Source organism: Rattus norvegicus, chromosome 11 (genome assembly GCF_036323735.1).
Source record: "Rattus norvegicus strain BN/NHsdMcwi chromosome 11, GRCr8, whole genome shotgun sequence".
NCBI lineage: Eukaryota > Metazoa > Chordata > Mammalia > Rodentia > Muridae > Rattus > Rattus norvegicus.
Window position 1 is genome coordinate 35,948,869 of NC_086029.1, and position 144,179 is coordinate 36,093,047.

Below are 144,179 nucleotides of genomic sequence, written 5' to 3' on the forward strand. Positions count from 1 at the left end.
CTTGCCCGTCCCCCAACTGTTACAGCTGGGCAGTTCCCACGCGACCTCTGACGTTGTTTGGCGGTAACTAGAAGCTCAAAGGCTAATAGAAGAAACCCAAGGGCGGTCAAAACAACAATCGAGGCTCCCGCCGCATCCGGCCGAGGAGTGAGGCGGAACAGATCAAGGCTAAACATAGTCTCTCAGAGTCTCACCCGCATTCCGCAGCTTCTGGATCCCTTCCGTGAAACGGAGGCCCTCCTTGGCGCCTGGCGATCGTGTGGCTTTTGTACCGGTTTCGGCACCAAATGTCCCTCGCGCTCCCTCTCTCCAGCAAGAAAACACGCGTAGACATAGGAATCCTAGCTGCGAGCAAACTTTATTAATATCTTAAGTAGAAGCCCCCGTGCGCCAGCATGGCGCGGCTATATACACCCTAGCGTGGCGCATCCACACCTGATTGGTCGCTTACCCATGATCTCATAAGGCATGCCCCGGAATGGGCAAAGACCTGGCACGAAGGCACTCTTGCACATGCGCACACAGTTAACTTCCTGAAAGGAAGTCGACTGGCACGGCGGAGGCCAGCGCCATCTTGTCTAGCTTGGCCTTTCACGTGGGGCACAGTGGAAGCCAGCACCATCTAGTGGTGGCGAATGTTATTGTGGCCCTCTACAAATAGAACCAAATGTCCTATATATTGGGGCAAGATCGTCACTAACCCTACATCTAATAAAGAACTCAAGAAGATAAAGGTAGACACACACACACACACACACACACACACACACACACAGAAAGAAAAAGAAAGAAAGAAAGAAAGAAAGAAAGAAAGAAAGAAAAGAAAGGAAGGAAGGAAGGAAGGAAGGAAGAAAGGAAGAAAGAAGGAAAAAGAAAAACAACAACCCAATTTAAAAATGGGATACAGAGTTTTAGATATTTAGATATTCTAACTGTTTGGAGTGTTTTGTTTCGTTTTTTTTTTTTTTTATCCTATACATTAGAAAGTAAATACACCATAAAATAGTGAGAAGTATTCTTTATAAATAAATCTCGCTCCAAGTTTCAACACACAGCCATAATTACACAGCCTTAGATGTTATAATCAAAATATAGATTAACTACTCAAAATAGGGTTCAGTAATATGCATAACATATTACTATATTCGACTACTATTTACTGCTTATTGACTATCAGTTTCTAGAGAAGTCACAATCTTCATGTTGTGTCTGTGACAATAGATTGACAGGAAAGTGGCATCAGAGTTTAAATCTGTGAAAATATATCATAAAATATTAGTTTTGTTATTAAGCGAAAGGCATGGAGAAATGAGAACAACTAGCTGAAAGGAAGGAAGTTATTTTTTTACTTGTAATTTCATAAATAAAGAGCAAGATTGTTACATTGTAACTGATGATAATGAAGTTCTATGTAACTATTGCACATGTGTGAAAGGCTTTTTGGATAGTACCTTTGTTAATTCTTATGAAACTTAGGAATTATTTATTTTATTGACCTTTATTTAGTTTTTATTTATCTATCATACATGCAAAGTGGCAATGATTTATACAAGCACTTCAAATTACTCATCTGACCATAGGAGAAAAAGTTCTCAAAGCTTAGTAACCTGAATAGTACCTTTCTATTTGTCTATGGTATTATATTAATTTTTGTTGAGTTTATAGACTTCTAGAATAAAAACCAATAAAATTATTTAATAAGATGACAATTAAATGAAAAGTACATGTGAGGGACCCCAAAAATATAAAAAAAATGTGACATCCATGCTTCAGTATAAAATATACTCCCTTTCTTTTCTACCTCTTCAGGCTATTAGAGCCAGTGAATTTCAATTTTCCTTTCCCACTATTATTTTCCTCCTCAATTAATATATTTCTATCACCATAGCATAAATTATTTTTTCTTAGGATTTAAAAACAAACCGAAATTGATCAAAATTTTCAAGTAGGATGCTTTCTGTCTTTACTACCCATCCAATTATCCACTACCTCCAATCTCCTTTTCAGGAACAAGATGAAAAAGAGTTGTTTATCTTAGATAAGTCTTATCCCTTTATATCTACTCTGTTTTATAAAGTAAATTACCCACTCTAATGATGAACAATTTTCTAGTAAAAGCCAATGTCTTTCTGAAATATAACACCAAGATTGGCAACCACAGTTCATTCTAATTATGATATTAAGGGTTACTAAATGAATATGTCAAGGCAAGCTTAGCTTGAAATGGTTTATTAATTACTTGGTCTCTTTTTTTGCACCACAATTATCTATTTATTTATTTCTTATCTAAGTACTTAATAATGCTGTTATGATGCTTGTCACTTATGATATACCCAAAATGAATGAGTTAGTTACTGAATAAAACACGTGAGTTAAAATTGCTCTGCAGATAATAGTTTTGAGAATATCATTGGCAATCGTGTGACAAACAACAAAGTGATTTAATACATCATAATTCATTTAACCTGTCATTATAATTACAGAAGTCAACGCTGAAGGGAAGACTACTAATGAGATCAATAAACTAAAGTTCCACAGGGTATATGTTCAATCACTAGTTTTCTGTTTTGTTCTTCAGATTTACTTTACAAGGTTTAATATGACCCCATAAACATTTTCGTAATAAAAAATATCTGTGTGCTATTTTAATATTGTAATAGAAAGAAAAAACAAAAGTTTGTGAAGCTATTGGAGAATTTCTTCTGTAACTTCTGTTATCCTGTGCAATGTCATTTTATTTCATAGCTTCAGGTATAGAGAGGATCAATTGAAGAAGCCTATTCACTAAAAGATGCAATACTCTCTTGGTTAACTAAATGGTGTCTTATCTGTAAGAGTAATGCCGGAACCAAAGTACAAATTCTCCTTTAGAAGAAAATGAAGTCTGCAGGGAATAATGTACTTAAATAGATACGATTTAGAAAGCTGTTTAAATCATACTGCATGCCGTTTACATGGCTAAGAAGGAGTTTTGATAGGATTCAGGCTGTTTGTGTTCAATTAAACTTAGCCCTCATGAAGGGGAAAGTGTGTCAGTAAGAAGCCCATGGGAAAGTTTATTGGTCACATTGCCCAAAGAAATCAATGAGGAATAGTGTACTTGGTTTAACAAGTAAGATAAGGATTAAGAGTGAGCCAGACAAAGTTTAGAACAGAGGCTGAAGGAAGGCCTATTCGAGCCTGCCCCACATGTGGCCCATACATATACAGCCACCAAACTAGATAAGATGGATGAAGCAAAGAAGTGCAGGCTGACAGGAACCGGATGTAGATCTCTCCTGAGAGACACAGCCAGAATACAGCAAATACATAGGCGAATGCCAGCAGCAAACCACTGAACTGAGAATAGGACCCCTGTTGAAGGAATCAGAGAAAGGACTGGAAGAGCTTGAAGGGGCTCGAGACCCCATATGAACAACAATGCCAACCAACCAGAGCTTCTAGGGACTAAGCCACTACCCAAAGACTATACATGGACTGACCCTGGACTCCAACTACATAGGTAGCAATGAATAGCCTAGTAAGAGCACCAGTGGAAGGGGAAGTCCTTGGTCCTTCCAAGGCTGGACCCCCAGTGAACGGGATTCTGGTGGGGAGGGCAGTAGTGGGGGGAGGATTGGGAGGGGAACAGCCATATAGAATAAGAGGGGGAGGGGTTAGGGGGATGTTGGCATGGAAACCGGGAAAGGGAATAACATTTGAAATATAAATAAGAAATACCCAATTTAATAGAGATGGAAAAAAAGAAGAGAAAAACAAAACAAAACAAAACAACAGCAACAACAATAACAAGAAAGAGTAAGCCAGAAACCCAAAGTATATTTGTATACAACATTGTAGATTTTAGTATTTCTAATGAAATACAGGACTATATGAGTGACTATATGAACTATATGAACACCAGAATAGGATGATGCCAAGAATGGATGACACATTACACAAAATACAGGAGCTTTAGGTTTTGGTACCCAAAATGATCAAATCACCAGAAGAAGTGAATGAACTAATCAATTTTAAATTCCACTTTTGGTTTCTGCATAAAACTATAGAAATATGTCATTGAAACCAACTTTTTGGTATAAATATTTTATGATGGTAGTTTTAAATAAGATTTTTTTAATGGTATTGCCTTCTGGATGTCATTTTCATTGAGACACAAGAATGAAAAGTTTCATAAAGGCAAACATATATTCATTGATTTGTTTTCCTATAATTTAATTAAAAACAGTCTGCAGCTGTGTAAGTCATTATTTTCTTTCATTTTCAGGTTTTCAATATAGTAATGTATTTTTAAAACAAGGACGAATACATTACAAATATTACTTACTTTTTTTTAAGATTTATTCATTTATTATATATAAGTACACTGTAGCTGTCTTCAGATACACCAGAAGAGGGCATCAGATCTCTTTACAGATGGTTGTGAGCCACTATGTGGTTGCTGGGAATTGAAATCAGTACCTCTGGAAGAGTAGTTGGGTTCTCTTAACCGCTGAGCCATCTCTCCAGCCCCCAAATATTACTTTCTATATGCAACACGACTTTATGAATTAAGAAGGTTACTCACTCAAATCTTTTATCCAAATTAAAGGCCATGTAAACTTTTACATTCCAACTTGCTTCTTTGACAATATTCTCTAAAAGGCAAATATGTTTGTTGTTAGATTTTTTCCACACAAATTTAATATGCTATTATAAAAGCTTGACTTCACTGTTTTCTTTCTCTATCTTGAGTGATAGAAGTGGCTAAATTAAGTTTCAACTTTGCCGCCGGCAAAATGGGAATATCTTTCTCCTTCTCTATTTCATGTAAAATATGAGTTTAAGGCTTCATAGAAAATACAAAATGAGACTGCATAGCCCCACATCATATCTACCACATGTTAATAATTTATGAACAATTAATCTGAAACAATTACTAAGTAACATTATTTTATTTTATATTCAAAATCTAAGTGTTGGCAAGTAAATACCTAAATACTGCTTTTCTCATCTACCTCCCACTGCACTCACTATATATTAACAGACTAGTTGTGGCATCATTTGAGAGAACTGGAAAGGATTCACATATTCATTCTTAAAAAGCAATTATTTATCATATTTATAAAGTTAGGATTTTTTTTTACAATTAATAGGAAACTAAAGTGTTTTCAAAAATTATGATTTAAATTTCTTTAGTGACTTTTGAGGTTGACAATTCAGAAGTTAATTTACATTCTATATGTAAATGAAAGGGTCTGTTCTTACACATGATAATTGACAGTTAATGTGTAATGAACAGCATATGATTAAAAATGAAGAATATATTTTTCTGCTCTTATTTGTTCACATTTCATTTCAGAAAATGATTTTGTTTTTAAAAATGTAATATAAACAATACATGGTATAAAATATGATAGAAAAACATGAACTTAACTTTCTGACCTTCATATCAAGAAGATGATGCTCCCTGATGTCAGGAAGCATTAACTTAATATTCAAGCTTCGATACAAACGTTGCTGGGAGCTTATTCCAGAGCTGGGTCCATTCAGAAGCAGTCAAAGGGAAAGAGTTTTGCAGGGGCAAGACTTTGTCTTGCACAAGATTAAGGTTTCTTTATATGATAACATTTACCTGTCTTGATTCTAAATTACTCTGAATCCAAAGTATGCAGGTCTCTGGGCAGATTAACAACTGTTACTTAAGAGTGGGGGGTTAAGTTAAGGATTAATTGCTAGGGTAACTTTCTCTATTACCTAGAATTCTCACCTCTGGCTTGCCAGACTAGAGGGAGATGTGGAGCAATAAACTTTTAGAACCAGGAAAATAGAGTCACATTAGCGGAAAGAAATAATTTTATACAGCAAATGTATATAAGCACACATACATTCATATATACATTCATGCATAAATACTCATATACCTTAATATACTCCTGTCGGATCCACCTACTCATCTCATATTTACAAATGTATACATATCCATACTTACAAATGTATATTAGCAAAACTCCAAGCATCAACATAGAAAGAACTCATTCATTCTGGATGAAAAATAGACTCCAACCCAAAAATGAAAAAGAAATATCATCTACTCTTTTTATTGCTAAATGAATTAAACCCAATTCTATAAGAAAAAAAGCTTTGTCCAGTCTTGCTGTTGTGATATAAACGTGTTCATTTCCATGGTAAGGATAAGCTTGCTTGCTTTTATTCCTCTCTATGCTTCTCTGTCTTTCTTCACTTATCTCTTATGCTCTGTTATATTTTGCTATGTTCTTTCTATCTTTGCTCATTCTGCCCTAGTTTTCAATTCTCTTTCTGCAGTCATAATTCTGCTCTCTCCTTCTCTTTTCTAATTTTATCATTTCTAGTTCCTTATACCTATTTTAGATAAATAGATCACATATTATCTATTTCAAAAGTTCACCTCATGTTTAAGCATAATTTCGAATAATAAATTGAATAAGTTTACAACAGAGATGTTTACATGTGTTTCCATTAAGACTAATGAATTTTAACTAGAAATTCATTTTAGATCACTAGCTCCACAGGTTTGTTGAAAGTCAAAAAACTATAATTCAGATGCCTAAATTAACAGTGAAGTTTTGTATAGATAAACTTAGTCAATATTTTATCTTCTGCCTTTTCTACAATAAATCGTCCATTCTTCATTTATGGCCTTTTGTTAATTGCTTTACCACCCTAAGAAATGTGTTCATTAATTGGGAGTCTGTCTGTTTCTATCTTAGTGCAAATGGCCCAGGATACTTGAAGACTGGCAGGGTTCTAATTGTTGTATTCATATCACAGAGGGCCTTAATTGCAAATAATAAAAATGGCTTAATAATTACTACTATAATTTTAGGAATTCTTATAAACTCATCATTAGAAATTAAGAAATAATCCATTTAACTCTAGACCATCACTACAAGACAGTATATCTCAGTTATCTGCAGATAATCTGCCCAATAGGGTGTAATGCCAAGGGATCATTAAATTAATTTTATAAGAACAGAAAAAGCATACCAGCTGCAAGAATCAATCCTAACTTGAGATTTCTGCAAATCTCTCTATTCAGAATTATCCATTCTAGCTATACAAACTGATGCTGCCATTTTCAGTACGTCATCTACATACCCTTAGCCTTTCCTAGATGTCTCCTAACAAAACACCTAATTATCATTGTATCACATAACCTACATGTTCATATGATTTCTAGATTAAAAACGGAAGGAGTTTTGTACCTTCTACAAGCATATTAAATCATAAACTCGATCGAAATTTCAAAATACATACATTCTAATTTAACACTTGCGAACAAAAACATGGGTATACATTATTTTAAAACACATATTTGAAGATGAAGCAAAGCAAGTTTCAGAAGAAAAATGAAACATATTTTCGTTGACTGTAAGGGTTGTTTAGACATGAATAACCAGTGACCAAGTACAGGTCACTTGTTACAAAGGGTTTTGAAGACTCTTCTAAAGGGTTCTGAGTGATTAAGAAATAACGCTTAGATTTGAGTAATCACTTGTAGTCTCCCTTGTCTTCAAAATCTTGATTCTATTCTCCAAGAGGAGAGTTAAGTCAAAAGAGTTCATTCTCATACTGTGGAATGGATTTAAAGACAGTCCTAAGACATCCCTTACAATGAGGAATTTATTTTTCTATGTGGATATCTGGGAGGGTTTGGAGGGCTACTGTTTGTGACTGTAGCAATTGTGAAATTCTGCAATTGTGAAAAATCTGAAATGTTTATGTTACCAGAATTCTGTCAGCTCTTACAATCCCAAATGACTGCGCCCTTCTTCCACCCTTTTATCTATTTTTGAACTCAGGGAATTGGGTACCTCTTTCAGACTTGACAAGTTGGTTCTTTTGATGGGTGAGCATATTTGGTTTCTTCCCAGTAAATGTTGTCTCTGCCAGAAATCAGATTCACTCCACTGTTTCAATCTCAATCTTAAAAAAAAAATGGAAAAAACAATGAAGGAAAATGGAGTTAGAAGATGATAGAAAAAATGTCTAGGAACTAAAAATAATGAAGATGTATCAGTACTCTGGGTCTTCCAAATCTTTCCACAAATTATGTGCTTATAAGCAGTGATAGGTAAATTCAATGGGCCACCTTCCATATTAATGCAATCTGCAGAAAGCACCTTCTCTAATGGGTTCCTTTCTTTTTGAAAAGTAGGCCTTACCTCAAATAGTATTTGATGAGTTACTTCCAAAAGCTTTGTGCTACCATTTTATCCCCATATTTTTGAGGCAGATCACCATTGTGGATGGAACATTTGTAACTGGGTTGGAGCTACCCTTCTCTTTTGATCTTGCTAAGATTACCTTCCATTGTCACGAGGGATAAAAGATCTTGGTAAGCACCAGGGTAACTTGTCCTCCTGTGTGTCCAATGAGTTGTTTACGTTTTGTCTTCAGCAATAAGGCCTTACTCTTTGTGAAGAGCCACAAATAGTGTAACAAATAGGGTGGGTAGGCGTTAGTGCCCTTTGACCAATACTTCAATTAGATATTCCCCATAATAGAACTTTCATCTGGTGATTTCCAGATATCCAGATAGGCCAGTGTCTCTCTCATTATTGATAATTTAATTTATATTGCATATATACATACACACATTTTAGGAAGATTTTACTATGTAAGATTTCATTGTGGCTCCTCAAATCACCAACAGTTTTAGCTGTCTCTTGCCCCCTATTCGTTTATTAGTTATGGAAATATATAGATTGACACTGATCTGTGAGTATAGCAGAATTTCATTAGGCTGCCTTTCTTCGCAGCCATGTTTGGCTCTCTCCTAGGTTGGTGGGCTCTCCAGTCTGGTTCCTGACTATCTAGGAAGTATAGGCCATAGGCTCCCTTTGGTGGCAAGGGTCTCAAGTTAACCTAAATATTGATTGGCAACTTTTTGTTCTGTTAGGTTGCCATCTTTTGGAGGCCTTCACTTTTTCTAAGAGGAAATGGAGGGCAAGTGGATCTAGGGAAGAAGTGAGGTGGAGTGGGATTGGAGGTAGGAGAAACTTACCAGAATATATGAACAAAATCTCTATTTTCAATAAAAAGTTTAAAATAAAGAGACTAACATAATGACCTAGTCCTTTAATACCAGCATGTGAGAGACAGAGGCAAGTGCTTTATGGATTCAAAATGAGCCTAGTCTACAATATGCGTTTAGAGCACCAGTCAGGGCTACATAATAGGACCCTGTGTTTGGAATGAGATGTGTGATAGAAGAATAATGTTTTTAAATATTAAAAAATAATACTATTGTCAAGTTACAATGGTCAACCCTGCAAACATACACAAAATTAACTTTCTGCAGACTGAATAGTTTGTATATAGGAACACACACATATATTCAATCATATACATATTATATGTATATTATATTCATATATTGTATATATGCATGCATTAACAAAAATATGGCCATGAATTTGAAGGAGAGTGTGTAGGTGCATACGAAAGTGTTTGTAGAAAGGAATGGAAGGGAGAAGTGTAATTACACTATGAACTCAAGAATAAGAAAAAAGGAAACGTTATGAAGACTCAGCTTAAATTGGTATATCATATGAAATTGATCTCAAAAAATGAAATTTACCAAAGTAGAATATTTAAGCAAATGTAGCAATAAAACCTTACATTTTCTCCAGCAGAAACATTGTTGTACCAAAATTGAGTTTAACTGTATAGATAGCAGATAAATAAATTTCTTTATAAATTATCTTTAACTCAATACTTAGCCATAGCTCACAATAACTCTATTTGGAGGACAACAGTCTTTTGTCTATGGTGCACTTTGGATATAATTTTATAATTCTGTATATGGACTTCTAGATGTATCCCACAAGAAGTCAGAATTCACCTTTTCTAAGAACTGAGCTTCATAAAGTGTCAAAGCTCAATAATATTTCTCCTAACTTTTTTGTGTGTTCCAGGATGCACACTGGACTATCAGCTTTAGAATTCTGAATCCATTGACATTAATTTTATTCATATAATTACTGAGCATGAATAGAAGCAACGTGTGTCAAAGGGGAAGAGTATTTATACATTATATGAAGAAGCCTTAATCTCTTGGAAGATAATGTCTTACCCCTGCAAGACTCTTCTGATGTTTTTGATGTGTCTCGAAACTAATAATGAACTGAAATAAGTGGAGAAGTTCACCATCTTTGTTGGAGGAAATAATCATGCTTTTACTGTCCGTAGATTTATTTGTATGCTTGTTAATTTATGCTAATTTATTATAAGCATTTCCAGAACTCACAATTCAAAATATGGAGTTGTTCTATGTATTTTCTGTGTCATCATACAGAAGACAAGCAAGGAGAGAGGATGAAATGTTACCTGGGTTATTACACTGGTGAGTGCCATGTTTGGCTGCTATTAAATCTTTTCAGTGTCCTCGGCAATGCTCCTGTGAAATGCATCTTTCAGCTGACTGCCTTGGGTTGAAAGATGACACTGAAATTTTCTCTTGGTAAGCCAGTTAATGCTCCATCAGTGTTAACTGCCTGGATTTACATGTGGGTGGATGTTAGCTACAGTAACATTAGATTGTTATAGCACATAAGTTCATGGGAGAAAACAGGTTTAAACTGAAAGAAAACTGAGAGAATTGTATCAGTGGAAAGAAAAACTTAGTCAGAAGTGCTCATTCTATCAACCGTTAGAATAAGCTGGAGTATGAGGTAGAAGTGACTGATATTAAACTGAATAAGTGTTACAGATTCATGCTCATCATCCTGTAGAATGAAGGACAAACTTCAGAGAACTTCTAATATTATGCTGTCTATAATAAAACAGGCATTCTGTAATAGAACACAACATTACTTTGACTATGGATCGTATGAGAAAGCTTTTTCTTTTTTTTTTAATTTATTTATTTTATGTATATAGGTACACTGTAGCTGTCCTCAGACACACCAGAAGAGGCCATCAGATCTCATTACAGATGGTTGTGAGCCACCATGTGGTTGCTGGGATTTGAACTCAGGACCTCTGGAAGAGCAGTCAGTGCTCTTAACCGCTGAGCCATCTCTCCAGCCCGAGAAAGCATTTTCATATGATAAAAAAATTACATAAAGATTAACTCAAGTATGGTAGAAATAGCAGTTGTGAAGAAATAATAATAATTATCAGGCTTCAAAATAGCCTTTCAAATAATATATTAAACATTATAACTTTTTGATATATTTTTTTCTGTGTATGTGCATCTGTGTGTGGAATGTACATGTGTGTGTGCTGTGAGCTTATTCACTCAATGCACCATAAAGTGAGTATCAAAGGACAAATCTGTCCTCTCCATTCACAATGTTTAAAAGTGGGTCTTTTGTTGTGTCTTTCTGTGCAGTCCAGCCTAAATAGCCTTAATAGCCAAGAAGATTCTACTGACATTTCTGATTCATCACTCATATATCTTACGTGCTCCTATGTTTAGATTTAGTTGAACTCTGGGGATATGAACTTACATCCTTTACAGGGGCAGCAAGCATTTTACCCATTGAACTATTTCCCCAACCCATTTTATATAACTTCTTAAATCTCATTCGTAATGTTTAGATTAAATATAGACCAAAAATGTTAATCTTATTAAAGAATAAAGAGTAATTGTAATAAAAAAGGTTTGTACATCCTGGATTTCAGGTCCATAGAGGAAGCCTGACTCCATTTGAAACACCTAAGATCACAGGAAAGGCCACCCTAACACCTTCCCCAACACCCAGAGTAACTGGGTCTCCCAGGATCAAGGGACACAGCAACCCTCCCACAGTCTGGGGCACAGGTTCCTTCCATTCTGAACCAGTTCCCTGAGCAGACATTGGGACTTGGCTCCACACCCAGTCTCAGAACACCCTAAGGAAGTAAGACGCTCAAGGGTTCTAACATGCCCAGAATCAGAGGTGCTCTAAACAAACAGGACTACAGCATCACAGAGGAAGGTCAAATCCCAGGATATCAGACAAAACTAGGAGAACTGGACGTCTGTCCCTGCATTTCCTCCCATATTTTATTCCCTGTGATGCATCCACATTTTGGTCTTCCTTCTTCTTGAGCTTTGAGTGATCTGTGAATTGTATCTTGGGAAATTTCAGCTTTGGACAAATACCTGCTTATCAGTGAGTGCATACAATGTGTGTTTTTCTGGGATTGGGTTACCTCACTCAGGGTGATATTTTCTAGTTCAATCCATTTGCCTATGAATTTCATAAAGTCATTGTTTCTTATAGCTGAAAAGTACTCCGTTGTATAGATGTACCACTTTTTTTATCCATTCCTCTCTGGAGGGACAACTGGGTTCTTTCCAGCTTCTGGCTATTATGAATAAGGTTGCTATGAACATAGTGGAGCAGGTATCCTTGTTATATGTTGGAGCATCTGTTGGGTATTTGCCTAGGAGTAGTATAGCTGGGTCCTCAGATAATACTATGTCCAATTTTCTGAGGAACCTCCAGACCGATTTCCAGAGTGGTTGTATCAGCTTGCAATCCCACCGACAAGGGAGGAGTGTTCCTCTTTCTCCAAATCTTCACCAGGATCTAGTGTCACCGGAGTTTTTGATCTTAGCCATTCTGACAGGTGTGAGGTGGAAGATCATTGTTGTTTGATTTGCATTTCCCTGATGACTAAGGATGTTGAACATTTCTTTAGGTGCTTCTTAGCCATCCCATATTCCTCAGCTGAGAATTCTTTGTTTAGCTCTGAACCCCATCTCTTTTTTTTTCCTGTTAAGTATTTGCATTTTTCTTATTGGACTTTTTTATTTACAGTTCAAATGTTATTCCCTTTCCTGGTTTCTTGTCAATATGCCCCCTATACCCTCCCTCTCCCCTTCTTCAATGAGGGTGTTCCCCTTCCCATCCACCCCACCTTCCCACTACTCCCTTACACTGGGGGTCCAACCTTGGCAGGACCAAGGGCTTCTCCTTCCTTTAGTGTCCAAAAAGGCCATCCTCTGCTACATATGCAGCTGGAGCCATGGGTCAGTTCATATATAGTAGTTTAGTCCCTGGGAGCTCTGACTCATTGCAATTCTCTTTTTATGGGGTTTCAAGCCCCTTCATCTCTTTCAATACTTACTCTAATTCCTCCAATGGCAGTCCTATTCTTAGTTCAATGGTTTGCTGCTAGCATTCACATCTGTATTTGACATGCTCTGGCTGTGTCTCACAGGAGACATCTATATCCGGTTTCTGTCAGCATGTACTTCTTAGCTTCATCCATCTTATCTAGTTTTGGTGGCTGTATATATATAGGCCACATGTGAGGCAGGCTCTGAATGACCATTCCTGCAGTCTCTACTCCAAACTTTGCCTACATATCCACCCCTATGAATATTGTTGTTCCCACTTTTAAGAAGGAGTGAAGCATCTGCACTTTGGTCATCCTTCTTGTGCTTCCCAGGGTCTGTTGATTGTATCTTGGGTAATTTGAGCGTTGGGGCTAATATCCACTTATCAGTGAGTACATACCATGTGTGTTTTTCTGAGATTGGGTTACCTCGCTCAGGATGATATTTTCTACATCAATCCATTTGCCTATGAGTTCCATGAAATCATTGTTTTTGATAGCTGAGTAGTACTCCATTGTGTAGATAAGCCACATTTTATGTATCTATTCCTCTGTTAAAGGGCATCTTGGTTTTGTTCCAGCTTCTGGCTATTATAAATAAGGCTGTTACGAACATAGTGGAGTATGTGTCTTTGTTGTATGTTGGGGCATCTCCTGGGAATATATATCCAGGAGTGGTATAGCTGGGTCTGCAGTTAGTAGAATGTCCAATTTTCTGAGGAACCTCCAGACTGATTCCAGTGTTGTTGTACCAACTTACAATCCCACCAACAATGGAAGAGTGTTCCTCTTTCTCCACATCCTCACCAGCATCTGTTGTCACCTGAGTTTTTTATCTTAGCCATTCTGACTGCTTTGTGGTAGAATCCCAGGGTTGTTTTGATTTGCATTTCCCTGATGACTAAGGATGTTGAGCGTTTCTTAGGTACTGCTCAGTCATTCAATACTCCTCAGCTGAGAATTCTTAGTTTAGCTCTGTACCCCATTTTTAATAGGGTTATTTGGTTGTTCTCTGGAGTCTAACTTCTTGAGTTCTCTGTATATTTTAGATATTAGCCTTCTATCAGATGTAGGATTGGTAAAGATCTTTTTCTAACCTGTTGGTTGCCGTTTTGTCCTAATGACAGTGTCCTTTGCCTTACAGAATCTTTGCAGTTTTATGAGGTCCCATTTGTTGGTTCTTGATCTTAGACCATAAGCCATTGGTGTTTTGTCCAAGAAAATTTCCCCAGTGCCCATGTGATCTAGACTCTTCCCCAGTTTTTCTTCTATTAGCTTGAGTGTATCTGGCTGGATGTGCAGGTCCTAGATCCACTTGGACTTATGCTTTGTACAAGGCAATAAGAATGGGTTGATTTGCATTCTTCCACACGCTAACCTGCAGTTGTACCAGCATCACTTGTTGAAAATGCTATCTTATTTCCACTGGATAGTTTTAGTTCCTTTGTCAAAGTTCAAGTGACCATAGGTGTGTTGATTCATGTCTGGGTCTTCAATTCTATTCCACTTGTCTACCTGCCTGTCTCTATACCAATACCATACAGTTTTTATCACTATTGGTCTCTAATACTGCTTGAGGTCAGGGATAATGATTCCCCTAGAAGTTCTCTTATTGTTGAGGATAGTTTTTGCTATCTTGAGTTTTTTGACTACTCCAAATGAATTTGTAAATTGCTCTTTCTAACTCTATGAGAAATTGAGTTGTAATTTTGATGGGAATTGCATTGAATCTGTACATGCCTTGGGCAAAATGTCCATTTTTACTATATTAATCCTGACAAACTATGAGCATGGGAGGTATTTCCATCTTCTGAGTTCTTCTTCAATTTCTTTCTTCAGAGACTTGAAGTTCTTGTCATACAGATATTTCACTCTTTGATTAGAGTCAACCCGCTTTGTTTTATATTGTTTGTAACTATTGTGAAGGGTGTCATTTTCCTAATTTCAATCACAACTTGTTTATCCTTTGAATATAGGAAGGCTACTGATTTGAGTTAATTTTATATCTAGGCACTTTGTTGAATTTGCTTATCAGGTTTACAATTGTCTGGTTGAAGTTTTGGTGTAACTAAAGTATACTATCTGCAAATAGTGATATTTTGACTTCTTCCTTTCTACTTTGTTTTCTGTTGACTTCCTTTTGTTGTCTGATTGCTTTGTCTAGGAGTTCTAGTACTATATTGAATAGGTAGGGAGAGAGTGGCAGCCTTGTCTATTCTCTGATTTAGTGGAATTGCTTCACGTTTCTATTTAGTTTGATCTTGGCTACTGGTTTGCAGTATGTTGCTTTTACCATGATTAGGTATGGGCCTTGAATTCCTTATTTTTCCAAGACTTTTAACATGAAGGGGTGTCGAATTTTGTCAAATACTTTCTCAGTATCTTATGAGATGATTAGTGTTTTTTTTTTCCTTTGAGTTAGTATATATAGTTGATTTCAATGTTGGATTTCCATATATTGAACCATCCCTGCATTCGTGGGTTGAAGCCTATTTGATCATGATGGATGATCTTTTTGATATGTTCTTGGATTTGGTGGTGAGAATTTTATTGAGTATGTTTGCATCAATATTCATGAGGGAAATTTCTCTGAAGTTCTCCTTTTTTGTTGGGTATTTGTGTGGTTTTTAGGTATAAACCTAATTGTGGCTTCATAGAGCAAATTGGTAGTGTTTCTTCTGTTTCTATTCTGTGGAATAGTTTCTATAGTATGGTATTATGTCTTATATAAAGGCCTGATAGAATTCTCCACTAAACCTATGTGGTTTTGGCCTTTTTTGGTTGGTAGACATTTAAGGATTGCTTCTATTTCTTTAGGAGTTATGGTACTATGCAGATTTTTTATCTGATCCTGATTTAACTTTGGTACTTTGTATTTGTATAGAAAATTGTCCATTTCCTCCAGATTTTCCACTTTTGTTATGTATAAGGTTTTGTAGTAGGATCTAATGTCTTTTTTGAATTTCCTCATTTTCTGTTGTTATGTTTCCCTTTTCTTTTCTGATTTTGTTAATTCAGATACACTCTCTGTGCCCTCTGCTTAGTCTGGCTAAGGGTTTATCTATCTTGTTGATCTTCTAAAAAAAACAGCTCCTAGTTTTGTTTATTATTTGTATAGTACTTTTTGTTTCCACTTGTTTGATTTCAACCCTGAGTTTGATTATATCCTGCCCTCCACTCCTTTTGGGTGCATTTGATTCTTTTTGTTCTAGTGTTTTTAGGTGTGCTCTCAAGGTTCTAATGTATGCTCTCTCCAGTTTCTTTTTAGAGGCACTCAGATCTAGAAGTTTTCCTCTCAGCACTGCCACTCTTTGGCCCCCATTAGCTTGTTTAAACACATGAGTGTATATAGTCATAGCATCATAAAAAGTTACATTTAGTTCAACTTCCAAAGTCCCCATAGTATATAGCAGTATCATGAATGTTAAAAGTCCAAAGTTCAAAGTCTCTTCTGAGATCCATCAAGTCACTTAATTGTAATCCAGGAATCAAGACAGGAAACCAGCTGGGCAAACTCCAACCTCTGCACCTCCATATCTGATATCAAAACCATTTTCAGATCTCTACTCCTTTTTTATTGTTGTTGACTGCAACAAACTTCTTTTCCTCTGCTGATTCTGCTACGTGTTAGCATCATTCCTTAGGAGATGCCCTATAGCTCTGGCATTTAAATTATCTTGTGGTCTCCAAGGCATCTTCAATGTTACAGCTTATTTCAATGTCTGGGATCCACACATGTTCTTCTGGGTTTCTCCAAAGGGCCAGCATCACTTCTCCAGCTCTGTCCTCTGTGGCACTCAAGCTCAGGTAGATCCACTCCACTGCTGCTGCTGTTCCCAGTGATCATCTCATGGTACTGGCATCTCTAATACACTCAGGTCTTCCACTGCCACTAGGCGTCACAAGTAGCCTCTCATAGGCTCTCTTCATGGTGCCAAGCCTTAGATCCTTTGTATAATCCCTTCAGTCCTGGGCCATCACTACAACTCAGGCTGCACTCTCACCAATGGCCTTCCACAGCCTCTCACAGTGTCAAGAATCACCTGTTCTTCATGACTCCTTCATGCTTTCAAAACCAGTAACACCTGGGTGACTTTTACAGATTACGAAGTACAGCTGTAGCACAAAGTACAACCTAGACTATCTCTGGTACACAGCCTCTTTGTGCTCTCAGAAAACATTTACCAGAATATTTCACCTCAATGATGCTGATCTCGTCTTAATCACAGCTAATTTCTTAGCTCCAGCTAACCAGCACCAATTATTGTTCCAGTTTCCCCTTCCATTTTTCACTTGAAAGTCAGAACCTCATGGTTGAAGCTGCCATGTTCTGCTCCTTTTCGGGGGGCTCTAACATGCCCCCACCCTTATTTTATTACCAGCTTTCTGTTTTCTGACTCCCTCTCAGCCTAAGCTTGGCTTTTCTGGAATTTGTTCTGTAAATTGACCTGAATTCAGAGAACTGCATGGGTCTATCTACTGAATGCTAGATTAAAGGTGTGTACCACCATGTCTGGATCTAAATTTAGCGAGGTAGGATCTTGCCCCAAAGTCACACTCCCTTAATCTGTTATCTCCTAGAACACAGGATTCGGCTCCATTTCACTTCCTGGTATCCCTTTAATACTCTAACCATATATTTTATGTTTTTCCTTTCTAGGCTTGCTATGCTTGTTCAAAATGCTCTTCATAAGACTTAACCAGAGAAAAAAATTCTATGATAGGATTTTCTGAGACTTCCTTTGTCAATGCAATTAATCTGAGTCTCTTCGCATTAGCCTCCGGCAGATTCATCAGACAAGTGCAAAATGTATTCACATTCTCCACCAAATTACCACAAAAACAGTCTGTAGGCCACATAATGAAACTCTCCACTGAAATCTCTTGGGCCAGGTTCTCACAATTCAAATCACTCTCAGTAAAAAAGTCTTCCATATTCCTACTAGGATAGCCCATTAATCCCCATTTAAATCATCCCACTGCTTTCTAAATCTAAGTCCCCAAATCCATATTCTTCCAAACAAAAGCATGGTCAGGCTTATCACAGCAATGCCCCAGTCCCTAGTACCAATTTCTGTCTTAGTGAGGGCTTTACTGCTGTGAACAAACACCATGACCAAGGCAACTCTTTAAGGAAAACATTTAATTGAGGCTGGCTTACAGGTTCAGACGTTCAGTCCATTATCATCAAGGCAGGAACATGGTAGCATCCAGGCAGTCATGGTGCAGAAGGAGCTGAAAGTTGTACATTTTCACTTGAAGGCTGCTAGCAGAATACTTGCTTCCGGGCAACTAGGACAAAGCCCATGCCCACAGAGACACACCTATTCCAACAAGGCCACACCTACTTCAACAGGGCCACGCCCTCTAATAGTGCCACTCCTCAAGCAGAGGCTGTACAAACCATCATAGGTGAGTTTAGTATTTTAAGGTCTGTAATCTTTTTGTGTGTTGCATATAATAATAAATCTGTAATTTTCTGTATTGGCTTTACTCAAATATCCATTATTAATTATCCTTCCTTATATATCAACTAGACTGAGGGGAATGATATGGTGGAGAGAGCTCATTTGTTTAGTGCTGAAAACTCTGAGGTCTCCAACTCTCACCTCATTTTCCAGGTGTGGATCTCTATGGTGTGTGTCTACTGACAATGTAGGCTTTTCTGATGAAGAAAATAATGTTTAATTAATCTTTAATTAATGTTTATTAATCTTTAATAATGTTCTTATCTATGATATAACAATATGTCATTAGGAGTTGTTTTAGTTTGTTAGAATTAGAACATTTAGTAGAATAAGAGGAGTATCTTTGTACTTGGGTGCCCTGACCTATGTAATCTTAAGTTTGGGGCTATATTAATATTATCAGATATGGGATTCAGCACATGGATTTGGGCTTATATTGAACTTGAAAGTGTATCTTTACCCCCTTCACATTTGTGGACCTATTACATTAATGAGCATATTGGGGAAGTAACTCCCTATTGTAGCTCAGAGTTCATGGCTGGATGAGATAGGTAATCACTCCTCAACTTGGCCAGTCTCTCCAGTACCCTCAGCACTATGCACACATATTAGTAACTATGAGTCTTCCAGATGAGAACCCATTTGATTACTGCATGTGGATTTAAATTTGTCCCTTATTTCTGCATGTGTTTGTTTGTCTGTTTGCTTGTTTCAAAATAACATCTTCCAATCAAATTGTGGTGGGTAGTCAATATCATGGGCAATATCTGTAATCATTGGGTGGTATGTGGGTCTGCTTTGACTAACAATTAGCAAACATTATATGCTGGTTAGTTGGGGTATTGTCTCTTGCAATATATTATTTAAATTCATTTTTACATGTATATATTTGAAGAAACTTCTACAGTACTAGATATCTTTATGGTTTGTCAAAGGTTTTTAGAGTTAGTTATTCCTGTCCATATCCCCTCCTCTAACTTGCCTTGCAATATCTCCTTTGCTGTTTAATTCTCCTGTTTTAATTTTTCCTTTATATCTTTATTTTTCCCATTTATCTCTCCTTTTTGCAACATGATAAGAAGATTCCTCCTCTGTACAAGTTTTTTATTTGACTTACTTTTTAAAATATGTAAAATATATTGCTATTAAAAACTGAAATGTCAAGAACAGAAAATAATAACTGTAACAAAAATCACAGTGAGAGATAATGCAAATGTTTTGCACACAAGTCTAGCTTATCAGCTCAGGATGATAGCAAATTGACCATAGCAGCTTTTATAAAGCTGCAACAAGAAGACATGGCAATTATTGTCTAATTTTCACTGCAGAGACAACAACCTAGACCATCACCAAGCCATCCTTTCCTCTCCAAAGCCAAGCTATGAGTATTGGCTCACACCTGTAATCTCAGCACTTGGAAAGCTAAAGTAAGGCAGGAGGAACTCATAACTTTAAGGGTTATAGAGTAACATAGTTATCCTCTATCTCAGTGAAGCAAAAACTACAAAAGAGTCCCAAGTATCTTCCTCAACAGCAGACACGTGTGAGGATGATGAAGGCTAGGAAATGTGGTGTTGTTTTGGAGCCATTTCTAATAGCAGAATGATGACAGGAGATTTGCATTGGAAGCTAGCGTTATGCTCATATCACTGAGCAGTAGCAGTTCCTCATCTTCAAAATGGCCTGCCAACACAGGAATCAGGGCTTTGGGCTCCTTGGCAGTCTCTGGGCAAAGACTGGTTAATCAGACCAAGAAAAGGGCACTCTTAACTTCTAAGAGGCCTGTGTCAGTTATCTATAATGTTCGGTGTCTCTTGCACTAATCTGACCAATCCTTCAACAGGGGTATTTTGTATCTAGTACTGCAGATTTTGTTAGCATATATATATATATATATATATATATATATATATATATATATATATATATATACATATACATGTATATATATATACTCATAAGTAATGTGTTTATGTAAATATATATCTCTCTGTATATTTTGTATATGTATATAGACTATAATGTATATAATTTTAGTATATAAAATAATATATTTGTATATTCTCTATAATACACATATATTAATATGTAATGTGTGCATTACAAATATATAGTTGATATAATTATACTAATATAATATACACAGTGATATGTAATACAATGTGATACATAGTTATATACATGATATAATATAAAAAATAATATAATTTTTAAAATTATATATGTATACACACATTATATATATGGTATCTTAGACAGGAAAAATTGGGAGAACAGCAGGATATAGAAAATGAAGTGAGAATTATCATAATGGGAGGAGCCTCTGCCTAGGTAGCAAAGAGTTTAGTATAGAAGGAGAAGTCAGACAAATAACATCAAATTTGCTTAACAAATCCTCAAGGAATCACATTATTTTAATTACTTAAGACATTTTGTTATTACATAGAACATATTCAAATAATTTTAACCTTTTAGAATTGAAGATACCTGTAATAAAAAAGGAGAAAGGAAAGTCAAACAATAACCCTGAATGTCCCCTTGAAAATATCGGGTAGAATGAAATTACATATGCAGCAAACATAAGGCATAAAATAAATCAAGATACCCATAAAGCTTAGGAAGTAGGCAGAGAAGATCCATGCCCTAGAAATAATTACTACAGAAAAGCATCAAAACAGGACATGGTATAAATATTATGCAACGTAATTCAAGAATCTCAAGATTTTGTGATATCCATCCTAATATTTTGAAAAGGGAAGAACTGGTCAATAGGAAAATGACCTGAATATTAGAACTAATGTGGTTTTTAACCCATGCCCATATCCCCTTATATCAGTCCACTGAGACAACAAAAATGTTCCATCTACTCTCCACAGTGAAGTCCTGGAATAATGTTTCACCCTAAAAGATTCTTTAAGTGACTTCTTTAGCTCAGTGGTGAGCGTAATCACTACAAGACAATAGACTCTACCAACAAATTCAAAGTCAAAGTCCATGATACTGAAAGACAAACAGAATGATTACATCTTTGAGATTTCAAAATATCAACTCTATTTACTGCTGAAAGTAAGAAAAAGAGTACATCCTTCACTGTATATCAAAAACCCAGATATGCATGAAATGCAGTCTCAGAGATGTATGCCAGTTCTGTCAAACACTCAATGATAAATGAGCTTTCAGTTTGGGATAGTTTTGTGTTGTTACTACAAATATAAGAATCCATTTCTGCTAAAACTCCATGAGAAATTGTCTTCTATTTAATTTCTCCCAACTGAAGCAAACATACAACCTGTATATTAGTGAGATAGTATACAAAACGATCCAAATTTAATCCAAATGATACTCTAATCAGCAATTATGAAACACAAAGTAGGGAGTGAAATCTAACAGCAGAGTGACACGACCCATGGGACATTGCAGAGAAATGTAACACGCATCTTGTCTGATTTTATTGCACCTTATAAAGTATAAGAAATGCGGTGTAGGAACACTTGGAAACAAACATAAAAATATGCAAACAAGAAAAAGTCCGTATAATGAATAATAAAAATACAATGAAAAGTAAAAATATGATTTCTGTAAATACCACTGTGTGACAGGACTCTTGGGAAACTTCTAGTTTACTACCTGGTGGTTATTGATACATATATTTAAATAATCTATAAGACTCTGAAACTGTAAAGTTTCATTTAAACAAAATATTTAAATAAGTTAATGGGGGTTTAGAAATATTTGTCTAAACAAAGATAAGTATAGTAATTTTCCCTTAACGATGGTTAGTCTTAACATTGATAATTTGTGCCTTTAATTCACATGAAGATAATTTATTTTCTAACATTTAACAGTCTAATTGTCCAAGAGCCCACAACCATTACTTTTCTGTTCAAACACTTATTATACTCACAATCATCTACATATCCCTGATGGGGCTCGGCAAATGTTTGTATGATCCGTATATGCATCTGATCTGCTGGGTCTTTGGGCCACAGCATTTCAATACATGTACTGAATTTAAAATATGAATTATTAGACAAATAAGTCCAATTTACTAGCTATGCTACTGTGTGGATGGTATTCTTTATTCAATCAATGAGTGTCATGAAAATTTTGTCTCACTTTTTAAGTAATGTTGGAACATCTATAAGGTCAGTTTTATTACTAATTTAATCACTGACATCAGGGAAGAGCAAGCTTTAAGTCCAGGATGTTCCTTTTACTCTTAGCCAGGCACAACAGTCTCAAATGAATCACTGAGAAGTTATTTTAAATGGCAAGTATTTTGTTTCTTATATGTATTCATTCAGAAAAGAAAAGCTTTATTTTCATTGGTGTTTCTATGACTGAAATTTAGTGAACATGTGTTAATTTTTAACTTAAGCTAGATTGTTAAGCAAAAGGAAAGCAACCCTAAAATAAGGACTGCCCTAGTCCACCAGAACTGTCAACTTGACACAACCTGGACTCTTCTGAATTGGTGTCAATTCAGTAAGTTCCTTAATCATGCTGGCCAACGATCATTTCTCTGAGGGATTATTTTCATTGTTATTTGACATAGAATGGCCCAGCATATGCTATCCAGTATCATTTCCTGAGTATTTGTCTCAGGCTCTAAAAGAAAGCTACCGAAGTATGAAAAGGCAACTGTTTGATGTTATTACTCCTGTACCCTGTATTGCTCAAAAAAAAAAAAAGTGGTGCCTACATGGAAGACACATTATTGCGGCTCAAAAATATACTCTCTCACTTACCCATATGAGCATCAGGCAGTAGGAGTCTAATTTCTAAGCTTCTGAGATCTTTGTAAACAGGTCTCAAAGTACACAACTAACTCATGGGTTAGAGATGAGGTATACTCATTCTATGAAATACTGTCACATCAATATATCCATTAACCTTATTTAATAAAGATTATTTTTATTACTTTTAATTTTTACAGTCTAGTCATTATCTTCTACTGGTCCACCCTCCCACAGTTCCACATACCATTCCTCCTCCTCTCTGTGTCCAAGAGATTGTTCCCACGCACCGATCCCACCCTTCCCACCAGATCTCCTCACTCCACGGGGTGTCAATTATCTAAAGGGTTAAGCACATCTTCTCTCACTGAGGACAGACCAGGAAGTCCTCTGCTGTGTATGTGTCAGGAGCTTTGGATCAGCTAGTGTTTGTTTCCCTGTTGGTGGCTTAGTGTTTGAGAGATTTCAGAGATCTGGGTTACTTGAGACTGTTGGTCTTCCTATAGGGTTCCCCTCCTCCTCATCTTCTTCCGGCCTTTCTGTAATTCAACCACAAGAGTCACCTACTTCAGTCCATTGGTTGGGTGGTTCTGGTTCTGTCTGAGTCAGCTGCTTGTTGGGCCTCCCTGAGGACAGCCATGCTAGGCTTTTGTCTGTAAGTAAATGACATTATCAGTGATAGTGTCAGGGCTTGGAGCCTCCCCTTGAGATGTATCCACGTTTGGCAGGTCATTGAACCTCCTTTCCTTCAGTCTTGTCTCCATTTTTGTCCCTGCAGTTCTTTTAGACAAGAACAATTCTGGGCCAGGGGTTTTGATTGTGTGATGGCAGCCACATTCCTCTACTTGATGCTGTCTTTCTACTGGAGATGGATTCTACAAGTTCCTTCTCCCCACTGTTAGGCATTTCATCTAAAGTCCCTCTCCTTGAGTCCTGGCAGTCTCTCATCTCTGAGGTCTCTGGTATATTCTACAGAGTGCCCCCACCTCCTACCTCCAGAGGTTGCCTGTTTTTATACATTATGCTGTCCCTCAGGACTTTTCTCCTGTTCTTGCCACCTCCACCACCATACATGATCATTTTCCTCTTTTCCTCTGACCTTCCCCTTCCCTTCTCCCATCCAGTTCCCTCCCTCCCTCTCTGGATTCTGTGGTTCTTTGGATTGTGTCCTGGCTATTCTGTACTTTTTGAGATAATATCTACTTATTAATGACTATATTCCATGAAAGCCCTTTTGGGTCTGAGATTCCACATTCAGGATGATATTTTCTAGTTCCATCCATTTGCCTGCAAAACTCATATTGTGCTCATTCTTAATAGCTGAATAGTATTCCACTGTGTAAATGAACCACATTTTTTTCTATCCATACTTCTGTTGTAGGACATCTGTGTTTTTCAAGCTAAACTAACATGAAAATATTCAAAAATAAGAAAATTACCTCTACATTAATCAACAATCCTACTTCAAGCTAACTAAATTAGAATACCATCTCCATTACTTAACAAAGGCCTGTTAGAACATTCTTTTGAGAAACAGATTTGACTATTTCCATGTGGGTATAAATAGGAAACTTTTCAGTAACCAAACTTTTCAGTAACTTTTCAAAGTAACCAAAAATGAATGAATTATATGTGGTTATTATTACCATCAACACTATTTGCTCTTATTACTGCTACACATGTGAACAAGAAAACTGACATTTTGAAAAAAAAATCATTCCATATTTGTTAATTTTTTCTCGTCTGGCTTCCATGTCAAAGTCAAAGAGCAATAATTTTTTTAATTCAAGTTCTACAACTCTTGAATTATTTTGTTAAAATTCTTAAACAACTGTGTCTAAGGTGTCATAATTATTGACATGTATACATCTGATGTTTTTAAATTTTTCTTACATAACATTATTTAAGAGGAATTGTGTTTATTTCTAGTCATTTACTGTTACATTTTTTAAGTTTCTCTGACCACCCTAGTGGTACAATGACAAGATTGCTTTCAATAACCAAAAAAGTTCTGACTTGAGTAATGCAATGACCACAGTTAACTCTAACAGGAGTGCAAACATGTAGAGCAGCTTCAAAGTCTTGGCTTCTTATTTTTATTTATTCTTTTTACTAAACCTTCCATTCATTTACATCTCAAATAATATCTCATTTACCAGTTATCCCTCCACAAATCATCCCCATCCTACATTTGTGCCATTAATCTTCTACAAGACCAAGGCCCTCCCCTCCCGTTGATGTCAGACAAGGCCATCCTCTGCTACATATGTATCTGGAGCCATGGATCCCTCCCTGTACACTCATTGGTTGGTGTTCTAGTCACTGGGAGTCCTGGGTGATCTGGCCAGGATAAGTTTTGGCTTCTTTATGGAAAGACAAATGATACTAAATTTAGAGAGCAGAACATTTCTACTTTCAGCTAACACATATCCTCTCATCCACCACATAAGGGTTATTAATTCATTTTGAAGAGGACAGTGAGAGTGAACTGAACAACCACATTCTACCTAGTTCAAACAGCTACATAGTTCTTATTGTTTTAGCACTAGAAAGGAAATGTGATGGCACTGTTAAGATGTTTTCCATTTTGTGCTGATGTATGTTGGTTTGACTACTAAAAACACCTGTCTTAATGGATCTATCATTTGTTGGCTATATTAGTTCACTCTGGTTTTACTTCTATGGAGAGAACTGCAATTGTACCTACATGGAAAACCAATGCCAGAAATCAATAAATGATGACCTGTTGGTTGCCAGAATCCATTTCCTGAATGGGTCCCTTTTTATACAGTCCTACTAACCATATTGCTAAAGGATCAATAGATAATAAATGACTTGTCCATTGGGTGCAGACTATGCAAAAAATGTGTGTTTCCTAAGAATGGATCAAATTTACTGCAATGGAAGCAATTATGGATGTAGGATGATATCATTATTCAGCAAGGCAGGTCCAATATAAGATGAAGCCTATCATTGAATGAGAAGGAAAGGTAGGCAGGGAAGGAGAGAGGAGGAAGAAATGGTGAGGATGATAGTGACAGAAGAGGAAGATGATTCCAATCTAGGTGGTCCAGGTCAATTTTATTTTGCCTAGGTGGGCAGTTTCTGTTTTTATTAATTGATAGTGAATTTATTCTGTGGGATGTATTGTGGATTGAGTATTTAACATGTAAATCTGGTGGTTAGGTTACAGGCTGTTGAGTCTTGATATTACCAGGTAGCTGGGACCAGAGTTCCTCAGCTGCTGCTGAGATAAATTAATGTTAGTTCTATATGGCCCTATAGTGCCAGAACTAATTCCAGGGAGCCCTTGCCCGGGTCTGAGAGAGCTTGAAGCAGTGATAGGCGGGACCAGTCATGCCCCCTTTTAATTTTTATCGCAACACATGCCTGGAATGGGAAAATAAGAGATTAGAATCAGGAGACTCAAAACTTCCTGCTCCTTCTGTTCTCACTGTGAGTAATTCAGTATTGTTTCTAAAGATTTCTGATGAACCTTTCTCTGCAAATGTGTCATCTCTGAATTACAATGCTTATTACAAAAAAAAAGAGAGAAAGCTTACTGACCTTGATTTTGTGATGTTTGCCAATGTTTATAGATTAAAGAAAATAAACTGAAAACCTTTTTAAGAATCTCATTTCTCAATTTTAACCATTAGAATTACCTACATAATAAAAAGAACATTATCATAGACTGTATTTTCAGCTCAATCATGTAAACACAAATAAAATTAAAGACCAAAAATAAAGGTCTGGTTTAAAAGTATTGTGTTAAATCCTCCAAGACTAAATTAAAAATAAATATTCTCTTTGGAGTATATATAATTCATTAACACTTAAGCCATTTGGAATTAAAGAAAAGATAAAATTCATATTTTTATTTTTTGATTCAAAGTTAAAAGAAAACATTTCTTTTTTCTTATCTGACTATCCCCTGTATAAATATAACAGTGAGATTAATTGATTGCTTAATAGTTTAATAGCACATCAGAACTTGCATTTAAAACTTTACTTTCCAGATTTGGAACTCAAAATGATCTTGATGATCTCCAAGTATTTTTAATCTTTGGCTGCTGGCAAGGAAGTTCTGCTTACAAATATTCTCAGTTTTTCTGGAAGCGTCTGCTTTATTTGGATTAGACTCAATGCCTATTTATTCATTTCTAAAGCAACTTCTTCTAGAATAAAAACTAATTAAGTGATCATGTACTACACATATATTCCACTCATTCTATTTTTGATAAAGTGGAACTTTTTTAAATAAAGTGAATGAGATAATATGCAGTTGAATATTTAAAAAAGTAATCTCAGCCTAGACTTCAATGTTGAAATACACAAGGTAAAGTTTAAACAATTAGTTGAAGAAAATAGATAAATTCATCTTTTCTTTGAGGGTGAAAGGGAAAGGCACTTCTAAAAGCTACACAAAAGATCTTTTGTTATTTTCTCTTCCAAAAATAATAGTTATGGTTGTTTCCCTTAAAGATACAAAACAAATAATTCATGACTGACTGTGTTGTTATTTTCATACCAGTGGGACTTTAGTTCCCCTACTGATGTTTATAAATACTTCAGGTCAACAAAATTGTCTTGAATTCTCTTTCAGAGGTGTAGTTTCTTTTTTGGTGAATGTGGATATTCTCCAGAAAATAATTCTTTGCTCCCCTCAGCTTTGTGATCATGATTAACAGGAGTTAGCTTAAATTTTATTTTCAGATAGATACCAGATAAACCTCTAAAGTTGATAAAAAGCAAAGATTTCAGGCCTACCAGGAAGATATTTCTTTTCCCATTTATTTTTAAAAAAATTAACTTTTAAAATTTTATTTTAAAATTAACTTTTGTTTAAAAGTACATTAAAAACATAACATAAAAGTAACATAAAAGTTAAAACACACCAATGAGTCATTCACCAAAGCCTGTTGGGGGTACAGGTGAATAAGACTTTTAATGAACCACAATATACCATATTAACCTCTCCCTCCTCAAGGCTGATCCATATGTCTAAGAAGCAAGAGTGTTCCTCTGATTGCTGCAACCTTGGAAAGTTACTTTTTAAATAAGAAATAGTTTTATACCACCTCAATTTCATAGACTATGTACAAGGAAAGATAAGAACTAGAGAACTGACCCTGGAGATTGGGGGAGAGGAGGGAAGGTCCTAAGGGTATGAGCATCGGAGAGCTGGACCTGCACATTGCATATTGGGTAGTAAGGTGGGAGCGGGAAAGATCACCCATCCTTGCTCATGTCACTTATGGGAGGCAAGAGAGGTGGCCCTGGTCTTGAGAGCAGGAGATTTCTAGGCAGCTCTCAGAACAGCAGGCCACTCCCCTTCCCTGGACAGCAAAGTAGAGCTGGCACTGGACACAGAGGTTTCCAGTAAGCTACCCCAAGGACATAAACAAAGGAGAAACAGAGAGTCACCCTTGATGCTGTGCTTTGAGGTGCCACAGGTGAGGGAAAGATGCCTTCCTCTTTTTCCTTATCCCTTGCCTTATGGCAGGTGGGAGAGCAGGCCCCAGGGCATGAGAGTCAGAGAACTGGCTTTTCTCTTGCCTGATGCAGCACTCAAGCCTTGAACCTGGTCTGAACACCAGAGTAGATCTGGACCTAATGGTGTGGGAGCTGATGAGGATATACTAACAGAACTGACTTTCACTCTTGCTGGCAGTGGCATTGGATGAACTATCTAGGGCAGGACAGTAGAGCTCACTATAATGGTATGTGTGTGGGAAAGATAACAGGCTGACCAGGTCAGATACCTCTCAAACACAGATCTGGGGCTGTGAATTGTCCCACCCAAAAAATCTACCCTATGGATAACTCATATGCTACTGAAGTGATAAATCTGATAAATCCAAAGCTACAAGATCTCAGGGATACGATATCTGAATGGAGGCCCAATGATTTTCCATTACTGAGAGAGTAGCAGAAGCCATAAGCCATGCACCAGACCAACAACTCATTCAATAAACATTTGCAAATAAAGAAGTATAAACAAAAGGCTATACTGTGGAACACACTGTGATACACTACAGCTTACACAATGAAATTTTCATCTCTGTGCTGGGGAACGTAACAAGACTACACAGTAGGAACAAGGGGAGACAAAATATGTGGAATTGGAGTGCACGATGTGAAACTCACGAAGAACCAATAAATAGTATTTTAAAATCCATTTCTTTTTGAGCTTTCCTTCTCAGGTAACTAAGGCAAAGCAACCAGCAGTTTGTAACCTGCCCACCCTCCGCTGTAACAGTGAATAAATGTTGATCGCACTCCCGGCTGACACTTGAAATGCATCTTGTTAAACAAAATTTAATAGACAGCCTGACCTTCAAGAAGCAGCTCTGATTACATCAAGCAAACTTGCCCTTTCCAAGGAAAATGGTAGCAACCATTAATTGCTATGTCTTTAAAAAGGGAATGTTGATGAGAAAACAGAAATTAAGTTATTCTTCTATCTCTTAAATACCTAATATTTCTCATTCAAAATTCAGGTGCCAGAATATGTGAGGTTGACAAAGATACAGGGTCTGATCCACCCTGAGTATGCATGAACACTGAGTGTTCAGTGGCGGTGCTCAAAGAGAGTTCTGAGGTGCAGAATACAGCTCTTTACATTCTTTGCACCCCCCATATCCAAATCTCTAACAAAAGCTGTCATTTTCTTGAATATCAATAAAAGTGACAGGCACATAGAAGTGCAGAGACTATAACACCTCTGTCCATGTGGCAATATCTTCTATTTTTGCACCTGTTACTTGTGAAACGTTTATGTGTCCACAGTGGATGATTATTGAATATATTACTTGCATATTCCTTAGGTTACCAATTCTGATTTAAGAAAATACTTTCATATTTATAATGCAGTTTAAAAAGATTTCTGATGGCATTAAATCACACTACGGATATCTGTTTAGAGGTGTTTGCTTTATAGGAATGAATATCAAAAACAAATATGTTTAGTGTTTTAGTGTCATACTTTGTATATATATAATATAACCATGCCTATTGAAAGCAGTGTTTCTGGTGTGGACTTGTGTGATTGTAGGGGTAGTTTCTTAACCAGCTAGAGGTTTGACAATATCTGAGATCTGATTTCTGGATATAAATAAGTATCTTCACCAGACCTCAGAAAAGAAGAGGATAGCACAAATGTCATAGGCTATATATAATGTAATGGTTTTGACAATAAAGGGATAAAGGGACTGAAAAATATATTAATACAACTATTTCTCTAGTTATTTTGGTGTTTAATATGCATATGTTTAATCTTTAACACTTGAATCTCTTGATTTAGAAGTGTTTGCTGCTCTTCCAAAAGAACCAAGTTCATTTCATTTTGTCATTAACAAAGGTCATAACCTTTGTAAACCCAGCTGCTAGGAGACTGAAACCCTATTCTGGTCTTCTCTGGAACTCACATGTAGTGCCGCTCCTTACAAACAGACACAAGAATAATTAAAAAGATTTTGATCTCAAAGTTTACAACAACAACCTAATAACTAAGCAAATAATTTTGTTACATGGCGTTTGTCTTCCATCAGTCGGACTTTCATCGCTGTGACAAATACCTTATAAAAAAGTCACTTCATAGGAGGCATTGTTTATGTTGGAATCTAGTTTCTTGGGTATTAGTCCTGTGTCCTTGGGTCTGTGCACTATAGACTAGTGTTGAGGAAGAGCACAGTGGCAGAGGCACAGTGTGGCAGAGGCTGTCCATCTTATAGCAAACAGGAAGTGGAGATAGTAAATAGAGCCACTGACCTGTCATAATCTCAAAAGCAAGCATCCAGTGTCTTCCCTCGCCTCAAAACATCATCTCCCAAAGATTCTAGACATCCTAAAATTACATCACAGCTGGTAAGTAATCCTGCAACATTGACCCTATGGAATTTGTTTCATAATAAATATAAAGATATTTAACTAAACAATGTTGAGAATAGTAAAATACATCCACTTAGATAAAATGCATCAGCCAACCAAGAATTGTAAGTTGAAAGAAAATATAATTGCAAAATTATATCAAGATATTTCTCTACTTTTAATTTCTATACAGAATTGATATCCATATAAATCCTAAGTATGTAAGGGTTATCTCCAGCAAAAATATTATTTTCTTAGTACCAAGATATCTTCTTAGGGCATTAGCCCCAGTTTCAATCATTTTCTATTATATAATAATAAACTCTAATTTTGCATTTACTACATACCCCAAAGACCTGGAACACATCAATGAAAAGTACACCAGAATGTTAAAATCAACAATTGTAACAGTAGGCTTCAATTGGATGATTCTGGACCAAGTTTAAACCATGAAACTTCACAATCTCATCTTTTTAATTCTATTAAAGTACAAATAAATCTATGTTTCCATGGATGTTAAATGGTATCTTTAAAGTATATTTAAATACTTTGTCACTCTATTATTTAAATAGGCATATACATTTATACAGATGTGCATGAACTGAATGCGGGTAAATTTCAAGGAAATATTAGATAGTCTTAAAATACTGAAGGCCATCATTGTGATTGTGATTTAGTTGAGATCAGCTATCAGTGGCTCCTGCACTTAGAACAATTTGACTTTTGAAGGTTTTTAACATTATTTTTGAAAATTTACACTTTATTTTCCTTAAAACTACAGTATCCATGTTATCTTCTTTTCAGGATAGATGAAGATTATTGATCTAACACTTGGAGTCTCTGTCTAGAACCTGTAAAGTTATAATGGTCACATTTACATGTCTTTGAGGGTCTTCTCTGAAAGGAACCTCTGACATCTCTCCATAGCCTGTCAGAAAATCAAAAAGTAGTGCATGATGAGATAATTAATGTTTCTTGGTGGAAAACAGTTTGAAGGAGACATGGAATATTTGGCCTGTTGCTGTTTGACCCTTACAGGAACTTGAGGTTGTTGTATTTTGAGTGGAAAGTATCATTAGCACCCAGTTGTCTAGCACTGAAGGAAAAGCAGCCACAAGATGTTTATGTACCTTAAAAATTCAGAGTGATGACAACTTAATTAAAATAGCAATTAAGGAAGCTTTACACTTTAAAATATGTAGGTATAAACTTTGCTCTGACAGAAAAGTTGTAATTCCATAAGATCTTTACAAAAGTGTCAAACAGTAAATTTCACTGAGCAAGACAAGACTAAGATTTTGTTTTTTATATTTGTGGTTTGCATTGCGATTGACAGGGACTAAAGCACTTGAAAATGTGCCAAAACAGAGGCCGATGAAAAATCTAGAGGGAAATGGGATTTTGATATGAAAGACTCATAAAGAATACTGAAATATAACTTGAGCCTCGAAATGAAAAGGATACATTGATTTTTCTTTCAGCTCAGCTTCACAAATGCTATATTGACTCACCAAAAATAGAACTTTACAAAAGATAATATCCATATAATCTGGTAATAGAGTATTTTAGTAATACTGTTATAAATATACATTGGAGGATCTAGAGAGATGGCTCAGTGCTAAGAATACTTGCTGTTCTAGCAGAGGACCCAAGTTTATTTCTCAGCACCCATATGTTGTAACACAATTTCTTATGACAGCAACTCCAAGGCAACCTACACCCTCTTCTCGTGTCCTAAATCACCAGTATATACTTGTAAGACATGTACATGTATTGTGCCAGGAAGTGTTCAAGATCCCCAAAGGACCACCAAAGAGTTGTTTCCAATGTAATAACACTAGAGTCAAATTATTACAAGCTCAGGCTTGAGCTCTCCTCCAACCCAACCCTGACACAGCAGGATGGGAAGGGAAGGTGGAGCAGCCGTGAACCTTCAGTGGGACAAGGTTTTAAAGAGAACAGAAGTGAGAAGGGGTCCAGCCTGGCTAGAATGTAACTGAATGTCAATTGTAAGTCAACAGGTGGATGCTTGAAAGCCAGTCCATAAACAATTACAAAAGGTATGAAAGTGCATTTGAAAAAGATCATGCTAATATTTGTTTAACTCTTTTATTATTGGATAATTTATGTATTTACATTTCAAATGTTATCCCTTTTCCTCCCTCTCCCATACACTCTCCCCCTGCTTCTATGAAGGTGCTTCCACTCCCACCCACCCACTCCCACTGTCATTCCCAAAGGCATCTCCTCCTATTGATTCCAGATAATGCCATCCTCTGCTATACATACGACTGGAGCCATGCATCCCTCCATGTGTACTCTTTGCTTGGGGGATTATTCCCTGGGAGCTCTGGGGTGTCTGGTTGGTTGATATTGTTGTTCTTCCTATGGGGTTGTGATCCCCTTCAGCTCCTTCAATCCTTTCTCTAACTCCTCCATTGGGGTCCCAGTGCTCAGTCGGTTGGTTTGCTAGGAAATATCTAAGGACTAACTCTGGGTATGGGACAAGGACAAACTGTGGGGTCTTGGGTACAGCTTGGGTTCTGCTGTAGGTTAAGTTCTTTTTTTTTCTTCTTTAAGATGGAGGCCGGTCCCAAGATAGAGAAAGTTTGGCCTCTCACATGAACATGTAACTAAAAATGTAATAAAGAAATATAAAAATGAACCAGAGTTACTGCTTTGTCCTAAAATGTTTAAAATATTTTCAAAGCCTACCCTAAAATATTATAGTTAATTAGAAAAGACACTTAGAAAATATGCCTAACATATTCTTTCCATAATTATAAAATATTTATTGTTATTGAAATATTTATATTTCTCATCATTACAGTTATTATGATGCTGTAAAAATAAAAAGGCATGTGGAGCACAATGCCTAGTAGGCAAAGGAGAGAGCTGAAACGTGCTGCAGAACTGAAACTTATCCATCTAGAAGGGTGAAATAAGTAAACTGTAACAGAGGGTTGGCTTATTCTCTGATATTGATTGGTTTTGGATGATGCCTGTATTTGATAGAACAAAGAATGTCCAAAAAAACAAAAAGAGGAAATGTTAGTATTCTCTTCAACAGCTCTAAGTGCAATGCATGTGCTCAACTTGGGCAACCATATACTTAAAATCTAACATCTGAAGTGATGGCAATTTCAGATGAAGCTATTGGGAGGTTGTTGATTTCCAAATTTTTAAAAAATTTCTCATGTCCATCACCAGACAGAACATTTGTTGTATCTTTGAGAACTGATTTATTATTACACCTTGAAGTCATTTAAATGGTAATCTGCATTTCCCCCTTCAACTTTATCTATGGAAAGAAACATCTAGATTTGAGGGGTAGGATATATAAAAGGGATCTTAATGACTTTTCCTAATAATGAGCCATACAAAGTCCCAAATGTCCATCTCTCACCACCAAAGAAGGTTTCCAATAGTGGGATTCGGCTGCAATCAATTTATTAGTTGGCCAAAGAAGCCCCGTGGAAATCCCCAAACAACCCACGCTGTTGCTAAGACAATGAGTTACTCTCCTCAAACTGGATTACAGTATGATCTGGCTGGCATACAGGCATGATTTTAGTATATACCTTTAATCCCTAATATGAGGTTAGTTTGTAGAAGTAAGCAGCCTAGGCATAGGGATAGTTAGAGAAGAGAAAGAAATTCTCTGGGCTCAGCCCAAACTAAGTATTCTCACACCTTGGGTATATCTCATCCCATGATCTGAGGAAATAAAATCGGCAGTTATACTCTGTGGTTTCTACCTAGTCTTATAGCCCCTTTCTTCTTCTAGTTTGCATTGATATCAAAAGAAAAAAAAGCAAAAAAAAAGACTTAACCTGTTATTATACAATATACTCAAAATGTTTAGCCTGCTGCAAGAGAAAACAAGCAATCTTACTATACTTTGGATTTCCAAAATAATCAGTTTTTACAACTTAAGATAGTACATGACTTTAACCCTAATTTATATACTCTTCTGCGATCCAGCCCAGAATAGATTTTGTTCACCATAACTGTTTCAAACATCATAGCTGTAGGTTGATAATATCTCCTTGCAGTTATGCACGTTATTCTGAGTCAATGGGAATCAGTAGGGGTTTTTTTTTCCCTTATAAAACTCTGCAAAAGATCTCTGTGAAGGATCCCTCATCCCTTTCCTTTGCCATACTTTAATTGCTACTCAATAAATACAGAGCAAAGCTCTTTCTTAGGGACACACATAACAATATTAGAGCCCAGACAGCACTCAGGCAGGCATAGAAACATAAAGCACCCAGATCACTGATGGGTTAGTAACCATGAACTACCAACAAATGGAAGGTTTCGAGAAAGCTGTAGAATTCAAATATGCATTCAGTCTTACTCATGTTATTCTTTTCATTCATATTCATTTCATGTGATATTGATGTAATATGGTACCTCTGAGGTTATCTTTAAAACACTAAGCAATGTAAAAATATGGGTAGTTCATGATGGGGCATCCTCATAATCCAAAGAAGAGATTTTACCCCTTCTAGCATGAGAAGCCAATTAAATGATGTGAACCAGAATGTTGTCAGTAGCAGAGAAGGACTCTGCTTGTTCATTAATCTTTAACTCTCTCATCTTAAGAACTCTACAAATTATCTCTACAAAAATATCACCCAGCTTGGGCTATTTTACCAAATCCATCTAAATGTATAGAAATGTATTTCAAGTGAAGCTCCAATGACTGTAGCCACCTCCCCCAAATTCCTTCTTCCTGCGAGACAGATATCTCCACACGTCTTTCCTATCTGAATTCCTGAAACTGACTCCCACCCTTTATTCCTTATGAATGCTCAGAGCAGCTGCTAGTCATGAAACACTGTTATTCTCTGCTAGTTTACCTTATTAAGCACTAGACTTAAAAGAGAAGACTTTTACTTCAGATACTATCAATCTATTTTCAATATTTTATTTCATGATAGGAGAGGGCCCCATCTGTAAGTAAGAATTTATTTTTAATTGAGAAATGTATGTGTTAGGCACCATATATTATTTAATTACTCACAATTACAAAATTTAATTACTCTGTAAGCTTTCATAATAGGAAATGAAGCTCCATTCAGTATCTTCCACTGACTGTGGAAGACACACACTGGTCCTGGAACTGTCTTCATGAACTTGACAGAGGTTATACTGGCTATTAAAGAACAGGGAGAAGAGCCTCTTTATAAAGAATATAATGACAAACAAATTCAAAAATAATAAGGAGAAATGACAGAATGATTTGGCTTCCTTGTAATTTCCCCCTTAAAATCTATGTAAATTGAAGCAAACATAAGAAATATGGAATAAGCAGAAAGCATTTGAAAATGGGCAGCCTAAAGGCTTATTATGTTTATTACAGTTAGAATATTGTTTAGTCAACCACACATTCACACCTTTTAAAATGAGACAAAATGTTAGATCAAGAACTATGATGTTTAAGGAAGACACCACTCTCCCATGATTCAGACCCACTACTTTCTGGAGTAAGATCTGACTTTAGATACAAAGTTTGAGCTGCTTACAAGATGCTAGCTGTCCTCCTCATAAAGCTGCACACCCGATTGCACAGTCTGTGTTTACAGAGGGCAAAAATAGCAAAGATTTAAATAACAATATGATGACGTTGATCAACATAAACAACCCATAACCGAATTGTTTGGATAACAAAGGCTGCTCAACTTAACATATGTGTTTGTTTTACTAATGGTTTGTTTCTCTATTTTAACATTTTAACATGTTGCTTGTGGTTGTAAACATTAGTTTTAAATAAGATAGCTCTGAAAATTACTGAAATTTTCAGATTTATTTATGAAGGAAGAGTGTTTGATAGCAGGTTATTTGTATATATCAAATTAGATTAATATATGTACATAGGATATATACACTACTGAAGATAAAGCTGATGCTTGTAAAACCAAATCAAATCAGTAGTATTTTATCCAAGTATAAATGTCTAAGTCCTTCTATGTTTCTGAATTTTTAAGATGCATTTATTGTCCTTATTTAAAGGAGGACAGATAAGTAGTAGTGATGTGTAAGATCTTTTATTTTGTCAATAGTAGGATTTGCTAGCTTTTGTGATACTAGGAGAAAAGTAAAAATTTGAAGCCACTTTATCCTTTCAAAGGCTCAAGGGCATTTAGGTCCAGACACTGCAATAAAAGACATTGTTTATATTGAACTGCACCAATGCTGACTAAAGCCATGGAGAATATAATAAACAACAGTATCAGCATAAAAATCAGCAAAATGTTGCTGGGATTTCTCTGCCTGTAAGTCTTCCCCACTTCAGCAATCTAAACACTCTGAGGCTTAAGTATTTACTCATTCTTACTCAGATGATGGTGATCTGCCTACTTAAGACAAGCATTTGTGTGGGGCCTACTAGAGCTCAGGATGACAATACACAGAAGTAGACATTAATTCATAATGAGCACCATGAATTTTGAAGGAAGAACGTCAGAGGTTTTGTTTGTTTGTATTTTTTGTTTTGTTTTTTTACAGTCAAATGTTTATTTTATAATCATTTAACCAAAATATTGAATTTTAAATGTCAATCCAAGCTAAGTTATATAATCATCTCTCCATGATTTTAATAGAGAAAATTGTTTATAACATTTATAAAATACATTTTTACTTTTATTTAATGTTTTTATTAATTATTTGAGAATACAGTGTATTTTGATTATATTTGCTTTATCTCCTGTTCCCTACCCTCTCCCAACTTTTCTCTTATCCACCTGTTCTTTTCTCACTCGTGTCTTTATTTTTCATTTTAGGAGATGACTTCATAAAGTAGATGTCCTGGTCACCAATCTTTCCACTTCTTCTCAGTGTCCCAGATATTTTTTTTAATTTTTTTATTAGATATATTTCTTTACTTTCATTTTTAACATGCATTACTGACATAATAATAGGAGCACAAACAAAAAATTCAGATATTTCACAATTGGCTCAGTGTTTTAAATTTCTTCGATAAGGAATTGAAGGATAATAAAGTAGCAAAGATGGATGATTTTGTTTAAGCTAGTACTTCCTTACCAATTCATTTTACTAATTTTTATTTTAACACTAAGTACAAGAAGCACCAATAAAAACATGAAGAATTGACCATTTTATTATAAAGTTTGACCTTTAACAAAATTTGTTAGGGCTGAGTGATTGAGAAAAATTGACACACTGAAGTAACTGGGAGTTCACTTATAAAGTATAAATGTTTGAAGGGTATTTGTTTCCCATAAGGTCAATCTGTAGCCACACATTGTTTAGGCATGGAACTTGTGCCAGGTGTGCCAGGAACTTAATTTTTGCTATCTAAATATTTTCTAAACTGTGTAGTTTTACTTTGGATTGTTTACTTAATTTTCTCTCAACAGAGCAAGCATTCATGATTAAATTTTAATAATTGATGGTATTTAATGAGCCAATGTTCAAGTAGAATATTAAAATCATCTCATAACATGTCTTTAAAGAACAAAGGCAAAAATCATGCTTCTAAAGTACAAGTTTGCTTTAGTTGCAGGCATTCAATACTCATTGATCTTGAGTTACTATGTTGGCCTTGGTATAGATTATCCATACAATAATCTGCTAGGATTTCGACTCTCTTATCTTTTCCTAAACATGCTGTTCTTGAAATTGTAGATTTATGTAGCTGCGGAGGAATAGCAAGAGGAAACGATTTTGATAGTATCTAACAACGCTGAGCTACTGTGGGCTGAGGGGGGGAATTACTGAAGAGAGATGAGGGATTCCATATCTCAGGAAAAAGAAGCAACTAGAATATAAGAGAGAATGAGAGCTGCAAACTATCCCTGTAAAGAAAGCACTGGGGCACGCCTTACCCACTCCCCCTGTAAGAGTTGATTTCACTCAGGAATTTAGGGGTCAAGCATGGCACAATCTCAGGTTATTATCAAAATGTCAGTGTTCTCATGTGTCTCATTTATTATTAATATCTGCTCTATAATTACTATAGTAACAGTAATGTCTTGGTTATGGTTTCGTTTGCTATGAAGAGACACCATGACCATGGTAACTATTATAAAGGCAAATATTTAATCGGGACTGGCTTATAGGTTCAGAGGTTCAGTCCATTATTATCAAGATGGGAAACATGGCAACATCCAGGCAGCCATGTTACTGGAGGAGTCAAGAGTTCTTCATCTTGGTCGAAGGGCTGCTAGAAGTCCGTCCTCCAGGCAGCTAGGAGAAGGATCTCAAAGCCCACACTCAAACTGACACACTTCCGTCAACAAAGGCCACACCTACTCCAATGAAGCCATACATCCTAATAGTGCCACTTCTTCGGCCAAGCCTATTCAGACTACCTTATTCCACTCCCTGGCTCCATAGCCTTGTATAAACACGAGTCTATGGGGGTCAAACCTAGCCATATCATAATGTAAACTACATTTAGTCAAACTTCAAAACTTCCATAGTCTATAACAGTTCAACAGTGTTAAAAATTACAAGTTTGAAGTGTCTTCTGAGATTCATCAATACATTTAATTTTAATCCCTGACCACCCCCCTCTGATCCAAGCCTAGTCAAACCACTACAAATAATTTCTGATGCAGGCACAAAAAGAATTATATTATCATTTTATTTTTCTTTGCTTCACCCTAGGAAGTTAATTTCCTTGAAGTTTTCTGGGCAAAAATTATATATTAAAAACTCCGAAGGCTGAAAATTTTAATGACACAATTTTAAAAGCTGGTAATGTTATAGGATTTATTAAGAGATTTTTATTGAGACCCTGACATACCAACTGACCAATTCAGCTACCACGTGGACCCAAATCCAGCAATTGAAGTTAGTCCACTCCAACATCGACCTCATCTATAGCTGCTGATGTCTAAAAAGGAGCTGGTCCTGTACAACCAGAGCCGCATTATCACAGCAGGATATGGCGGGCCAGTATTAATGGTGTGCCAGAAAGGAAAAACCTTAAACCAGATTGACACTCGGATTCAGCCCCTGAACATGCTGCCCAGAACCAGGATCACCTTGACTCTGAGCAAAGACAGGATTTTTAAGACAAAGAATATTTCATTTTTCCAGACTAGATCTCCTTGATAGACCTCTGTGACCCATGTTGCTCGTAGAAGCCACTTTGTTATCGTTGATCCTGTGCCCTATGCCTGTGATGCTACAGCAGCTGGGAGCCATTCTGATGTCCCTAGCCCAAACTACCACCAAAGGCTACATATATTGCTGGTCCCGGGGCTGCCTGAGGCCATGGTGATGGCCAGGTCCATGTTGCTGTTGAGAGCTATGTGCTTCATCCGACTGGAGAGGGGTAATATAATGTTTGTAAGGAAGGAGAAAAGTGTGAGAATAAGAGGAGTTAGAAAACTGGGCCCGGAGAAAGAACTTTCAATTTTACCTTAATTCCTTCTCCCAATTTTTGACCATATATCAAACTACAGATTTTTTCTAACCCTTACTCTACATTGTTTATGATATTTTTATGCTTCAAATGCAATATAATACAAGAGCATATAAATATTTTCAACCAGAAAATAATATAGAATATATTACATTTCTCGATATTCTTCAAGATGTCTACAAAATCAACCAATCTCAAATCACAAAAAAAGCTGCACCAAAGAGCTCAATAGGATGCATGAACTTATTTTAATGCATTTCACTTTTCCTTTAAAATGGAGGATCAGTTGAGGAAGTAAAATCTCCTAGGTCTGGATTTACAGATGTTTGTGGTTTGTAATGTGTGTGCTAGAAACCAAGCCTGTGTCCTCTTCAAAAGCAAAGAGTGATTTTACCTATGTAAACTTCTCATAAGAAACAGTTGTAACATTAGAATCCTACAGTCTTTTGAAAAATTCAAACAGTTTAAAATCTGAGGTCTCTTTTAAATTCAGGAACTTTATTGTATTCTCTTATATTATCTTAAGTAACTTACAGGCTTTCTTATTCCAAGAAGGAAGAACCTACATCATGAACATGAAATCAAAGCATAAATTAAATAGGGAAAGTAAATCTGATGCCTGAGATCCAAGACTGTCAAGGTTTCAAACAGCTTTGGTAGCATAGGCTCAGGCTGATTGCATTCTACAAATGATGTTGTTTTGTCAACATCCAGTTTTATAGGAATTTCCAAAAACCTAGGGTTTCCATTGAAACTGAAGTTGTATCTTCACCAGCACCCACTCTGGCCCTAATCTCGGAGTCTGATCCTGATATGTAGTACCTAGCATCGGGTTCTCTCCATGACCACTTTATTCATCATTGACCTGCATGACACCTTTATGTAGCTGCAATTTGAGCTTCTTGCTTGAATGTAGTCTTAAGTCCTCCAGAGCATAGCTTCTGGGTCATGACCCAGAGAAAATATTTACCATTAAGTTTATTGAAATGTTCATTTCTTATTAATCAAACCTGTTTTTTTCTTAAAAGCCTAAACTAACCAACATTAATTTTCCCAATAATCCTCATGCACTTTGAATAAATTCCTATAGAAGCCATATACATATCATGACTCTCTAAGGGACATTGTCAAATATAGAAAACTAAAACAGCAAATTTGTTACAGTAAAAATTACTGTATAAATAGATAACAAGTGTTATCTATCACTAATTAGATTTAAAGGAATACAAGAGAATTATTGTAAGGAATGAATTCTAGAAATAATGTGATTGTGGCTGTGCTGGTTAGATTTGCTTTAAATGTACACAAATGATTATCACCACGATATGGAACTTCAACTGAATTATTATTTATTTCATCAAATCGGCCTGTGAGAAATTTTTATGATTCAAGCTTTTTCTCCTTACATATATAATATATAGCTTCTCAGTATTCAGAATACCTTTGTATTAAAAATTTATTAATTATTAAATTTGCACTGTATTTTATATCAACGTATTAAAAAGTTCAAATAATGCTGAACAAGGCAGAGATATATGATTAGAAATATTGTAGGCATAGTAACGTCTAGCATCAATGTGAAAGTTGCTTCTGTTTCCAACACAAGGATTAATTTATATGTTCATTGGGGAATGCAATTTCACTGTAAATATTTTAATATTTTAGTTAAAATAAGAAATCAAAAAGAATCATAAACTGAAGAAATACTCAATCAAATTAGGGTTTAAGGAGGAACAAACTTTAATTGGTTTAAATCTTTAAGCCTGATAGCAGAGAAGTCAACAATACTGTATTCTATATAGTTTCAGTGGCTTTAATTATTCCCAAGACTTTAACAACTAGAGATGTACAGCAACATGTAAAATGGCTTGAATCTGGGCATATATGCAATAATATCTTCTTAAATGACTATATGAATGAAATCACTTCAGGTAAATGCATTTAATGAATTGTATGTCATACCCAGACATAGTTTTGCATGAATACTATCTGGAATCTGCCATTTTGAGTTTTTAACAAAAGTTTTACAATGCAAGTGATGAGAAATTGGAATGTTTTGAATACTTTAGTGATTTGTTTTACAACGTTGTGTTTCTCAGAATATGTATTTGCAGTTTTTAAATATAAGCTACAGTTCCTGTCCTTATTATCAGCTACCACAGTGAAATCCCAGAGCAGAAAAATTCATTACAGGTCATTAGAAAATTTCCACAGATATCCCTTTCCATTATAATTAGAAATAAGATTTAAATATTGATTTGAACTAAAGGTATGAGTCAGAAGAATAAATATTTACAGGACAGAAGTGTGAAAAAGTCATACAAATTTCTACAGATTACAAAAGAGAAATACCTGGCTTTCCTAAAATACTAAAAAACAATTACGTTAAATCTTACTGTTGTACATAGGAAAACAGCACTTGAAGAAGAAAAAAAATAGGAAAGATGAGGTGAAGAAAAGGAGGAGGAAAGAGGAAGAAGAAGGAGGAGGAGGAGAAGGAGAAGGAGAAGGAGAAGGAGAAGGAGAAGGAGAAGGAGAAGGAGAAGGAGAAGGAGAAGAAGAAGAAGAAGAAGAAGAAGAAGAAGAAGAAGAAGAAGAAGAAGAAGAAGAAGAACAAGAAGAACAAGAAGAAGAAGAACAAGAAGAAGAACAAGAACAAGAAGAACAAGAAGAAGAAGAAGAACAAGAAGAAGAAAAAGGAAGAAGAAGAAGAAGAAGAAGAAGAAGAAGAAGAAAAAGGAAGAAGAAGAAGAAGAAGAACAAGAACAAGAAGAAGAACAAGAACAAGAAGAAGAACAAGAACAAGAAGAAGAACAAGAACAAGAAGAAGAACAAGAACAAGAACAAGAAGAACAACAGGAAGAAGAAGAAGAAGAAGAAGAAGAAGAAGAAGAAGAAGAAGAAGAAGAAGAAGAAGAAGAAGAAGAAGAAGAAGAAGAAGAAGAAGAAGAAGAAGAAGAAGAAGAAGAAGAACAAGAAGAACAAGAAGAACAAGAAGAAGAAGAACAAGAAGAAGAAGAACAAGAAGAAGAACAAGAACAAGAAGAAGAACAAGAAGAACAAGAAGAACAAGAAGAACAAGAACAAGAACAAGAACAAGATCAAGAAGTACAAGAATAAAAAGAACAAGAAGATAATTATTAAGACTTTATGTGTCTTTGTTCCTCTAGTCAGGGACACATGACTAAAAGCTAATGAGCCTCCACAGTGGAGTATGAATAGGACGAAATAAAAATTTGTCTTAAATAAGATCACAAGGATATTAATGACCAAATGAAAATAAGCTCCAAACTAAAAGGAAATATTTTCTCCTTCTAGCGATCTTAAAATTCTATTAGCATTTCCTTTTCCTTTCTAACTGAAATCTTTGAAAGATTCAGTGATCTTTTGAAATCAGTAAATATCATGGTGCTATCACAGGAATGTGATAAAGTCCTACTAATCCTGTAGAAGTGCAAACACTCTGCTAATCATAAGGCAAACTGTGATAACAACTATTAGCCATTATGCAGCTACAAAGAAACTTATAATGTTGACAATTGTGAAAATATCTCCCCACAGACATGTTGCTTATGACAAGGATGATGAAAAACTGCTTTGTTCAACAGAGTTAAGTTCATATTTTATTGGAATATGTCAAAGTTTCTTAATCTTGCAGATATGGACATACTGTGGATGGGGACAGTCTATTATAGGACTTTGAGATTTCTAAGAAAGAATGGTTAGTGCTCAACGCCAGTAACACACCCCACCTAACAAAACTAGAGTATCGCAAACCTTCACAAACATGTTCCATGTTAAGATCTATAAAGCACAAGATAGAGTAATGGTCAGCTCTTCACTCTGCCATGATCCTGCTCTTATCTACTTTATATGTGTGTACAGCACACATCAATACACATAAACATATACATATGGACTAAAAAATAAATAGTATACAAATAAGGATATTGTTATTTATATAATAGCAAAAAAATTTAAAAACATGGATCTACTGTTATACATTATAAAAAAGACATACATTGCTCTATGGAAATGAACACATTTTATCTACCATGTAAATAATAGTCTTGCACGAAATTCAGCATTCAAACTCAGACAAAGCTGACAATTATTTCTGGAGAAAATATAACATTGGCAATTATGTGAAAGAGGAATGACACTCAACTTCCCAGGTGCTATGCTGCTGGAGCCAAAATAAAAGATTGCCTGCTGACTAAAGAATTAGGCCAACAAACTCATTTTAGATATTACTTAAAAGCATGTGAATAAATACTAGAGAGGTTCCATTAATCTAGTTTCTGCATACCTCTGACTGACTTAGTTTCACATGGTGACCCATCACTTCACAATGTTCACAGCTCTGACCACCTTGGCATTTGTCAGCCTCAGCAGCTATATTTCATTTCATATTATGTAAGAGGCAAGATTTATGTGAATTAAGAACAAAAACAGTCATTATAGATATGCAGTGGCATAGCTGGGACTTCGTGAAATTCTTAGGCAAATGGATGAAAGTAAAAACTATAATTTTTATTGAGGTAACCAAGTCACAAAAGAACACACACTAAGTGATAAGTGGATATTAATCCAAAAGCTTGGAATATCCAAGGTACAATTCACAAATCACATGAAGCTCAAGAAGAAGGAAGTCCAAAATGTGGATGTTTCAGTCCTTCTTAGAAAGGGGAACAAAATACTCATGGGAGATCGAGAGTGGGAGGAACATGGGAGGAAAAGAGGAGGTGGAGGGGAAAAAAGAGGGGCAAGTTGTTCAGGTATGAAACGAGACTGGGATGATCTACAGAGGTCAGGGATTTGAACAGAGGTGTGTAGCAATGGGGGGTGGGAAACTGGGGTTAGTCACAAGCAAGTCCCAGGTGCCAGGAATATAAGAGGCTCCCAGGACCCAACAGAGATGATATTAGCTGAAATATCCAAAAAGGGGAGGGAGAACCTATAGAGACCACATCCAGAGGTTAGGCAAGGCCTCTGGATAAGAGATGGGGCCACCTACCCTTCTCAAAATTTTAACCCAGAATTGCTCCTGTCTAAAGGGAATAAAGCAACAAATAGTGGAGAAGAGGCTGAAGAGAAGGCCATCCAGAGATTGCCCCACCCAGAGATCTATCCCATATGAAGCCAACAAACCCAGCCACTATTGTTGCTGCCAAGAACTGCTCGCTGAGCAGGGGTCTGATATAGATGTTTCCTGAGAGGCTCTGCCAGAACCTTAGTGATAGATGAGGATGCGTGGAGCTAACTATTGGACTGAGCACAGGGACCCCAATGGAAGAGTTAGAAAAAGGACTAAAGGAGCTGAAGGAGTTTGCAACCCAATAGGAAGAACAACATCAACCAACCAGATCCCCCAGAGCTTCCAGGGACTAAACCACAAAGCAAAGCGAACCCATGGAGGGACCCATGGCTCCAGTCACATAAATAGCAGAGGATGACATTGTCTGGCAACAAAAGGAGGAGTTCCCTTGGTGCTGTGAATGCTCATTTCCCCAGTGTAGGGGAATGCCAGGGCAGTGAGTTTGGAGTGGGTTGGTGGTAAGGGGAGCATCCTCATATAAGTCGGGGGCGGGGTGGGAGAAAGGGAAACCAGGAAAGGGGATAATGTTTTCTCTAAAACATAATTTAACATTTAATCAAGAAAAAACACAAGTTTAAAATATTGGCACTTAATTATATTTCATAGGAAGATAGCATGTGTGTATTATTTTCCTTATTTTTATGTAAGTACCTGCTTGTCTGATGCTCTGTTTGCAAAAAAAAAAATCTTTATTGATGTCCAGTGTAGCCAAAAGTCCAGGTTTTGGCCCTTCAGATGTTGCTGCTGGACATTGACTATGTGGTGTTCTCAATGCCTGAGCAATTAACCAGTCTTTTGAGTACTTTATTTTTAAACAAAAATTCGGTTTTAATAAATGACATCAGTAAGACAAATTAGACTACAATACACTAGTTTTTTTCAATCAGCTGTTCATTATATTGAAAATATTTATCAAAATACTTATGATCAGAAAGAATGAATTTCTTCCTAATGATGAATAGAATGAGATTGTTATGTATTGCTTTTGGCTTACAGCTCTTCTAAAGATATGTCCAATGGCTGGATATCGACAAAAACTTTTTAAAAGCTTTTATCTGTTCTTAAGGACATGCTGTTTTACAGCAAAGCCAGGTGGCATTTTTCTGAGAATCAAGGCCTGAAGTTGAAAGCGTTGTAAAAGTGGCCCATGAAAAATGAAACCAGTGACCTAGGAAAGACCACGTTTGTGAGTCAAAGCCTGAATTGATCTCTGTTTCACAGGTTTCATTGCTGTGGGCTCTGTAGTTCAACCTAGGTGGATCCTTTCAGGTGAACAGAGGTGGCACTCACTTCTGATAACAACACCCTTCCCAGTGGAAGAATCCTGACAGAGAATTCATCTCTAGACACTGTGTATCAAATAGGAGCGTGTTCACAGAAAAGAATTGCTGTATTCAGGAACATTGATTATTCCTTAATATTTGGAAATCATGCATATCTTTTATTGACATTTGCTGATTTCTCATAAATCCTTTCATCTCTCCTAAAGTTATCATGTAACATGAGCTCATCTGACCTGAAGTAGTGTCATATAATAGGCCCTGCTAGAACAGACTAAAAAGTAATGACTAGTTACACCAAAGCAATGGTCATCATTATTTCATTATCATTTTAATTGGAATTTGTATGTAATATATCCCATTGACAGTTTCCTTCCCCCAACTATACCCAGATTCTTCCCATATTGCATTTCACTCAACTTCACACCCTTTATCTCTCTCTCCCATCAGAAAGCAAATACACACACACACACACACACACACACACACTTGCACATGCACACACACACATACACACACGCACACCACAGAAGCATAAACATACACACATGCACACCACACAAGCATAAACACACACACACATACATACACACCATAAACACACACACACATACATACATACCATAAACACACACACACACATACACACACGCACACAAGCATAAACACACACACATACATACACACCATAAATACACACACAGATATGTATTATATATATTTATACATGTAGTGATTTTTATTTATCAATTCATATTCCTTGCCAATGAGTCATTTTTTATAACATATTGGAACTATTGGCTCTATTATGAATACTCTACTCCAAAATAGTTAATATATTGTTTTATGGCTGATGTGCACATTATGATTGAAAATACACAGGGAATCAAAACTTTGAATAATGAGAAAAGCCTTCAAGAACACAGTGACAGCATGTCTTCATCATGACACTAGTTGTGCATACATAAATACAGTCTCAATTTTAGCTATAATAGTCTCAGTTTTCTATTTTATAATCATGTAAGAAAGACACAGCTCAGAAATTAATTCATGTTAAATATTTTCCTCATTTGTCTTTTTGTTAAATTTCAATAACATATAGCTTTCTATACTCATTTTTACCTGTTAAATTATTTTACATGATACAACTATATAAATTATATTATCTCTCATATACATGTGAGAGATATAAAAGCCCAGCACATCACTTCCATCAAAGTCCTTAGTGGTCTATGGAACAAAAGCAGGTAACTGAAGAAGGCACTGAAGCATCAGATTTTTGCAAGGACCACTAAGTTGAAAATGGCATTAACACATTCATGAAGAGAGAAGACCAACTCTTAAAACTTTCATGACTTTTAGTCACAATAACAATCAGACTACAACATGAGTTTTAAAAAGGAAATTCAAATTGTATAGAGGATTGACTAAGGCAGTGACACACTATCTTGACTATTGGATTACACTTGCCTTCTGGCTAAAAAGGTATATCACAAGCATAGATTGAAGAAGTATAAGTCAATCATACTGGCACAAACCTCATAGCATTTAGGCAGACAACAAAATAATTTGAAAGTAGACTACTGTAAACAACATGTGTTTAAGAAAAAAAAAATGTGGCCAAGAAAAGTTATAACAACTCCCTGCTTCATAGTCAACAGAAGAAACACCACACACACACACACACACACACACACACACACACACACACACACACACAGATGGCGAAATACTTACTGATGATTCAAAGTTGAGTGAGTAGTTGCCATGGTCACTGTTGCTCATGCAGGTTCTTCAAACTAGGGGCTGTTCTTGATGCTGCAAACTATGGGTGACACACATGGCCACTGTTACTCAGGCAAGCTCTGCAAATTGTGGGTAGGTTGCATCAATGTACCCCTGATCAGACATTCTGACAAATTTTCTATATCATAAAAGTTACTTAAATTTTCTGTTGATTTATTGTAGTACATAAATTGAAAACCTGAGATAGAACAAGGGAATGTGATACTAAAGGACTAAATAAAATGCTTGAATCCTGGTTCTACCCAGGTCTATCTCTTGCATTCAACACTGTTTACATCCCTCTTGAAAAACAGAGCTGTTATATTTTCAGTTGTTATTTTCCCTAATATTTAGATTTTCAAAGTCAGAACAAATTATTTAACAGCTTCCAGACTTCTTTAACCTTAATCTTGTGGGATTTTCCAGTCTTCTTAGTCAATTACCTGTTTCCAATATATTGCTCTTTTATTTTATTTTATTTTTCTTGGATATTTTATGAATTTACATTTCAAATGTTATTCCCTTTTCCCCCTCTTCTATCTGGCTGCCACCACCCCCTGCTTCTGTGAGAATACTCCCATTTCCACATACCCACACCCACTTCAATGCCCTGGCATTTTTCAACATTGGAGAAATGAGCCTTCACAGGACCAACAACTTTTCCTCCTATTGATGCTGGACAGCGCCATCCTCTGGAAGGACACGTCATACTCATCAAAGAAAAAATCTACCAAAATGAATTTTCAATTCTGAAAATCTATGCTCCAAAGTGCAGATCCTTCAGTCCTTCTTAAAAGGAAGGACAAAAGTATTCATAGGAGGAGATATGGAGACAATGTTTGGAGCAGAGACTGAAGGGATGGCCATTCAGAAGCTGCCCCACCTGGTGACATACAGTCAGCAAACCCAGACAATATTGTTGATGCCACGAAGTGCATGCTGACAGAAGCCTGATATAGCTGTCTCCTGAGAGGCTTTGCTAGAGCATGAAAAATAGAGAGGCAAATGCTCACAGCCAACCATTGAACTGAGAGTGGGATCCAAATTGGAGGAGTTAGAGAAAGGATTGACCAGAGCTCCCAGGGACTAAATTACCATCCAAAGAGTATACATTGACAGAGTCATGGCTCTAGCTGAATATGTAGCAGAGTTATGGCCTTCTTGGGCACCAAAGGGAGGAGAATCCTTTGGTTCTGCCAAGGCTGGAACCCCAGTGTAGGGAAATGTTAGCGCAGGAGGAGGGAAGGAGTAGGTGGTTGGGTGAGGGAACACCCTCATAGAATGAGGAGGAGGGGGGATGTGATAGGGATGTTTATGGATGGAAACTGGGCAGGGAGATAACATTTGAAATGTAAATAAAAATTTCCAATTTAAGAAAACACTTTACTAAGTTCAAAGCATACATTGCCACACACACAAAATAGTAGGAGAATTCAACACACTACTCTCATCAATGGAAACAAACTAAACAAAGACACAGTGAAACAAACAGAAGTTATTTCTCTTCTTGATATGTATCATTGTGTATCTTATTAGTTCTAATTTGAAAATCTGAATGATATATACTTTATCAAATTTACTCCACTTCAACACTAACAGTTTTGCTCCTGAGTTAGAGCAAATGTTCTTGGCTTAAAGAAAATTAATTCCTCTCTTTGTATTGATTTGGATAATATTTTCCATCATATGGCAAAATGTAAATGGTTGCACTGAAGTTGCAACTTACCATAGCTGGCTTCTATGTTAACCTTTTAATAGGTATCATTTAATACACTATATTGCACTGAATCATCTTAAGACTTCTAAAAATTATGACATCTGAATGTCCAAAAAATTATAAGTACCATGACATATACAATAATCTGAAAAGGTATGAACAGAATCTGCTGAGCTTTTTTGAGTCAGTTAAATTGCTCATTAAATTGCAATCTATATCTATATCTATAGACAGACAGACAGACAGACAGACAGACAGACAGACAGACAGATAGATAGATAGATAGATAGATAGATAGATTATTTAAAGCTAATTTTTCACATAAGAATAGTCTATATGTCTAGGCTTGGTAACCACAAGCCTTGTGCCCTGAAAACCAAATAGAACTTGGTATTTTATAAAAAGAAGTGTACTTGGTGTCTGGTTCATTTTAATGTGATATTTCTTTCAGTTTCTAAGAATCAAGGGACTAAGTTCATAAAATGCTTATTAATAGAACAATCTAAAGGGAATATGGGGAAAATAATTAAACTGATGTGCAATTTCTAAAGAAGTAGCTTATACAGGACTATAAAAACAGGGTTTTGGTCTACAAGCAAGTGCATATTGAGCATATCACACAGCTGCCAGCATACATCCATTACTGACTCTGAGTCATTTTTCAGCAGCTCCTATACACCTTTCTCTCAGGACCCTCGCTCAACGGCAGCTAGCCTATACCTTGTCCTAATAAACCTTTCTCAACCTGGAGTATTGTGTTTTTACACACACACACACATACACACACACACACACACACACATGCACACATACACAATTTATCTCTAAACACATAAATACTTCATGGTATGTGTAGTGTTACTATTATGCATTTAAAAATTATGCTTGGAAAATGAATTCTCAACAGTAAACACAGAAGGGAACTTTTTGTATTATACAATAAGTTTAAGATTAACATTCATTAACTTTTGGTTTTGTTTTGAAACAGTATAACCTATTCTAAATTTACCACATATTTGCTATTATTCGAAGAATAGTTTTATCATGTTAGTCGAATTTATGGCATGCCTATTGTTTTCATTTTGACATGAGATACACTTTCTGTCACGTTGACAAGTGAGTCATGTTCTAGCTCTATTAAGCAGCAGAACTTGGGAGCATCAGCGATGTCGCTCTAGCTTTAGTGTAAAGAATAGAAGGAACTATTAGGATAATTGTTTTCCTTAGCTAGAGCTAAGAAATTAGTGGTGATTAAGATGAGACCATTAACACTGTTGTGAAATATTCTGGGAAGAGCTTTCTGAGAGCCTTCAGAAACTATGTTCCAGACATAGCCAAGGTTGTACCTCCCATTGTAGCTAAACTTGATGATATGTATGAATCACCCAGTGGTCCTGGTTTTGAAAGCATGATGGGATTATTGAGAGCAGATAACATTTGGCACTGTGAAAGGCCTGGGTAAGGCACTTGTGAAGGTAATGTCTCATTTGTAGTTGATGGTTCAGGACTGAAGGGGTCCTGCAAAGATTTTGATGCATTTCACCATGAATGGACCCTGTGAGAGGCTGTTAGTAAATCTGACTGCAGTAAAAGACTCCAGCAAATTGGAGATACATGTACCATGGGATGACCACCAAGAACAGCAGTAACAGTATAACAAAGTCAAACAGGGTCTAGGGTACTACAGAGGGCAGAGCTGGAGATGGGACACAAGCCCTTCGGAGGAGCCCAGAGTATCATGTGTGGATCATAGACATTGGAAAAGGAAGCTATAAAGCTGAAGTTGACTTGGAGACCACAAGATAGAGTCCCAGGATTCCTGCTGAGGAAAACTGCACACAGGGAGTGGAACCAGTGTTGCTACTGAATGCCACATCTGTCAACAGGAGTCAACAGAAATGGACGAAGTTGGAGATTTGACAATTACTTTGACAGTAATTACAGAGACTTGGAGTTTGGAGTTTGACCAGCTGAATTTTGTTCTTACTTTGATCCAGTATTTCAACACTATGATGTTTGGGAATGGTAAACATATGGCCTGTGTTGGAGGTATATAATCTGCTTTTTTATTTAAATTTTGTAGGGGATTATAGCTAAGAAATTGCATGAATCTCAGAATATTTTTCTTTGGACTTTTAAACATTGATGAGATTGTGGTAGACTGTGAGGATTTTTGATAATGGAGTAAGCATATTTTGCATTAGTCAGAAACAAGAGCTGACACTTGTCACATTATTTCTCCACTTTTCATTGCACCTTTCTTTTACTTAGGATTAGAAGTAAATATGTAACCATAGGAAAAAATCAGAACATATTTATTTCCCTTATTGACTCATCATTCATCAAAATTTCTATTTTTTTAAAAAATTCTCTTGATGCATAGCAATGATACAAGCTTCTTACAGTACATGGTGCTAATGATGCCAACAGATGTAGCAACTTTTCTGTTTGCTTTGTTCTAGCCAACTGTCATAAAACAAGCAAAAATAACGAATAGCTGGTCATAGTTTCAAGTTCAATGAAATCATACCTTATGCCAAAAATAAATTAATTTGGAAAAGCCTAAATTCATAGGGACATATTTAACACATAGTTTATTTGAAATGATAATAATGAGAAAAGAAGCTATGCTTGCAAACCTTGTATATTTTCTGACATTAGCAGCTGAGTTACTTTGTTCTTCAAAATTTAAAGAGTGTCCAATGGCACACAGAGCTCAGAAAGCTCATCCTTTACAGCCATTTCTACAAAATCTCACTCTTATCCTCTAAAGGTCAGCAGCTACTATATGGTGAGGTGAGTGAAAAGATGTTTGCTATAAAATAGCCCTAGGGATCCAAATGTTATGCAGGAGAGCTTGCCAACAGACAAAGCACTGCATAAATCTTCAGCATATGTTGCTAGTGTAGCAACAGCAAGAGTGGAGATGAATTTCATATCTAGAGTAGGAATCAATCTTAATGTCACCGGCATCAGTGTTCACACCATGTGGAAGAAGAACGATGCAATGAACTCAAGCTGTTGGTTGCTTTCCTATAGTAGTGGTGGTTCTCTAATGTGTTTGTTGTTATTTTTGTTGCTGAGAATGGTTTTTGGAGTCTCCAAGGCTATGCTAACTTTGATGATACATATCCTATGCATTTGGCTGTTTGGTAGTTTCTCTTCATGGTACTGCACCTGCTCTGTTCCACTGGCCAATTTTCAAAATGGATCATTCTGTTCATTTTTTTTTCATGTATGATCACTTCCTCGGGACACATAAATATCTGTATAAGTTATATTCATCACATTAATTGTGGGTGCCTTGCCTTCTCTCTTTGTGCACTCCTTGTTTGATCTTTTATTTTATTCCCCACCTCCAGAACCATGTCCATAACAATCTAATCTATTTTCCCTTCCTAAACAGATTAGAACCTTCCCACCAGCCCAGTCTTCTGTACCTAACCTCTGTCTGTGTTCTGCGATTGTAACCTGCTTATCAATGACTTAACCTCTAACATCCACATAAAAGTCCACATATTTATATTTTAGGCCTAGTTTATCTCACTCAAAATTATTTTTTCTAACTCCATCCATTTACCTGTAAATTTCCTGATTTCAGTTTTTAAAGGATGAATAATATTCCATTGTGTAACTGTCCATTTTTCTTACCTGTTCTTTTGTTGATGGGCATGTGGCTATATCCAATTTCTGACTATGGTAGGTAAAATAAAGTGATGCACATGGCAGAGCAAAGCATTCCTGTAAATATGGCCTAGCATCCTTTGGGTGTATGCCCAAGTATGGTAAAGAGAAATCTTAACATATAATTATCCTCAGTTTCCATGAGAAATACTACACAGACTTTCATGTTAGCTGTACAATTCCATTCTCCTAGCAGCTTTGGAAGAGGGTTCCTTTTGCTTCACATACTTGACAACAGAAACTATCCTTAGGTTTACTGATCTTGGCTATTCTGACTAGTGTAAAATGAAATATCAAACAAGTTTCAATTTGCACTTCCCTGATGACTAGAAATGTTAAACATTTCTTAAATGTTTCTCAGCCATTTGTCTTTCTTCTTTTGAACATTCTCTATTTTAATATGTAGTGCATTTTTAATCATGCTATTTTTTGGTACTATTTTATTTATATACATACAGATGCACATATACAAACAAAAAACATGTATGTGATGATCTGAATAGAAATGTCCTTGATTAGATCCATGTGTTTGAATGCTTGAACCATAGGAAGTAACATTTTTAGAAGGTATACCCTTATTGGAGTTGCCACAGCCTTGCTGAAAAAAAAGTGTGTCACTGTGGGAGCAGGCATCAAGGTTTCAGATGCTCAACTCAGTTCTTTCCTGGCTATCATTCTAGCACATGTATGTCTGCATGTTGCCATGTTTTGCACACTGATATAATGGCCTAAACCTCTAAACCAAAAACCAGCTAATTAAATAGTTTTCTTTGTAAGATTGCCATGGTTCTGGTGTTTCTTCACAGCAATAAAACCTTAACTAATACAATCCCCTATTGTATAAGTAATATGTAAGAGACATTAACACTCTGCAGCCTGGCTCTGTCTAAATGATGATGTCTTCTATCATACAGGAGCTTCACTTTCATGAGGTCTAATTTATTAATTATTGATTTCAGCTACTGTCCATATCAACAGGGTACTTTTCAGAAAGTCTTCTCCTCTGCCAATTATTTCAGAGCTATTCTCCAGTTTCTTTTCTATCAGGATTAGTGTGTCTGCTTTATGTTGATGTTCTCAATCCATTTTGAGTTGAGTTTTGGGCAGGGTGATAATATGAAGCTTTTTAGATTCTTGACATGTAATCATTCACTTTAATTAGCATATGAAGCTAAGAATTTCCCTTTTAAAATCTGTGAAGAATTATGTTAAATTTTTGATTTGATGTATATATTTCTTTCAGTAGTATGTCAATTTTTTTCTTATATTAATTCTATCAGTTCATGAACATTGGAAAACTTTACATGTTCTGATAACTTCAAATTCTTTCTTCAAAGACTTAAAGTATTTAATCATATAAGTATTTTACTTCCTTCATTAAAGTTATCCTTAAATATCACTTTGGTGATGAATCTACAAAGTCTGAGACCAAAGACTTAGGATCACTACCTGAAACCAGGAGAAAACTGAATGGCAAGGATATTCAAATAAATATAATCACAATCACTGTCCTTTGATAGTTACAAATAAAATTGTATGATATATTGAAGTCTGACATTCCCCCCTCCAGCATAGACATAGCCATTTTGTTCTATGGACCCCACTACTTCTTATTGTTGCTGTAATATGCCTGATAGTAATTGAAACAGAAAATTAATGATTCAGAGGACTGTCATGCTGACCACATCCCCTGTTAAGTACTTCATGTTCTGTATGAAGTTTGTTAATCTTAAATAAATTACACAAAACTGTATGCCATACTCACCAAGTTCAAGGTTAACATGAACTGTTATATCTAAAATTGCTTGAGTCAAAGCTGACCACTGGGCAATACTTTCTCCAACTACATATGAGGTCATTTTGTGTGTGTGTGTGTGTGTGTGTGTGTGTGTGTGTGTGTGTGTGTATGTGTGTATTTTGTTTATAAGTCTGCCCTGAGAACAGACTGTTAGCAGAGTTAGTTCCCTGCGTCTTTTTGGGGTCCTTTACATTCAGTCTTGAGGTGTGTATTCAATAAACTATTCTTGATTAACTGACATCAGTGTTTATATGGTTTGTGTGACTATTCCTGAACCCCAACATCGTAAACTGAGGTCAAGATTAAGCAGGGTATTCCCATAGTTTCGGTCTGTCTATCATATCATTTCTTCATCTGATGGAATAAAAGTGACATTAAAAGCAAGATTTTTGAAGTTTTTGTTAACTACAAAGCTTGCTTATTGTGAGTGATTAGTTAAATATAGTAACATGAATAACTGACCTATTTTAAGAAATAATTTTCTCAGGTTTTTTCTCTTATGATTGAAAAAATTTGAAGTCCTATAATTCTGTGGTACAACTGACAGGGTATCCAAACTGTGCTACTAAGAGTCGCATAGTGTTAGTTTCAAAATTGTTCTGCCTTCACCTCACTTATAACATAAAACTTACACAACTAAAATAAGAAAAAGATCTAAGAAATATTTAGAATATTTACTGTCGTGGTTTATTATGCTTTTTCTCTGTGCACTTCCTATTTGTCCATTTTATTTTCTCATTCAATCATACTTTCGTTATGAAATAAAAGTTAAAATTGACTAAGAGGATTTTAACAGTTCTTAAGAGTAACTTTATTTTAAGCAGAGTGATAGCTGATTCCTGCTTCTGCTCTCTGTTATTAATGCATTAATCTCAAGAATAACCATACATTTCTTTTCTACTCTTTTGAAATGGAAATATTTCTAAAGCCTCTTGACAGGGTTGTCTTCTTGAGGAGCCAGGGGCTATCTCTTTGAAATCTAATCTTCAAGAAAGATAACTACACCCAAGGGCTGGAGAGAAGACTCTCTGTCAAAAGCATTTGATATATTTGCAGAAGACCTGGGGCTGTTTTACATCCGGCAGTTCACAACTGCCTGAAACTCCAGTTGCAGGAGACCAGAGCTTTCTCTAAGCATTTTAGGCACCTGTATTCCTGTGGTCATCATACATGCACTCAAACACAAACAGAACACGTAGACATAAGAGATAAATCATTCTTTTAAAAAAAAGTATTTACCCCCTCCACAGGAAGACCAACATAGTCCACAAACCTGAACCCCTGGGAGCTCTCAAAATCTGAGCCACCAATCAACAAAGATACAAGGCCTGGTTTGAGCTTCTCTAACTCTTCTGCAGCAGACAGGCAGATCAGTCTTTGTGGCTGCCCTGTGTATCCTCAGTGGGAGCACATGCATCAAACTGATATACAGGGGGGTTGCCTGTAATAGCAGGAGGTTCCCACTATTTCAGGAGAGGAAAAAAGAGGGGATTCACGGAGGTACTCAGTGAGAGAGGGCCAGGAGGTAAAACAATTAATCAATTGAATAATTAAAATTAAAACAAAAGAGTTACCTTATCTACCTATTCTCATATAAATCTATGAATATAACTTCTCTGAGGACTTATCGATGTTATAAAGTTATTTGCTGTCATTTCAAGGTATATTTTCTTAAGTATAAGGTTATCCAATCTCTACTCATATAAATGTTCTTTCCCGTGTTTCATTACGGCTTACCCGTTCTTTTGACAATTGCTAGTTATAACAGAAGAAAATGTCCTAATGTTTTCAGTTATCTTGTACAGTATGACTCTTTGTTTTAACAAGATATACTTGTTGCTAAGGGAAACACTTAATAGAATTAATCATTGTACTTGCAATAAGATATGACAAAATATTGTGAGGTGTCATTTTCAAAAATAGCCATACCTTGTTATATCATACTTGATCCCCCTGTAGAGAGGATATGTCATGTTTTATGTCTTACCTAGTATCTATTATAAACTGACAAACATGTAACATGTTGCAGCTAAAAAGTAGATTCAAATGATAAGATTAGTTTCTAAGTTGCAGCTTTATATTGTATAGGTAGGTATAGATAGATAAATAGATAGATAGATAGATAGATAGATAGATAGATAGATAGATAGATAGATAGATAGATAGATAGATAGATAGATTGGTGGGTGGGTAGATGAATGTATTACTTGATAGATAGCTAAGCAGGTAGATGGATAATTGATGATCAGTACTACTACAGGTAAAAAGTCTTCCCACAGAGCCATAGATTATTTCACAAATTCTAGGATTATAAAGGGAAAACCACATTTTTATTGTTGGTCAAGGGAGTCCAAGCAAGTACCAAACATTATAGCCTATCGTATTGGCCTCAGAACATGAAGGTAAGTCCCTACTTCTAAAGACGCAGTGCATATGAAAAAGAATCCATTCCTTTGAGGACAAGATTTCATTGTACAGGCACATGCTATAAGAGCTTCCAAAGAAGAAAACCAATCAATGATCCTACCCAGTCATGCCACAAACCAAAGGCCACATTACTGTTATTGCAAATTATCCCTACCTGCAACAGTGGCACATATTTTGGTACTAATCAAAAGGTTTCAAACAGAACATATGCTCCTCTCAATAAGGAATGGTTCATACCTGATAATACAAAGCTACACAACTATCTGTGAAAAGTGAAGTTACAGATTCTAGAACAGACATTAATAACCCCCTTCCTAAACAAGTATAATTCCTAACTGCATTCTGTTATCTTATATTTACAGCAGCAGAAGTGTTTAGAAAGCACATCTGATCAAAGAAGTATCTTTTTGCATACCCAGGTGAATCTTACAGAAAGCTACCACAGGTAAAAAAAAAAAAGCAAAAAAGCAAAAAACAACTGAGTGAAAGATGAAATTGCTATATGTGCAACACAATTCTTATATCTAGGCATAGGGAGCATTGCAGAAAAGGGGAGAGAGGGGTTGTATGAATGAGACAATGAGGTATCTGATGACAGATCTTTATCTATGGAAGGAAAACTGGACCTTTGAAATTTCAACAGAATCATTGCCTAATGAGACCTGAAGAATATTGCCATCACTTGGCACTTTACCCAAGAATATGAATTAAGAATACATCATATATGACAACCATAGATGAAGAATAACAGGGTATTAATGACTGTTGATAGAATTCTTCCCAAGGGATGAGTTTCTTCCATAGCATATATATATATATAAATATATATATATATATGTATATATGTATATGTATATATATATGTGTGTGTGTATGTATATATATATATATGTATAGTATATATGTATGATGTAGATATGGATATTTGTATAGATACATTATGTCAAATATAATAATATATTTATATTCTGTTCAATAGAAAATTTACATATATATACATATATATATACATGTGTGTGTGTGTGTTTGTGTGTGTGTGTGTGTGTGTGTGTGTGTATTAAAGAATAAGATTCCAGGAATTAGAAAGGAAATAAGACAAATGAGCAGACAAATGCAAAGGAGAGGCACAGTGATGTAATATAGTACACATAAAATTTAAGAACAAGCTTAATTAAAACATTAAATTATGTGTAACTATATTCCAGAAAGGCATATTTCTAAGACCCTTCTGTTGTATGAGTTTTCTCCAGTTATTTTGAATTTGTGAATATAGAATATAATTGTATCTTAATAAGATCAGATCCTTGTTAAGTGTGTGCAGCCTCTAATGCTGCATCTCCAGAACAAAGGGTAATAAAATGAGAGAGATCAGACATTTTAAAAAATTATCTCCTCATGTGTAGTTCCCTCTTCTCCCTTACTCCTTCATTTATCCCAATGTAATTCTCCATGTGATTTGTTTTTAATTTTTCTCTGCACGCTATGCCTGAACTTATCTGACATGTCCTATCATTTCCATCTTCAGTTATAATGTATTCTATTATGAAACAATTTGATTTCTATGCTCAGATTTACTGGCATGGTGCTTTTTGGAACTTCTAAACGTACGATTATACCAGTGCATGTAGAGCCCAATATTTAACTTTGTTTTGAACCTATAGTTTCTGAGCAATAGAGCAACCTCTGTGTATTATTCTGTGTTTTTGCTTGTGACGAATAATTGTGAAATAGTAATTCTTCAGTCTTCCTCAATTAGATATTGATGTGAATTATTAATGAGTTGTCTATTGTCTCTAATTAAAATTTATTCATTTTTGCAGTAGTCGGTAGGAGAAAGGGCTCTTTATTCGGAAGTCTCCAAACTTTACTAATTATGAAGATAAAAATTTCCCAACAAAAAATATGATGTACTTATTTAATTAGATTGTGTTTATGCCTGGAAGTGAATAACTTATAAAATGGCTTATAACATCACTTTTATGGTTTCAGTTTTGCTCTCTGAAATGAGCTTTTTATCTTTGTCTACTAACTACAGAAAAATAGTTTATGGAAGCACAAAAATGGATGCAACCCGCACACAATATATGAAAGAAATTTCTTAGTGTCACTTTGTCATAGACCTTGCCTATTTATGAGCTACAATTTTAGTTATGCTTCAGCTCTGTAAATACCAGAAAACCGATAAGTGACATTTGTCCACAGAAAAGTTGTTTTGGGTCTAGACATGTGTTTGAATGCATTTAAAATTTTATTTTTGGAATTGGGAATTCAGTCAGTTGGTGGAGTGTATGCTAGACAATCTCTCTAAATGGAAATATGACATTTACCACCAAGAATCACCTGAATTGAAAGTGTTGTTCTTTTCAATGCTCTTGGCACATGTTTGACTGGCTTCTGTAAACTACGGTGTGATGATTTTATTTGTGAATTTACTGAAATAAAGCAGTGGCACTTAAAATATTTAATTTCAATAGGTAATTACAATTTAAAAAATGCGACCAGTGAACTCAGAGGTACAGTGGTGTAAAGCACACCGTAATTCATTAGTTAAAAGTTCCCAGGGACTAAACCACTACCCAAAGACTATAATGGACTGACCTATGACTCCAACTGCATATTTAGCAGAGGGCGGCCTTGTTGGGCAACAATGGAAGGAGAAGCGCTTGGTCCTGCCAAGGCTGGGTCCCCAGTGTAGGGGAATGACAGGGGTGTGAAGGGGGAGTAGTTAGAGAGGGGAATACCCTTATAGAAGAAGGTGAGGGGGATCAGATACGGGGTTTATGTCCAGGAAACCAGGAAAGGGAAAACATTTGAATGTAAAAAATCCAATAAAAAATAAAAAAGTTTTAACTTAATATTTTTAGTATTTAATAACTGTATATTTTCTTCTACAAGCTTAAACAATTATAAAGGATAAAGTAAAAAATAACAAAAAATAAGAGCCAATGCAAAACAATTAAAAGTGCAGCTCCTATGAACTATGATGTGAATAGTAAACTTCTTTTAGCTTCAAAGAAAATGTAAAGCTGTTGCACATGAGCTAAAAGGACTAGAATACTTTTGTTTCACTTATCATTTCAGAATTAATGTTAAAAGACTATAGATGTGGCTTTTCGAACTGGTTATGTTATCAACTGTCTTTTGGTTTATATATGGAAAATAATGAAATAATACAAACATGATAAAATACATGAAGGTATCAGTAAAATGTTTGATAAAAATGATTTACTTGTAAAGTTGTATATTATCTGCTCCCAACAAAAAAAAAGACTTTTATTGCAACAACCACTAGTTATGTTATATTCTACAGCCCTTTCTGAGAAAACACTTCAGTCTTAATACCACTACTAGTTTTGATTTGAATGTCAAAACTTCTTCCAGGTGCCAGTGTTGAATATTTGGTTCTCAGCTCTTAATACTGTGTGGGAACTTTGTCTTCCCTTTCCTGGAGTTTCGAGAGAGAAAGTTACTAGGGGCAATGCTAGAAAATCTATAACATGGGTCAACTGTGTGTTCTCCATCTGCTTCTTGATTGTGAATTCAATGTGAACAGCCATGTTCCTGCTCCTCCCACCTAGCTTCCTTTATCAGTTGCTGTATCTTCCCCACCATGCTGGATGGTATCTTTCTCCAGTTGTAAACCAGCATCAATTCTTTATTACTTAACTTAATTTGATAAGGAGGGTACTTTATCACAATGATAGATTATAAATAAGGCACTACTATTCCATTACCCAGTTTGATTTTCTGTGTACATTTATAAACGATGTGAACCTTTGTTTTCCTTGAGTAAACCAAGATTCAAAGTTGCTTATGTTTTCTATTAATTCAGTGACAACACCAGGTCAGAATTGGGATCCTCTGTTCAATACACTTGCTGAATAGAGTTCATGGATTAAGGTTACTTTTATATTAATCCCTAATTTTCTTTTAGACACTTCTTTTACTCTTGCACATAGTCTCTCTTCTTGTTCCTTTCCTTCCCTTCCTTTCTTTTCCCAGACATTCTAGTGGCATAGGTTCATTATAGTAAAGAATTCTATGCCCTGAGCAGGACACCAAATAAACCAACAAATGAAAAGAGCTTCTTTCTTTCACAAGAGTTTATACAAAGTATATATATATATATATATATATATATATATATATATATATATATATATATATATTGCTAGCTTACTAAAATGGAGTGGATCTTTGAAGTATACTTCTATCAGATCTCTTTTGTTGTTGTTGTTCCTTTAGCAGCACACAAGTCTTTAGGACTTTCCATTCATAAATTGGAAGCTTACCTGGGTAGGGTCTTGTCTTGACTTCACAATTCCCTTCTTTAGAATTCAGGTTAATTTCATTATATCCTTGAGGACAAGCCTTACCAGCAACATTTTTCTCCTTGTACATTTTTTATTTGAATTAATTATTTTTTCTTTTTTTCTGTCTCATTTGTTTTCTTTAATTATAGTTCTATGTAACAATAATTAAAGATGATCAAGTAGCAAAATCATTATTGGGATTTCTTAAAACTGCTACATAAAAGAAATTAAGCCATTACTTTAGATTTAGTCTCAAGATATTTCTTGGAATATAGATGTAAATTCACTACAACTTTTGCCAAAATATCAGTAGAATGGTTCATAATGCAGCTGCGATTATTTTTTTCCTATAAACTCTATTCAACTGAGCAACCATAATCCATACACCTTTCAAGAGCAATGTTTCCCAAGTTCTTGCTAAGCTGGTCATTGACCTTTGTGTCTAGTATTCAGACACTATCTTAGTTAAGTTCAAAACTCTTCTATATCCCCCCAAACCAATATGCTTCTTCCTGTTTCCCTTCCCCTTCTCCTTCCTTCCCCTTCTCCTTCCTTCCCCTTCTCCTTCCTTCCCCTTCTTCTTCTTCTTCTTCTTCTTCTTCTTCTTCTTCTTCTTCTTCTTCTTCTTCTTCTTCTTCTTCTTCTTCTTCTTCTTCTTCTCCTTCCTTTCCCTCCTCCTCCTCCTCCTCCTTCTGATATTTGTGCTAAAAGTTTTCTGCTTTAAACTCTTTTTTAAATTCAGTTACATTCCAGATGTTGCCACCCTCTCACTTCCCGATCCCACAGTTTCTCAACCCATTTTTTCTCTCCCTTGCCTCCAAGCTGGTGCTATTCCCTCACCAGGCTTTCCTCTCCCCTGGAGCTTCAAATATCTCCAAGGTTCAGTTCATCTTCTCCCACTGATGACAGAGCAGGTATTCCTCTATCCATGTGCCAAGGGCCTCTGTATATGCTCCTGCTTGGTGGCTCAATCTCTGGAAACATCCTGGGGTCTGGGTTAGTTGAGACTGCTGGTCTTCATATGGAATCAAGCTCCCCTTCAGCTTCTTCGATCCTTACCCTAATTCAACCATAGTGGTCCTCAACTTCGCTCCAATAGTTGGATATAAGTATCTGCATCTGTCTCAGTCAGCTGCAGCTAAGGCTTCTGAGAGGACAGCCCTGTCAGTCTCCTGTCTGTAAGCACAGCAAGCATCAGTAATAGTGTTAGGGCTTGGCCCTCCCCCATGAGATGGATAAAAAATTGGGCCAGTCATTGGACTGCCTTTGCTTCAGTCTCATCTCCATTTTTATCCCTTCAGTTATTTTAGACAGGAACAATCCTGGGTCAGAACTTTTGAATGTGTGTTAGTAACCCTAACCCTAAACTTGAGGCCCTATCTATCTGTAGGATAGAGAGGCTCAGAAGAAAGGCAGTTCAGTTGGGCCAGTTCAGTAGAGTTCATGTAATGCTCTTGAGTTCAGTTGAGGTCAAATTCATGCAGTCTGATGCAATTAAGTTGAATGGAGGGGAGATTTGTGATGCAGTTCAGTTGAATGCAGTGGAGATCAATTGAATTCAATTGAATCAAATTCAATTTTGGTCTATTAGTGGAGTTTGTGCAGTTCAGGTCTGCAGTGGAAATTGAAACCACAGAATAAAAAGGAGCCAGAAGATTAGAAAACATTGCCAAAACAAACAAGCAGAGCAATTCAGTGAGAAGCAGAGAGAAGCCAGTTTGTATAAGCCAACTTAAAGAGCTGTTTAGAAAGGAACTGCTGAGTTAAACCAGCCAGCCAGAGTTAAGAAACACCTAGAAAGGATGAGATTATTCAGTGGCAAGCCTCTAAGATGTCAATTTCATCCAAGTAAATAGGTTACGCTTACTAAAACACACACACACACACACACACACACACACACACACACACACACACACACACGCATCTCTAGAGCTGGAGAAATCGCGGATTCTTTAACATTCATTTAATCTTTTTAATTTATATTTAAATTTATGTGTGATTGTGCGAGTAAGTATGTGTATATATGCACATGATTGCAAAAATCCACAGAGGACAGAGACAGATGTTGCATTCTCTGGAGCTGAAGTTGCAGTTGACTGTGAGGCACAGTACATTGGTCCTCGGGAAGAGAAGTATGAACTCTGAATCACTGAACCAACTATTCTTCCACCTAATTTTTCACAGACAGGATAAAAGCAGGACTCTAGCGATCATGCATAATGGAAAAAGTGGTATTTGAAATAATCTGTACTATTCTCTATCAATAAGAATTTATCCGTTCCAGTGTTTTGAAGAATAGGAAGATTAAGAAGAAACATTAAGCCTTTTGTCACTGCTATATACTGGAATTTTAAGCAATTTTTATGATATAATTTTCTTTATGCCTAGGTCATTCTAATTCCCATTACAGTAGGTCCCTGAATTCCACACCATTAATCTCTGCCATTAATGTCATTATACATGGCACATTAAAGGGTTTCTCTTCCATAGAATCATACATATGTAGGAAAGGACAAATAAAATCTGTTCTCTGTTCCACTATTTTGGCTAAGCCTAAGAATTAACTTAATATAAGACAAATCAAACCAAGGAAAACATACAAATACATTTAACATAAGTTATATAAATCTTCAAAATTTTTTTTAAGAAAGCAATATCTCAGTGACCTAAACAAATATTTTTATTCTGAATTTTCCCGAACAGGAAACTGTAAAAATATAATGAAGCAAAGTGGCCTAAACCTGGGTAGAAACCTGGCTGAGATAATAAGAGTAAATTAATTTCTCTCAGCCTCAACTCTCCTGCTGGAGATAAGAATGAGACTATATTATTAGTATTATATGAACTAGCTGTGCATATGAAGATTTTCTCTCCCTTAAGTAGAATAAAATTAAAACTAAATTTCCTGTAATGTTCCTATTTTTGTATGCATTACTTCAAGATATTTGTTATGTCACAACTACCAGTTTTGGGTAAAAGGTTTCTTCAGCATAAAATCTAGTAGATGTAGCATAGGGATATTGAAGTCTCTTTGGGCTCTACTTACCAATGCATTTTATATTTCATAACAATCAATGTATCATGCAGTAGACTATGGAATTACTTTTTTATTCATGACTGACAAGGCAGACATATTTTAGTACAAAATAATGTAGTTTCTATACATGAATATCATAATCATATTAAATGGTATGAAAACTAGATTCTAAGTTAGATATACATGTGGACATTTTAATTCTGTAGTGAGTAATGAGGAATACAGCAATATTTCAGACAACTTTATTTTCTTCTTTACAGTTTACAGAGATCTGGTTCATGTTTATCATTTGTTTTTATGTAAAAGAGATAGTGTAAAATATACCAGTGATCATACAATACTTATAGTTTCCTTTAAAGTTAGGCAGAAAGGGCACAAGGACCATCTGAAGAGCCTTTTTAAAATGAGTCTCTGAAAACAATTTATAAAATACAAAATTTTCATTTGCTAAAAGTTGTTTATAACTCACAGACACAATCAGGTTTTCTTTGGAGTTTTAAATATTGACTCATTAGCTTGCTTGAATTTTGGCATAAATATTTAAACTAAAACATGCTAACAAATTTTATTTTACTTACATATGAAAATATTCTTTCCATAATATGTAATTTTAGAAAAAAATACTTTTTTTCTGATCTGCGATTGCTTTAGATATGCTAGAAAATGTGTACAAACCAATTAAGAAACCACTAGCATGTTTATTTTAAATATGACAAGTATCACTTTGAGGTAAATGACATCATCATTATTTAAATGATGTTAAGTATTTGAATACAAAATTGAACATGGGCATAGATATCACTAAGTATCTGAAAGTCTTAGTACACTGGATTTAGATGTAACCATAAAAGGACCAGAATGGAGACGCAGTAGAAATTACCACAATTACTTTATCTGGCATGGCATGTCTTTTTCTTTACATTTGCTTCTCTTTCTGTTAAATCCTCACATTTAAAATCTTTTCTTTACTTTATTGAATTCTTGTTGATTCTTTGTGAATCTCACATCATGCACCCTACTACTCATTTGCCTGTCTCTTCAAACTCACCCTTCGCCTTTGCAACCTTCCCTGCCAAAAAGAAATCTCATTGTGAAAGCGGTAGTGTGTCACCATCTTAAAAAAAAAACACACTGTTAAATTCATGAAAAGGGAAAAAATCATTAATTAGAATTTCATGGAAGGGGAAAGTATGGATTTCTTCCTGTTTGGGAAGAGTTAGAGAAAATATTTGCAGACTTCAAATATAGCATGGCGTTGCTCACTGCTTCTAATTATTCAGCAAATCGTGGACTCAACATAGTTTCAGAACATGGAATTGAATCATCACATTTCACAGCCATTTATATTTAGCCTCATTGCTGATTATGTTATCTTTCTTACAAATTACCATGATTACGTCTGAGCATTTGAGATATGAGAATTTCTTTTCTACTTTTAGTATGGGGATTAGAATAATTTCTACTTGAAAATTACGCATAATGATGTTGATAAGATCTGATTATCTAACATACTTATTTCTTGCTAGTTAGAGCCTGGACCATTATATGATCTGATGAGACTTTAATTAGAATTACACTTATCTCAGCAACAAAGGACTTCTATATAGGCAGCTTATGAAAATTGGGTATTGTGTATATATTTAACATTACAAATATTTGAATTATGAAAATATTTCTTGCTTTTCTGGGTCTAATGTTAAAATTTTGTCAATGAAATAAAACAGAAGTAAGTCTACTCACATACTGTTAACAAAAAAAATCTCTGGAACCAAACGTCTACTTTTAATACTAACTCACATATATTAACATTGTGATGAAAGTGAAAAGAAGAATGTATTATTCACAAATTTTACTAGTCATAGTTAAAAAAATTGTTACTATTGTAGAATCTAATTTCTCCTATTACCTGATCAATTTTTTAAAGCATTGAACTGAAGTCTGAGACCCTTGTGGCTAAATTTGGGAATGAATTGAAGAAGTTGAAAGGGAGAGTGACACTATAGGAAGACGAACAGTCTCAACTAACCTGGACCTCTGACATCTCTCAGACACTGAGCCACCAACCAGGTAGCAAGCATGAGTTGGTCTAAGGCCCCTGGACATGAAGAGAGCAGAGGACTGCTGGGTCTGTCCTCAGAGGGAGACGATGAAGCTAACTCTTTAGAGATTGGAGCCACCAGGGAGTGGGCAAGCCTGGCACAGAGGGAGGAGCAGGAGACATCCTCTTGGACATTGGTGAGAGGAAGAATGGGATGAGCAACTGTGGATGGACGCATTGGGAAGAAGGACCAATGGCTGGACTGTAAAAAATAAAAGAATATAAAAAGATTAAAATTAAGTAGCAGATATTTAGTTTATGTTTTCATTGTTTATGAAAAATAAAATAAATATTTGATTATATTTAAGATTTCTTTTATAGATTCTAATTTAATGCCACGATTTCATAGCTAGATATTTGACCTGCTCATAAAGAATTTTGTTAGATATCTATATTTTATCCAAATATTTGAATAGAGGTATTTGGTTGTTTGTTATATTAATAAGTCTAAATACTTTGCATTAAAATGAGAATGTGGAATATCTCAGACTTACTCTTAAAAGAATTAAAATGTCTTTTATCTGATTGAAATATTTAATTACTTTGTTTTATAAATAAAAATTTATTTGCATAATTAATATATTTTAAATATGTAACAGCAAAAATGTACAGAAAATACAATTTTCAAGAGCTGGATTATCATTACAAATCAATTTCTTTTAAAATAGCATTCCATTCAGTATCTTTCAAAATAACTTAATTGTCTTTTTCTTCTTACTAAATAATAATGTATATTCAGAAATAAGCTGTTTCTGGGATAGAAGAAAAGGTCAAATGAATATGTATCTTCCTAGAAGGGTTGGTATGAGCACATCAGGACTTAAATTTACAAAGCCATCAAATGAAAAGGTCTTTTAACAGTATTTATAATTATAGTTTCTTCTAAAAATGAAAGATCAGTAATTTAAGAGAAGAATAAAATGGTAGCTACTTTAACCAGAACATATTTCATTAATATTATTTAAGAATCTACACTTTCACATAGAAAATTTGGAAAGTATAAGGCTTGTAGGATATTTTCTACATAAAGAAGTGTCTGAGAAGTGTAATAACTTAAATGTTTTTGTGTTTGGATAGTTTATAAATCTAAGAAATGTTAGTTTGAAGTGAAATGAATTGTGTTTTATGAAGTGAATAATTTGGAATCAAGAAGAATTACTCTTTTCAGTTTACATATAAATATTACATATATGATTTTATTTTTTAAAAAATATTTTGATGGACAGTAGTAAGTATATACATTCTAATTCATTTAAGTTAGTTTTTTCCATGAAGTAACTTGTTTATGTATCACAGTGTTTTGTAAAGAGAAAGAATAGATTATTCATTAGAGGATGGGTTATTATTGATAATGATGATGGCTGTTATTAATATAGAGTCTAAATAGCCCAATCCTACCTCTCAATCCTAATATTATGCTGCTTTCTACCAATCCCTGAGACTACACTCACATGTAACTACACAGAAGGAAAAAAATTATATTGATAGTACATGAAAAAAATTTCACTGAAGGATCATTTGATGGATGCTCCAGAAATGCATTCTAATCAACAGAGGGGCTTGAACGAAACACAGAAATTGGTAAGAATATTTACTCATAAATGCATAGTGATTCAAACAGAAAATAGTCAGCAACAATGATGAGAAATGTACCAGCAAGGAAGATGTAGTAGACTCGTTCTTATTCCCAAGGGATAAATACAACTAAACTAAGCAGAAAGCAGCAGAGATCATCCCCATGTCCACCATGTTAGAGATCCACATATGTACCTGATGTGCCTTGGGAGATGAGTTTGGAGTGAAAATGATATAGACAAAAGTTCAATGTAATAATACTTTTCACTTACATTGAAAAGAATTTGCCAGTTATTTCCAGTACTTTGCATAGATTCTGGCATAGTGTTCCCTCCTGGCTCCACTCAATAGGGCTCCATGATTCCATGGACTTCTCTCCATACCATAGTATAAGGCAGACTTCCTGTACTCATGCAGAGACTAAACTATAATGATGAACTGAAATCTGAGAGTGGGCATAAGACCACAGTCAGACATGCTCAAGAAGTAGAATAAGGATTCTATTTTTAGTTTATCTGAAACTAGGAGAGCTCTCCAAGACAAAGCCAGTTCTAAGCTGTGTGGACCTTTATAAATTGGTAAAGAAATAGCCAGGACAAAGGTGCATTCTTCTGAGGCAGAAACCGGATTGAAAAGTTATTCACTGCTCTCCCAGCATGTCTTATTTTCATCTGTACCTTCCTGATACTAAAGAGATAAAAAGAAGCATTTTTGTTTATAATTTTATTGATACAAATGCTGTTAGAAATGTCTGTTCATTTCTTCATTAACATATCAGCTTTTTAAATGTTTTACTACGATTTTTTTTCTTTTTTATTATTATGGCAGGTCTTTGAAAGAAATTCAGAGATGAAAATGGAGAAGAGCCTGAGGAAAAGAAGATCTAGCGACAGGCCTAAAGTGGGTTCCAGCTCAAGGGAAGGCCTCCAAGAACAGACAACATTACTGAAGCTATGGGGTGATCACAAAAAGAGACTTACCCTGACTATTTCCCAAGAGAACCAACGGGCAGCTTAAAGAGTCAGATGCAGATCTGTGCATCCAACCAACCAACAGAAGCTGCTGACCCCTCTGGTTGAATTAGGGAAAAGATGGAGGAAGCCAAGGGGGAGGGCAATCCTATAGGAGGACCAGCAGTCTCAATTAAACTAGACACCTTCGATTTCTTAGATACTGGATCATCAATCAGGCAGCATAAACTAGCTGAGATGAGGCCTCAAATGCATATACAGCTGAGGGCGCTCGGGTCTGAGTTCAGTCAGCGAAGATGCAACTAATCTTCAAAAGACTGGAGGCCCCAGGAAATTTAGAGGTCTGGTGGGATGGATGGGGTAGGGACATCCTTGTGGAGACAGGTTGTTGGGAGGGAGTGTGAGGGTGGCGGGGAGGAGGCATGGGATGTGGAATTCTTGGGGGTGAGGCATAAACTGAGAAGGAAATAGAATCTGGAGTGTAAAAATAATCAATCGATCAATCAATCAAATAGAAGAAAAAAAGAAATCTATTAGGGTTTACAGTTAAAACCCTTTTTGATATATTTTAGTAAATATCTGTTTCTGAAGAAAGTAGAATAAATTTGAATACATTAGCTCCAATTTGTATTTATAACAAAATAATGGAAACACTGATTAAAAGCATGGCTATGCATTACATATAGTATTTTATTCACTATGATATTTGTTGAAGTTTTTCTTTTCACCACAAGTTTATCCTAGTCTTTTTAGAATACCATCCAGAAATTTTATTTCACTTGACAATAGTAAAATATATTTTAAGGGAATTAGAATATCCCTTAGTAACATGTAGTAGTACAGTGTGGTATGTACGGTGGTTACTATTGACTGCCAATTGGGCAGGACAAAGGATCGTTTAGTAGACACATTTTTGGGTATTTACTTGAGATATTCTAGATTTAATCATTTTTGGGTAGGAAGAGAGATGCCCAGTATGGTTGTTACCAGTTGTTAGTAGAGATCTCAGACTGAAGCAAAAGTAAACTGTGAGCTGAGAAAAAAAAGTCCACTACATATCTATTTCCTAAATGCAGATGGATTAGCAATGTGTCATAACACCCTTCCATAAACTTGTATTATTGACTATATCCCTTGTGGGCAAGCTAAAATAAATTTCACTGTCTTGAAGAAAGAGAAATATGTGAAGTGTTCTAATATAATCAATGAAAACAGTTTCAGATATAAAAGTCTATTGTCAAATAGAGTGCTTAGTGTGATAAACCTGACCATGTGTTAATAGGTCTTTGAAACTAGTTTGAAAAAGGAATATGGAACAATTTGGAGAATTAGAATAGAAAGCCCGAGGATACTGCTAAAGCTGGTCTTCAATAAAAATAAGGGAAGAATGCCCACATATACATGGAAGCTGAATAATGCTCTACTCAATGATAACCTGGTCAAGGAAGAAATAAAGAGAGAAATTAAAGACTTCTTAGAACTTAATGAAAATGAAGGTACAACATACTCAAACTTATGGGACACAATGAAAGCTGTGCTAAGAGGAAAACTCATAGCTCTGAGTGCCTGCAGGAAGAAACAGGAGAGAGCATATATCAGCAGCTTGACACCACACCTAAAAGCTCTAGAACAAAAAGAAGCAAATAGACCCAGGAGGAGTAGAAGGCAGGAAATAATCAAACTCAGAGCTGAAATCAATGAAAGTAAAAACAGAAAGGACTATACAAAGAATCAACAGAACCAAAAGCTGGTTTTTTGAGAAAGTCAACAAGATAGATAAACCCTTAGCCAGACTAACCAGAGGACACAGAGAGTGTGTCCAAATTAACAAAATCAGAAATGAAAAGGGAAACACAACAACAGAGACAGAGGAAATTAAAAAAAAAATCATCAGATCCTACTACAAAAGCCTATATTCAACAAAACTTGAAAATCTGCGGGAAATGGACAATTTCCTAGACAGATAAAAGGTACCGAAGTTAAATCAGGAACAGATAAATCATTTAAACAACCCCAAAACTCCTAATGAAATAGAAACAGTCATTAAAGGTCTCCCAACCAAAAAGAGCCCAGGTCCAGACAGGTTCAGTGCAGAATTCTATCAGACATTCATAGAAGACCTCATACCAATACTATCCAAACTATTCCACAAAATTGAAATAGATGGAGCACTACCAAATTCCTTCTACGAAGCCACAATTACTCTTATACCTAAACCACACAAAGACCCAACAAAGAAAGAGAACTTCAGACCAATTTCCCTTATGAATATCGACGCAAAAATACTCAATAAAATTCTGGCAAACCGAATCCAAGAACACATCAAAACAATCATCCATCATGATCAAGTAGGCTTCATCCCAGGGATGCAGGGATGGTTTAATATATGGAAAACTATCAAAGTAATCCACTACATAAACAAACTGAAAGTTAAAAACCATATGATCATTTCATTAGATGCAGAGAAAGCATTTGACAAAATTCAACACCCCTTCATGATAAAAGTCCTCGAAAGAGCAGGAATTCAAGGCCCATATCTAAACATAGTAAAAGCCATATACGGCCAACCAGTAGCTAACATTAAACCAAATGGAGAGAAACTTGAAGCAATCCCACTGAAAATCATGGACTAGACAAGGCTGCCCACTCTACCTATTCAATATAGTTCTCGAAGTTCTAGCCAGAGCAATCAGACAACAGAAGGAGATCAAAGGGATACAGATTGGAAAGGAAGAAGTCAAAATATCACTATTTGCAGATGATATGATAGTATATTTAAGTGATCCCAAAAGTTCCACCAGAGAACTACTAAAACTGATAAACACCTTCAGCAAAGTGGCTGGGTATAAAATTAACTCAAATAAATCAGTAGCCTTCCTCTACACAAAAGAGAAACAAGCAGAGAAAGAAATTAGGGAAACGACACCCTTCATACTAGTCCCAAATAATATAAAATACCTCCATTGTTGCAGGAGGGCGGTAATGGGGGGAGGATGGAGAGGGGAAAACTCATATAGAAGGGGAGGGGGAGAGGCTAGGGAATGTTTGCCTGGAAACTGGGAAAGATAATAACAATTGAAATGTAAATAAGAAATAACCAATTTAATAAAGATGGAGAAAAGGAAAGGAAGGAAGGAAGGAAGGAAGGAAGGAAAGAAAGAAAGAAAGAAAGAAAGAAAGAAAGAAAGAAAGAAAGAAAGGAAGGAAGGAAGGAAGAAAGACCGAGGATGCAAAACATGTGAATAATGGTTCAATTTGGAGAAAGGTGAGAAGGCTATAGTACCATAGGAAATACCTATCATTAAGGCATGTTTCTTCGAGGTATATATGATGTTATCCACGTGAATTTCTGGCAAGGAATGTGACCACCATTTATATATGTTCTAACAACTTGAGTGACATTGACTGAACTCAAGAGTAGTAGACTAATTTGTAGAGTGGAAATTATTTTAAATCAAAATAGCACTCGGGATGAGTAATGGTTAAGGTAATTAAACAGCATACATATCTAAAACTTCTTCCTTATTCTCAAAATTGTGTGTGTGTTTATGTGTGTGTGTGTGTTTGTTATATTTGTAGCTGTGCATGTATATATGCATGCATGAAGGTCAGAGGAACATGTTGAGTGTCTTGCTCTATAACTCTGTACTTATTCCTTTGAGATAAAGTCTCTCAGTGAACCAGACATTCAATATATTCAAGCTAAGCTGCTTTGGCAGGAAGTTGTAATTCACAAATCATCTTCCTGTCTCCTACATTCTACTCCCCAGTGCTGAGATTATAGGAGTGCACAGCCATGCTTTATAACTTTATGTGTATGCTGAGAATCAAAGTTCATATGCTTCTGCTTGAGCATTAATCACTCATATCCACTAAGCCATTTCTCTCCAGGCCACAAGGAGGAAATTTAAAGTAATAGAAAAGACAGGTGATGAGAAAGACACTGGGACTATTAAAGAGACATTAGCATTATTAACGAGAAACTTCCTGCTCTTCTCTGCAACATGAAGGTCTCTCTGAGATTACACCTAGTGAATGACTCATGCTGTGAAAATACAAGTAAACTTTAACAGAGTTTAAACTGAGAAATGCTTCTAAAAGGGATTCTTGGTTTGAACAACCACCCTTAATTTTTTTTTCCAAATCGCCCTCCCGAAGGATAGATGAACAGACACAACTGTAATCCAAGGAAAGATTATTAATCATATCAGAACAGAATGTGGCAGCTAAATCCCTATTTATATAGTCTACTGCCATGTTAGTTGAAACAGTAGTGGGATGTAGTTTTGTACTACAGTTCTTGATGGCAGGCGAGAAGAATACATAGATGACAGTTTTTGATTTTTGAAGTTGATGACTGGCCGTTTTGTGACTCAGAGAAGGCTAAACCTAAGAGCAATGGAGACCTCCAGGTGTTAGAGATACCCAGTACAATGGTATGTTTGACAAAGTTCTGAGCATGAACTAGCGTCAGGCCAAAAGTGAGGCAAGTGGCAAAGCTGGAGAGAAGTAGCTGTCCCAATTCTTTAGAATTTTTACTTCCTTATGGAGGCCTGGGTTGAAATGGAACTGGAAAACTCAGGGTCTATGCTGCTATGCTTTTTCAGTCTTACTTTGGTCTAACTGTTTCTTTCCATTCTCTAATACTTCCATTTGATTTTTCGATTGTCCTTGTGTTTTATTGTTGGAATAGATGGCATGATAACAGCAACTCTTTTTAAGGAAAATATTCAGTTGGGGGCTGGTTTACAGTTCAGAGGTGTAGCCCATTGCCATCACGGAAGGAAGCATGGTGGCAGGCAGGAAGACATGGAGCTGACAAAGGAGCCTAGAGCTTTACATCTGGATCTTTAAGCAGTAGGAAAGAAGATACACTGAACTTTGGGTGTTGGAAACTTCAAAGCCAACCCTTAGTGACACACTTTCTACAAGGCCTTACCATCTCCTACAAGGTCACGTCTTTTAACAGTGAGACTCATTTTGGGCTTATAAGGACCATTTTTTTTTCAAAACAACAAATATATGTCACTGTATTTATGAGTATATATTACTTGATTTTCTGTTTTTGTGTTTATAAAAGTAGGAGAAGGAAGAAAAAGGTTATGAGAAAAAAGGTAACTGAAGTAATGGGCTCTGACAATTGCTGATTATCTATACTTGTCATAAACTTGTCTGTTGCGTATCTACTCTTGATTGTTAATTCATATGGGAAGTCACAGTTCACTGTAGGAGACATCATTGGTTTAATGTGTATATTATGAGTGAGACAAGTTTTTTTTTCTTTTTTTTCTTTTTTTTTTTTTTTTTTTTTTTGCAAACTGTGCTACAGTCCCTTGTTTTTTCAACAAACTTAGTTCCCATCCTCGACAATTGCATAAAGGCTTGCTGTCACCTAAACAGCTAACTTCATTCATATTATCTTTTAGATATTTTATAGGCTGATATCACATAATACTAGCCACTTCAATGATTTTATATAATAGAGTTAATAGATGTTTTGATCAATGCTAATAATATTCCCTAATAGAACAGGTCATTTTTAATTAACTCTATAAGAATATATTCTGAATAACCCAGTGTTATAAGAATATAGAAGGATATACAGTCTATGCCTTGCTCTGACTTGATTAGTTTCAGAAAGAATTTATATAAAAGTAAAGCAAAGTTTAAAGAATAAATTAATGACCCAGGTCTTTTGAAATTCTTTTATTTTATTGGGTATTTTATTCATTTGCATTTCAAATGTTATCCTCTTTCCTGGCTTCTCTGAAAACTCCCTATCCCATCCCCACTCCCCCTGCTTCTATGAGCGTGCTCCCCCACCCACATACCCACTCCTACATCACCTTCCTGGCTTTCCCCTATACTGGGGCATCGAGCCTCCACAGAACCAAAGGCCTCTTCTCCCATTGAATTTCTTTATCAGCAAAAACAGCCTTCATTCTTGTCGAACCACAGAACCAAAGGCCTCTTCTCTTATTGAAATTCTTTGTTTTTTTTTTGGGGGGGGGGGCTTCTTCGACTTTTATATTTGCATGTAAACCACTGGGGGAGTCTTGATGGTGTGGGCACCCTAGAGATTAGGCAGGAGTTCTGAGGGCTCCAGACACTGGCTGAAAGTCAGGTGACAGAAACCATGATTCAGACTGATCACATGATTACAAAGCTAGGGCTCCAGCAGGGCTCCAAGGGGTCAGCGGTGAATATCTAAGGAAGCAGTGACATGGGAGGGGCAAGCACTGGGCCAGCCTTGAGCCACCTGGATGACATCAGGGACAGAAGGTCTGGTAGCTCCAGGGATCTCCGGTCCATGCCTTACTTGGCCGAGGGGTTCCTGAAGGACCTGCCAGCAAACTTGGCTTTGCTGCCCAGCTCCTCCTCGATTCTAAGAATCTGATTTTACTTGGCCAAGGAGCTTAGATCAACAGATGGTACCAGTCTTGATCTGCCCAGTGCAGAGCCCCACCACCAGGTCAGCAATGAAAGTGTCCTCAGTCTCCCCAGATCGATGGGACACCATACACCCCAGCCATTGGACTGGGCCAACTTACACGCCTGCGGAGACTCGGTTACAGAGCCAATCTGTTTCACTTTGAGCAGGAGGCAGTTGCAGGACTTCTTGCCTGCAGCCTTGGTGATCCGCTCAGGGTTGGTCACTGTGAGGTCATCCTCCACCACTTGGATGCCTGCCAGGCATCCCAGTCGTCCTGGTCAAAGGGATCTTCAATGGACACCACTGGGTAGTCCTTGATGAAGGACTTATACAGGTCGGCCAGCTCGTCATCTGGAGACTTGAAGTCCAGGTCATACTTGCCAGCCCTGTAGAACTCGGAGGCAGCCACATCCATGCCGATGACAACTGGTCAGTGTAGCCGGCCTTTGCAATGGCAGACTTGAGCAGCTCCAGTGCTCCTTTGTTCTCCAGGATGTTAGGTGCGAATCCACCCTCATCACCCACATTGGTGGCGTCTTTCCCGTACTTCTCCTTGATGACTTTCTTCAGGTTGTGGTAAACCTCTGCTTTAATGCACGTGGCTTCCCGGAAAGAGGATGCCCCCACAGGCAGGATCATGAACTCTTGCACCCCCAACTTGTTGCCAGCCTGAGAACCGCCGTTGATCACATTGAAAGCTGGGATGGGCAGGATGACTTCAGGGTTGCCGGCCAAGTCTGCAATGTGACGGTAAAGGGGCACCCCTTTCTCCACGGCACCAGCCTTGCAGACAGCCAGGGACACTCCCAGGATGGCGTTTGCACCAAACTTAGATCTATTCTCCGTGCCGTCCATCTCGATCATCAGCAGGTCAATCCTCTCCTGCTCCACAACATTTAGTTTCTTGCTAACCAGAGCAGGTGCAATAGTGATATTGATGTGCTCGACAGCCTTTGAGACACCCTTCCCCATGAAGCGGGTCTTATCATTGTCTTGGAGTTCTGGGACCTCGTAGATGCCAGTGGATGCACCGCTGGGCACCGCAGCACGGAAGAGACCTTTCGTGGTGAAGAGATCCACCTCAATGGTGGGATTCCCACGTGAGTCAAAGATCTCTCTGGCATGGATCTTGAGAATGGACATGGTGAAGTTCTGGCAGTAGGATCGCTGCGGAGGAAGAAAAGAGGGTCCTGTAGACATGGGAGTCTTAAGGACAGACATGAGCCTGACTCTGTACCGGAGCAGCACTCGAAATTCTTTATAAGCAAAAAAGTCTTCATTCTGGTAGAAGGCATATTGTATTTACAGGTGTCTAAGATTTCAAAAATATTCATAAGAAATAACCTTATTGAATATTTTACTAATTCCAGCTTTAATGTCAGTATCTTAACCTAAGGGAAAATATGAACCTCATTTAAAATGTCCCATTTTGTACTGAATATATTTACAGATAACCTACCCACATTTTACATTATAAGAAAACAGATTTTCTCTTTTTATTCCTTTTGTATATGTTACCTAAGAAATCTAATCTACTAAGATTAGAAATGTACCTGAAGTCAAAAGCAAAAGCTAACTTCTCGTAAAGTTAAAAGTTTAAAGTTATTTGGCAAGTTTCCAGGGCAATTGTAACCCAGCTACAATTCAGTAATCCATGATATTCTATTTTCCAGTGAGTTCATCCCAATTCTAAATGTGTTGCTGAACTGATAGTGAGAACTACATGGAGAACACTTGCTAGCCTCCAACTACCTCTGACAGAATGCCTTATATTTCAGTTTTTCACAGCCAATAAGCCAGAGTTAAATAATGAGGTTTCCATTCGTCTTTCTGGAAAATTGGGAAATGTCCTGCAGTTCTAGGAAGAAGAATGAGGCACAGCCTCATGGGAAATGCAAGTCCTGTCATAGCTAATGCCGCATGTGTGAACACATCAACTCTTACCATGGCCATAGTCTGAGGTTTTCATCCAAAATTTAAAATAATAAAGCTGACAAAAAGTTTTCAAAAATATTATACAGAAATCCATTATCTTATTAGATCTCTAGATAGCTCATTTATAAGTTAATATATATTTTTTGACATTTTATTTCACTTTAGTACTCTATTTGTATTTAAAAATTCATTGTACATAAGACAATATTCACCAAGGTTACTGTGACATTTGTTGCCCTTTAAAAAAATATCGGTTCAACTATCACTTTAATTATATTAAATGTTTTTGGTTAACTGGTAATTTTTATGAGAAAGAAGAAGGAATAAATATGAAAAAAATGCCTACATTTCTATTTTTAAAGATTTTAGGAGAAAAATATCTTATTTGAGATGACATTCATTGTTAGAAATCTGAGAGTGAAATCAACTGCTGTGTAATAGATTGAACATTATGTTCCATATAGTAGATATCAATGATGTTGAATGGACAATTTTTAGCTCACTTCTAAGTGTCAAATATGTGTTATCTGAGCTTCCAGAGAAGAATTTTGTCTTTAACAGTTAGTCAAAATAGTTTTGAGCTTCCTCTTTGCTTCTAGAAGCTGTCAAGGTACTTCATTTAAATGATGAATAAAGTTATAAAAGGAAAACATACACTCTCCACAGTCAGCTAATGTCAAATTTAAAGCAGTGTATTAACCCAAGTGCCCAGAGCACATAGGAGGGAACATAACCCTGTCAACTTTTAGTATCATTTTAATGCCCATTTCGGACATGGAAATACAGGTAACTCAGTCATGAAAGAATGCAATATTTAATCTAAGTAGTATAGAGGATGTATAAAAGGAATAGAAGCTGGTGAGTTTATGTATTCTGTTATCCAACTTTGTGGAATATTTTAAATTAAGTAGGAAAGTATATCTTCAGCTGCAGGTACTAGGTTGGATCTAATGGCTTGGTCTTTTGAAATCTCAACACATGACAACATTTTGTTATGTCAAAGAAATAGCATTTTGAATACATTTGGCCATTGTGTGCTGTCCATTTATCTATAGCACAGCATCCATCCATTATTATCCCTTGGCTTCCATCACATTTGCCAGGTATATTAGAAAAACGACCCAAAGGTTTTAAGACTTTTTTTTTCGGAGCTGAGGACCGAACCCAGGGCCTTGCACTTTCTAGGCAAGCGCTCTACCACTGAGCTAAATCCCCAACCCTGGTTTTAAGACTTATATTCATTTGTGTGACAGCCATGAGAAAATTAAATGTGAGCGAGGATTGTCTTTGCTTTGCATCTCGTTTCCACTCCTATCTTGTGTGAAATGATATGTAAGCCTTGGGATTGAAATCTATAGTTTAATATCATAGTGTCAATATTATGAGATTCCCTTCTAAACTGGTGGTAACATTTTTCTTATATCCCTTCTATCATAAAATCAAAAAAAAAAAAAAACCACAATCATTCTTCAGTTGGTCTATAATATACCTTGCTGCTAACTTCTCTGTGTCTTCCTGAATGCCATTATGGTCTTCTATATTTCCCATTTCTGTTTATCTCCTTTCATCTAAATTTAATGTACAAATCAAGTTTTATTTTAAGCATTATTGTGTGGTCTTTACAACTTACACTATTAAAATACTTCAATAAGTCCAATGGAATTACCATTTATCATTATAGCCAGCCATATGCTCATGGTTACATTTTTGTCTTCTGTATTTTGATAGGGAAAAAGTTATGATGACTATCTGGGCTTATATATTTCATTTTTTAAATACTGAGTTATATTTTCTTGGAATGTAACAAAATCAACCATCATATGTCTGTGTATATGCATTTATGTGTGATGTATATTTATATGGTGCATTCATGAGTCTCAAAAAAGTGTGCCCAAGTGTGACCCTGAGCTTTCTAAAAGGAGAAATGCCAAATGTGGTGACTGTTAAGGTGTAAATATTTTATTCATTTTGATTGACTATGTTTTGCCATTTGCACATTTTACATACACACACACACATTTCTTCAGGAAGTAATTTAAAATAAGAACAACTAGTGAAGCTTCTATAGAGAAAAAATTAACTCATATTTATATCAAAAACATTCTTCATCAGAGATGACAACTGAGGCAAATTATCTTCTAGTTTACTAAGCCTTTACTGTACTGCCATTAATGCTTCTTAATAACACTAACCCCATACTAATAATCAAAGTAAATAATGACAATACAATTTTCCTTTTTAAATGTGTATGCTTTCCTTTTAAATGACTATCATAAAAGTATTTAATACTTTTCCTTAATAGGCTGCAGCCTGGCAAGCTAGGTACAAATTTCTGGTAGTTATGACTTGAGAAAAAAATCTTCATCTGAGGTGTAAAACTATTTCTCCAATATTTATGTTAAAAATAGAAAGAATGCACTGTTAAGAACAGAAGTAAAAGGGGGACCCAGTATTCTTATCTTGTACTTTAGACCTAAAAATACTGACAGTAACTGCAGATTCTCCAACCTACTTTCATTACTTACTCTTCTCTGGAATTGCCGAGTTATTTAACCTTTTCAAAACATCTACCATATGCCAAGAAGAAGTTTTCCAGATTACTGCCTCAAACATTTTTCTCATATATCTTTTAAAATTAAATGAATGAGAATAAAACATGAAAAGAGCAAAACAAATATTTGATAAATGGTTTCAAAACGCATACACATCTCTCTATATACATGAATACACATAGAAATGAATCATCTTATATATAATCAGCACATGGTATGTTCAAACTACAAGTAGCAAAAACTGGAGGACATGAAATAAAGTAAATAAAGTTAAATAGTTATGGGATGAATCCTGGTTTTAAAAAAAAGTAGCTGTGATTTCAACTTTAAGTTTCTTTATCTGTAAGTCTTTCAAAGTTAATGTTATAAACTAAAAACTGAGAGAGAGAGAGAATGTCCTCTATTAGATAATATAAGTATGATTATATAATATGAAAGCCCTAAAAAATCTAGCTAAGCATGTCTTCTAAGTTTCTACAACTCCTTTGTTACCTTCATTTAAGTATAATGCTACAACTATTTCAATAATATAACTAAAATATATAACATTTCCATTGGACAAACTAGATTTCAAGTATTAATGTGGATTTGTACCATAAAATTCTACTCATGACGCTAGTTCTTGGTTTTCTTTTTTTTTTTTAATTAACTTGAGTATTTCTTATATACATTTCGAGTGTTATTCCCTTTCCCGGTTTCCGGGCCAACATCCCCCTAACCCCTCCACCTCCCTTTCTCTATGGGTGTTCCCCTCCCCATCCTCCCCCCTTGTCGCCCTCCCCCCAACAATCTAGTTCACTGGGGGTTCAGTCTTAGCAGGACCCAGGGCTTCCCCTTCCACTGGTGCTCTTACTAGGATATTCATTGCTACCTATGAGGTCAGAGTCCAGCGTCAGTCCAAGTATATAGTCTTTAGGTAGTGGCTTAGTCCCTGGAAGCTCTGGTTGCTTGGCATTGTTGTACATATGGGGTCTCGAGCCCCTTCAAGCTCTTCCAGTTCTTTCTCTGATTCCTTCAACGGGGGTCCTATTTTCAATTCAGTGGTTTGCTGCTGGCATACGCCTCTGTGTTTGCTGTATTCTGGCTGTGTCTCTCGGGAGAGATCTACATCCGGCTCCTGTCGGCCTGCACTTCTTTGCTTCATCCATCTTGTCTAATTGGATGGTTGTATATGCATGGGCCACATGTGGGGCAGGCTCTGAATGGGTGTTCCTTCTGTGTTTGTTTTAATCTTTGCCTCTCTATTTCCTGCCAAGGGTATTCTAAACAGTGCCACCTGGTGCAGTTTTCTAATAACAAAACAGAAATTTGTCAGAACTCTTGTGAGTTCAATGAGAAGGGTCCAGGAAAAAGCTCCGTTTTATATTATGTCTGGAGAATAACTTTATATTTGAGATGTCCCTCTTCGTGGGCCTTGTAACACACATTTTCATCTCAACACACAAAAAGATGAGTTCTCAATGCATTTCAAGCCAGCCAAGGCTACATAGTAAGTCCTTGTCTCTATTTGAAAATTAAAGCAAACAAACACAAACAAATTGTTGGAACCTAAGTATAATATTAAGGCCTAGGTAAAATATTAAAGCCTAGATAAAATTTAAGTCCTAGGTAACAGTTACCAGTAGTCTACTATTAAAACAAAATTTTCTTACATATTACTGTTATTATTAGGAAACTTTTTAATCCCAAAAATGACTATGTAGTCTGTAATGTTCTATGCCCTTGGAAACCAATTATGATAGAAGTCAATTAGAACCGTTTTGTATAGTTACCCACAATAAGCCTAGGTCTGAACCAACCACCCAACAGAAATTCCTCCACCTAAGTATAAGCTTTTATGGTATTTAATTTCATGGGGTGCCCCTGGGATAGGTCCCAATATAAGAGAGACATCTGTACCGATATAAAAAAACTATTCGAAATAAGACATCCATTTTGTGTTATGGCCAATTAAAATTTAAGTTTCCAAGACCTACCTGGAACTGACATCCTAGTTGGCAGAAAGAGACATGTACCTGGGTAACGGACTTCCTGGTTGGCAAGTTAAGGCTTAAATGTTACATGAGTCCATTCTGGTAGACAAGTTAGAATGTGAATATTCCATGAGGCAATTGCCCTGATACAGTTGAATACCCCAGTCAATGGCTTCAGGGTAAGTGTACAACCAAGACACCTTCCTAAGGAAATCCCCTATCCCTAAACCCTGATTGGAGAAATAACTTTGGCACAGATGTTTATTATTTGGGGCTTAAAAACCCTGTAAGACTATAATTCTGGGTCATGTCTCAGTTCTGGAATCTGTACTTTGGCCCTGGTCAATCAGTCCTTGGGTGTATGCTCAATAAACTATTCCTATCTGATTGAGATCCGTGTTCATACAGTTTGTTAGGGGTTTCCTGGACCCCAACACAAATGGGCAAAGAAAAATAGAGTTGTCATCTTCTATAAATGAAATTCTGCAGCCGAGACAGTCAAGGAACTCGCCTGGGTCTATGTATAGAACATTGAATCTGTTATCGGGAATGTTGCTATCACGATCTAATCAACGCTCCAATGTCCATCGCAATGGAGTTCCTATTACGTCACCTCTTGTCACTTCTTCTGATACTCAGTCAGGCATTTTCCAAATTTGTTATTTCTAGAGATGTTGTTTTCTGCAAAAGGCTTATCACTTCAAACAATAATAAATTTGATTTATCTTAGGATAACATATGAAAGTAGAAACTATATCAATAAGTAATCTTGGAAAATGCACAGAAAGTTATAGCATAATTTCAAATAAAGACAAAGCATCTATGAATATCTACTATTAATATTTGTGGAAGAGTGGGGAAAAAAGTTTTTATTTCTCTTCTAGGTGACGGCCCATAATCCATCAAATTCAAGACAAGAAACTGGAGACAGGACCTTAAACAAAAGAGTAAGAAAGAATGCTGCTTGATATCTTGCTCCTTGTGACTTTTGCTCTTTTTCACCAGTTTCAAAGAAAAGCTAGTACTGAGAGAACAATTTTTTTTGGCTCAAACACCATCTTAGAGAACCTGACCTAAGGTTGAACTCAAGGAAATTAACAGGCAGATACCTACTACCACTTTCCAGGCCATTCACTGACAAAACCTGTGTCTAGCACCAGTTTTCAGGTTACTCCCCAACACATCTGTAGCCCCAGGCTACAAGTCTGTCCCTGACACTTTATTTCCTAACAACCACCCATCAAGAGGGAAACAGAAGATAAGTTTATGGTTTGGCTCCCAGTACCAGCCAATTATGTGAAAGGCCTTGTAACCCCCAAACACATGTACATCAGGTTACATACCTCCTTCTTTCCTCCACAAATGCTTGACAGAAACTAGGCTCACTGCTCCACCTTCCTGCTCGGTCAGGGTTAGGAGGGAGCCCAAATTAGAGCTTGAATAAAGATACCCTAATACAATTGCATAAGTGGACTTTTGGGGGTTCATGAACATTTCCTGGCACAAAATTTTGAGGGCATTGGCTGGGCAAGGCCTCCAGGACCTGACTCCAAAGATGTCAATAGCTATGTCTGTCTAAATTTGTGAGTCTACCCATGTTTCCTGGCACAACAATTCCAATTTGAAAGAGTGTTGGTAAAGAAACCAAAGGAATATTGGCTAATTCATATTATGAAGCTATAGTCATGCTGATTCTCAAACTACAAAACGACTCAATGAAGAAACTACAGGCCAACTTCCTTCATAATCATCATACAAAATACTCAATAAAATACTCTCAATCTGAATCAAGGAGCACATCAAAAAGATCATCGATTGTGATTCTGCAGGCTTCATCATAGAGATAGAGGAATAGTTCAACATACAAAGATATGTCAATGATATTCATCATGTAAACAAGCTGAAATAAGCAGAGAGGTATGGAGGAAGGATGTGTGTGGAAAGGATGACCGAGAAGAGTGAGATGTAAAATAAATAAGTAGCAAACAAACAAACAAACAAACAATAAATAAATAATATATATAGAAATAATAAACCACCATATTTTAAATTAAAATTTAATTGCATAATTTATCTCCTTGGCTCTCCAAACCTTGCCAAAACCTCACCAAATCCTCACAAACTTATGTCCTTTTTCATTTCATTATAACTGATTATGTATAACACACACATAGATATATGTGTATATATGTATATATATACATATATATATATATATATATATATATATGAATGCACATGTAAATTCAGCCTAATAGGCCAATTTAGTTTTGTTTGCCTGTATTTTTTTTTCTTTTTCCGGAGCTGGGGACCGAACCCAGGGCCTTGCGCTTCCTAGGCAAACGCTCTACCACTGAGCTAAATCCCCAACCCGTTTGCCTGTATTTTTATGACTAATTCTCATACATTAGATATCAAATAAGCAATAATATGTATATATATATACACACACACATATATATATATGTATATATATATATATATATCCCTCCCTTTCCCTCCCTTTCCTTTTTTCTGTTAACATTTTAAATTTATTTTTTGTTTTCAACAGGTACCAACCACAATTTCCCCTCCCTCTACTTCTCCTAGCAGGAGCCCTTGCCACCCTTGCTCCAGATTCATTCCTCCTCTACTCCCATTCAGGAAAGACCCTGCTTCCTAGGTATATTCACTGAACAGAGAGAGTATAAGAAGATACAGTAAGACTAGGCACAGACCTCCTTACCAAGGTTGAGGGGGCAACACAGTAGAAATAGAAGTGCCCAAGGGCAGACTAAAGAGTCCAGAACACCCTCATTCACCCTGCTAGGAATCCCGCAAAAATATAAAGCTAAGAACCCATAAGATATAGGCAGAGGGCAGAGCACAGACCCACTCAGCCTCGATAAATGTCATTTCAACCTCTGTGAATCCCCATAAGCCCTATTTAATTGATTTCTGTGGGCCCTGTTTTCCTTTGCGTCTTTGAAACCCTGGCTTCTATAATTCTTCCTCCTCGACTTTCGCAGGGTTCCCAGAAGACACTCACTTGGGAAAGATTTCCCAATGTGTACTGTCTCCATGTGATAAAAAAGAACAATTCATCACCCAATTGACTGTAATTTTCTACCACTATTCTTAGAGTCTACTCTCCAATGCATATTGTGTTCTTTGTTTTCAGATTTTTTTTCAGTTTTTATTATATATTTTATGTATTTACATTTCAAATAATATTCCCAGTCCACTTCCTCTCCCATACTCTCCCTCCCCTGCTTCTATGAGGATGCTCCCTCTCCAACCCACCCACTCCCACTTCAACACCCTAGCATTCTCCTACACTGGGGAAACAAGCCTTGCAAAAACCAAGGGCTACTCCTTATTTTGTTGCCGGACAATGCCATCCTCCCCTGCATATGCAGATGGAGCCATGGGTCCCCACCACCACCATACATGCTCTTTGGTTGTTGGTTTAGTCCCTAGGAACCCAGGAGAGTCTCAGTTGATATTGTTGTTTTTCTTTGGGTTGCAAACCCCTTCAGCTCCTTCAGTCGTTTCTCTAACTCCTCCACTGAGGTACCCGTGCTCAGGTTGAATGTTAGCTGCAAGCATCTTACTCTGTATCAGTAAGGCTGTGGCAGAGCCTCTCAGGAGACAGCCATACCTGGCTCCTCTCAGAAAGCACTCTTGGCATCAGCAATAGTGACTGGGTTTGGTTGCAGCAAGTGGGATGGATCTCAAGGGAGGCAGTCTCAGGATGGCCTTTCCTTTGGCTTTTCTCCACTCTTTGCCCCTGTATTTCCTCCTGTAGTATTTTGTCCCCCACTCTAAGAAGGACCAGAGCATCCACATTTTGATATTCCTTCTTCTTGATCTAAATATGGTCTGTGAATTGCATCTTCGGTATTCTGAGTTTTGGGTTAATATCCATTTATCAGTGTATGCATACCATGTGTGTTCTTTTGTGACTGGGTTTGCTCACTTGGGATATTTTCTAGTTCCATACATTTGCCTAAGAATTTCATGAAGTCATTGTTTTTAATAGCTGAGTAGTACTTCGTTGTGTATATATGTACCACATTTTCAGTATCCATTTCTCTGTTGGGGGACATCTGGGTTCTTTCCAGCTTCTGGCTATTATGAATAAGGCTGCTATGAACATAGTGTAGCATTTGTCCTTGTTATATGTTGGAGCATCTTTGTGTATATGCCCAGGAGTGGGTATATTTTTCAGTTTTTAAGCCTACCTAAGCAACTTAATTCTAAAGGTTTGGAGGGAAGCCCAGCAATCATTGAACTGTGGTTCTGATCCATATACGGTTTAGAAACACCTTTCTATGTGATCATGGCCCTCTTGGGACTCTATCATTACTATAATATCCTTTATGTCTAATGCGTACTGCAGGCAGTTTTATGAGAGTTTTTTGGGAGGAATTTAGAGACGTTTAAAAATGTAGACTAGAGAAGTCCTACAATGTAGTAAGACAAGGCTTACCAGTAATTCTGCTTAAGACACCCAAGACCAGAGTACATATGAAAGCATCATCAGTCAGCTACATTTGTGCAGGTTAAGACATAAATGATAATTCTATATTTACAATTCTGGTTTGAGAATTTGTAGAAGACCAAGTTTACAGATTATAAACTAGATCAAAACTCTTGTACAGGAAATTTCAAGGCAGCATATTTAAATCTGAAATTAATATCACTAGCTGATTGGGTAAATTCACAATAGAATTAGAATCAAAATGATTACTGAAAGTATTTTATTTTATTTAATTTATTTTTTTAATATTTGTGAGCAAATTTAATTCTTTTTTTTCATCTTTATTAACTTGAGTATTTCTTATTTACATTTCGATTGTTATTCCCCTTCCCGGTTTCAGGGCCAACATCCCCCTAACCCCTCCTCTTCCCCTTCTCTATGGCTGTTCCCCTTCCCATCCTCCCCCCATTACCACCCTCCCACCAACAATCACATTCACTGGGGGTTCAGTCTTGGCTGGACCAAGGGCTTCCCCTTCCTCTGGTGCTCTTACTAGGCTATTCATTGCTATGTATGCAGTTGGAGTCCATGTATAGTCTCTGGGTAGTGGCTTAGTCACTGGAAGCTCTGGTTGGTTGGCATTGTTGTTCTCAAGCCCCTTCAAGCTCTTTCAGTCCTTTCTCTGATTCCTTCAACAGGGGTCCCGTTCTCAGTTCAGTGGTTTAATGAAAGTATTTTAAAAACATAGTCTTGTCTGAAATGTTAGGAGTTGAAAATTTGGCCAAGAAGAACTGTCACTATAAAGAACAGTATATGGATTAAAGTAAAGTGTTTTGAATCAAGAAAATAGAAACAAACATACGATGGTACAGCATAGCTCATTACCATTCCCTCTTAATGCATGCTCAAAGATTTTTGTTTAGATGTAGCATAGGGGTATCCTGAGGGATTTTTCATCTGTGTTCAGTCATCATTATACTCAACTGATGTTGCGATTTTGATGTAGAGAGCCTTGTTATTGCTCGAGTTCCCAGAAGAACATGGTGTCAATTATTAAAAAAAATTCTGTGGAGACACAGTGGTTAACTCAGATTTAAGGGAAAACTTGGAGCGTTAGGAGCAGTGAGTAACAGAGTTCGTGTAAATAGTTTCTTATAGGGTGATGTATAATTACTGTGAAGATTCCAGAAACATTGACAAGGAGATAATAATGCAAGGCTTTGGCGAGGAGCTGCTGGTTGTTAATGCTGACAGCTCATGGCAGTTATCACCACAAAGGCAAATGTATAGGACAATCTCAAGCAGTTGAATCTCTACATGCTGTGACCAGGTGTGCTCAATATTGGACTAGGATCTACTCTGTTAAAAGTTTTTGCTTTTGCTTTTCCTATTGAGTTTTATCTGGTTCTCCAGCTTATTTTCCAATTTCCCCTTATTGTTGGGTATTTTTCACCTTCCACTAGTGAATCTTTGAAATAAAGAAGAAGAAGATGAAGAAGAGGAGAAGGAGGAGGAGGAGGAGGTCGAGGAGCAGGAGGAGGAGGAGGAGGAAGAGGAGGAGGAGGAGGAAGAGGAGGAGGAGGAGGAGGAGGAGGAGGAGGAGGAGGAGGAGGAGGAGGAGGAGGAGGAGGAGGAGGAAATCCAGGTTCTCATGCATACGGTTGCCTTGACGTTGAGAAAATAACCTGGACTTTACTTGGATGGGGAGCAATATGGAAAATTTCAAGACTATGGAAGCTGTTAGAGTAAACTGAACACATTTGTACTATGAGATGAACATGAGTTCTGTCTAGGCTCATCTAAGTTCTATCTAGGTTGTGGTTTGGATTTCAAATGTTTTCCAATTGTTTATATGAAAATGTATTATTCACCAGCAGATTGTTCTCCAATTTTGTAAAATATGATGCATCTTTTACCTTCTTTATATTTAATTGATATGTCCTCAAAACATGTTCTTTGCCAGACATTACTAAACACTATTCTGGGTGTACTTACAATAATCAAGAAAAACTCATGACATCCATAAGTCTAGAGTGGAAGGTAGGTGATTGTCAAGTATGTGAAGAAATGCTAACTTAGAAACAATAGAAAGTGCTATGATAGGAAATAAACTTTACCTCTAGGAGGAGACAAAGCTGGCGAACAATGTTGAGTAAATAAGAATATTTCTCTCAGAGTGTTTTGTGTAACCAAAACATGGAACTAATGGAGAAACAAGCATGGCAGGGAGAAGCTTGAAAACCACCCGCAGAATGGAAGCTTGAAACGCTAAGGGAGCATTAAGTAGAAATGGACAAAAGAGAAGATGGACATTTTATGATGCAAAATTTTAAAAAAAATCCTTTTTCTTCTTCAAATTTCTACAACACTATGAAGCATCAGAATGATATTTCTAAGTATTTTCTATCAGAAGATGCTCATATATGACAAAAAGGAATGTGTATGTTGTGTAGGAAGACAATGATTTAAACAGTATAATATGCAGTCATAGAACACTGAAACAAAACTTTAAAAACATGACTCTAAATCTAGAACTAATGTATAAGATGATAAATTAGTGTCAATGTTGAACAATAGACGTGCCCATATTAAGTTGCACATATGTGTTGATTAAATGTGTCTTTTGAATAGACATATTGTCTTCTAATAAAGTGTGAGCAGAAATCTTAAATTATTCACCTCACCAATAATCTATTTAATTCTTACTCAAGGGAATAGTAAAATTCTGACATTCAAAGAGATAGTCTAGGGGTTGGGGATTTAGCTCAGTGGTAGAGCGCTTGCCTAGGAAGCGCAAGGCCCTGGGTTCGGTCCCCAGCTCCGAAAAAAAAAAAAAAAAGAGATAGTCTATATTTATGTAAAGCACTTATGTATATGGATTGAATATATATTCAAATGCAAATAAATGTACATTGGCATCCCAACATATTTAACTATATTTGTAGGCACTGTAAATATTTTAACCTTATTTATGGAATTTATGGACATTTTTATGTTCTTAGGAAGATCAAGGATTATCTCATATAAAATACCTTTCAACTGACTTTCTTTTCATACCAATAACTTCATCTTAGTCATAAAATTTTATTGTCAATCATTTTTAGTTTTTATATTTACCCTTTAAAAATAGTTTCATAAAGCAGGAACGACCTTTATTTTTATATGCCAATGTACTCCTTAAGTTTACATCCTAAGTTTATCTTGTCTGAAAAAAATCGATTATGGTTATTCAAACACCTAATTTTGTGTCACCCACATACTAAAATTTTCTCAATCATGAAGAAAATAAGAATGATTATAATTATTGAACTAATAAAATATGACAATTTAGGTATAATACTTGCCAAGTTCTAAAGCCTGATGAAGTCTGTACCTTAACAGTTCTGAAAAACTGCTTAAGAAAAATATGGACAAGATCAATTCTCTCCACAATAAACTTAAACTCCCTTTTCTTTCCATATAGATTTCTGTCATGTGACCCAGGAAAAATTGAAAGATTGATTTTCTGTGAACAAAGTACATCCCGAAATCTATATTATGATAGAACACCACTATAACATATATTTATACTGAGCAAATAAATGTACTATTTCAGATGTTTTTTAAGTTCCCTCTTGAATTCTAATATTTGAATTACCAGGTTATTTCTACTTTCAACAAACTCATTTAAAATTTAATTTTAATGTTAGATTTATTTTTTGATGTGTCTATAGTGAACTACAGATACTGAAACTAAGTCAATAAATTATTCAGGAAATAAGGAAGTCAGTAAACCCATGAAAGGTAATTAATTTCAAGTATGACTTTTAAGCAACTAACAAAAACATAGTTAGAATGGGAAGATTATGATATATGCCTAACGCTTAACAGTCAGTCATGATGTTTTAGTGAATAAAAGAAAAATGAGCTCCAAAGTGAGCAATTGATAAATAGACCATGTCTATATATCTAACAATAATGAAGTTGATACAGGTTTCGTGCATGTTATAAATAATTTGATGTTCAATGTGGTCTGCAACATGGACATAACATATCCATTTCTAATATATTATTTAGAATACAAGTAGATATATGGATTCCTACAAAATTATTATGAAAAATCTCTGTTTTAAAACTTATAGGAAATTACTTTAAAATTTAAGATTTAATATGATGTTCTTTGACTGATTTATTGCTCCAGCTTAGACTTCCAGTATTATATTAAATAGATATGGAGAAAATGGATAACCTTATATAGTCTCTGATTTTACCTAAAATGTTTGAGTCTATCTCCTTTTAATATGACATAGGCTTTAATTTATTTTTTCTGTAAACGGTCTTCATTATGATTCAGTATGCTGCTGTATCCCTAATTTCTCCATGACTTTTTATCATGGTTGGGTGTTAGACTTCTCAAAGTTCTTCTCAACTTCTGATGAGAAAATCATGCAAATTTTGTCAGTCTGTTTGTATGGTGGACTCTATTTGCCGGCTTCCGTATATTGAGCTGTTTTTGCATAATTTGGATATAGAACTGGTTACATAGTTTTAAAGAAGGATATCTACCTCATGTTGGCTATGGCTATATCTATTAAAGGTTTGGTTTGATTAGTACCATTCTCTATGCTGTTACTTAGTGGTATTAGGAAGGCAAACAAGCAGACCTGTGTGCATTTCGTTATCTCTCTTCTTCTGAACAGTGATTCAAAGAGTTTAGTTTTTAACACTTTGTCATAATGATGTCTACACTAAGATAAACTGTCATCCAGAATCACAGACTGAAGAAACACTTTTCTTCCCTACATTGATTTTTATTAGTATATTTTATCACACACCCACCCACACACACACACACACACACACACACACACACACAAACACTTTCTCTCTCGAAACACTCACTCTGTCTTTTTCTTTCCTCTCTCTCTTCTCATATGTGTGTGTGTGTGTCTGTGTGTGTCTGTGTGTGTGTGCCTGTGTGTGAGTGCTAGATGACTAAATATAGAAGATAAATATGTGGTTAGTTTACTAACACATGACTGAGTAGATAGACATATAGATGTACAGAGATATTATCCTGCCTAGAAAATTGGAAATTTTTTATTTTTTCTTATCATATACATGTTTTCTCAATGAAATATTATTAAGTTTCAATTAATATTACTTTTATTCTTGAGAATTCTATCCATATATAAAATGAAACACAATAATGTACATCTCCCATATTCCCCTTCACAATTCATTCAGCATGCACCCCTCCCAATTTCACAACTGTCTATTATCTTTCTATCTCTCTATCTCTCTCTCTCTCTATCTATCTCTCTATCTATCTATCAATGATTCTATCTATAACCCATTAAGTCTGCTTGGTACTAGCCATATGTCTATAGGAATTGAACCATCTAATAGAACATTATTATATCAGTGGATCCAAATTTTAAGAACAATTCTTTATTTCCAAGCAGCAATCTACTGCTAATACCTCCTCAGTAAGGGATGAAGCAAAAAGAACCAATTCCATCTATACGATGGGAATGCAAATGTGTTGCTCTTGTGCAGGTCTTGAACAAGTACCATGAATTAGTTTAAATTAGTGACTATGAAGAACACTATATGCTTTATAGAACACACACAAGTCAGGGACAAAGACATTTTCTACATGCAGGCTTTTCCAGTGTCAGAAATGCTATGCAGGCTGCTGGATAAGAAAAAGAAACCAACGTTCTTATGCATAGCTGAACCTTCCATGCCACAGTGCCTACCCACAAGACACTCATGGGTAATCATAGCAACACTGATATAAGATAAATAAAGCCCTTTTGGTGAGATTTAAGGCTTGCTTCAGAGGACGTAATTTTGTATTAACAGCTTGGTGTAAAGGTTTTGGCTGGTGAGGTGAATTGATAGTCCTGTGAGTAGAACCTGATATTATTATTTTAATAATAGGTCCTGCTGTCCTCTTCCTTGTGTGTATTTATGTGTATACCCATACAGCTGCTCTGCTCTCCATTTTTTCCTCTTTTAAAAAAATGGTTATTTTATTTACTTACATTTCAAATGTTGTCCTCTTCCCAGGCTCCACTCCACAAATGCCCCATCCCATCCCCCACCCCTTTGCCTCTATGACGATGCTCCCTGACTCTGACCTCACCACCCTAACATCCCCCTATGCTGGGGCACCAACCCTCCACAGGACTAAGGGCTCCCTACCCACTGATGCCAGGAAAGGCAGTCCTCTGCTACATATGCAGCTGAAGTCAAGGGTCCCTTCATGTGTACTCCCTGGTTGGTGCTTTGGTCCCTGAGAGCTCTAGGGGGTCCGGTTAGTTGATAATGTTGTTCTTCCTATGGCATTACAATTTTCTTCTGCTCCTTCAGTCCTTTCCTTAACTCTTCCATTGGGGTCCCTGTGCTAAGTCTGACGGTGTCTGTGAGTATCCACATCTATATTAGTCAGACACTGGCAAAGCCTCTCAGGTGACGAATATACCAGGCACCTGTCAGCAAGTACTTCTTGGCATCAGCAGTACTGTCTGGGTTTGGTGTCTGCAGATGGGATGGATCCCTAGGAATTCTCTGGATGGCCTTTTCTTTGGTTTCTGCACCACTCTTTGTCCCTGCATTTCCTTTAGACAGGAACAATTCTGGATTAAAATTTTTGAGATGGGTGAATAGCCCCATCCCCCAGGTGGGGGCCATGTCTATCTACGCGATATAGTCTTTCCAGGTTCTCTCTTCTTTGTTGGGTATTTCAGCTAATGTCATTCCCAGTGCATCTATGGAGCTTCTTGCTTCCCTGGCCTTTGGGACTTTCTAGTGGCTACCCCATGCTCCCCATCTCCCACTGCTACACACCTGCGTTCAATTTCCTGAAGTCCTAAGTAGTCAGTAGGAGAACCATAACTGGTCAACATACTAGAAATCGAAGGCTCAGGATTTATCTCTATTCAGTATAGTTCTCAAAATGCTCAGGATACTATTCAGTATAGTTCTCAAAATGCCTATCCCACTGCCAAGATTCATGTGATCATGTGTAAGGCAAAGTAGAAACAATATAAGAAACATGATGGGAGGAGTGTTGAGAAATGCCTCATGTAGTTTTGAGTTATGTAAAACATTCACCTGATTTTTACATTTATCTTACATCTTAACCAATCTCCAAGTAAACTTCTAAAGCTGAAAGTGAAAAATGATTTTTTCTTATGTTTATTTTTTGATAACTTCTCATTAAAAAAGCAAGTCTGTTAAATGAAACATTTAAGAATGCTAATCTTTAAAATGATCTCTGAATGTGTTGGGGTTATCAGTGACATGAATGAATCGACACAGAATTCAACAGATGAACAGGACAGTATTGCCACTACTTGAGCGTATTTAGGATTAAAGACGATAAATTAATTACAATACCATGACCTGAGATCTTGAGCACACTATCTCTGGCATTTTCACCTCAGTATTTTACTCTAGAATATGTAGTTAACAAGTTTTGCCTACTTGTATTCATCTCATATATTTCATTAAATTTTTTGTGACATTCATAATCTATAACTAAAGAATAGAACTGAGGAAATAATTATCATTTACTGTTTTTCTGAGACAGTAATGAGAAAGGATGCATACAAGGATACACAACATCTTGTTCCTGTTCCATATCGCATTCAGATTTGAAATGTATAGGCTAATGCCTGCCTATGTCTTTTAACTTGGTAAATGGACATGAATATTTACCATACATAGTTTGAAGGCAATCTCTACTTGTTTTGGCCTAATCAAAATTAAAACAATAAATGTCTGAGGTTTCTAGTATAGTGTATCACATGGTTCTCAAATCTTAATTATACACAACTTATATCTAAAATATACTAGTAGTTATTCAGTGTGCCCTTTAGTAACTCCCACCATACATGTCTTAAAATTTAACCCTTTAAATTTGTCCATGTTTTACTGGATATTTTCTCTATCTATATTTCAAATATTATCCTCTTCCTAGTTTCCCCTCCAGAAACACCCTATCCCATCCCTAACCCCTTCCCTCCATGAGGGTACTCTCCCATCCACCCTCCTGCTCTTTCTGACCTCCTCACTTTGCCATTCTCTTAAACGGGGCATCAAGCCTTCACAGAACCAATGGCCTCTCCTCCCATTGATGCCCAACAAGGTCATCCTTTGCTATATATGCAGCTGGGGCAATGGGTCTTTCTGTGTGTACACTTTGGTTGTTGGTTTAGTCCCTGGGGGCTATGGGATGTCTGACCGGTTGATATTGTTGTTCTTCCTATGAGGTTGCAAAACCCCTAAGCTACCTCAGTCTTTTCTCTAACCCCAGCATTGGGGACCATTCTTAGTCCAATTCTTGGCTGTGAGTATCCCCTCTGTATTTGTTAGGCTCTGACAGAGAGTCTCAGGAGACAGCTAAATCAGGCTCCTGTTAGCATGCACCACTTGGCATCCCCAATAATGATAGGTTGGGTGACTGCATGTGGGATGGATCCAGAGGTACGGCAGTCTCTGGATAACCTTTCCTTCAGTCTCTCCTCCATACTTTGTGTTTTCTCCTGTGAGTATTTTGTTCCCTCATCTAAGAAGTATTGAAGCATCAATACTTTGGTCTTTCTTCTTCTTGAGCTTCATGTTATCTATAATTTGTATCTTGGGCATTCTGAGCTTTTGGGCTTATATCCACTTATCAGTAAATACATATAATGTGTGCTCTTTTGTGACTGGGTTACCTTACTCAGGATATTTTCCATTTTTTAAAAAAAATATTTATTTTATGTATGAGTACACTGTTGCTCTCTTCAGACACACCAGAAGAGGGTGTTGAATTGCATTACAGATGGTTGTGGTCACAATGGGGTTGTTGGGAATTGAACTCAGGGCCTCTGGAAGAGCAGTCAGGGTTATCCTGCATTTTTTGTTATTCCAAATGAATTTGCAAATTGCTCTTTCTAACTCTATGAAGAATTGGGTTAGAATTTTCGTGGGGATTGCATTGAATCTGTAGATTGTTTTTGGTAAGATGGCCATATTTTGCTATATTAGTCCTGCCAATCCATGAGCATGGGAGGTCTTTCCATCCTCTGAATTTTCTTTAATTTCTTTCTTCAGAGACTTAAAGTTCTTGTCATACAGAGCTTTCATTTGCTTAGAGTCACACCGAGGTATTTTATATTATTTGTGACTATTGTGAAGGGTGTCCTTTCCCTAATTTCGCTCTTAGCCTGTTTTCCCTTTGAGTAGAGGAAGGCTTCTGATTTGTTTGAGTTAATTTTATATCCAGCCACTTTGCTAAAGTTGTTTATCAGATTTAAAAGTTCTCTGGTGGAATTTTTGGGGTCACTATCATATTTTCAAAATACTATCATATCTTCAAATAGTGATGTTTTGACTTCTTCCTTTCTAATTTCATCCCCTTGACCTTATTTTGTTGTCTAATTGCTCTGGCTAGGACTTCAAGTACTATATTGATTAGGTAGGGAGAGAGTGGGCAGCCTTGTCTAGTCCCTGATTTTAGTGGGATTGCTTCAAGTTTCTCTCCATTTAGTTTGATGTTGGCTACTGTTTTGATATATGTTGCTTTTACTATGTTTAGATAAGCCCTTGGTCCTGCTATGGTTGGACCCCCAGTGTAGGGGAATGTCAGGGGGCAGGAACGGGTGGGGATATGGGGAGGGGAACACCCTTATAGAAGAAGGGGAAGGTAATGGGATCGGGGGCTTATGACCAGGAAACCTAAAAATGGGAATAAGATTTGAAATGAAACTTTAAAAAAATTAAAAAATATATATGTGCCTTGAATTTCTGATCTTTCTAAGACTTTTGTCATGAAGGGGTGTTGAGTTTTGTCAAATGCCTTCTTAGTATCTAATAAGATGATCATGCTATTTTTTTAGTGTGTTTATGTACTGTATTACTTTGATGTATTTATGTATATTGAACCATTCCTGCATCCCTGGGATGAAGCCTCCTTGATTATGATGTGTGATCATTTTGATGTGTTCTTCGTTTTTGTTTGTGAAAATTTTATTTAGTATTTAATTTTGAAAGCTAAATTTGACTCAAAGTATTTAAACAAATGAGCAGTTTGCATCTTAGGATTGTACTCTAAGTTGAAATATTCATTCATTTTATGTTTATACTATAGGAAATCTATTATCCATTGTCTTCATTAAATCCTAATTGACAATTGGATGGTAGATCACTTGCCCATCATGTATAAGTTCCTGAGCTATAATATAAAATGCATAAAACTTATTTAATAATCACCATTTTATAACAAAAATTTTAATTAATAAATGTCAAATTCATCTTAGTAACTTTGTATATAGTAAGATAGAATTAGATGAATCAATTAAATTGTATATGGCATTAAATTTTATAAAACTTTACTTTCAAATAAATTAGTTAAAGAATTCCATATATAATAGTTTTTTCATATTATAAAATAATTTCATCATTCCTCCTTTCAAACTATTCTATATACCCCTGTTCTTTTTTAAATTCTTGGCCTCTTTTTACATTAATGCAATATGTACATATATATAGCACATAAGTAATTTATTCTGCTTATGTAATGTTGATGTTATGTATGTTTTCAGGGCCCACCAGAAATTGATTAGCAATTTTGAGCTCTTCCTTTAGGAAGACTTTTTTCCCACTCTCAGCATTTTGTACTTGTTTGTAGTTTTGTTTTGTTTTTTTTTAATCCTGTGTACAACTAGCATATATATTTAAAACATGTCAAATGTGTCAATTAAGCATGTAGTTAAATTATAATTTTAAGTAATTACTTTAAAATAAGTGATTTCTACACATAGTATCCTGAAAGGATAGGTTAAATCTAAATAATACCAATTTTTAGAGAAAACATATATTTATTAGAAAGCAGTCATATTATAAAAGCCTTCCTTTCCTTTTTTTAAATTTCTTGTCAACTTGACAAAAACTACAGTTATCTCAGAAGAAAACCTCAATTGAGAAAATCTCTCCATCAAATTGTGTGTATGGAACATTGTAGCACATTTTTTGGTTGGTGACCAAGTTACAAGTCCCCATCACAATGGAGCCAGTGTCACTCATGGGTTGATACCCCTGAATGTGTAGGAAATGAAGGTTAGCAAGCCAATAAGCAGCATCCCTGTCTGATCTAGTTCACTGTTTTATTCCCAAGTTCCTGCCCTGATTTCCCTATAGAATAGACTGTGAGGTGGCTGGTATTTGTATAATATTAACCCAACTATGATACAATGAATATTATTAAAATGCTTACATTAAGCAGGCAATAACCACCCTTGGTTAATTTATGATTTTTTTCTTTCGCAGATAACAATCAAATGTCAGGATTATTTCCAAAATTGCTTTATTATTTGACCTAATTGGTTTTTCTAAGCCTCATTCTTAGGATATTGAGTAATCTGTAGTGCTATAATGTGTGTGTGTGTGTGTGTGTGTGTGTGTGTGTGAGGGTGGCAGGGGGGTAGAAGGTTTTCTTTTTCTTTGCGTTCTTCACCATTAATATATTTATTTTTTCTTTACATCCTTTTTTTTCCTTTTTTTTTATTAACTTGAGTATTTCTTATATACATTTCGAGTGTTATTTCCTTTCCCGGTTTCCGGGCAAACATCCCCCTCCCCCCTCCCCTTCCTTATGGCTGTTCCCCTCCCAACCCTCCCCCCATTGCCGCCCTCCCCACAACAGTCTAGTTCACTGGGGGTTCAGTCTTAGCAGGACCCAGGGCTTCCCCTTCCACTGGTTCTCTTACTAGGATATTCATTGCTACCTATGAGGTCAGAGTCCAGGGTCAGTCCATGTATAGTCTTTAGGTAGTGGCTTAGTCCCTGGAAGCTCTGGTTGCTTGGCATTGTTGTACATATGGGGTCTCGAGCCCCTTCAGGCTCTTCCAGTTCTTTCTCTGATTCCTTCAACAGGGGTCCTATTCTCAGTTCAGTGGTTTGCTGCTGGCATTCGCCTCTGTATTTGCTGTAATCTGGCTGTGTCTCTCAGGAGCGATCTACATCCGGCTCCTGTCGGTCTGCACTTCTTTGCTTCATCCATCTTGTCTAATTGGGTGGCTGTATATGTATGGGCCACATGTAGGGCAGGCTCTGAAAGGGTGTTCCTTCAGTCTCTGTTTTAATCTTTGCCTCTCTCTTCCCTGCCAAGGGTATTCTTGTTCCCCTTTTAAAGAAGGAGTGAAGCATTCACATTTTGATCATCCGTCTTGAGTTTCATTTGTTCTAGGCATCTAGGGTAATTCAAGCATTTGGGCTAATAGCCACTTATCAATGAGTGCATACCATGTATGTCTTTCTGTGATTGGGTTAGCTCACTCAGGATGATATTTTCCAGTTCCAACCATTTGCCTACGAACTTCATAAAGTCGTTTTTGATAGCTGAGTAATATTCCATTGTGTAGATGTACCACATTTTCTGTATCCATTCCTCTGTTGAAGGGCATCTGGGTTCTTTCCAGCTTCTGGCTATTATAAATAAGGCTGCGATGAACATAGTGGAGCACGTGTCTTTTTTTATATGTTGGGGCATCTTTTGGGTATATGCCCAAGAGAGGTATAGCTGGATCCTCAGGCAGTTCAATGTCCACTTTTCTGAGGAACCTCCAGACTGATTTCCAGAATGGTTGTACCAGTCTGCAATCCCACCAAAACTCCCTCACAAGGTCCCCTCTTGCCTTCTACTCTTTAAGGGTGGAAGCCCTGGGTATTCCCCCACCCTGGAATATCAAGTCTCTACAGGGCTAGAGGCACCACCCCCCCACACACACTCAGACAATGGGGCAGTCAATTTATATTCATTATCCTTGCCCTAACTCCCTCCTGTCTCTCTCCACACTTGGTTGTGAACTATCCCCCAATCCAGCGGCCACCTACTGTAGCCTGTTACGACCCCCAGTGTAGGGAACCCAATTAGAGGAACAAGATCCAAAATCAAGCTATAGCTTTAGGGATAGCCCATTCTCTAGTTTTTGGGGGACCCACATAAGGACAGAACTGCATTATCTGCTACATGTGGGTTGGGACGATGTAGGTTCAGCCCGTTTATGCTCTTTGATTGGTGGTTCAGTCTCTGAAAGCCCTCAAGGGCTCAGGTTATTTGGCTCTGTTGATCTTCCTCTGAAGTTTCTATCCTGTCTAGGGCTCTCAATCCTTTTTCCTATTCTGCCATTAGAGTCTCCAAGTTCCATCCACTGTTTGGCTGACTGAAACAGATGCAAAGGGCCAAAGCCAAACATTAGATGGATCTCAATGAGTCTTATGGAAGAGTAGGGGGAAAGATTGAGGGCCACAATGGGGATAGGAATTCCACAGGAAAACCTACAGAGCCAGCTAAGCTGTACCCTTTGGGCTCTCAGAATGTGAACCACCAAAGAACATACACAGACTGGACCTGGGCCACCCAATGTATATGTAGCAGATATGCAGTTTGTTCTTCATGAAGGTCGTGAACAACTGGAGCAGAGAATACCACAAATCTATTGCCTGTATGTGGTATATGTTCTAGCTGGGCTGCTTGTCTGGTCTCATTGGTAGGGAAGTGCATAGCCTCATAGAGACTTGAAGTGCCAGTGTGGAGGGAGGTAACCTAGGAGGCCCCACCCAGTCAGAGGAGAAGGGGAGGAAAATGGGGGAAGGATTGTGGGTGGGGTGACCAGGAGGTGGGGGCAGTGAGTGGTATGTAAAATGAATAAGTAAAATATTAAATTAAATTAAAAGAAACCATTACACCTCTATTATGTGTTCAAGGCTCAGATTAGTGTACATGACAATAAGTTATGGAAAGGTAAAAAAAATATAATATCCCCCAAGAAACATATCAAAACACATATTTTCATTGTTATAGATAGTGTATGAAGAGCTTATGTTTCATTTTTATCCTGGGTAAAAGGAACAGTTCTTTTATACATGTACTAATGAAGGCAATAAAATAAATATTGTTATTTTATCTTTTACTCTTCAACTGAATTTAATGGCGCATGAATTTATATTCTTGAAACATAAATATTTTTTCAGAGAACACAAACTAGTTGTCCCTACATTACCATCAGTAAGTTTTCATGAACTTTTTTTAAAACATAGGTAATAAGAAATAAGCGCTGTACTTCTTACACTAATATATGGACAAAATATTTTGCAAACAAAAACATATTTTTATAAATACCTACTTAACTATAGCCTCCTAAGTAAAATACACTTCGAAATGCTAATCCACAGTAAAACTTTTCAAGATATTTTACCCAGAATTAATAAATTTTGGGGGCGTGATCATGGTAGCTATTTCATGTCACCATTGTCAAATTCGCTGTATGTGGAGATTTGTAAGTCTGTGAGTTTGTGAGAAAAGTCCCAGTCATCGAGGCAAGGTCCTTGTTATCTCTGTTCTCTGTAACAGGTTGTTCTTGGAATGTGTTTCTGGGCCCCTCCCAGTGTAGCAGATGGGAGGCAAAACTTTCAGGCTATTCATTACTGCTGGAAAGTATTTGTTTATATGCCTCTGTGAAGTAATATGTTTTGCCACACAAGACTTGTCCTTACGATGCATGATTTATTCAGGTGATTCTCCTTAACCCTGAGAGTATAAATTGTCTCTTGTTTTGAATAAAGTTGAGTATTGCATGAGACATCAGTCTACCTGACTTTTAGGACTCACTGTACCCTAACTATGCTGTGACGTTTTAAATAGATTAGTAAAAAATAAATCATTTAAGAAATTTCACTGTTATTATTATAAATATTGTTGAGACTGTTCTTCTATTGTGTAAATTTTAATAAAGACCAAAATTCAGACAGAGTGGTAAGTGTATCGCTGTGTCAGTTTTAGAGTTAAAAAATATTTAAATTTGAAAAACGAAAATTCTATGAATATTAACAACAACTATATTTTCCCAACAACTGTGAGTCAAACCCTCACAGTGCCAGCACAGTATGAGTACATGCCATTGTCCTTGAAAATGTAAACTTTGGGAACACTTTCTGCTTTCCTACATTCTTCTTCAATTTTCCAATAAATTCTGTGTATAATGAACCCCAGTAGATACTAAAGAAGAAATTTATGTGTCTATTTAATGTTACATCAACCCAGTGATAATATAGGAAATTGATTTAAACATCATTTATAAATATTATGTTTCATTTCTAAAACATAAGTAAGTTTATTCTTTGAGATTTTTTTATTTAATGCATCTAAATATGAAAACATCATACTATATGCATTTGCCTTATTTACTGTATGTTTTTGTTCACCAATGATACAATCTCTTTTTCAATTTCTATTTTAATATTAGCTATGATGAACTGTCTATACACCCTTCTATGTTTGGAGTATTTGATTTCCCAAATTTCTATATTGAAATACTCTTGCTCAGGGCAAAAGCTATAGGAATTTGAGGTGTTAGGGAGATGATGAGTTCATGAAAACAAATTTCTCATGATTATTCATCATTTTTTTGAATGAGACTTTATACGGAAAACTAATTTATTCTCAATTATGAAAGCTGAAGAAGGTCATGAAAAAAACTATCAATTTTATGAAAGCCTGATTTAAGACATTGCAATTTTGGAAAATGTAAATAAATACTTGTAAACCACTTATTTTATCATGTTGGTTAGATACATCTGAGCATATCAAGGCAAGCTAAATGTGTCTACGAGTGAATTACATTTGACTAGTTCTTTATTATCTCACAAAACCAATATCAAATTCCCTGCTTATATTCTTTGCTATTGTTTCTCCTCTTTATCGTTTTAATTAGAGTAACTGTCACCCTACTAGCCTGATCAACATATGGGGAAAAATCACTTTCTTCTGGTTTATCCTGAAGTAGAAAGCATAAGTCCAATGGAAATGTGCTGTCAACTCCTTTATACTGAGATGATAAAAGTAAAATGTAAAAGTCTCTTTGATTAATCGTGTACAATATGGTACCTGAATAAATCATACATCATCATTTTATACTTATTTATCAAAGTTGACTCCTTTAGCTAGACTTGGATGTTGGTATTAAACTAATGCTTAATCAACATGGAAAACTATCCAATATAAGTAATATAACTGTCTTGTTTTAAAGGGCTTTCTAGATTGATGATGTAAGTCTTTTAACTTGTACTGAATTTGTAAATTGATGCACAGCTGCACCTTTTTCTGCTTACAATTCAGACAAAGTATATTTTTTTCTATAAATACTAGACACAAACTAAACGGTTGACAGCTTTATTATTGGCCTAACATCTTAGACTCATCAAAAAAATATTTGTGTACACTTAGATCATCCTTTATGCAATAAAGTCAATATCCTTCCACACTGTAGATACATTTGAGAAAATGCACATAAGGAGGAATAAATTTTACCCTTGTGGCCCACTTCCAGAAGTGTCCTTTCCATAGCCCCACAGGAACATTATTCTTTACACTGAACACTATGTGACCGATTAGTAAATGTTGTGATTTTATTGTTATTGATACTGTGTTTATTCCCTTGGAAACATCACAGCAGAGCTCATTTTTCTTTTATTCCTTGAATTATATTTTTAAAATTCAATCATAATATTACATCTGGATTTTTAAATGGCAATGTTACAGCTACAAATTACTTTCCTTTAATGGATGTTCTTGTAAATCCAACTGTGTGTGGTATATGCTGACACTCTCTTTACAAGTTTGTTTCTGATTATTTAGGATATACACATACATGCATTTAGTATGTTCTATATGAAAAGTACATTAATAAGTGAACAAGTACAAAACTTGAACAAATATTAAATAACCTTGTATATGGTATTCTTTATTTTTTAGATGGCAAATTTCTTGACATCTCATTTTGATTTACTGATTTCAATTCTAAATAAAATAGGTAAGAAAACTTCTTGTGACAATTATGAGATAAAGTGGAAGTTGCAGATAATTTCTTCTATCTAACTAATAGAGCAGAGAATATTGTAAATATGATGTTTGATTAAACAGGAAAAGAGTAAATTAGCAAAGTGGATTTAGAGAGCAAAATTTTCTGATGAGACACAGAAAAGCAATGTCAATGTGGCAACTTCAGTAGTACTTTGTGAGTGTTATCCACAAGGTTCCTCTAAGATTGAAACATTCTATCCTACAGAGAAGCTCCAGAAAACAGGAAGTAACAAATGAAAATATCATCAGGAAGTCCTTGAAATTGACCAGATTTACTAAACTCTCTTCTTTCCCAAGTGTGTATAAGAAATAAAAACTGATGAGGATGAATCTCAAAGGAGTCCAGCTGCAACAAAGACTCTGAGACAAACCTAGTTCTTGGGAAAAGCAGAGAAGAGCTGAACTGTGTGGAAGAAACAAGGGCCAGCTGAGTTGCCTGCATGTGCTTCAGACCAGCTGAGGTACTTAGAAATGATCCTCTCCAAACTGTTGAACTGCCTGTAGACTGTAGTGTGGTCCAGGTTCTCACCCACGTTGGGCTAAGCTTTGGTTATGCAGATGTCTTTCAGTCATTCCTTCTTTCACAAGTAGGCCCTCACCAATATTCCTCTAAACAAATGCAATAAAACTCAGTTTCCCCACTGTTGACTGTGCTCTTATCTATACTGTAGTCTATAAAGGGCTTCCTATTTAGAGTGAATAGATGGTTCTTTGTTCTGTCACTCCAGGAAGAACCTGTCACATGGCAGTGAGACAGTCCAGTCAGTATAGAATGAACATTTTGTCTGAACTTACGGGTTTTATGTTTGCTGAAAAATGCCATTATAAAATGTTGAGTCAAAAAATTCTGTGGTTGAAATATATGTTTAAAAGCTATTATGTTTGTGTACTGAAAATTAATCATTACAGGGAGAGGTGAAAAATTTTAAGGCAACTATTATAGTAACATGATTGATGGTAGAGCTTTAACCAGGGGGGCTTGGTTTTAATAATAAATGTCCTTCTAAGATTGTGAAAGAAATAACACTCATTTTCTAGTAGAATTTGTTTCAATGTTTATAACTCTTAAAATTAAATTAGGAACATGGGAACCCTCACATTTTGAGCCATTTGAGAATAGGACACTTCTCGTGAAACTTCACCATTGTTAAAATAGCGAGTGTAATGATGAAATGAACATTATAAGGAAACAGCATTGAAAGAGCATTTAAAAATAGAGTAAGGAGACAACTAGGTACATAAACTTGCAGATAATTACAACATAAAAACTCATGTACCTGGAATTGAATATACATGTCTATTTGCTTTTGCACAGATATTTCAATCAGAACTAGAAAATTTTACTGTGTTCCCAAACTCAAGATGTGTATCAACCTTGTATTTTATAGACTACTCCAACCTGTTTTGATATTCTTGACTTTATCTTCTATTGGTTAGTTTCTATCTCTATATAATTTTTATTTTTCACTTTTTCCTATTATCATTAGAATATTTGTCCAGAAGCAACTGAACAATGACTATAAAATGCAGGAATGGGATGTAGGCACAGAGTGATCAGGAGCTCAGGATGGCCATATCTAAATAGAAATTTTAAGATCAGTCTCGCCTGACTTACCTAGGACCATGTCTCAAAAAATAAGATTGAAAATAAACAACAAAATTAAATAATAAACAATATTGAGCAGTAGATAAAAACTGTCAGTAGATTAAATATATATATATGTATATATATATATATATTAAAAGTAGTGATGAGAGTGGAGAAGGCCATTCTAATTTTTTGAGATAATTGAGCTGTATAACAAATAACAGAACCATACCTTTGGGCATTTTAAGAAAATTTTTCTAATACAAAATAAAAAAGAGAGCATCTTCAACAAATAGTACTATCCTAACTGGCTATAAACATAGAGAAGAGTAAAAATAGAACCATATATAGCAGCCTATAGAAATCAACAAGTGGATCAAAGACCTCAACATTAAGGTGACACATTAATCAAATAGAAGAGAAAGTGGGGAACTGCCTTGAACAGATTGGCACAGGAGACAACTTCATAAAGAGAACACTAATGGTTCAGGCATTAGGATCAACAATTAGTAAATGGAACCTAATGAAACTGAAAGCTTTTGCAAAGTTAAAGTCACCATCAATAGCACAAAATAGCAGCCCACAAAATGAGAAAAAAATCTTCACCAACCCTACATCTAATAGAGGACTAATATCCAAAGTATATAAAGAACTCAAGAAACTAGACACCAACAAACCAAAAAAAAAAAAAAAAAAAAAGCCAAAGCCAAAACAAAAATACCTCAATTTAAAAATTGGGTACAGAGCTTAATAAAGAATTCTCAACAGAGGAATTTCCAATAGCTGATAAGTAGTTAAAGAAATATTCAATATTCTCTGTCATCAGGGAAATGTTATTGAAAACAACTCTGTGATTACACCTTACATGCATTGGAATGGCTAAGTTCAAAAACTCAAGAGACAGCCCAGGCTCGTGGAGCAAGGGAGACAATCATGCATTGCTATTGGGAATGTGAACTTAGCAACCAATTTGGTAGTTTGTCAGAAATTTGGAAAGGGTTCTACTTCAAGGCCCAGACATAACACTTTTGGGGATATACACAAAAGATGCCCTACCAGACCACAAGGTCACTTATTCAACTATGTTCTTTATTCATGCAGGTCAGGAAGTAGAAACAACCTAGATGACCCTCAGCTGAAGAATGAATAAAGAAAATATGGTTCATTTACACAACCGTGTATTACTAAGCTATTAAAAACAAGGAAATCATGAAATTTCCAGGCAAATGGATAGAGCTAGAAAATATTATCTTGAATGAAGTAACCCAGACCCAAAGGGTCATGAACTACCATACTCACTTATAAATTCCATTAGCTACAAGTACAGGATAACCATGCTTTAATTCATGGATCCAAAAAAACTAAATAATAAAGAAGGTCCAAGGGGCTATGTGTGAATCTCATTCAGAAGGATTAATATAATTCACAAAGGAGATGGATAAACAGAGAGACGAGTGGGACGGGGGGAATGGAGGGAAACTGGGATGGTGATCATGCATATGGAGAAGTAAAGCAAGAGAGGACTGGGAGAGAGAAGGTAAAACAGTGGACTTATCTCTGAGACTAGCAGTTGACCTGGAACTCTGGAGACTTCTGGAGACTTTAGGGTTACCCTAACTGGGATTGCTAGTAACTAGGGATATGGAAATTGAAGCTGCTATGTCCTGGAGTGTACCAGTGAAGGGAAGGGGGACATCAATCCAATCACTAAGTCTTCAACTCAAAATTTGTCCTCTCTACAAGATTTTCAGGGACTAAAAATAGAGCAGAAACTCAAGAAATGTCTACCAATGACTGGCCCAACTTGAGACAGGTCTCCTGAAAGAGAGCCAAACTCTGATACTACTAATGATATTATGCTATGCTTGAAAGACAGGAGCTTAACAACAGTCTAACTAGAGTCTTCATACAGTATCAGATAGAAACAGATTCAGAGACCCATGGTTAAACATTAGATGGAGCTCGGGAAAAACAAGAAGACCTATAGAGTCAAATAGCATGGGCCCATTGGGGGGACAAAACAATGAATCTTGCAACCAGAGAGAATTCGGGGGACGAACCTAGACCTCCTAAACATCTGTAGCAGATATGCAGTTTGGTTGTCATGTGGGTCACCTAACTGTTGGAGCAGAGACTATAGGTGACTCTGTTGCCTGCTATTGGATCCCCTTCTTCTAGCTGAACTGCCTTGTAGGGCCTCAATAGGAGAAGATGTGCCTAGTCCTTCTGTGACTAGATTTCCCAAGGTAGTTTAGAACCCAAACTAGGGCTCCCTTCTATGAGAAGGGGAGGAGGTAATATGGAGAGAAGTTTATGAGGGTAGAACTGGGAGGATAAAAGGGAGGTGGTGTCTACAATAGAGATGTAAATAAACAAATACAGACAGCTAGACAGTTGCAAACATATTCATTAAGAAAGGCTTGATATCTTTTGGGTATATGCCCAAGAGACGTATAGCTGGATCCTCAGGCAGTTCAATGTCCAATTTTCTGAGGAACCTCCAGACTGATTTCCAGAATGGTTGTACCAGTCTGCAATCCCACCAACAATGGAGGAGTGTTCCTCTTTCTCCACATCCTCGCCAGCATATGCTGTCACCTGAGTTTTTGATCTTAGCCATTCTCACTGGTGTGAGGTGAAATCTCAGGGTTGTTTTGATTTGCATTTCCCTTATGACTAAAGATGTTGAACATTTCTTTAGGTGTTTCTAAGCCATTCAGCATTCCTCAGCTGTGAATTCTTTGTTTAGCTCTGAACCCCATTTTTAATAGGGTTATTTGTCTCCCTGCGGTCTAACTTCTTGAGTTCTTTGTATATTTTGGATATAAGGCCTCTGACCTCATAGGTAGCAATGAATATTCTAGTAAGATCACCAGTGGAAGGGGAAGCCCTTGGTCCTGCTAAGACTGAACCCCCAGTGAACGTGATTGTTGGGGGGAGGGCGACAATGGGGGGAGGATGGGGAGGGGATCTGCCATAGAGAAGGGGAGGTGGAGGGGTTAGGGGGATGTTGGCCTGGAAACCGGGAAAGGGAATAACACTCGAAATGTAAATAAGAAACACTCAAGTTAATTAAAAAAAAAAGAAAGGCTTGATATCAATTATATTCGCAAACAAATATTAAAGAAATGCTGAAAAATGTCTAAAGTACTTGAATAACCATAAAATTAGAAAATTTACTGTGAAATTTAATCAGTAATAATGAATTAAAACAAAGATGAATATAAGCTTTGCCTTTAAGTCATCCAGAAGCTTGCTGTTTGTAAAATAATAAAAATCTCTAATTATTATATTTCATAAATTACAATATTTTTATTCTTAACTATTTTGGAAACATAAATTCACTATAAGACAACTTCATTACATTCTCAATACTGAAGTTTGCATCAGTAAATATCTTAGAGCTCCAAGTTTCCTCCAATATTAAATTCTGTTCTATCTAAGAAAATTTTATGTTTAATTCATCAAGGAGTACTGTAAGAAACCGAGAAAGGCTTGGAAGTCAAGAAGTCAGCAGGTATGGAATTCTGCCAACTCATTCACTTGCTATCTTCCCTTCATCCTGCATGCAAAGAGACAAACTTCCCATTCCTTTTACCCAATCAAAAGGAACTCGTCTCAGTATTCTATTGGTTTCATTAAGCTTTAAAATTGTAGCCATGTTTTTAAAAAAATTTCATTGTGTACAACGTCCTAAAATCCCTCACCAGTTATCTTATCATATGTCCTTTTTTAAAACAGAGAGAGAGAGGGGAGAAAGAAAAAGTGATTTTAAAAATTCACATATCTTACTTTCTTCAAGGGTTGGGGAAATTACAGAGGAGAGAGCAGGAAGGTTATCAGAATTACGGTGTGGGAAGGAGTACTGTGGTGTCATAGTCCGTGCAACAATGAATTCATACATGTTGTAGCTACTTGTACACGGTCTGAACACAAAAAACACATGAGTAGTACAGGTACAAAAAGAAAGTTACAGGTAGGAATAAAAACATGTAAAAGAAGAGTATATATAGTCACTACAACATCATGTATGTACAAAATTTAAAAGGTAGTAAAACAAATAAAAAAGAGTAAAACTCTTAAAATGTTTAAAAGTAACAAAATTAATATTCTATTGAGTTTATAGATTTACTAAGTGTTTGTTTTTCTTATATCAACACTTGAGCATTAATGTAATGAGAAAATAAAATTATGTTTTACTAGTACCACAATGAAGTAAGCTTATTAATATACAAATATGTGATTCTAACATTAGTATATGTAAGGAGATAATTCTTTAAGCAAATTATTACAAGGTAGATCAAATTTACAGTATTTAGTTATATTATCTGGATTTTCCTAATGCTGTTTTTCCTAAAACGTATATACACTATTATAGTCTTTTAACAAATATTCACAACACATGCTATTTATGTGAGGCTCTAGGGATAGAGTGGGAAAATGACAGACTAACAAATCCCTACATTGTCTTTAATACTTTCATATTTTTATTCATAATAATGCTTTAGGGAATCAGGCAAGATTGATTTGAGTCATAGTTAAGTCATATCTGTAGGACCTGTAGCTTCATCTAATAACATATAACTTCCATATGGTAACCTGAAGGTAATCATATCCACAAGTTAGAACTAAAATCAAATGAACAATTACAGAGATCTCAGTAAACTCAGTTCAACACTGAAGAACATGCCAAAGCCTTTGTTAATTGTTTTCAGCATGTCCATTATGTCAGAACCTACTTGCCACTCATGGAAATTTCTTGCATATGACTTAATGTTATCCACCACTTTTACAAAATTATCATTTGTGGTTTTGTATAATTTATTCTGGGGATTACTGTTTTTTTAACTGTTTGACGAAAATCAATATTAATATAATACCATACAAATTCCAATGAAGATTAGTAGGAAGTGGAAGGCAATTTAGTTCCTGTTCACATAAAGAATGTTTCATTTGTTTTTCTTAGAAAATCAATTTTCTTTTTTATCACCATGATGTCTACAGCAAGTATTTTATCAACTCTTAGACATCTTCACATGCCTTGCCAGCATTTATATGTTGTTGTTCTCCCTTTATTCTGATTGGTGGAGCTTGGCAGAGGCAGGGATGGATCCCGTACATGGACATTGTCATGTACAACAATAATGCCAATATTCTCCTCTCACGATAATAATCCATAGAACAAACATGTTTCTTTGTCCTTTATAACTGATGTTCACACACGAGCTGATTTTATGGCTTATTTTTCAACTCTTTCTATATCTCCAACTGATTTTGATTATGAAAATGATCCAATACTCTGAATACTCTGTAAAAAAAAAAGTTGTACTTATTGACGCATAGCTGCTGTTTAAGAGTTTAGCACCAAGACTGAAGCGGCGCACTTTGGGCGAACGCAGCTGGCGGTAAACGTACTGGTGTATTTTCTGTTGAGGGGCAGTCATGTTTCTCCAGTATTACCTCAACTAGCAGGGCGATCGCGTCTATACTCTAAAGAAATTTGACCCCATGGGACAACAGACTTGCTCTGCCCATCCTGCTCGGTTCTCCCCAGATGACAAATACTCAAGACACCGAATCACCATCAAGAAACGCTTCAAGGTGCTCATGACCCAGCAACCGCGACCTGTCCTCTGAGGGCTTGTTAATCTCTTGTGTTACTCGTCCCCCGGCCGATTATCAGTAACCAAACACTTCATTCCGTGAGCCTGGAAGCCTTCCCATGCTGTTTAGAATCCCCTCTCACTCACTAAAGTCTGTAGTGATGGGCATCGCCCGTAAAAGGAACGACTTTTTTTCCATGTTTTGATTTACTGCCCGGTTATTAAAGATACAATGACTTGAAAAAAAAAAAGAGTTTAGCACCATTCTTGCTTTTTCCAGAGCCAATAACTGATCATGGATATTAAAGCACTTAGCCTATTTTATATCTTGATATGTTAACATTTTCTATGAAAAAATATTTTCCGTGTGTGTGTGTGTGTTTGTGTGTGTGTGTGTGTGTGTGTGTAATTTGTATCTCCTTTTAGCTTCATTTGTTCCTCCTGGTTTCCCATTCTCCATGGACATTTTGAATGAGGATTTTGATTTCTCTGTGTTTTAGCTATCATTGTTTCTCTAACAGTTATTATTATATTCTTAATGAATGCAAGAACTCTCCATCATTGTGGTTTAATAAGATATTCTATTAAATAATTCAAAAAGTAGCATGAACCCAATTTTTTATTACAATGTAGTGACTATAAAGGTCATTTCTGTCTACACCAACTGACAGATTAAAATATAAACTCAAAGCTACAATTAGCTTGAATTTCAGTGATGCCTACTAAAATCCTTATACTTACTTGCCATTTAATAAAATACACTAATTTTTAATACTTTCGATTATTTGTTCTAACATGTCCTTTGATAATCATTTGTTCTGTATCTTTATAGAATATAGAGTCACCATTTGACCTTTGAGAGTTTTGCATCTGTTTTTAACAGTATCCATCTTTCTCTCCCTGCTATTCTCAGATATCCTTTTTTTCCAACTCACTCGACTCTACTCTTAGTACTCCATCAAGACCAATTTGTGAGCCCAGAATATCTTGACTATGTGACCTTATACTGGAGAATAATCAACTCACACTGTGATCTCTCTCTCTCTCTCTCTCTCTCTCTCTCTCTCTCTCTCTCTCTCTCTCATTTTTATTAAATTGGTTATTTTTATTTACATTTCAAATGTTTTTCCTTTTCCCGGTTTCCAGTGATCAGCCCCCAACCCCTCCCCTTCTCCTTCTATATGGGTGTTCCCATCTCCATCTACCCTCCATTACCACCCAACAATCCTGTACACTGGGGGTCCAGTCTTGGCAGGACCAAGGGCTTCCCCTTCCCCTGGTGCCCTTACTAGGCTATTCATTGCTACTATGCAGTTGGAGCCCTGGGTCAGTCCATGCATAGTGGTTTAGTTCCTGGAAGCTCTGTTTGGTTGGCGTTGCAGTTCTTATGGGCTCTCAAGTCCCTTCAGCTCTTTCAGTCCTTTCTCTAATTTCTCCAATGGAGGTCTCATTCTCAGTTCAGTGGTTTGCTGCCGGCATTCGCCTCTGTATTTGACATATTCTGGCTATGTCTCTTTAGGACCTATTACCAGAGTAAAAACTGACAATGGCATTCTGTTACAGAATAGGAATGGTAACCGATATATAACTGAGAAGGGCAATACATGATTTAAACATGTGTCTTCCTGAATTCATGTCTGCAACAATAAATACAGTTGTGGTGCTATTAGAAGTTGAATGCTTTGGGAAATAATTAAGGTTTGAGGACGAGATTCTCACTAGAAATAGCATATTGTGGTCAATGGACCATAAGCATCACAAAGCAAAGAGATGGAAATTCTGAAAAAAAATTGGTGCCAACCTAAGCTATTTTACTAGGTTAGACTTCCATCATAACTGAAAAAGGGAGAAGAGGAATTTATGACTGCAGAGAAACATTAAGAAGTGTGCTCTGTAGATCGTAAAATATAAATAAGTTCACTTCTTTTGATCTTGGGGAAAAACCAAACAAGCAAATGTCATAATTCTCAACAAATGCACCCAAATTGAATTTTCTCAATTTATTAAACAAGTTAACACCAGAGAAATCACAAAATTGTGGATCTCAAACAAGACACCATTAAATGATGGCTGAAGGAAACGGAAGCACATGAAAATGAAAACATGGCATACAAAAACATATGAGCGGCAGTTTGAATCCTGGTAAGACTGAGGAGTGGGTGCTGGGATCTTGCTGAGTCTGTCTGACCTGTCACTTCCTGGCTTGTCTGAGCCTCAGCACATTACAAGATGGCTGGCGGTGAGGCTGGAAAGGACTCCAGAAAGTCTAAGACAAAGGTGGTTACCCGCAGGCAGCCAGCTGGCTTGCAGTTCTCTGAGGGCAATATTCATTGACACCTGAAATGTAGTCCAATCAGGCACTGACATGTGGACACGACATTGCTGTACATAGCACAGCCATCTTGGAATACCTCACCATAGAGGTTCTTGAGTTGACAGGAAATGCATCAAAAGACTTAAAGGTAAAGTGTATTCCTCCTCTCCCCTTGCAATTCGCTGTGTGTAAAGATGAAGAATTTGCTCTCTGATCAAAGCAACAATTGCTGGTGAGTGGAGGTGTCAACCCACACATTCACAAATCGCTCATAGGGAAGAAAGGACAACGGAAGACTGGGTAAGGATGCCTGGATTCCGTATTATCTCAGGACTCTAAATATTATTAGCAATTGCCCAGATTTGGTGATTCCAGCGGATTGGGTCTCTGAAAAACACAATTTTGCCTTTTTGAATTCTATTTGAGCAAGGTGGATGCTTAATTAGCTTCCCAGCTAATGAAATTTCTGCATTCAAGTCTTAACCATATTTAAATATTACTGTGGCTTCAAATAAGCTATTGATTCTGAAGTAGTGGGTCTTGATTGAGTTGACTGTTGTTGTTTTGTTTGTTTGTTTGCTTGTTTTGTCTGTTTTGGTTTTTTTTAAGTTTGGGTTTTAATTGTGCTACAAAAGTAATAGTAACAAACACTTGGTTTTGTACAGACATTTTTTCCACTTTAGTGGATAAGCTCAATAAAGTCTTATTGCAAACCAAAAAACTAAAATAAATACATAAATAAATAAATAAATAAATAAATAAAAAATGAGGTGCGATGAAAGCAATCTTAAGAAGGATATTTTTAGTACTATATATAGTACTAATGCCTACAGAAAAAAAGGAGCTCAAATAAATAGATCAGCAATACCTACCCAAGACCTGGAAACAAAAACAAAGTGAAAATTCAGCAAAACCAAACCAGTGAGTTTTAATTTGTTCATATAGGATTTAAAAACATATGACAATATTGGGGCTGAAACCAGAGTCCTCAATGCATTGACCTATGCATCCCTGATCCCTCCGCCAGTGCTAGTGTTGTAAATAACTGGGCTCAACCTCCTCTTCTGTGTAAGTGCAGGAAAAGCTTTTATTTGTTTACCTACTCCATTACAGGTATTAGACATGTGTATATTTCATGGTCCAGTTAATTTAATTAGGTTTTCAGATGGTTAGTTTACTTATTATTGCTTCGTATGCGGAGCTTTGGTGACTATATCTGGACTCCTGGCACAGGAGGACATTACCTACTTGAATAAACTTAAGAACATGTGATTTAATCGCTGCAATTTTACGGACTGTTACTTCTCTTGTGACTAGAGATCTTTGTTTTTACTCTCACTATTGTTGTTTCTATCCCTGTGAATCACACCACAGGCTCTCTGGTATGCAGATTCCCGTGATTCTCTAGCCCTGGCTCCTTCCTGTCTTACCTCAGGATTGCTAATATTACCAATTTACAACAGCACTTGGCTCTTTACATATGTTCTAGTGATCAAATTTACTTTATCAAGCATACATTAAAGTAGTTGTATCTATGTTGCTATCTCTCAGACCCCTAATCCTCACTTTTAAACTCATAAAGAATGAAATATTCATTCCAAATTTTAAGAGGAAACCAAATGACAGAATTTCCTGGAATTTGCGACTGAAGTACTGAAGTAGGAATGAATGCTCCCTTATTCCCAAATATTTCTTTGTCTCAATTTTTTTACATACTGAGGATGAAAGTCATGGATTTACAAACAATAGATCCCTTCAAATGTGCATTATGTTGATATCTGTATTGCAAAGACATTTAGAACCTCCTTGTATAAATACCTAAACATTTAATTTGTTATTACCTTTCTGGATCTTGTTCAATTATCTAATTACCTACTTAAAAAAGAAAAAGCAACAGTTCAAGGTCTGGTATTGCTTTCCTAGGAACATGAGAATGGAGTCTTGAACCCAAATTGTAACAATTTAGCAAGACTATGGGAACTTATAATTGCAGCTTCAAGAGAAAAGATGAATGAAGCTATCTGGAGATTTTTGGCAAGCACATCTAGTCTTCTTGACAAAGTCCATTTAAGTGGAAGAACCTCTCTCAAAAACTATACTAAACTGAAAGACAGCATCAGATGTTATTCCCTGGTCTACACACAAATATTAACACATGCACACATGGACACACACACACACACACACACATCACACATCACACATCACACATCATACTACAGCATAAACCCAAAAGCAGTCCAATATTATCAATAAAGGGATATATCAGAGATAACAAAGGTTATCTTTAAATTTTCCCTTTCTTAATTAAAATTTTTATGCGATTTTTATGACAGACACAGGTTCTTCAAAATAATAACAGTAATAATACTTTTAAAGATCTCTTATGTGCCAACAACTGAACATTGTCAAACCCTTCTCATAAAGAACTATTCTTGCTTTAACTCAAGAAAATAACTGTTTAGTAAAGTAAACAAGCAAACCTATCAATCTGCATGGCATGCTGTATTTGGGGCTGAGAGGAAAATTAATACTTCCGTGGAAGAAATGTTCATCGCTCACTGTGGAATGACAATTAATGAAACAAGGAAAACAACCTGATGACAATGAGATAAGGATAATTTCAGGATGTGGCTACGTTCAAAGAAGTAAATAACCTGACCATATGGACACTCTGAGACTAGAAAGTAAGGTAGTATCTTTACAGCTACTTAGATAGCTAGATACAGTCAGTTCTAAATCAAGACACATGTTAGCTTGTAAGTAATTATTTTTCTGTTAAACTAGAACTTCTCATCTTGGCTATGCATTGATTTTTTCCCCTTGCATTTAACAGGGAAAAAAGGGAAGAAGCTGTCACATGCCTGTAATTTATGTACTTGGAAGGAGCGGGGAAAGTGAAGCAGGATTCCAAAGCCACATTTGGATGCACAATGAGTTTTTAAGTCCAGGCTGTGAGCCATGAAAACTTGTTTCAAGGTAACAAAAAATAAACAGATGGAGCCTTGAATATAAAAATAAATATTATGATTTCATAACAGAGTAAGTGGAAATATAATCCTAAAAATTCAGAATTATTCCCAATCTATTATAGTTTTTCACAGACAACCTTGGATATTGGCTATTAATCATATCATTTTGAGATTGATTGGAAAGAAAGAGTTAGTATAATTAGATGTTCACAAAGGGAGATCTTTTGGGTGTATGTATCAGTAATTTATCACAGAGGAGCCAGCTTAAAATTGAATAAAGTAAAACACAAAATTATTGTCTTTGTCCACACTCTAACAGATATGTGTTTACTAGTGTTTAGACTAGGAATTGCACTGTGTACACAGTATTAAGAATATTATGAGAGTATGTAATGTAAACCATAATGTCCGCAATGTACACCTGGAAATTTAAATGCATGAGTAACATAACATGAAAGCAAGTAATTAATTAGACAGTCCTGTTTAAACTTTACTTCTGCTGTATATGATGCATATGGTATATGTTTGTCTTGGGTCATAGAGGTAAATATTTATCATCTCTCAACAGAATTCAGCTTCCAAATCAGTCTTGTGTTAGGTATTCAATCACAGTATTTTTTTCAGTGACAATGAATTCTATCAATAGGACAAGATGTGTCACACATTCTTTGATCAGATTAAGCAAGAGTCTTCACACTAACTAGAGATGAGAAGAGGAGGCAGGAATTGAGTGGACTATGTCCCTCTTCATAATAAATGGATGAGACATATATATATATATATATATATATATATGTTTAAATAGAATAGAAAGGACACTATTTCCACTTGAAGAAGGAAATGCTTCAGAGTTCCATTGTGCACATGCTGTAAAACCCATAATATCTCTCAGACATTTTACGGGCACTTGATATCTTCTCAAGAACTAGTTTTTTGCTGTGTACTAATTTTAACTTTTTATTTTCCCCCTAGTGGATTTTCTGTAGGCTTCCTATCGCTAATCTAACTTTAATTTAAATAACTAGGGTATTTCTGTTTATAAACTTGGTGGATGTAAATTGAACTCCCTTTTCCAGTATGATAAGGTGATTTAAAATAGTGTAGTATGCTAAGGTTATGAAAGACAGCTTAAATGTGTAAGCACAATTTGTTGTTATAGTTACGTTTTTATGGTTGTGATAAGACATCAAGACCCAGGCAAACTTTAGAAGAAAGGGTTTATTGTGGCCTTAAAGTTTCAGAGAGAATTCCACCACAATCATAGCAGGGAGTATGGCACTATGCTCGCAGGAACAGGGCTAGAGCATGTAATTGATTTCTCCAACAAGGCAACACCATCTAATCCTTCCCAAAGAGTTGCACCAACCGGGGAAGAAGTATTCAAACACTATGGGTGTCAGTCAAACCAAACACCTGCTCAGTCTGTGTACTATTACTTATTGGTATGCTTTCAGGGTGCATGTGTTTGTGTGTGTGTGTGTCCATGAATTAGGAAAATAGCAAGGAAGTATATAAGATAAAATTGAGGGAAAACAAAAAGGAATCCAATTGTAATATCTCCAAAGATAAACAAATATTTTAAGAGACATCTGTATTTTGTATTTCTTTCTTTGCATTTGCATATCATTTGAATATCATTTGTATAAAGGAAAAGTACTGATTTCTTTGAGGTTTTTTTTTTTTTTTCCCCAGCCACTTGGCTGAAGGTGTTTATTGGCTGTAGAAGTTCTCTGGTAGAATTTTGGGGTGGCTTATGTATACTATCATATCATCCACAAATAGCAATACTTTGACTTTTTCCTTTTCCAATTCGTTTCCCTTTGGCCTTCTTTTGTTGTCTTATTGCTCTAGTTAGAACTTCAAGAATGATTTTGAGTAGATAAGGAGAGAGTGCACATCCTTAATGTGCCCCTGAGTTTATTGGAAATGCTTTAAGTTTCTCTCCATTTAGTTTGATGTTGGCTAATGACTTTCTGTATATTTATTTGCATATGTTATGTGTCCCTACTTTCTCTCAGGCCTTTAACATGAAGGGATGTTGGATTTTATCAAAGGCTGTTTTTTATTGAAATAATCATGTAATTTTTCTTTGTTTATAATATTGTTGATTTTGTTGATGGACCTTTGTATATTGAATCATCCCTGCATTCCTGGGATGAAGCCTTGCTAGATGATGTCTTTGATGTGTTCCTAAATTCAGTTTGCTAGTGTTTTATTGATATGTTTGCATCAATGTTCACAAGAGAAATAGGTGTGAAGTTCTTCTTTGTTGAGTTTTTGTGTGGTGTAGGGATTAGGGTGAATATGAATGAGAATGAATGAGTATGGCAGTATTCATCCTGTTTCTATTTTATTGAAGTGTTTGAGTATTAGTATAGTATTTGTATTAGTATAGTATTGGTATTAGCTCTTCTTTCAATGTCTGGTAGAATTCTGCACTAAAACCGTGTGGCCCTCTGTGTTGGGAGATTTTAACGATGGCTTCTATTTCTTTAGGCATTATGGGGCTGTTTAATTAGTTTACCTGCTCTTGATTTAACTTTTGTAGGGGTTCTATCTATAAAATAGTCCAGTTCACTGTTTTATTTTTTCCCAGATTTTGTGGATTACAGGTTTTGAAGCAGACTTATTGATTCTTTGAATTTTCTCAGAGTCAGTTGTTATGTCTCTCTTTTCATGGCTGACTTTGTTTATTTGGATAACCTCTTTGTGTCTGTTGGTAAGTTTGGTTAAGGGTATGTCTATCCTGATTATACTCAAAAAAACAGATCTTGGTTTCATTGCTTCTTTTTAATGTAGTTTTGTAGTGTTTTCTTTGTTTCTAACTGATTTCCAACTGATTTTGATTATTTTCTGTCTTCTACTTTTTCCTTCGTGTAAAATTTCCAACAAAATCTTTTTTTATAGACCTTAAAAGAGCAGACCTCAAAGAGATTAGGAACTCCATAGAAAGAACAACAGAATCAACTAACCTGGACCCATGTGACTCTCAGGGAATGAACCACTAACCCAAAAGCATACACAGACAGGATGTAGGACATCCAGCATATATGACTTGGTCTTCATGTGGGTCCTGAACAATTGGAGCAGGTACTATCCCAAAAGCTGTTGCTTGTGTGTAGGATATGTTCTTCTACCTGGGGTGCCTTGTTTGGCCTCAGTGGTAGAGGAAGTGATTAGCTTCACAGAGACTTGAAGTGCCAGGTTTGAGGGACACCCAGCAGGTCCCCATCCACTCAGAGGAGAAGGGGATGATGGTATGGTGAAGGACTGTGGGAGGGGATGACTGTGACTGGGAGAATTAAAAAATTGATCACACACACACAAACACACACACACACACACACACAGAGGAAATTCAAAATTCAACTTGGCTGTCACCTGCCTTCTAACTACTATAAAGCTTGAGAAAGTCTTGCCTTAGAAGGGGTCTTTATTTTCTGTATTTTCAATACTTGCTTCTCTATACATTAGTTGCAGATATGAAGGGAGTTATTCTGACCATGCAGGGAGAACTCAAAAAAAACGAGGAATACAGCTCCTGGGAGTGCTTCATGTTCACAAATGTCTTCAATCAGCATCCCCAAATCCCACCACAATCTTCACAGGAAGCTCTGAACACTGGGAAGTATTCATGCCTTTTGCTCCCCATAAACTGATCTCCTGGCTGTGGTTCTGTTTGCCAGTCTCTTATGACACCAAGCATTTGTTAGCTTATCCTATAGCATCGGGCCTTTAAAGATCCAAAGAGTGGAGATTCACAGTGGTTTTGTTTTAGTTCTTTATTTGTTTTACAGTAGGTTTTACGGTGACAATGAAAGCAATATTAGAAGTAAAACAAAAGGAATATTTTCCAAACAAGAAAAATCCTATTTTCATGTTCTTTCTCTCCCTTTTGCTTATATTTTCTTTCTATAATTAGAACATGTTATAATAGTTAGAACATTAGAACTATGTTATATTTCAAAATTACAGTGAAAATGAGTAGTATTAAGTAGTTTGAAATTAAGAGAATGTATCTTCATTTAAAAACTATGCTTTATTGAACTTTTAGTACCAATAAATTATCACATTGCATGAAGAAAATGATATTTACCTGATGTTTACCTGACAATCCACACCAAAATGTTCTTTTTCTACTGAACGACAGTTAGATGTCCTTCTAAATGAATGGTAAAAGTCCTAAAGGTTTTATAAAACTTGCTTCTCTTACACTTTGTGACATCATACATACATTCTTTTTATGTAATTTTATTTATTCATTTATTTTTACACTCCATATTTTATTTCCCTCCAGGTCCACCCCCCACCCAGAGTTCCACATCGCATGCCTCCTCCCCTGCCCCTGTACCCCTCATTTCCACAAGGATGTACCCACCCCAACCACCCAACCAGACCCTAAACTTCCTGGGACTTCAGTTCTCTTGAGGATTAGGTTACATACATTCTTAGAGTTGGTTCTCAATCTTATTGAAATTTTGCCAATGTTTTTGTCTGGAATCCTGTTTTTCCTTTGGTATACAGTATCTTTTTGAAATCAGTAAACTGCTAACAATCATCCAGCACAAATACAAACCAATGTATTGTGGTTCACAGAAATTATTTCTTTAGTATTGACTTCTGAGGCTCCTGATAATTACTCTTGAATTCTAAAGTAAACACTTATTGTTATGTACTATTTTAATAATAAAAATAAAGTACTGATCCACATGTTTTTAAATTTGATTTATTCCCCTTTTATCATTTTATTTTTGGATATGTTGTAAGTTTAGTTTTAATAAATTCACTATAAAATGTTTGACAAGAAAATAAAGTTACAAATAATTGTTTAATATTTCTTTGTCTGAAACGTTATATATTTTCCATAATTAAAAATTCAGATACATATGTGTAGATAATACTTAATGCCCAATATTTACATCTATAGATGGTTATTTAAATTCTCCTAAATGATCTACATTCTTTAACACTAGCTTAATATAAATATATCACATACAACAAATTAGTTTTATTTGTAAATTTTGAAAGTAATGATGCACAAATAGTTATTTTTGCTTTCAAAATGAAGCATTATAAATTCATACATGTCAGTTTAATGGTATAGGAAGGAAGATGGAACAATATGTATTCTGAACAGATAGTTGTTTTGGTTAATGTTTATATAGCTGTCACAAAACACCATGGCCACAAGTAAGTTGGAAAGAACAAAGGTTTATTTGTTTCACATTTCCACATTGCTGTTCATTATTGAAGGACTTCAGGACAGGAACTCAAACAGGGCAGGATATTGGAGGCAGAAACTGAGGCAGAAGCCATGGTGGGGTGCTGTTTACTGGCTTGTTTCACATGGTTTGCTCAGTCTGCTCTCTTATGGAACCTAGGACTAACAGCACAGGGATGGAATCACCCCTACAGGGCTGGGCCTTTCCACATCAATCATTAATCCAGAAAATGACTTACAGCTGGAGTCCATGGAGACAGTTCCTCAATTGAGATGCTTTCCTTTCTGATGACTCTAACTTTTGCCAAGTTGAGACATGAAAGCAGTCAGTACAATAGTATTAAATGTGTTGGTTACTAGTTCAACCAATTAATACTAGTAAAAGTGAACCAGTGATGTGATTTATTGGTAAATGTGACAATGTCTTCTGCTGTGAAGACTGATGATCAGAGTTTAATCCCAAAGCAAAGACACATATTTTGAAAAGAGACAACATGACGTATATATCATATTTTGATCTCTCTCTCTCTCTCTCTCTCTCTCTCTCTCTCACACACACACACACACACACACACACACAAAATGAAACTTCATAGTAAGACTCTCGTGAAAAGATTGGGGACAAATCGGCCACCTAAGATTGGGGAAAAAAATCTTCAGTAACCCCACAACCAATAGAGGGTTAATATCCAAAATATATAAAGCACGCAAACTAACCACCAAAACACCAAACAACCCAATTAGAAAAAACGGGTTATGAAACTAAACAGAGAATTTGTAATAGACGAATCTGGAATGGTTGAGAAACACTTAAAGATATGTTCAAATCCTTAGTCATCAGGGAAATGCAAATCAAAACAACCCTGATATTCCACCTCACACCAGTCAGAAAGGCTAAGATCAAAACCTGAGGTGACGAGACCCCATATGTACAACAATGCCAAGCAACCAGAGCTTCCAGGGACTAAGCCACTACCTAAAGACTATACATGGACTGACCCTGGACTCTGACCCCATAGGTAGCAATGAATATCCTAGTAAGAGCACCAGTGGAAGGGGAAGACCTGGGTCCTGCTAAGACTGAACCCCCAGTGAACAAGATTGTTGGGGGGAGGGCGGCAATGGGGGGAGGATGGGGAGGGGAACACCCATAAAGAAGGGGAGGAAGGAGGGGGATGTTTGCCCGGAAACCGGGAAAGGGAATAACACTTGAAATGTATATAAGAAATACTCAAGTTAATAAAATAAATAAATAAATAAATAAATAAATAAATAAAATCTGAGGTGACAGCACATTTGGCAAGGATGTGTAGAAAGAGGAACACTCCTCCACAGCTTTTGGTACAACCACTCTGGAAATCAATTTGGAAGTTCTTTAGAATATTGGAAAGAGATCTACCTAAAATCCCCATCATTCTTGGGCATATACTCAAAAGATACCCCACCATGCCACAGGGGCACACGTTCCATTATGTTCATAGCAACCTTATTTGTGATAGCCAGAAGTTGAAAACAAGCCAGATATCGCACAACAGAGAATGGACACAGAACATGCAGTTCATTTACACAATAAAATGCTACTCAGCTATTAAGAATGAGGATATCCTGGGATTTACAGGCAAATAGATGGAACTAGAAAATATTATCCTGAGTGAGATAACTCAGACACCAAAAGACATGCAGGGTATGTACTCCCTAAGAAGTGGATATTAGCCAAAAATTACATTATATCCAGGATACAATACACAGATCTTAAGAAGGTTAACAAGCTAAAGGGCCCAAGTGAGGATGCCTCAATCCCGCTTGGGAGGAAGAAGAAAGCAATCACAGGGAGGAGGCAGAGGGAGGGAGGTACCTGGGAGGGAAAGGCGACAGGGAGTGGAAGCGGGGTGCATGATCAGGTATTTGGGGGTAAGGAGACAGGACTGAAGCTCTGAGGTCCAGCACAACACACAGAAACAGGCAAACTCCGGAGGTAGAAGGTTGGGAACCCTCTAGAATATACTGGAGACAAGAGGGCTGAGAGACTCTCAGGACTCAAAGTGGGGGAACTTGGATGAAATGCTCTACATCCGGAAGGGGAAACTTGTAGAGTCTACCTCCAGTTGAAGGACTTGACATCAAGAGGAGAGATGGAGTTGCCATCCCAGCCAAAAGTTCTGATCCAGATTTGTTCCTGTCTAAAAATGGAGAAAAGGCTGAGAGAAAGGAGGTGCAGTGAAAGGCCGAAATCGGGATCCAGCTCAAGCGGAGGATCCAGGACTGGCACTGTTATTGATGCTGTGGTGTGCTTTCAGACAGGAGCCTGGCATGGCTGTCCCTCTGAGAGGCCTAACAAGCAGCTGAAATAGTCAAAGGTAGATACTAGCTCTCAACTAATTGACAGAAGCCTAGGACTCCTGTGCGTGAATTGGGGAAAAGTTGGAAGAAGCTGAGGAAGAAGGTATCCCCATGGGAAGATCAGTAGTCTCAACTGACCTGGATCTCTCAGACACTGAGCCAACAACCAGGCAGCATATACCAGCAGATATGAGGCTCTGGACACTTACACAGATGACTGCCGGGTCTGGCCTCAATGAGAGAAGATGTTCCTATCCCTTGAGAGACTTGAGGCCCCAGGGAGTGGGGAGGTCTGGTGGACTGGGGTGGTGGGGTGGGACATCTTGTAGATAGGGGGAGAAGGTATGGAATGGGGAGCGCTCTCAGGGAATTAACACTGGACAGTAAAAATGATTAAAGAATAAAAAAAAACTTTGAAAAAAAATTAGAAGAGAGGATTCTTTGCTTTTTACAAGAATTACTGAATCAGAAAGTTCTGTCAGCTCCATTTTTCTGCGAGGCTTTTCTAGTATTTGAAAACGTACAAATAAGTAGCCTTTCAATGTAAATTTTCAAAAGTTATTGAATCGTTTACAATAAAATGTAATATATGCTTGGCTATAAAAATATATTGCCAACTGGCCAATATTAATATATCAATGAGAAATTCAGACAAACAGTAATTTTCACTGCTGTAAGACTGTAAAATTCTATATTGTATTTCACACAAGGTGCAATTTTAGAGTAACTGATATTGAAATTTCTGATTACTTTTCTCGTTGCTAGGGTTAAATTATGTGACATCAGTGTTGTCAGAGAGGAAGGGTTTATTTTGGCTCATGGCCTTTTGGAGAGTTCTTTTCATCATGGTAGATCTAACATATAAGATCCAGGAATTAACTCCCTCATGTGACAGGAAGGAAATAGAGAGCAAGAAGAGCAAACAGCTTAGTTTCCTTTGTCCCTTTTCCCCCTCGGTTAATAATTCCTGGAGACACTCACAGACACACTCAGAAGCAGGATCCACTCCCCACCTGCCTGTCAACCCAGCCAAGCTGACAAGGAAGACAGAACGACACCTTTTTATGTATGTCAAGAAATAATATAAGCATACATTTGGTATTAGGAAAAGTGAATTTAAAATCTGAAGTTAATCTGTTATATTTGTGAATCACAAGTGAAAATAGTAAAAAGGAAAAAAAAAAACACCAATATTGTATTTCGATGCTTGTCACTTTTTTTGTGTTTTTCATCTTTTTTAAAAAGAAAATACTTCATACAAAATATGATAATATGAAATATAGGTTTCAGTGTTTGGAGTTGAATTAGTTTTAGATATCTTAGATGTATGAATGTGTATCTAGTCAGAGCACAATAAGGACATATGGTCATTTATTTTATCAAGAAGGTATTTATCAGTAATCATTAGATTTACAAACATAAAATACATGCTTATTTCCTGTCAATTTCATCACTGGTATTTCATTTGCTCGACTCTACATTTTCTTCTCCTTAAAACAGAGAAGATCTCACCTACTTGACAGATTTGTAGATTGACTATAAGGAGAAGTTTATGAGTTATAAATTTATCTCAAAGACCAATTTTTAAAAAACTGAAAACAGCTAAAATACTGACCTAGAGTCCTAGATACAATTTGAAATGACTTTAATCCGCCAACCCAATGAACTACAACACTGTTTATATTATCACAGTGGGATCTTATCTTTTGTTTATTACTTTGTTTACTAGCAGCTGAGTACTCATTTTTTCCAACAATAACACGTGTTACAGACAGATATTTGACCTTGCTATTTTCTGTAACTCAAGGTTTTCCATAGTTTCAGTTTTGTAAAATATTTTTTCTTTCAGTAAAACTTAAAGGTATTGGGCTAAAAACAATGGTATTAGGCAAATGGATGAACTGGAAAATATCATCCTGAGTGAGGTAACCCAATCACAGAAAAACACACATGGTATGCACTCATTGATAAGTGGATATTAACCCAAATGCTTGAATTACACTAGATGCACAGAACACGTGAACCTCAAGAAGGATGACCAAAATGCAAATGCTTCATTCCTTCTTTTTTTTTTTTTCTTTTTTTCGGAGCTGGGGACCGAACCCAGGACCTTCCGCTTGCTAGGCAAGCGCTCTACCACTGAGCTAAATCCCCTACCCCTCACTCCTTCTTTAAAAGGGGAACAAGAATACCCTTGGCAGGGAATAGGGAGGCAAAGTTTAGAACAGAGGCAGAAGGAACACCCATTCAGAGCCTGCCCCACATGTGGCCCATACACATACAGCCACCAAACTAGATAAGATGGATGAAGCAAAGAAGTGCAGGCCGACAGGAACCGGATGTAAATCTCTCCTGAGAGACACAGCCAAAATACAGCAAATACATAGGCGAATGCCAGCAGCAAACACTGAACTGAGAACAGGACCCCGTTTGAAGGAATCAGAGAAAGGACTGGATGAGCTTTGAAGGGGCTCGAGACCCCATATGAACAACAATGCCAACCAACCAGAGCTTCCAGGGACTAAGCCACTACCGAAAGACTATACATGGACTGACCCTGTGCTCCAACCTCATAGGTAGCAATGAATAGCCTAGTAAGAGCACCAGTGGAAGGGGAAGCCCTTGGTGCCAAGGCTGAACCCCCAGTGAATGTGATTGTTGGGGGAAGGGTGGTAATGGGGGGAGGATGGGGAGGGGAAGCCAATAGAGAAGGGGAGGGGGAGGGGTCAGGGGGATGTTGGCCTGGAAACCGGGAAGGGGAATAACAACCGAAATGTAAATAAGAAATACTCAAGTTAATAAAGAAAAAAATAAAATAAAAACAATAGTATATTGTGAAATCACTATTTTTTCCAGTTTCTTATCAAGAATAAACATTCAACCTTTTGTTTCCATTATGTGCCTGTTATATCGCCTCTTCAGGTGCCTCTTCACTAAAATTATTTGCTTGCATACAACTACCAAAATGTATGTATTCTTCTTGTATTATGCACGTGTGTGTGTATGTGTGAGCATGCACACATGCGTGCAAGCACACCAATATGCCTGAATTTTACTTTACTCTGTAATTAATGGCTTGTTTTATTTTTTTAACTTACAGAAAAGAATAACCATATTGATCAGTGTTTTAAAGAAGGAAGAAAATTTGAAATTTAGCAATATTTTTCTAGAGCTTGTTTTGTATTTTTAATAAACCCTGAATTCAGAATCTTGTGGCAATAAGTAGTCTAGCCCTCAAAGAGAGGTGACATTCATATTCCATTATCTTTAAGCCAATAGAGAATTTTTTCCTGTGTCAACAATAATAAAGAGAGATCAACTAGTTATTTAAGTGATTGAACTAATTAAAAATACCAGATAACATTATAGTCAAACAAATCAACATAAGCTCAGATATAAAAGAGGACTCACGGGGTAAAGAAATAAAACTCCTTTTGTAAGATCGAACAAGTGACTTTTTTTGGATCCCTGTAAAAGAGTTGTAGAACAAACAGGCGATGTGAAAGAAGAAGCAGAGAAGTGACACCGATTGCTCTTCTCAGTGTCCAGACCTTGGGTATATTTGACTCAATTCCTGGTATTATAGCAGGTGCTTAGGGAAAAAGATCTTTATTTCCAACAATTATATAAGATGACACAATATATCCATATTCAAGGATGTCTCTTGTTGTGGTAAAGATTGATTGTTTTAATTATCACTTGGTCTGTGAGTTTTATCTGAGCCAATAGTGAACATAAAATAAAAAATATTTTATATGTGTTATGTGAATCTTCAACAACTTTTAAGTGTCACACAATACAAGTTTGGCTCTCAACTACTGGATATTCTGAAATTGCACAGGTAACACCTGATACGGATCCACCAATGAATGAATACATCGATGAAGTCACAACTTGATAGCATTTTTGAGCAAGGGTGGAAAATTGTGAGGCAGTGTGTGGTAGGAAGCAAGTTACACCAATGTAAGTTATTGTATTATTCTCTGTTTCCTCTCTCTCTCTCTCTCTCTCTCTCTCTCTCTCTCTCTCACAGACAGACGTGTACACACACCTCACACACACTCACCCATGACTGGCTCATATAATCAACCTTCAAAACGAGGAACAAAGTTAACCTTTATTCCTATAAGTCATTTATTTTCAAGTATTTCTCATAACTTCAAAAATCTGAATAAATTATGATAAAAAGAACTGAACTTTAACCTCATCCTTAAATACTAAGGATGATTTTAATTAAAACATTGAGATAGCTCAGGGGTTAAGACCACTGACTGCTCTTGCAGAGGTCCTGAGTTCAAAGACTAGCAAAGACGTGGTGACTCACAACCATCTATAATAAAATCTCCTGCCCTCTTCTGGTGTGTCAGAAGACAGCTATAGTATACTTAGATATAATAAATCTTAAAAATCTTTTTATTTATGAAGGATCTCTGTGAGTTCACACTATAGGAAAAATATTCACAAATCATTAATTTAGAAAATGAAAAGGCTACAGTCTAGTTTTTGACCTTTGAAAAATAATATAACCAAGAAGACTATAATTTTCATCTTCTACATGTTAAAAGGTATGAGGCAAATTGTAATGGTGTTAATTTCCTTAGTACAGGCATCTCAGATGTCTCAAAATGTACATGAGGAGGAGAGGGGAGTCACAGATATGAAATAGGACACTAAGAAAATACGTTCATATGTTTCATACAACACTTTTTATATGTCCAACTAACATCAAGCATAAATGCTAATGAGTAGAGAATTTTGTTTTAACATGTAATGCACAGTAGATATAGATGCACATAGAGAATGTTTAAAGTCCTTAGTCATTGGGTAAATGCAAATCAAAACAACCAAGGGATTCCACGTCAGATTGGATGAGATCAAAAACTCAGGTGATAGCTCATGTTGGCAAGGATATAGAGAAAGAGGAACACTCCTCTATAGCTGGTGGGATTGCAAACTGGTAAACCCACTCTGAAAATTAGTCTGGAGGTTCCTCAGAGAACTGCAAATAGATCTACCTGAAGACCCAGCTATACCAGTCTTGGTCATATACCTAAAAGATACCCCTCCATGCCACAGGGGTAGGTGTATCCTTATTGTGATAGCCAGAAGCTGGAAACAATCCAGATGTCCCATGACAGAAGAATGGATACAGAAAATGTGGTTATTTACACAGTGGAATACTACTCAGCTATTAGAACGAGGATATCGTGAATTTTGCAGGCAAATGGATGGAACTAGAAAATATCACCCTGAGTGAAGTAACTCAGACCCAAAAGGATATGCATAGTATGTACTCATTGGATATAATTCTTTAATTAAAATGATTTCCTGAAATTATTATACTAAATACAAATGTAAATTGTGATTATTCATAAGGTTATATGCTTTTAAAAATAACCTGTAGATTGCTTTTAGATTCTTAGTAGCTACTATAGTATGTATAATAAAATCCTAATCAATACTAACAGATAATCAGGTTCTAGTATTTGTTCCTAAAGTGAATTTGATTAGACATATTTTTATTCCACTTTATTAAAATGGATATCATTTTGTCAGGAGGGAAAGTTTTCAATGAAGAAAATTAAAATATTTAATTTCAAGATAAACACGGTGTATTTGTTTAAAATATAAACTACTATAAATTATGCATGTGCATCTATAATCTTGAATCACTATTTTTCAGGAACACTGAATTCTGCTTCTATTTTTAATATTCAGTCTGTGAAGTATCCCTGGTTAATTTTTCTGGTTTACATGTAAGGTGATTTTTCATTATTTTTTTTAAACATAGTTTAGCGAAGGAACAAAATATAGTTTCAAAGAGTTGGTTACACAATAAAAGATGTTACTATAAAATGCCTTGATAGAATTGTTTAACTGATATTTTAGGTTTCTAAATATTTTCATCTTCAGTAATTATTTTTCAGTTCATCTCAGCTTTGAGCTGCTATAAAAAAATAAAATAAAATATAACAGTACAAACAATGTGTTACCAGTGGGATATTGCTAAGCCAAGCTGTAGCTGTATCTGGTTGGAATATAAACAAGCCCACACAGGTACATTAAAGGCAGCAGGGTATTTTCTGTAACCTGTTCTGGTTTGTTCTACTCATCAGCAGGCAGATGCTTCAGGCTAGATACTGGGAACAAGTCCCCGTAGAAAGCACACTCCTTTGGTGTGTAGTGATTCTAATAATTATCTCCCTGAGTATTGCTTAAGAAAAGCAGGAACATCTGCTATGTTGGTCATTAAGACACAGACTGGAGGAAACAGTTGTTATCATCAAAATCCACACTAATTACTATCTTTAGAATGGCGCTAAATTAGTTACTCTTATAGCACAGTGATTCCACAACTGTAGAACTTATCCTGATTTCTTACATTGTGATGACAATTCGAGGAGAGTAAAAGAATCTTTGCGGTAAATTTTCTATAATTCATTGAAGCTGTACAAGTTTAAATTTTTGTTTTCAGATATTGTGATGGTTGTTAGAGGCATGCTTTCTTTTCTTCCCCATTTTCATCACCTGGCTTCCTTTAATTACTTGAATGAAATATTCAAAGTCCTTCCAGAATACGTCCTCACTGACAACTTTTTCCTAAAAGTATTTCAAAATCCTTGAAGAAATACATCACTGAAAAGAATACTGACTGATATGACTGTGTTGAGTTGACAAGGGATGGTTTTATGATAACTATTCTTGACTATATCTGGAGTTAACTAAAACACAAGTGCCTGGGGACCCCTGTCAGTGTTATTTTGTTGTTATTATTCTTGCTATTGTTATCGTTGTTGAACCATTTGAAGTTAGAAGACACATTTCTATTCTGGATCTTTAAGGTGGGAAGATTTACATTAAATCTGGGCCACAATTTCTGCTGGTTGCCTATACAGAAGACAGGGAGTAGGGAAGCTTGCTTCCTTTCGTTTGCTTGCCCTCACTTTCAATAGAAAGTCCATTAAAGCCTACTACTTTGGGATTCTGGATTGCCCTGAAGTCCAAGTGGGATATTTAGCCTAGTGGATCAAACTACTAAGGATTCTTAGAGTCACAGTTGGTAGACAGCCATCGTTGCAAGAGCTGCTCTGTAGCCTGACAGCCATCATTCTAATAAATCTTCTTTCCTTTTATATACAGTTTTATTCTATAAGTTCCATTATTCGATAGAACCCAGACTAATAATATGACAACAGGCAAACCTGTAACTGTGGAAAAAGTCTTAAAATATATAGATAGGAGACAAACAATATAGTATCAGGTGCTGAGAAAAGGAGGAAAATAGGTAAAACAGCACATGAAGCATTAAAGGGGAAATGATTCTACAGGTTCTTAAGAGGCTCTAAGTGGAATACCAAAGTAAAAGATGGATGAGGAAGATAAGGGATAGGAGACCTATAAAATCATACTTTACTTGAAAATATTATGATGTGTTTATTTACATTTTTAACTAACTTAATTATGACTATATTTTAAAAGACCAGACCAGATACAAGGAATCCAGCAGATTATGTTTGAGTCCAGGCCAGGAAAAGTTAAGTGATAGTGCAGAAAACAGACTGTGCCTAGCCTGGGTCCTAAGTTTCCTGCTGCACTGATAAGAGATCCTGACAAAAGCAACTTAGAGGAGAAAACAGTTAATGTGGATCAAAGTTAATGTCCACTACAGTGAGGTAGTCTCAGAAGCTACTGCTCAAGGGAGTTGATCTTTGTATATTTTTAATATTCGATAGTTCTCACAATGTTCCTTAAAAAGGAGCAGATAAGAATGAGTACATGCATGCTCATTCCCAGCTTGCTTTCTTCACTGACGGAACCCTGAGCCACTTTACATTTAAGATAGTTTTTTAAATTCATCAGATAATTTAGGAGAGTCACCCAAAGGAATTTCCAGACGCCCTTAAACCCAGGGAATTCCTGTTTTTGTCAAGTTAACACATAACACAAGCCATTGTGACATGTGATGGTTTAAAGCATCAAACGACATAATAGGTAAATTATGACAGAAACACTAGTGTGCTTTAGGAATTTTTTTCTAAATACAAAAACATGAGAACTTAGTTTCTAAACTGTTAACCTTTGTGGTAAGATTAAGGCTTGATGCCCCAGTGTTGCTGAAAGCTAGGGTGGTGAGACTAGAATGAATGGGTAGGTGGGGCACTCTCATAGAAGTAGCGGGGAGGTGTGGGATAGGGAGTTTTCAAAAGGGAAACCAAGAAGGAGAATAACATTTGAAATGTAAGTAAATAAAATAACCAATAATTTTTTTTTCTGGGGAATTTAGAAGTGGTCATAACTTAACAGGGAGAAATTAGCTAGAATTGATTTTGCAGCCGCAATCTCATTTGGTAGAAATCTTTATATTTGTTACTAAGTTGAAGTTACACTGGTACAGAATTTATTTGATACAAATTTAAGGTTTTCATTGGGATGAATTCCTTATTGAAATAAAATTGAGATTTATATTGATACTCTCATATAGACATTGTGCCTATACAACACATTTTAGAATACAAGGCTTAGACTCAATCCTATATCTGCTATTATATACTGATCTGAGAGGATTAAGCACATGAATTAAGGGCGAGATAGCAAATTCCTGACTCTGAGTGAGGATGTTTTCAAGATAATTTATTAGAAAAAGCTAAGAGTTATTACAGAAAACAATCCTGATTACTTTACATAGATAGAAGGTTTTCAAAACATCAGAAATCCACAAACGTGACATTTAATGTTATTTATTATTTTGAGACATCTGCTTCTAGAGGCTCCCCTCTTGTGGATTCAAAGAAGAAATGGAGAGTCTCTACCTCCAGGTGAGGTAATACATTGTGGTTAGGTAGCTACTGGACAGAAACTGCATATTTCTCTTCAGAAAAAAATACTGTTCAGAAAAAGACACACTATACAGAATAGTCAACTGATAATCTTTGCCAGGTTAGAATAATCGGTCCTGTATTACAAAGGTCTGCCAGATGGTCCTGAGCCAGAAGGCTGAAGACTGATGCTTTTATGTGTTGCTAACAGGGGATTGTATAGGTAAGCAGTTGTCTTTAAACTTGTCTCAGTTCTGGAAGCTGTATTAGCCTTCCTGTATTTTCTGACAGTATTGGTTGTTTTCACATTTTTGACAGTGTTGAAGACTAATTATAGCCTCATAGCCTACCCAGGCTAGTCAACATTGATAAATTTCAGATAGTATACAAGCTAGCCAAGATATAACACCTAGATTTTAAGCCTTTCTTTTAGCTAGAATAGATGTTGAATGTACTATTTAATTGACAAAAATGATGAACTGAGTGTTAGGTATATTTTATACTTTATAAATTAGAGAATGATAATAGCTGTGCTCAGCTTACATTTGAGAGAAAAGTTCCTTTTTTAATTAGATGGAAAGCGTGAAATGTGGATTGATGTCTATATGCAGGTGAGGGCAGGTACAAAATAAGGCAAGGCCTGTGATTGGGCAGTGGAAAAGTAAGGTGGTCATGGAGTTTTGGAGAGGGGAGAGAGAGAGGAGGAGGGAGAAGAAACATCAGTAGAGGAGGAGAAGGAAACCCACCCCCATGTGGCTTTAAATTATCCACAAGTATCTGTAAATATCCTATAAAGGATTGATTTTTATAGGATAGTTTGGCTTATCTAGGTGGGCAGTTTATATCATTATCAATTGGCTCTGAGTTTATGGTGTGGACATTTTGTGGAGTGAGAATTTACTGATATAAATCTGACTGACAAATTACAAAAAAAATAGAAAATGTTCAAAAGTGGTCATGAAGTTAAACTGAATCGACAACCTATAATCCAGCTCTGCACAGGCCCAGACTGTAAGACCACGCCCACGATGACTCCTGCATAGTACCATTTGGCAATGGGGTTAGAGGGAGGCATTGCACTCCTGAAACCACTGCTGAGATGACCCCAGATACCCAGTGAACTTGAGTGCAACTAAGTTGAGCAAGCAAGTGGTAGAGAAATGGAAGAGAAATAGAAGCAGAAGAAAATGTGCACAATGAAGAGGGAAGAACTGGGGATTCAAGGGTAATAAAGAAGAGCTTCATGCGAATAGCTAGGGATACCTCCTTAGGCCGTGGTAAGGTCCTGACCTGTGGCCATGTTTGGCTCCCTTGACCTTGCAACAGTTTGCGTTTGTTACCTCCAAAGACGGAGCAGCTATCCCTGTTTGGGCTGCTGCTTGGGGCCATGTTGAAATCTGAGGGCAACGTAGACCTGGCTTTTAGGAAGAGCTGTTACAGGTTCGAGGGAGCTGGAGAGTTACTGGGAAGTGGCACTACTAGGAGGTATGACCTTGTGGAGTAAGTGTGACCTTATTGATGGAAAAACTCCACTGTGGTGGTTGGCTTTGGATGTCTTCAATTCTCAGGCTCCATTCAGGGAGGAAGGGCCAGTCTCCTGACTGACTTTGGATCAAGATGAAGAACTCTCTGCCCCTCTAGCACCCTGTAAGCCTGGATGCTGCCATGGTTCCTGTCATGATGATAATGGACTGAATCTCTGAATGTGTAACAGCCCCAATTAAATGTTATTTATAAGAGTTGCCTGGATCATGGTGTCTCTTCACTGCAATGTATACCCTAACTAAGATAATGTATGTGAGCCAGCCCAGGTACCAAGAGCAGAAAGCTGGCTCTGCCCCTTGCTGACTTCAGCATTGGATGAGCTAGTTCAAGCAGTGCTGGAGAGCTTACCTTCAAGCTTTATTACTATCAAGGGTTTATTACTAAAGTCATTGGAAAGTAAACTATTTTATTACAGCTAATCTTTCAAACGTGAAGCTCTGAATTCACACACATCTTAAGATTTCCACTTGAAAACCCACATGCTGAATGCATTGCTTTTAGATATTAGCCCTTCCTTCTGTCCTTTCATGCTCTGCATCTTATTTGATGTCAATTCTAACCATGAAGCTACTCAAAGTTTAGAACCTTAACCCATTTCTTATTATCACACATTATCATTGATCTTTTTATAAATTTTACTTTGCTTACTTTCAAGAATATCCTAAATTTGACCAATTTTTTTTGTTTAATAATCACAGTCTGAGAAAAAAAAACATTTTGCTGAAATGTCCTCTAAATTGCTTCTTTGGGTTGTGGATTTGCAAATACTTAAGCAAAAACCCAGCAACCAGCCTGAATAAAACTTTCCAAGTAGTAGTCATACCAGTTTCATTCTCTGATCAAAACTCTGGTATCTCCTTAGCCTCCTGAATAAATGGCAGCTATATTCTATGCAAAGGCCAAAAACTCTTGTACCTCTGCAACTTCTCATGTCCTGAAAAAAGTTTTGTCATAGTCTTACATGTGAGGACTCGCTTAAGTTATCTGGAATTGAGAAAAGCAATTGTTAAGTCTAATAATTTTAATATTTAATTGTACAAACTAATTGAAATAGAGAAGATTAAATCTCAAAAATTTGGTAATATTTCTACCTCAGAAACCACCTCTATCAAAGATCCTCTACCATCCTACAAGGATATTTGTTCAAATATACTCATAGCAGTTTTATTCCTAATAGCCAGAAACTGGAAACAACCTAGATGACCATCATATGAAGAAATGGATAAAGGAAATATAGTTCATTTCCACAATGAAATATACTCAACTATTAGAAACAAGGATATCATGAATTTTGCAGGAAAGTGGATGGAACTAGAAAATATCATCCCGAGTGAGGTAACCTAGACTTAAAAGGGCACACATGGTATGTACTCACTTATAAGTAGATATTAGTCATGGAATACAGGATAAACATACTATAGTCAACAGATTCAAAGAAGCCAAGTAACAAGAAGGAGATGAGGAAGAATAGCTGAATCTTTCTCAAAGGAGGAACAAAATATATATTGGAGGTCTGTAGAAGGAGGGAGCTGGAAGAGAGTATATGTAGGGAGATCAAGGGAGAGGGAAGGGAGATAGGCAGTGGAGTGGGAGGTAATCTCTAGGATGTGTCAGAGACCTTGGCTGGGAGAGGTCCCAGAGGGTCTATGGGAGTGACTCTAAGTGAGACTCCTAGCAATATAGAATTTGGATCCTGAATTGGCCGCTTCCGGTAGGTAGACAAGGCTCCCAGTTGGGAAAAGAACTGAGACCAACGCCACCGACAAGAAGAAATCCCTGACCCTAGTAACAATACTCCACTATGCTTGCAGACAGGTACCTAGAGTAACTGTCCTCTGAGAGGCTCTACCCAGAATCTGATGGAAAGAGATGCAGAGACGCACACCCAAACATTAGATGATCTCGGGGAATCCTATATAAAGTTGGGAGAAGGATTGAGGGACACAAAGATGACAGGAACTTCACAGGAAGACAAATATTTAACTAACCTGCACCACTAAGGACTCCCAGAGAGTGAATCACCTATTAAATAGGGAGCATGGGGCCTCTGCACATATGTACCAGATTAGCAACTTGGTGTTCATTTGGGTCCCCCAACAACTGGAGTAGGGGCTGTCACTGAGCCTGGTGTCTGCCTGTCTGTGGATTCAATGCCCCTAAATGGACCACCTTGTCCTGTGTCAGTATGAGAGTATGCACCTAGTCTTGCAGCCACTTAATATGCAGGGGGGAAGGGGGAGTGTGTTAGTGGTGATTGACACCCAGAGTGGGGCTTCCCTTTCTCAGAAAAGAAGAGGAAGGTAGAATGGTAGGAGAATTTGTGTGACGAGATACTGATAGGAGAGGAAGGGCTGATGTAGGGTTTTCAAATGAATAAATAAGTAAATAAATAAATGAAAAAAAGGGAAAAAACCCCACTAAATCCAGCCTTTAGTGACATACCTCCTTCAAGAAGGCCATAGGTCCTAACCCTACCCAAACAGAATACACAAATGGAGGCTAAGTATTTAAGTAAATGAATTTCACAGGCAGGGTTTTAGTTCAAACCACCACAGGGAATATTTGGGAGAAGCTGGGGACAGGTTATGAATATAATCAAAATAAATCATACCATATTCACAGAAAATTAATAAAATTAGTAAAATATTACTGAATGCATTTATTTTTTAAATTTCACACGAAAGAATCCATTTTAAGAATTAGATGAGAAATATCTAATGGCATAGATCTGTAATCCCAGTTATTCAGACGGCCAGGAAGAAATAACACAACCTCGTTACCTAGGAACATATCATTTAGTACTAAAACACTTTCCTATGATGTGTAAGATCCTAAATTCAATTCCCAATATTGAGACCAAAACAAACAAAGAATTGTAGGAAATGGGTGTTAAATTATTTTACTGGTATTAAAGATATACTACAACAGAGCTGAATTTAAATCCTATAAATGTCATTTAATACACACTGTATTGATCCAGGACTCATATTGTCCCTATAAAATAAAAAATTTAAAATTTGTAGTCTATGTGGTAACTTTAATCATTTTCATGAAATATGGAATCTATTGTTATCTTAGACAATTTACTACTACTTCAATGAATTTTCTTAATTGTATTATAAAGTAAATAGTTTTATATAATTACTTTGAAAGTTAACCATAAGTTTTCTGTTTCATAGATAAAATAGGAAACATGAAACTTCATGGTTTTGTTGTTGGTAATTAACCACTATTCTAATCATCCTGGCTGTGGCACCTTGCTCAATATCTACCCCAATGTTCTGGCATTGACAAAAAATACCTACCCCAATGTTCTGGCATTGATGAACAATACCTGCCCCAATGTTCTAAAATGAAAGACACACACACACACACACACACACACACACACACACACACACACACACTTCTGTTTTAACATGCCTTAAAGAGCTTAATGATTGGGTCACTCCCAACCCTCCACGTGATTAACATCTCCCCTCAAAAATCCCTGAGTTATTTCTTACTAAAATTTAGACTCAGTTGGGGACCCTGGGGCTCCTCTTCCTTGGAATATATATGCATGTACTGAGTTAAATGAGAACAGATTTTATGCAAAATATATAGAAACTCAGACGCATGGATTAAAATCTACTGTTATGACTGGTAAAACCATTCTGGAAATCAGTCTGGAGGTTCCTCAGAAAATTGGACATTGAACTGCCTGAGGATCCAGCTATACCTCTCTTGGGCATATACCCAAAAGATGCCTCAACATATAAAAGAGACACGTGCTCCACTATGTTCATCGCAGCCTTATTTATAATAGCCAGAAGCTGGAAAGAACCCAGATGCCCTTCAACAGAGGAATGGATACAGAAAATGTGGTACATCTACACAATGGAATATTACTCAGCTATCAAAAACAACGAGTTTATGAAATTCGTAGGCAAATGGTTGGAACTGGAAAATATCATCCTGAGTGAGCTAACCCAATCACAGAAAGACATACATGGTATGCACTCATTGATAAGTGGCTATTAGCCCGAATGCTTGAATTACCCTAGATGCCTAGAACAAATGAAACTCAAGACGGATGATCAAAATGTGAATGCTTCACTCCTTCTTTAAATGAGGAAAAAGAATACCCTTGGCAGGGAAGGGAGAGGCAAAGATTAAAACAGAGACTGAAGCTACACCCATTCAGAGCCTGCCCACATGTGGCCCATACATATACAATTAGACAAGATGGATGAAGCAAAGAAGTGCAGACCGACAGGAGCCGGATGTAGATCGCTCCTGAGAGACACAGCCAGAATACAGCAAATACAGAGGCGAATGCCAGCAGCAAACCACTGAACTGAGAATAGGACCCCTGTTGAAGGAATCAGAGAAAGAACTGGAAGAGCTTGAAGGGGCTCGAGACCCCAAAAGTACAACAATGCCAAGCAACCAGAGCTTCCAGGGACTAAGCCACTACCTAAAGACTATACATGGACTGACCCTGGACTCTGACCCCATAGGTAGCAATGAATATCCTAGTAAGAGCACCAGTGGAAGGGGAAGCCCTGGGTCCTGCTAAGACTGAACCCCCAGTGAACTAGTCTATGGAGGGAGGGCGGCAATGGGGGGAGGGTTGGGAGGGGAACACCCATAAGGAAGGGGAGGGGGGAGGGGGATGTTTGCCCGGAAACCGGGAAAGGGAATAACACTCGAAATGTATATAAGAAATACTCAAGTTAATAAAAAAAAAAATCTACTGTTATGCAAAACACAGAGAAACTTAGAACCAATCACAGCCTGATCATTACAGTTTCTAAAGTGAGCACAATTGCAATGGCTAATAAGGTTAATCTTGGCATAATTAGATCATTATCTTGATTGGAATAGAAATTCCCTTACACATAAGGTAATCCCTGCATCCTCAGGAAACATTTATAGAGATATTATCAATATTAATATTAATGTTTTTATATACTCTACATTTTAAAGAATGCCATTTGATTAGAATATTATGAAAAATTAATAAGGAGAGATCTGTTCTTAAAATGTGCTATATGAAATCTATATATCATAAACTTTATGCTTTTCATTTATTCAGAGCTCCTCCTTTGCAAAGCTGTTCTTCTGAAACTACAGTCTCTCCAGGGATACATAAGCAGAACAGGATCTGAAGCAAGATGAAAAATGAACACATTTATCCAAGTGGAAAATCAAGCAAGTACATATGTTATTTTGACTCCAATTTAATCTTGATTCAATAAATACAGAAGAAAATATTTTCTAAGTACAAACCTGTAGAGGCCAAACACACAAATATAAATTGATGTGGAAATTTTCTAAAAGTGATCAGGGTAATTCTGTCTGAATGAGTTATTTTACACAAAATATTTTCTGCACAGGAAAGAAAAGGTACAGGTTTACCTTCTACATATCCTAAATCTTCTCTGTTAAGTAAAACACTCTCTTTTTTTCCAAAAAATTAAATGTTCATAATTTGCTTTATTATTTATTATTTTGCTTCCCAGGTAAATATTTAATTAGACATTCAGGTTAGGAAACTGATCCATAGAAGATCTAAGAACTCCATTGAACTAATCCAACAATACTGCTAGAATTCATATTAATTTCTTTCAGAAAGTGAAATTTACATTCATCTCACTAAGCAGGTTACCTTGCCATTCATTGAAATGCAAGATTAGCAGGATATTACTTGGCTTTCATTATAAAGCATAGTCCTCTCAAATTGAATTATGTTTGATGAAGTATTACAAATTATTCCTTCTCTTGGCACTTTAATTTTCTTAACATATCTTCAGTCTAGAGAGCATTAGCATAAGATTTAACTCTGGCATGTCACATATTTAAATTTGCCTGTTAATCACACACATTTAATCAAGTTTTTATTTGAATACTTAATTGAAAATATTTTACTTAACAGTCTGACAGTTCAGCTACATAGTGAGTATGTATGTGCACAAAGGTGATTATGTTCATATCTAGATTAGCTATTATTTTTCTATAATTGTGATTCTTAAAGTGTGATTCTCAAAACTCAGTCTTCCAAAATGAGGATTAAAATTGACAATTTACCCCTAGTAATTTGTTATGAATCAAACAAAACCAAAAACCTCTCATTTTATTCCTTTTTAATACAGTAAATATATTAGGTCTATATGTATTATCAACAAATTAGCAAGTAGTACAAAAGTTCATACGCACAAGGAAAATGCAGAGAATAGCCCAAACAATTTGTAAGTGAAACATAATTAGAAGACTGTCTTTGAGGTTTACTATAACCTATACTTACCAACACATTATAAAACTTATAATAGCAAAATCAGTGAAAAGATCCAAGAACAAGCCACAGTTACAAACTCAATTGGTTGCTAGAAAATAAGTAAATATATTATAATGGATGAACATTGGTGCTTCCCACTCTGGAAAGATAGCTCAGAGGTTAAGAGTACTGGCTGTTCTTCCAGAAGATCTGAGTTCCATTCCGAGCAACCACATGGCGACTCATATCCATCTATAAGGGGATCTGATGCCCACTTCTGGCCTGCAGATATATATTCAGCAGAACGTTCACACATTCAATTAAGAAAAGAATGTTGGTGCTTCCCAACCAATGAAGCTGAAAAAATTTGGTGATCATTTAAAGAAGTGAATGTATAGTTACAAACATTACACATTTAAAGAAATATTCAAAGTGGATTCCAGTTCCAGAATAAAATGCAAAATTATAAAATTTATTAAAGGTGACATCCAAGAGTGCTTAAATAACGTTGAGATTGAAGCTACATCCAAAAACTTGGAGATTACAGTGGCAAAAATAATTCTTTTTTTTAAATTTCATGAGTTATTTTAGATCGAATGCTTTAAGAAAAAATACTGTGGAAAGAATGAAAAAAAATATCTGGCTTTAACCAGAAAAAAATGAATACCAAGTAAAATACTTGGAAAGCAAATATGGAAAAGTATGCTTTCTGTCAATGATATTCAATAGTATTCTATAGTAAACATGTTAAAATATCAGAAGTTATATCTTAGGAAAAGATACAAATGTAAGTAGTCATAGAAAGGAGTGCTTAAATGGTCAGCCCCAATGCCATACATACAAGCAATATAATATAGACTGTGAATGTTATGTTTAGGAGTATTTAGATGTCTAGACATATAACTAGGGAATAGCTATTAATGAAAAAGGAAGTCATGAATTCAAGGAAACTGAGGAGGCACATATGGGACAGCTTGGAAAGAAAGAAAACTAAGAAATGTAGTAAATGTCATATATTGTCAAGAAAAGTGTAAATGATGAAAAGGGAGGAGGAGAAAGAAGGAGGAAGAAGAGGAGAGGTTCATCTGAAGTCATCAAAGAATAGTTACAAAATCATGCCAGTAATTATGTGCTAGGAAAACCAGATTTAAACACAAATAATGCCAAATGCTGGTAAGGAAATAAATTAAAGTACTTAAGGGAATGTAAAATGCAACAGACATTTTAGAAAAAATATTGGCAGTTCCTTAGAAAATTAAATAAAAAGGGTATATGGTATATTTATTGAGATACATTATAGAAGAGTTGAAAGCTCATTCACACACACACACACACACACACACACACACACACACACACACACACTGCACATATGTTTTATAGCTGCTATAATTGAAAAACCTAGGAACCATATAATGATGCTACAAACAAGAGTTACATGTCAATCAAGAAACCTGAGTTGGGGAATTTCACCCATTGGATGATTGCAGGGCCTATCTGTGAGCCATTTGTTCAATTAATAATTACTATGTGAGAGCCCATCCCTCTGTAGCAACACTGGGAATGTGTTTACTGTACTGTGGGTTATTGAAGGACAGAATGAATGCAACAGTACTGTAGAGAGTTAAAACCACAGCTCACCCAGCTCTCCAGAAACACCCGAACAGACTCAGTTGTTCTCTGATAGGTCTAACCTCACAAACATTTGTCTGTTTTATAATGAGCCATACATTAATGCAAAAGACACTTCAGGTTCAGGTGTTCAGGTGGTTCTTATACACTATTTTCAAGTTAAGATCCCCAAATCAAGCCCTGTTGAAGGCTTATGAAAATCAGGGTTAATATTGCTCACTATACTTGACTTCTATGCTTTAGTAAAACAGTCAAGTTCAGAAATCACTATATATTCTACTATGTTCCAAAAATTAATTACTGCCAAGCGCCACCCTACCTCTCATTATTTAGAGAAGACTTAATTTTCAATAACATCTTGATGATGTAGCCACAAACACCCAAATTTCTATTTTTGTCAAAAACGTATTTCACACACCCCCAGTAACATTTTACACAAATGGAACAATTTGAACCAAATAGGAATTTCTTGATTATATACCTAAAATTTATAAACCCTTTTAATTTCCCTATTCTCTCCTAGTATTTGATGCTCATCTCCCGTAAAAGTAACTTTTATTTGATAGATGTAATGGTCTCCAAGGCTTGTGATGAATAAACTCACACTTTCTAGTTCTTTCTGAAATCTGGCTGCCTGGTTAAGCTCAAGTCTAGCTCAAACTCCTCTCCAGCCTCACTGATCTAATATGACCTGCACTGAACTGCATAAAATCACAATGAACTCAACCCCACTCCACTACTCTGCATTTACTTTCAGACTCCCAGCTAATTCCTCTCTTTCCTTGTGCTATTCTTAAATACCTTCTCTTTTCTGTGCTGTTCTTGTGAGAGGTAGGCATATCCTATCTCTAACTCATTAGATCAGATATTTCTCTGATCCATCATACCGTCTGAACCTCCATTAGATATCACTTTCAAACATGGCTACTTCATTATACAAACTAATTTTACAGTAAAGATATGCACTATGGGTGTTAAAGATTTGTGACTCGTCGAAATTCCAGCCAGATGACACAGATCTAAGTCTTTAGATGTGATCCCTTTCCAGAGCAACCAGGTTACTGAACTAAAATTCCTCCACAAGGCCTGATACAATAACAAGCTGTCTACAATTTACACTTGAACAAATAGGAAGACCCCAAAGCCTATCTGAGAATACCCTGTCAACAGATGACCATTTTTCTCATTTAATTATCTAATTACCTCACTCATTCCTTATACTATCCCAGGCTGGTTCTCTCTAAGACATGTTTATAAAAAAGACATCATTTTTGAATTTAAGATACTCAAAAACCCTATAA

The 144,179-nt window shown here is 36.3% G+C and overlaps 1 long non-coding RNA gene and 2 pseudogenes across 3 annotated transcripts; 1 reads left to right on the forward strand and 2 right to left on the reverse strand.

Annotated features, from left to right (window-relative positions):
- Nucleotides 1–4,559: 4,559 nt before the first annotated feature.
- Nucleotides 4,560–93,778, reverse strand: LOC120095600 (uncharacterized). Of its 3 annotated transcripts, XR_005491161.2 has the most exons (6): nt 93,724–93,778; nt 67,722–67,995; nt 48,669–48,756; nt 31,055–31,130; nt 7,836–7,947; nt 4,560–4,637 (listed from the first exon to the last, which is right to left on the reverse strand). It is a non-coding gene; the product is annotated as an uncharacterized LOC120095600 (long non-coding RNA). The 3 variants fall into 3 exon arrangements; XR_010056026.1 differs by lacking the exon at nt 48,669–48,756; XR_010056027.1 differs by lacking the exons at nt 4,560–4,637; nt 7,836–7,947 and adding an exon at nt 23,601–23,934.
- Nucleotides 76,655–78,815, reverse strand: Eno1-ps22 (enolase 1, pseudogene 22; annotated as a pseudogene).
- Nucleotides 93,779–111,618: 17,840 nt separating the features above from the next.
- On the forward strand, nt 111,619–112,030 carry LOC108352387 (H/ACA ribonucleoprotein complex subunit 3 pseudogene; annotated as a pseudogene).
- Nucleotides 112,031–144,179: the final 32,149 nt, after the last annotated feature.